General features: G+C 36.5%; 2 protein-coding genes across 2 annotated transcripts in view; one reads left to right on the forward strand and one right to left on the reverse strand.

Moving 5' to 3' along the window:
• Positions 1-7,110, forward strand: part of TMEM106B (transmembrane protein 106B) — a 25,003-nt gene extending 17,893 nt beyond the window's left edge. The window contains exons 7-8 of the mRNA XM_027573554.2: positions 877-930; positions 1,344-7,110. Coding sequence (XP_027429355.1) covers positions 877-930; positions 1,344-1,482 — 193 coding nt within the window. The 3' untranslated portion in view covers positions 1,483-7,110. The remainder of the gene's footprint in view (positions 1-876; positions 931-1,343) is intronic.
• Positions 7,111-45,196: 38,086 nt separating this feature from the next.
• VWDE (von Willebrand factor D and EGF domains) lies at positions 45,197-110,777 on the reverse strand. The gene is made up of 31 exons (XM_027574284.2): positions 110,717-110,777; positions 102,434-102,618; positions 99,438-99,669; positions 92,509-92,574; positions 91,342-91,589; positions 90,695-90,784; positions 88,422-88,566; positions 85,648-85,865; positions 85,321-85,394; positions 83,273-83,543; positions 79,695-79,903; positions 78,603-79,567; positions 75,790-75,926; positions 71,872-72,027; positions 71,643-71,747; positions 69,944-70,058; positions 67,743-67,993; positions 66,678-66,897; positions 64,720-64,857; positions 62,187-62,327; positions 59,237-59,806; positions 57,750-57,845; positions 57,573-57,668; positions 56,458-56,553; positions 55,753-55,848; positions 54,429-54,524; positions 52,013-52,108; positions 51,816-51,911; positions 50,957-51,052; positions 48,570-48,673; positions 45,197-45,490 (listed from the first exon to the last, which is right to left on the reverse strand). The coding sequence occupies exons 1-31, from the start codon at positions 110,775-110,777 to the stop codon at positions 45,476-45,478; spliced, it is 5,484 nt and encodes a 1,827-aa protein (XP_027430085.2). The 3' UTR covers positions 45,197-45,475.
• Positions 110,778-144,179: the final 33,402 nt, after the last annotated feature.

Consider the following 144,179-nt stretch of genomic DNA (forward strand, 5'->3'; position numbering starts at 1 on the left):
ATTATAAAGTATGAAGAATAAAGCATATGGGTATCTTTTGAAATACCTGCAATCTTAGCAGTCAAGAAACCACATTTGGAATACTTGTGGCCTCTCTCTGATCTTCTCTTTCTCTTCTCCCCTGTCAACATACATCGTACTTATGTACATTATGTGTACCTATATACTTAATATTTGCTTTTTACTTATTTTTCAGAATAAAGATCAGATATACCATGTCACCTTTTATTTACTATGAGAATCATATTCTCATACATTTTAGTATGTGTTGACTTTTTAGTATAGGAAAACTAAAAGTGCTAGTAATTTATAATACTCTCTTATTGGTTTGAAGTTCTGAAGCTTTTCAGTTGGGTCTGATTATTGACTCTCGTTAAGTTAAAAAAAAGATACATTTTTATCATCATTTGATATCAGGCTAACAGAATTTCTGAGTAACTAACAGACTTTACTAAAATTTCAAAAGGTGAATAAAAAGTAATAATTTGTAGCCTATGTTAAACAACTTTACAACTGCTGTAGTAGGAAAGCACGTCTAGAATATCCTTACTTATATCTTCTTTTTTAGATTTATTTATTTATTTTAGAAAGAGAGACAGCGCATGCACAAGCTGGGGTGGGGGAAGAGGGAGAGGGAGACAAGCAGACTGCCCCCTGACCAGGGAGCCTGACTCTGGGCTCCATCCCAGGACCCTGAGATAATGACCTGAGCCAAAATCAAATAGGATGCTTAACCAGCTGAGCCACCTAGGTGCCCCACTTTATATCTTTATAGAATCTCTATTAGCTGTAACATGGGAAGAATCATAATTAAATTATTTTAAATTTGTAATATCATAGCTTGCATTTATTCACATTGTTTTTTCTTTTTAACAGTGATTTCTGTACACTGATATCCATCAAAGTGCATAACATAGTACTCATGATGCAGTAAGTATCAATCTTTTTTGAGATATTTCTTTGTTAAACTTTAGATTAGAACATTGGCTTAGAGCATACACAGCACCTTTACAAATACCAGTTCAGTTGGTTTTAAGCCCTATAAAAGTGCTATGAGTTAAGTAAATACCATTCCACTTTATGAATGAGGAAATGGGGAGCTCAGAGAAGCAGTGAAGGATGGCTACTCAGCGGTGAAATCTGGATCTTACAAGAATGCTGGAAAGTGGAAGGGGTTGGACTAGAGAGGAGAACAGAGCTCTCCTGAACAGAGCTCAGCATCCACTTTACAAAAGCAACATGAGATGTAAATCTCACTTTACACTTTACAAAACTTTTTATATTTAACTGTTCAATGTTTCTCCCCATTTGAGTTTTAATGTTGTCGTTGTTTTCTTTTTTAGAGTTACTGTGACAACAACATACTTTGGGCACTCTGAACAGATATCCCAGGAGAGGTACCAATATGTTGATTGTGGAAGGAACACAACTTACCAGTTGGGGCAATCTGAGTATCTAAATGTACTTCAGCCACAACAGTAAAAACTAAAACAGATGCCACTGGAAAAGAAGAAATCCCTATTAAAATTTTCCTGAACTCTGAAGGATGAGGTACTTACTTCCTGATAGGAGATCTTAAATTGAACAACCTAAAGTTTACACTTCATTTTAGGGGTACAGTTAAAAGTATGTGGACTTGTACATTATTGCAACATTCTACTCTGTGTTCATGATATCTGTACCAGGATCTTTTACTTGAATCTAAATTTGCCGATTGATTTTCTTCTCCCCCTCTCCCCAGAGGGGGACATTGAGACTTCCCATGTTGGACAGTAAATAATTATTTACAATTCAAGCTTCAGTCACTACTGGAAACATAATTTTGATGATGAACAGAATTTGAGAAACTTTATTTCTGAATGTTTTTATAGAATATTACTGAGAGCCTATTATTCATGACTTTTAAAAAATAACCTTTTTTTCTGTTTTATAAATTGCCATTGCTACATAGTAGTATTTCAAGATATTTTAGCTTTTAGCTAAAACATTTGTAGTTTTTCATTTGTTGAAATTCTACTCATTTGCATGTTTTTGTCGATCTTATTTCAAGCTAATGCTTGCATAACACTAGAAACCAAAATAATCTTTGCAAAATTCTGCACCTAAAATTTTTTAAAGCCCCGTTTCACATGTCTTTCCATATGAGTAAGTTTTGTGAAATTTTTGTGTGGTCTTCAAACATAGTTAATGTACAATACTGTAAATAAACTGTGCATGGCTTTTATACAGCTTTAATAAATGTCATAAAGTACAGATTCAAAATGAAGTAAGTTGCTCATAAAAATAAAATGGGAAAATGAAATTCAGAAACTTATAGAATATGAATATGGTTCCAGTTACATATGGGATTAGGCATAAAGTAGTTTTGAAATAAAGTATTTTGATGCTCCACTTTTTTTTAATGTTGCTTTTCAAATTAACAAGTTTTGGACACACTTTTCATAACTCCTAGGTACCCGAGTCACTCCCGTCATCCATTTTATGCCTGTTTTAAGGAGGAAATCACGTCTTTGGTAGAAGTTATCCAAGAAATCTTGTCATTAAATAATGGTGGCTATATCAAAATAAAACCTATATTATCCTTTTTAAAAATTTAGTCACTTTGCACATCACATGGATACCATGCCTGTAACAGTTATATTTCAAAATTTTCCATTTTTTTGTTTGGATTTTATTTAAAATTGTTTCCAAGTGTAAATTATTGACTTTTTTCACTTTGCTTTATTTTTGTTTTATATTTTCAATACCATATATTTTCCATTCGGGCTTCTTGCCTTTTCACTTGACAAATTCTGATTACCTTGTAAATAAATTCCACTGAGGGTGGGGGCCGACTGTGATACCAAATAAATAAATAAATAAATAATAAGTGGCTTAAGATTAATTTCTTTCTGTTCCCTCGAGACAGAAGTCAGGTTCCACCTCCCCCAAAGTGCCTAATTTAGGTCTGAAACATACTATTTATCAGTTGGACTCTCAGCTGTAACACACAAGCTTTGTTTAACTATTTGGAGCAAATGAAGCCTCTCTTCTGCCTTGAAACACTCAGGTGCCCCCTTAGCTTTCATATCATTTTCTCCACGTTTTCCTGAGTGAACAGTTTAAATGGGTGGAATGCACAAACTTTTTTTAACTGCTTGTCTTACCTCAATCCATTGCTAACTGATCCATCTTTGCTATTAAAGTCACCCCATCACATCTGTACAGACTCACTAGTCAAACCCAGTCTTAATGTGTTTTTTGATTACTCCCATTTTCCTTGAAACGGCATACTTCCCTCATATATTGATTCTATTTGTTATTTTTCAAATCATTCTCATTTTCCCTCATTCTCTGTCTTTTGACATCTTTTAATGAGTATTATCTGGATCCTCTTTTGCCTCAAAATTTCTAATCCTGTGACTTTAACAGTCATTTATTTTAGGCTTCCGAGTCTTTCTGTACACCTGACTGGTCACCTGTCTACCTGGAAATAAGAGTATTTCAGTGACTTTGTGTAAAATCATAAGATATTTGAAAAATTTTTATCATTCTGTTGTGTTCTCTCCTTGCCCTCATGTCCCATTTACTTCAAAATCACCATTTTTTCAAACTCATCCTTCAGATAATGCCTCCTCAGAAATCAATCCTGATTTATTTTTCTGTTCTGTATCTTTTAACCTTGGAAAAGTATGTAGTGTAAATTAAATGGATTTTTCTGTTGATTTGTGGTTCTGGTATCCTTTTAGAGTGCATGCATAGAGTCTGCTGAAGAGACAAAGTGAGGGAACATTTGCTTTTAGTGACTTAGTTTTCTATATTTTTTCTTCATGTTTTAAACTAAAAACTCTTTATTTTACCTACTTTCCATGAAATAAAGGTAGAAAAACCTAGAATTTAAAATACATGAAAACCAATAGTAGAGGAGAAAAGGATCACCTGTGACTGCTTTCAGAAACAAACATTGAAGTAACTTGCCAGAATAAGCCTGGAACAGAGCAGGCTGTAAATTAATAAAATTACCAAAACACATTCAGGTGAAACAGAATTATAGCTGTTAAACACACACACACAGGGAAGAATGAAGAAGCATTGCCCAGGGAATTTTTTCTTATATAGTGATAGGGTAGATCTCGATACATTTTTTAAAACTGCTCTCAGATCTTCTTCAAAGGATACGGTAAAGATGTTATATTTTTTTCTGAAACTCTCAAGAATCATTTTCCCTTAAATTACCCTTGTAATAGACTGGTCATTGTAAGCAGATCCATACTGTATCACAGATGTCTGTTGATGTTCTGTGTATCAGACACTGTGCTCTTCTCTGGAGCTCTTTCATATATTTTAGAAGAGGAAGGAGAGGCATGGAGAAGTGAAGGGACTTGGGGAAGATCACATACTTAGTAAATAGTTTTATTGGGGCCAGATCTCGTTTTTCGGTTTGTGTATGTGCTCTGTCATTTAAAAAATAAATAAGTAAATAAAATAGAGTCCATTAGGAAGCCCTGTCGACTCAGGTTAGTATGATTAAAACTCAGAGAAAACACTCAGTTAATAGTGACAATCAAAATAATACAGATGGACTAAGATGTGGGTACCTTTAACTTGGTACCTGAAATATTCCTAATGAAAAATGAGCACTTGTACAATATTTTGGTATAGCATAATCGATAGCTGATTTCTTCTATTAAAATTTATACTCTTTGATTGTTCCAATAAAGGTATGGCTGATAGGTTGTCAAAGGAGGCTGTTTATAAATAGAGATTAATGTATTTGAGATTTGAAATAAGAACAGTGTGAAAATATTAGATACCAGCTAAATTGCTTGAAATTGCTAAATAACCATCTTTACTATAGTACATAACATGTAAATGACTGTGGTTTTATTTGTGAGCAGTTTTTCTGTGTTTTTGTTTCGGCCAGTGAGATCATTATTTTCTGTAAGAGTTCATGACAAAATAAAATTTAGATCTTCTGAATTGTAGTTTGGAATTGATCTATCCAGTACAGTGTTAACATGGAGGGAAAGTGATTGCCAAAACACAATGAAAGTATCATTATTGCAATATAATTCTGGGGGTGTTTTGTTGCAGGGCATGTCCCCACCTGTCTTCTATTACCAATTTTTAAAAAATTCTTAAATAATTCTTTATAATGATTCTATTTAAGGAAATAGTTTGTTAGGTGCTTGACCCCAAAGTAAGTCACTGTTAGTATAACTAATATTTGTTAATGTGTCAGATACTGTAGTAATCTCTTACGTGCATTATCTGATTATTATTCAGAAGAGCCCTCTAAAGTAGATACTGACAATGCCCCCCATTTTTTTATCTGAGGAGGTCCAGTTCTAGAGAAGAAATATGCATAAGCTTTGGAAGGGGCAGATTTGAGATTCAAAACATGTCTGATTGACTCAAACATCATTGCTCTTACAATTAGCGTATTTTCTTTCCAGCGTTTGAAAATGTTTTGTTTGTAAAATTTTATTAGTTGTTGCACTTGATATATAATATTTTGAGGCTTTTGATAGTATTTTCAAAAATACTATTAGGATACTTTATTTTGTAGATCTTTGGTATGATAAAAATGGTTTACCAATGAATTTTAAAGTTTTTAAAATTCATACTTAATCTGTTATACAGTATTTTTCTTTTTAAAAGATACAAAATTTTAAATTTACAAATACACATCAGACTTCTTTGGTAAGCATTGTGAATTGAATTTCAGGGTATTAGGTTGCAAACCACGGTTACTTACCATAGTGTCATGATTTTTAGGTCATAATACTGGAAGCAGTAACTACTTGGCTCAAATACATCTAAGAATAATTTTTATTTCTCTTTTTTGTAAAATCAGATTTTAAATGAGATGTTTATCTGAGACTTAAGGAAAATATATGCTTAAGATGGGGTTAAAAGACTGTTAAACATTATTTCTTTAAAAAATTTATTTTTACATGAAAACAATATATTTGTGATGTGCTTCGATCAAAAATTTTACTTCTATATCCCAGATCTACTTACTTAAAAGTAAAAATTTTCACTTAGCTGAAATTTCTGATTAGAACTAATATTTGTGTATTTTTGTGCTTAGTGAGAATGTAAATTTCACAGTGGGTTTTTGAAATTTATCCTTACTTTGGATAAAAGCCAGTGATATATTTATAAAATTACTATAGGGATGAAAATGGTAATTTCCATTTTTTAAAAAAAACTAGTGTGATTATGTTTGTAGTTCTTTTTACACATGTTTAGCACAGGCTCTAAATTAAAAATATATTGACCCTAAAAATACTCCACGAATTAATTTAACAAATACTTGGCAAGTTTTTCATAGCAAATAGCTCTTCTAGAAGGAAATTGTTGCCTTCTGTTTAATTACATTAATTGAAATGTGTTTAAGAGAAATGTTTTCAGCATATTTTGTATACTAAAAAACAAAAAGGATTAGTATTGGGCCAATGGCCAAGAGGTAATATTACTACCATGTAGATTATTACTGTTCAAATGATCCCACTTCCCCCAGAATTTTAGGAACTAGAAGTCTGGGAGATACTGTGTCAGCTGTGGTCAGGTGATTCTCAGTGCTGTAAGTACTGATCATCATTTAATTATTGTGTGAGATGGAACAAATGCAAAGTTGCAAAAGATGCATAATTTCATTATGTAATGGTTTGTTTTAGGTGTAAAACATCAGCAGGCTATTCCTTGTGTTTTGTTGTATATTTTCTTGTAGAACTAAAGTAAGATTTTGGAAAAGGATTTAAAATGCATACTTGATCTGATCGGTCACATATTTGAATGATGGCATTGATGGGTAGAGTCCAATCCATGATTTTAATTGTGGAATAAAGAATAATACAGAATGAAAGACCATGTTTGGGCACTTACTCTTTGCTAATCATGTGTTAGCCTCCATCATAACACACTAAATTTCCAAGTTGAGCAGTTCTGTAATTGTAATTATTGTTGCTGTTCATGTAACAAAACATGCTTATATTAGTAAAAGGAATAGAAATGCCCCCAAATGCTATTTTTTTAATTACTTGTAACTGTTGCTCTTGTAATTGTGTATGACAAAATAAAATTTGTAAACATTTTAGCATGAAAAATAAAATTTGTATCAGTCAAGTATCTTGGTCTTACTTTCAGAATTCTCTAGACATAAACAAATCAGTGTAGATTTTGAAAGTTCTTTAGCCTAAAGCTCTCAAGTCCTTTCAGTTCTTACCTGAATTCCACTTTTGCATCATCTTTAATTTTTCTTTCATCCACTTAGCTTTCATTCTGTTGTCAAATTCTATGTTCTACCTCCATAATATCTCTGGAATCTGTACTTGAAATCTCTATTGCTGTTACTCCCTAATTATTTTGCTGAAAAAAGCCCAGTTCCTTACTGTTGGTGTTGAGAACCTTTCATTGTTTGTCCACATCTAAATTCATTTTCTTTTTTCCTATCGTTGCCCCTCACCTGTGTCCCAGCCAAATTGAGATGTTTGCCATTCCTTGACAATAGTTCCTTCCATTATCCGTGCTTTTGCTCATTGTGTTCCCCTTTTCTGTGAAAATTATTTGACCATTTCTTTAATCCTCAATCTTATCTCTTCTTCGGTGTTCAGCCCAAGTGCCCCACACGACTTTCCCTCTCTTCCTGCATATTCACTCAAACATTTGGTGGCTTCTTTTCCGAATGTGTCAAAATTGTTAAAAGAATTGTCCAATCACAAAGATTTTGGTTTTGTTTTCGAACTGAACTTAAAACTTGTTTTAAACTTTTGTTTTAATCAATATTTACTCAAACATGTTCTGCCAGCTTACAGTTAATGTTTTAATAACAATTAAAAAATCTTAATAGCATGACCTGATATTAGATGAGATTTAACCAAAAATGATTTATTAGCTGGGTGTGTTCTACCTAGCCAGTTTCTCAGAGGAGAAAGAAGAATCACCAGCAAATTCATGAGAGTTTTTTTCTGGTAGATTTCTGTTCCTTTGATCGGTGGGTTTCAGAACTTTTTATTATTTTAGTCGTGAAACTTACTTTTTCAAGCAACATTTGACATAGAATCCCCATATGACAGAACATAATCACTTTGACTTAGTTGGGAACAGAAAACGTGCAGTCCATGACTACTCTTCTTCCGCAGTGGCCCCTGAAACCAATGTGCAGCCACTTCTTTAGTGATTGATAACTTAGTGCAACTTAACAAAACTCTTTTCGTGTATGACTAGAACATTTTTAATAACTGAGCAAATACAAGCTTAAATTTATACTTTTTAACTATTTTATGAATAGCTTTTTTAAAAATGACAATAAAGGGAAAATGGAATTCCTAACTTTCTAATTAGTGATTTTCCATTATTACATATATTTCAAATAATTAGTCTTCAAAAGGAATTAAAAAAAAGGGTTGAGACTTTGGGCAATGTGTATCATCTTAAAGTGATTATATAATGAACTAATTTTTATTTAATGAATTTCAGATTCATGAGTAGAATATATATCATTTTTTTAAATTACCAGAAGAGACTAGAACTACAAAGAATTCTAATCCCATAATCTGCTTCAGATAAATTTAATTCTTAAATTTTAAAGGTATACTTCCCAAACAAAACTGGGTTTCCTGCCCTGTTGATAATCTGTGAGCAAATTATGTCTACTGTATAGAACAAATACAAATGGGAGATAGCAGGCATATGTAACAACCTATGTAGAGTTAAGAATAAGGTTAAAGTCAGATTTTTTTTTTATAGTGAGTGTTTACGCAAATGTAAACTTTAATATATCTGGAATGGTCTAATTTGAGTAAAAACTTTTTATCCCAAAAGTTATTTGTTCACATTATAAATTGTAATTTTTATAAAATTACATCCCTACTTGTTTATGTATTAACTTTGTGTCCTTACCATGATAACTTTTTGTGTTTTTTTTCGGTTAAGCAATATGGAGTTTTCTAAAGCTGCATTATTTGAATATTCACATTATTTATCACACTTTAAAAGTAGCACCTTCTTCAACCAGTATCTTCCTTGTAGAGGCCGCTTTTAGGCAAACAGGCTCCAACAATGGAAGGTAGAAAGGGCCACAGCGACTACCTGGCTGAATACAGACCTCAGGTGACCCACCTAAAAACCTCGAAATATCCATAGGCCCTGACTGACCAGTGGGCTGCTTACAACCAGACAGAGTTTCCAAAAAAGGGAAGATACCATCTGTTGCCATGCCGCCTCATTCTCCCCCTTTAAAAACAGTCCCCACCCACTGCCTCCTTACATACAGTCTTTCCTTCGCTTGGGCCCACTGCCCCTTGGCAGTGTGTTCAGTTAACTTCCTTGCTCAGCTTTCGGTGAATTCTTTCACTTGCTGTGCCCCCACCTCACCGGCTTCCACCTGATTGTCGCCCCACATTTGGGGCCCTCCATCTGATCCAGAGACACTCCATTTAGACACCACATTCCTTCCTAAAATACTAGCTATTTTATAAGCCTATGCTTGGTTAAAAAAAACCACAGGGATGCTTTTAACACCCTGGTACTGTGGAATCCCCCCATTCTTTCTTTGCCTTTTATTTTTTCCATAGCACCAATCACCATGTAAAATACAATATGATTCACTGATTACTAGAGTGCAGTAAACATGAGAACAGGGATTTTTGTCTATTCTGTTGACTGCTGCAGTATTCAGTGACTTACCTACCACTCAAATACTGAGAAAGAAATGGAAGAAAATGAAAAAAATCTTCAAATAACACAATTTATATTTTTACAGAATCTAAACATGTTAATATTTTCAAGGTCTTTTATTTGTAATAGTGAACAGGAAAACATCGTTTAGATACATAGGGGGTGTTTCAGCATTACTTGACCATTGGTGATTTCAGTGGTGGCACCTGTGACGTGATGCAGAGAGGAGGCCAAACATCGCTGTTGTATTAAAAAGTCAGCTCCTCCTTTGTGTATACTTCTACCTCAAGTCACACTGACATTTTACGGTATGAAGAAGATTGAAAGACTACAGTGATTCATTTAAATAGTCTGTATTTTGAAACTATTTAAATTGCCAATAATTTTCAAGTCACCTACTGTGATTGTGATTTATAATAAGTCATGCATTTGGTCTTCATCGCATTCCCGGCGCTGAGGTCCTAAAACCCTTGGAATTTCTTAAGTGGTAAGAGTGATAAAAGTGCCTTCTGTTATTTATAACAAGCCCCTTTCAACCACACCTGAGTTTATGTTAATGAGGTGGTATTTGGAAAGTCCCTTAGGATGGGGGCTGGTTGCGAGGAAACCGGCTGTGAGTTAGAGGTTGGAATTGTCACCGCAACCCCTGAGATTTTTGTGGAGTGGAGAGAGACTAGAGATGGAGCTCAATTACCAGTGGCCAGTGATGTAAGCAATCATGTTTGTGTAATGAAGCTTCCATGAATACCCAAAATGACACAGTTTGGAAAGCTTCTAGGTTGGTGAAGGCATCCAGATGCTGAGGGGGTGGCGAATCTCAGTTCCATGGGCACAGAAGCACCTGTACTGAAGACCTGTACCTCACCCAATGTACCAGTTTATCAGGCCGCTCATCCGTATCCCGTATAAAAAACTGGTAAATATAAGTAAATGTTTCCCTGAGCTCTCTGAGCCATTTTAGCAAATTATTGAATTCAAGGAAGGGGTCACTCGGGAACCCCAGGTTTTAGCCAGTGGGTCCAAAGTACAGCCAACAATCTGGACTTGAAATTGGTGTCTGAAGTGGGGGCAATGTTGTGGGACTGAGGCTTTAACCTGCAGGATCTGATGGTATCCTCAAGTAGTGTCAGAATTGAGTTAAATTTGTAGGATACCCAGTTGGTGTTCACTGAAAACTGGAGACTTGCTTGGTGGTGTGGGAAAGCAAACCACCCACTGATTACTTTTTATCCCTCAAGTATTTTGCTTCTTACCCATATCTCTGATAGGAAACAAAATGCTCTTTCAACTAGGCTTTCTGAAACTGGGTGAGCACTATTTCTAATATGTTACCTCAAGTGGATGATGGCCGCTGGTAACTCACAAGAGACAAGGAAAAACGAGCTAATTTTATAAACCAGAAATGTGATTCTCAGATGCAGAATATTAAAAAGCCAACACTTTCTGCAAGAGCCATTCAGCACTCCAGGGGAAACCTGATCTGTAGGAATAATAAGCTATAATGATAATAACCAAGTGCACCTCACAGGGGTACTAAGCTTTAATGACTCAATATTTGTGGAACCCTTTGAGCACCTCCGAAGTTATATAAGCATAAATGAATAAGTAGGGATATCATATACCATAGTTATTTCTGCATTAAATCTCTCCTGATAATTTCTTTTTTTTTTAAAGATTTTATTTATTTATTTGAGAGAGAGAGAGAATGAGAGATAGAGAGCATGAGAGGCAAGAGGTTCAGAGGGAGAAGCAGACTCCCTGCTCAGCAGGGAGCCCGATGTGGGACTCGATCCCGGGACTCCAGGATCATGACCTGAGCCGAAGGCAGTCGATTAACCAACTGAGCCACCCAGGCGCCCCTCTCCTGATAATTTCTTATAATAGCTTACAAGGTAAGCACTGCATGAGGCTAATATATGAACAAAGTTATGAAAGAAATAAAGTACAAAATAATACATAGTAGTGATTTCCAATGAAATAATTACACTCGTATTAGTGAAAGAATGGAGTCATTAATTGCACCTCTATTCCTAGGCTGTAAAGTAGGAAAATGAAAATCTGGAGTAGACAATATATAAATGACTATAAAGAATTTGAAAGAACTAATTTTTTAATGGAGGAGACAGCTAATTTTTTAAAATAAATTATTTTGTTTATTAAGTAATAGAAATTGTATACATTTGTTTTATACATCTTCTATTCCTCCTTTCCAGTCTCCCCTCCATCACTAACATTACTTATACAGTATGATAGTACTTTTAATGTTCCTAGGTTTTAAGAAAATTTTCACAACCCTGAATATATTTATCATATTTTCCAAAATGCACCACTGTGATTGTAATATTTCTGTCCTTTAAACTTAGGTAGCTAAGGGCGCCTGGGTGGCTCAGTTGGTTAAGCGACTGCCTACAGCTCAGGTCATGATCCTGGAGTTCCGGGATCGAGTCCCACATCGGGCTCCCTGCTCAGCAGGGAGTCTGCTTCTCCCTCTGACCCTCTTCCCTCTCGTGCTCTCTATCTCTCATTCTCTCTCAAATAAATAAATAAAATCTTTAAAAAAAATAAATAAACTTAGGTAGCTAAAGATAGAATACATTGGCCCAAACAATCTCTTCAACAACTTTTGCTCTAATACCGCGTGCTCCACCAATGAAAGATTCATTTTTCTCAGTGAGTATCATCTTTTAAAATTAAAAATCCTGAGAGTATTCTGTTGAGGAGACTGCTCTTCCCATCCTTGCTTTTTGCCTTTCCCTTAGGTGACATCACTTTCCTTGAGATAAAGGGAATTTCTAGAAGGAAAGGGAAAATAATAATGAATATAGTTAACAGCTCTACATGTTGAACGTCCTAAATTCTGTCCCTCTGGTAACACTGATCAGTACGTTTCTTAGACTCGGATAACAGAGGTCTCTACCCCAGCAGCTGCTGGAGCCGTACTTCACCATGTCACTCCCTGTAGGGCTAAGGGCATCCAGAGACCATGTTCCACCTTCTAGACAATTCCATGGGTACTTAGGACTCTGGATGTGTCTGTTCCACAAACCCTGAGCCCACTTTTCAGCCCACTATACAAATCCCTACATCCCAGGGGTGAAGAGACAGCTGTTAGCAGGAATGTCCAGGAATCTTGAATGTGAGGGTGTCCTTTGGGCACTGAAGGCCCAAGTGTAAAGTGCCTTTGGGGAGGGAAGGAATGCGGAGGAGGAGTGGGTGGTAGAATGGAGAGAGCTGGAGTCAGGATGCCACAATTCTTGCCATTGCTACATTTAGTTGCAGAACAAAGAACAAAGAAAACTCTGAAAAGTCTCAAATAGAACATGGTCTTTCAGCCTTAGGCTTCTTGCAGGATTTTTTAAGGAAGAGCCCAGGAGGTAGAGCCTGGGATCACCAAGTGGTCAGAGGATTCTAGGCCTGGACTAGGCGGGGTAAAGAGAAGCCTTAAAGCCTTCAAGAAATTTTCCCCTTTGCTGCCTAGGCTGCCTTGCCCCACAGTGTTTTTGGCAAAAAAATGAAATTAATTTTGACATTATGCTATCCATCTTACTGTTCCTTTAGTCACATTTAAAAATTTGTTGTAAAGCTATATTTGTTTTTACAAAGGTAGAAAATATGTAACAGTTTGTTGGCCTATTTATTGTATCTTTTATGTTTGGACAGCTGGACCTGATTACCTAACAGGGCATTCATGGCTTTCCTCAGTACTACTTTTGGTATAGGACTGAGAGGAAATTGCTGATTCAGAGGAGTATTTTTATAATACTTTCATGCTACAGTGCAAGAAAAGGGAGAGAGAATGGAGGAATCTCGTGCATGCTCTGAAGTTTTCCTAAAATTATACTGCCACCCATAACAAAATGACTTTTTCTCAAAGTTAGTGAAGCACTGATCTATATATAAAATGGAAAAATGATTAAAATCCTAATAAAGGGGCACCTGGGTGGCTCAGTTGTTAAGCGTCTGCCTTCAGCTTGGGTCATGATCCCAGGGTCCTGGGATGGAGCCCCGCATCGGGCTCTCTGCTCCGCGGGAAGCCTGCTTCTCCCTCTCCCACTCCCCCTGCTTGTGTTCCCTCTCTCGCTGTGTCTCTCTCTGTCAAATAAATAAATAAACCTTAAAAAAAATAAAATCCTAATAAAGTCTGCATTTGTGACTATTAATATAGAAAGTCATGATTCAGTGTGTTAAAAATTATTATGGAACTTTCTCTTAGGCAATACAAGAACTTTAGAAATAACCCTTCATTTTATATGTATGAGGGAATTGAAACCCAGAGCTTCAGTCAAGGCCCCCTAATTGAATAGTGTTGGTGACAGATTCCTAATCTCAGTATCTTTGTGTTATAATCCTCCCAAATGGTTGATCTATCATTAATACAAAATGCCCCCAAAAGCTACTTAGTATCATACATGGACTATATTTCTGTTTACATTATTTTAAGTTATACATGGGTCATGTTTCTGTTAAATTAGGGTAAACAGTCCCCTGCCCAACATCTCTAGATTCTTGGTTTGTTACATTATTGCTTACTGGTTTAACTGGAATTGACTGTTACTAAGCAAATATTGTGCAAACCTGAGGAAAACTATATATAAAAAGTTAACTGGGTACTTATGGTCCTTAGTTCTTCATTTCAGAACTCCTCACTAGACAATGAGGGGACTGCTGAAAGAGGTATTTTCTTTTTGGGGGCAATATCCAACAGAAACTTTTATTCAATCCTAAAAATATGTTTGCTTTAAATCTCTGGTTAGTATCATACCCAGTTCTCAGTATTTGACAAAAACGTTAGGGTAGATGGTTCTATATATACTTGGCAATGGGCTGCTTCAGTTTTTTATAACATGAACAATTAAAAGGAAGCTTAATATTATCATAAAAATTACATTAGCGATTAAATTTTAAAGGAAAATTTGTACTCTTTTGAAAATAATGTTTCAATTTTGTCTGCAGCAGCACTAAAAATTGTGTTGGGGGGAAAGGTTTCAACTTTATTGATTTCATCTGCATGGGAAAGGAGAATGTCTTTTTAAAAACTGAGGTATAACTTACACAAAATAAAGGGCTCAAATCTTAAATACACAGCTTAAGTTTTTACATAGTCACCCATTTATCCACTACCCTAATCAAGATATAGAACATTCTAGACCTCCCTGAAGATTCCATTGTGCCCATACCCCCAGGACTCCCCCGCCACCACCACCACCATACACAGCATACTCTGATCTTGATCACTACATTCGTTTTGTTATGTTTACCTCATCAGCAGGGTCATACATCAAGTATTCTTTTGATTCTGGCTTATTTCACTCAACAATAAGTCTGTCAGACTCATGCATGCCGTGTGTGTCAGTAATAAGTTATTTTTCATTGCTCTGCATTAATTGGTAGATCAGGGAGTATGTTTAGCATTTGTAGAAAAGGCAATTATTTTTCCAAATTGGTAATATCAGTGGAAGTTCCAGTTGCTCCACATCCTCGCCCATCCTCTTGTTTTTTTTTTTTTAAAGATTTTATTTATTTATTTGACAGAAAGAGAGAGTGAGAGCAGGAACACAAGCGGAGGGAGTGGGAGAGGGAGAAGCAGACTCCCCGCTGAGCAGGGAGCCCGATGTGGGGCTTGATCCCAGGATGCCAGGATCACGACACGAGCCGAAGGCAGATGCTTAACGACTGAGCCACCCAGGCGCCCTCTTTCAGTCTTTTTCATTTAAGCTACTCTGGTAGTTGTGGAGTGGTTTTAATTAACATTTTTCTGATAACATTTTGGGATCTTTTTATGTATTTATTGGTTCTTTTGATACTCTCTCTTAGGAAGTCTTTAGCTCTTATCCATTAATAATTGAATGTTCCTTTTCTCATTTAATAGTAGGAGTTCTTTAGGAGGCCTGAACGTGAGCCTGTTGATATATATGTATTGAGAATATGTTCTTTGGTTTGGCTTACCTTTCATTCTCTTAATTTATTTTAATAAACAAGTTCTTAATTTTAACAAATGTCAATAGTTTTATGGTTTACTGCATGCATATATTCAACTTTGTATTTTGTAGAGGTTTGTTTTTAGCTTTTACATTTAAATCTGTGACCAGCCTTGAAATACTTTTGTATGTGGTATAAAATAAAATAAGGGTCTAGGATTTATTTATTTATTTATTTTTAAAGATTTTATTTATATATTTGACAGAGAGAGACAGCGAGAGCAGGAACACAAGCAGCGGGAGTGGGAGAGGGAGAAGCAGGCTTCCCGCCGAGCAGGGAGCCCGATGCGGGGCTCGATCCCAGGACCCTGGGATCATGACCTGAGCCAAAGGCAGATGCTCAACGACTGAGCCACCCAGACGCCCCGGGTCTAGGATTTTTTTAAAGATCTTATTTATTTGAGAGAGAGAGAGAGAGAGTGAGTGATCACAAGCAGGGGGTAAGGGTAGAGGGAGAAGCAGACTCACCACTGAGCAGAGAGCCTGATGCAGGACTCGATCCCAGGACCCTGGGATCATGACCTAAACCGAAGGTAGACACTTAAACGACTGAGCCACCCAGGCGCCTGGGTCTAGGTTCTTTAAAAAAAAAAAAAAAAAAAAAAAAAAAAATATATATATATATATATATATATATATATATATATGCATAAACTAGTTGACCCAACACCATTACTGAGAAATCTGTCATGTCTCTCCCAAATTGCAGTTGAGCTACATGCAGGAAACAAGCACAGATACAGCATTTTCTTTGGAGAAAACTGATCTGTAAACAAAAACAACAAAAAACAAAAAAACAAAAGAGAGAGAGAAAGAGGGCAGGGGGAGAAAAGAAAACCAAAAAGGGACATTCTGAAAAATGTCTGTTTGATATTAGGGCACATGTTAGTTTTGAATTAACAGATAAACTCTGAAAACTGTATGTAAATATCCTAAAATAAAAAGTTTATTTTAAAATGTATGCAGACTTCCAGTTTCAACTGTGACATGTAAGGAACTTAGAAGTCATCACTCAAGATTCTTGCAACAAGAAAAATGCTGAAAAAAAATGAAAATCATGATTTAGCTTGGGCTTATCAGAGAATTGAGGTTGCAGGGCAAACCACCATGTGAAATCTGAGGAGACAGGCAAATACAGGGAATCCCGGGTGAAATCAGCTTACCTGGAACAGAAGCTGAGCTGCAAACTGGTAAGAACGCTTAAATGTCACTTCGCAGAATTGCAGGATGCAGAGCATGAACTACTTTTTTGGGTTTTATGTATAAGTTTTATCTCCATGTTTGCTAATTTTGTCTTCTCTTAGAAAAGATTTTAATATGTATTTATAATAGGAGATATTAGCAATTTTTGAAATGTTGTGTTTTATTTCCCAAACTTTTTTTCTCCTTTAAATAAAGAGCATAGGTTATAAATAGAACAAGGACCCAAATTTTTAATGATAGTGCAGAGGGTTTTCTCTGAAATATAAAACAATTACAGTAAAATGACATTTTAAAATTAGGTCTCCTTATGAAAGATTAATTGTATGTGCTGAATACTTGGTCCCAAACCACTGAAGTTTTTCAGAAGATAAATGACTGAGCTAGTCAGGGGCCTAGCAGGGGAAAAAAAAAATGATAACATTCAAATTGGATAACTTGAGGAGGGTGCCTGGGTGGTTCAGTTGGTTGGGCGTCAGACTCTGGATTTCCACTCAGGTTATGATCTCTGGATTGTGAAACTGAGCCCTGCTGTCAGGCTCTGCACTCAGCGGGGGGGTCGGGGGTGAGAGGGGAGTGTCTGCTTGAGATTCTCTCTCGCTTTCCCTTTGCTCCTCTCCTCCCCTCCACGCTCTTTCCCACTCTCTCTGGAATAAATCTTTTTTTAAAAATGGGGTAATTTGAGGACTGTTAAATAAAATGACTTGTTTCTTTTAAGTGTGTGGACGAAGTATAGGGAAACCACAAGAAATAGTGTTATTCCTTGGTCCTAGTGAATCCTGGCACTAATACCACCCTTAGGACAGAAGTGGAAAGGATAAAAAGGGCTGTTTTAAGAGGAATTCTTGACAGGTACTGAGATGTAGTCGAGGGACTCCATCAACCCATGTTACCCCACAGGAAGGAAGCCAGGGAGAAAACGTATTCAGACTTCATTTTCCTTCATTGCTCTAACCTCCTGCCGGGGAGGTTGTCCTACAATTGAATCGGATGTCCTACAACAAGGGAGCTTGTTGACATAATCCATACACATCCAGTCTTCCAGAATACAGAGTAGGGTGAAATAGTGTTTCGAGTTGAGCAAATAAAAACTGTCCAGCACACCAATGACAGGGTTTTTCCCTTAATAATCTCAGCTTGGGGATGCCTGGGTGGCTCAGTTGTTAAGCATCTGCCTTCGGCTCAGGTCATGATCCCAGGGTCCTGGGATGGAGTCCTGCGTTGGGCTTCTTGCACAGCAGGGAGCCTACTTCTCCCTCTGCCCTGCTCTGCCTACTGGTCCCCCTGCTTATGCTCTCTAATAAAATCTTTAAAAAAAATAATCTCAGCTTGGACTTATTTTTTCTCAAATGAGATAATAAGTTGACGACACACACACATACAAACATGGCAAAACTTATCAAAGTGACAATGAATAAAGTTTCCAAAAAATGGACCAGGGTCTTTGTTTTTGTTATCTGTTGAATTCTCAAGCCTTTGAACAAAGTGTAATACATAGTAGATAATATTTGTTGTGTGACTGAATCTTCAATTGGAATGTAAGTAGCAAGTAGGAGTATCTTTGGAGAGACACCCTCAAATTATATTATCATTTAGGCCAATCGTTATTTTGTCTACCCAAGAGGCTGATCCTGCTGTTATAAAATGTGTTACTTAACTTTCAAATTCTCATTATAGAACAAAAATTTATTGAAATATAGCAATTTTAAAATTTGAGCTAATGCTAAGAACTTTTTGAATACTTTTTAAAGTTTAAGAAGTAATGTCTTAACTGACTAGTTGTTTGTTCAGAGTAACGAAATATGAATTACTTTATACTAAAAAATTATATCCTTAAATTATTTTAATGGACTGGATCATTTGATTATTTACAAGGGAAATCACTACATATTTTCATTACATCTAAGCTTTTATTACTAAACTACAAAAATTAGCAGGCTGTTGACTACAAAATTTTATTTCTTATAGTCATAAAATGATATGAAAATTCACATGAGACATGCTTATTTTATTTTTAATTGGGCATAAAACATGTTTAAACTAGGAAGACAAATGCCTTTATAGGTCATTAAAGAGCAATGAATTTTCAGGGCTTCATTCTAATTTAATAAGTTTGTTAAAGGATTTTTAAGAAAAAATGGCAAAATATAGCCTATATTGTGAAAATATATTTTACTAAGGATGCTATCGATGGAAGGGAGGTTAAAGCAATTCTGTCTTTCCTTTTATTATCTGTGTGATACAATTAAGACATTTCACCAGTGGTTTGACAAGTTGATTCTTTCTAGTAAATGATATTAAATAAGAGATATTTCTTACAGCATTCATGAGAAATTGACTTTTGATTGTGTTAGGGTACTGAGATTTTCCATGGTTTATTCCTACAGAATTACCAAGTCTACCTTGACTCATATGGTGTAGATAATATAACCTACTATAACAGTTGTGAAAGGTTTGGCCTACAAGAAACCTAATCACCATTACCAGTCACTCCCCATTTTTTCCTCCTCTTGGCACGCCATCATCACTAATCTATTTTTGACTCTATGGATTTGCCTTATTTTGTACATTTTATATAAACAGAATCATACAATATGCATCCTTTTGTGAATGGCTTATTTTGCTTAGAATGATGTTTTTAAGTTCATCCATGTTGTACTTCACTCATGGATACATCACATTTTGTTTATCCATTCATTAATGGATGGTAATTTAGGTTGTTTCCGCTTTTTTGACTCTTATGAATAATGCTGCTATGAACACTTGTGACCATGTATTTTCAGGTCTCTTGGATCTATACTGAGAAGTGGAATTGCTGGGTAATATGGTAACTTTAGGTTTAATTTTTTGAAAAGATGACAGACTGTTTCTAAAGCAACTTGCACCATTTTACATTCCCACCAGCAATGTATAAAGATGCCAGTATTTCCACATTATTGCGAACAGTTGTTATTGTCCATCCTTTCGAATATAATCATCTTGGCGAGTGTGAAGGGATATCTCATTGTGGTTTTGATTTGCATATCTCCAATAAACTAATGATGTTGATTATATTTTCATGTGCTTATTGGCCATTTTTATATCATCTTCAGAGAAATATCTCTTCAAATCTTATGTCCATGATGTAATTGGGTCATTGATCTTTTATTGTTGAGTTGTAAGGGTTCTTTTATATTTTGGATACTAGCCCCTTATCAGATACTTGATTTACAAATATTCTTTCCCTCTAATTGGGAGGAATGAGGAAGGAGGAAGAAAGAACATTACTAACTTATTGAAGTCAAGAAAAGGAATGGTGAGGCAGTAGTGATGGAAATAGAGAGGAAATAGAGAAAATTTAAAGCATTGCTTTCTATATTTGATAGTAACAGAGCAGATGAAGGAGGTGGGCTTTGCTGCGAGACAGAGTAAGTTGTAACCCTCAATCCCCCTCTTGCTAGCTGGGTGACCAGGTATTCGTGTTTAGAACATAATTGTACAGACAATTTTTATTAAAAAATGGTCCAGGAACACCTGGGTGACTCAGTCAGTTAAGCGACCGACTCTGGGTTTTGGCTCCGGCATGATCTCTCAGTGCTGTGGCTGGTGTCCCAGCCGCTGCTCGGTTCTCATGCGCAGAGCCCGGAGTGGGGCTCTGTGTTCAGTGGGGAGTCGGCTTCCTCTCTCCCTCCTCCTCTGCCCCTCCCCCCACTCATGGGCATGCATGCTCGCTCTCTCAAATAAATAAATCTTAAAAATTTTTAAATGGTCCATAAATGTAATTGTTTGTCGGGTTTGCCCAGCAAACCCTGAACCGGCAAATGAAAAGATTACTCCAGGGGCACCTGGGTGGCTCAGTTGGCTAAGCGGTTGCCTTCCGATCAGCCCCGCATCAGGTTCCCTGCTCAGTGGGGAGCCTGCTTCTCCCTCTCCCCTCTTGCCCCTCCTCCCCACCCCGCTTGTTCCCTCTCTCTTTCAAATAAATAAATAAATAAAATCTTAAAAAAAAAGAAATTACTCCAGACACCTTAGTAGGAGAAAGAGGGTTTGGGAACCCGACGCTCTAGCGGTGAAAGACCTTGAGCCAAGCTCAGCCTCCGCTTTTATTTTGAGTTTAATCAAGCGCCATGTGCAAGGCAAGGGGTTCAGGAAGTACGTGACCACTGCAGGTGCCTATATTTTAAGCATTTATTCCCTAGATGAGAACCTGGAGCCTTAGTACGAATCTGGCCGCTTTCAGCCAAGAAACTTTAAAGGAGGCCCAGGGTTCCGAGTGCTCTTTCTTTGCTTTTCTATTAGTCTCATCCAGGGAGGCATATGCAAGTCAGATTTTATCTGTCCAGGCACCGTGAATCCCCACAATTTTTCAACCCAGATTTTAGGGGGAGACATTCAGGGGACATTTTAGATGAAAACTTTTCTGTAAAACCTATGAGCAAATTCTAATGAAAGTTATGTTTCTGGGAATTTTGAAAGAAAAAATTGTGTCTTGTACCTATGTTCATCTCCAGGCTGTATAATCTTGGACAAATTTATTAAGCATCTTTGGAAATCCATTCTCCCATCTGTGAGATTGGGATAATAGTTCTATATGGAGTTAGATTTAAAAAAGGGGGGGGCTAATAGCATGTTTTTGAGCCCAAACTACCTGCATTCAGGTCATGCCAGCTATGATGTGTGTAACTTTGGGAAATTCTATAACTTCCTGTCCTTCAGTATCATCTGGGAAAACGAAGATAATGTTTAACATTGAAATGATGTTACGAAGATTGTGCTAATGCAAATTAAACTCAGCATGGTATCTGATAAATATAATTTCCCAGTAAATATTAGCTATTATTGTAAATGTTACATAAAATAATTTATGTGTAGTACTGATTTTAGAGCCTGGATATAAAGGGTAAGCAAAACATGCTTGGTGCGATCATTATAATAAGCATTATTACTTGATATCAGAGAAAGAAAAAACGAAAAGTTGAGGATGAACACAGTTTCTAGTTGGTAAGGATGATGCTACCATTTATTATACAAGAAAAATAGCAAACCAGATAGATAATAAAGACAACATTGGAGCATATTAAAACAGAGGTGCTTGATGACATAGTAGAAATGTCCAGTAGATAACTGATTGTATTCATTTGGACACTGGTTAAAGGAAGGACTTGAAAACTACTTAAGATGTTTCCAAACTGAGAGACTTTGTTATTCTAGGCTTTAGTTGGAGAGGGGGCTGACATAATGGGAAGATACAGTATAGATCCTTGGTTCACATGGAGGAAGCAGAGAATAGGAGGAGAGAAACTCAAGAAAGGAGCTCAAGATAAACCGATCACAAAACTGATTTGAGAAAATAGGAAGAAAGGTGTCTGTAAAGGAAGAATTTCAGTCACCCATCTTGCATTTACAAGCTCAGGAGTGTGTGTCTAAGGAAATTAAGTGTAGCAATTATAAGTCATGAATCCTAAAGTAATTATTGCCTTCTATAACTTTTCTAGCTTTCTGTTGTAGGGAAGATAAATATACTTAGAGTAATTATATCAGGGTCCTGGTAAGAAATGCAGGTACACTCAAGTTTGGTCATAAGGGAGAGTTTTTAGTCAAAGGACTTTACAGTGGTGAAAGCATACTTTAGAAAAAGCATCATGGAGTGAAGCACCATGCCTGTGCGACTAAACACAGAGGGCCTTTACCAGCCCAAGCTCAACAGAGGCCAGGGGAGGTAGCAATGAACGGATCCCAGAGAAGAAAGCTGTATAGAGAAGGTGGCCTCTCAGCAGACCAGACAGCCAGGTAGGTGCTGAATATGAAAGAATGCCTATCTTGACATTACTCTTCCCACTCTTTCCAATCTTCTGGCATTGTCCCATTGCCTGAAGCCAAAGCCTGTGAGCAAGGGAATCACTGATGCCTCCCGGGCTCAGCATCCTGAGGCCCAAAACAGGGGTGGGGGGGGGGGGTGGTAAGATGGAGAAGACATCAGCAGGGATACCGGCAGGTAGTCAGCATAGCCTTGGGAGCAAAACAAGAAGGAACATCTCAAGAGAATTACTCCCTCACAGGAGCAAATTAGTTAAATGTGTTAAATATCCAAAGAGTGGTTTAAGTGAGGTTTCAACTTGGGCTCGATTTACTCTATCCTACATCGCTGATGTGTCCTACAACTTTTTAAATAAGTCCATAGAAAGGTTTAATTGGAAATATGAAAATTACTTTAGAAAAAAAATCAATCTTCTTAATGATTACATAATAAGCCAACAGGCTTTAAAATGATACTGCATGATAGCTGGCTTGCCATGACTGTCCAAGCCCTGTGGGGTTCAATATAAGAGCTCTGAAGTGGAATGAAAGGTTGAGGCAAAACAGGGTTTCTCAATTGATTTTAATAATCTTTAAAATTAGAAATAGATGTCCTCTAACAGCTTAACCTTCTCCATTTTCCACTGAGTCTTATTACACTGTAGCTTTTCAAACATGCTCTGGTATTGAAGAAGATTTTGCATATAAACTTCACCTCTTTTTAATGGTACATTATCCATAACTCATTTTCTAATTTAAAAAATCATATTCCACAACGATAATGGATACTAAAAAATAATGATAACAATTAAGGTTTTTTACATTTCAAGTGAATTTAGAAACTTTTTTCTCCGTCTCTTAACATTCTTTATATCAATCTACCATCAAAATGCTGCTCTTTCCTCACCAATGTGATAACTGATTGTGGATGGTTTGTTGTCCACTCATGGTTATCACTGGGGATGACAAAACAGCAAAAAAACATTCAACAGAACCATCTAAATTTCAAACTGACTCTTTCCTGCTTCTGTTACTAGGAGCAGCTTTACCTCTTCATGGCAATTAGGTCTCATTACCCCTCCCACTATAGTAACTTTGTCTGCTTGTCTTTTGGTATTAGGAATCCAAAATATCCAGGTGGCAACCGCAACTATAGGTTTAATAGCAAAATCTTGCTGTGTCTCCTGATAGAAGCATTCCATCCCCTACCCCTCCCTAAACCAGTATCTCTAATCCTACAAAGCCTAAAGTTGTGGCAGAGTTAAGCACACAGTCCTCAAGTGGGTCAGTAGGAGTGATAAGAGAGTCTACCTGTACTCCCTTGTCTGGGACTCACCCTCATGCATTTCTAGTTTTTGAGAAAATATCACCATATAATGCCTTTTGGTTTAACATATATACTACATCTTACAGAATATCCCAACCCCCAACCACTCAGGGTAGCAACCTCAGGCTGAAGCCTTAGCTGGGCATTTAAGAGGCCATTCCAAAATGGTACCAGCCTGGCAGCTTTTGGGTGATAAGTTTAGTAAAACCAGTGGGGGCCATGGTCATAGGAGACCTCCTACATCAAAAAATGGGTCATCGGTATCAGTCACAAGTCCAACAGTCTGTGTCCAACAGTCTGGAGGAATCTCGGTATTCTTCTTCCTTGCATGTACAGTTACATGGATACCCGTCATGGATCCCTCTGGGGACAAACTGGGAATATTAGGAATAGTCGGAACACCTGCTATACCTGCCATGGTGTTACAGGGTCTTCCCTTAACAGCACTCAACATCCCTTTCAACTGGGAATGAGAAATGCCTTAAGTCTAGAAACTGGGTAAGGATCAATGATTTTTCCATTGGAACAGCCTTCTACTCGCCTGCTCTTGATATTTTTGAGTTATGTAAAATGAGAAGCAATTATTTTTGTTACTTCTCAATCTTGCTTCTAGAACCAGCATGATGTATAAACCTTACTTCTAATTGTTAACATGTGTTTCTCTTAGCCAGAGGAATTTTTCTAACTGCTCCACTTTGCCCACGCCAACTGGAATGGCACATAATTCATGCCTGCCTTCTAGTCTCCCATAACATCCTTCAAACAATGACTACTGGGAATTTGTAGATAAACACTACTGCTGCCTCAGTGAATGAGTTTGAGACATGAAGCCATCACTGTGTGTGAGCCCAGGCTTCAGCTGACCACAATAAAAAATCTCTTAATTGACTTTCTTTCCTTCTTTGCCTCATTTTTCCACTACCCTACAAATGCTACCTAGAATCACCTTCCAATAAACTACTTGAACTCAAATCCTTGTTTTAAGTCGACTTGGGGGAGGGGGAAGCAAAATTAAGACAGTACTAAAAGTCAGACCTTGGGGCACAATAATGGAATTGAATCACACACCAGGTAAATGCCAACAGGGTCCCCTTGCTGGTGGCAAATAGGATGTGACTGTTCCTGGGATACTGCAGCATCAGTAAGACCTTTACCTGTGGTGAACTGGGGTGACATACAGGTGGAAAGTGATGCGTAGGCTTATGTAGTATCACTAGCATTTGAAAGAAATGGGATATAAGGATTGTGGGGTTTGCTTGGTTGGTGATAATTGCCATTAAGGCATGGAAAGAAGAAAATAATGGCCTTATGTCATCCAATTCTTAAATCAGTGCATATTGAACAAGCCCAAAAGGATTTAAAGAGACCTTTACCTCATGTAAATTCCCTGTGTGCTGTCTCAAGCTTTAAAAACTGCCAGTGGGCAATATAAAAGTTAGGGTGATAATATGCACAAGCCAGAGTAATTTGAAAGAAAAGATCATGTGTCAATAAATATGGCTGGGATAACACTCTTGGTTCTTTATCCTTTATTATGAAGATATATATTAATTCTCTTCAAATATAAACTCAACTTTGTACACATGAAGATCTTTGCAGTTCTCCTTTCCACTTGTCCTCTCCTGGGTCACTCAGAGCCTAAAAACAATGTTCACTTTCCTTTGATTGATAGATAACACTTTGTAGCTAAAAACTGTTTGAGTTTAAACTATGTTCTCCCTAAGAAATATTTCCAGTCACAGTGAGAATATCATTCTTGTAAAGTGACTTATAATTTGACCTCAGAGTCTCTTTACAACAAAAATCCTACACTCTTGTTAAATTCCCGTACGGTGAAAACTGATCACCTGACAATTTGCACTGGGTAACTGAGGATTAGGCCTCTTTTTAAATTTTATAACAGCATTTGAATCAGTAGAAGTTAATATTGGAATCACTTATGCTCGTAAAAATCACAGCTAGTTTTTATAGGTTTTAACATGTGTTCTAAAAAAGAACATGTCTCCTTAAGATAGCATCAATTTATCATAGTAACCAAGTGTTTATTAACCATGTTCTTTTAATTTTTAAAATCTTGTGTCAATCTATGGTTTAAATAGAACTAAAATAGTCTGTTGATTCCCCCGTGAATATATCAGGCACTTCTGATCACCTCCTATACACAAGGAATAATGATTGGTGCTAGGAGCTTATAATGGAGCCTGAAAACAGAGACAGCTAAAATATAATCAAGGCTCTGGGAATGGAGATATTCAAGCTGCCTGGAGGAGCCAGGAAATAACGGTTAGGGAAATAAAACTTAAGCCAGAACTACGAGGGTTAACAAAAATTAGTCTGTGGGTTTTCAGTAGTTCAACTGCGATGTAGTTCAGCCTGGGGCATGGGGGACAGAGAAATAAGCCTGGAGAGGGGAGGCAGACATTGAATACTAGGTCAAGGACCTGGAGGATCGCATACTGTGGCAGATGGCTGGGCTATGGGAGAGTCTCCATTATTCTCTTGTTCTTGCTGATGTACCCTGGCCAGTCCTTCCTGCCATTGCAGGAGTGTGGGCATTATCCTTCCATCAGCTTCTAGCTTCTAGGGATCACCTGAAGAGGTTTCCTTTCCCTTATATTTGGATATTGAAGCATGGGTAGAACGGCTTCTGTAAATTCCTGACTTTGATCCCAATGATATTCCTGTAATAACTGGTCTGAGAAATTCCTTTCTACCATTCTATTTTGTAGGGTAGGCTCCTTGTGGACAAGACCTGGCTTCTGTTCTACCATAGTTTGCCAATATTTTTGTTCCCTCAAATGAAATCATGGAAGTGTGAGTAACTCTAGGTCATGTAATCACAAATATATGCACAGTTGGGAGAACAGTTAATCCCAGCATTTATCAATCAAATCCTTACTAGGAAGAAACAGCCACTATCAAGGAAAAGACCTTGTCGAGCTACTTAGAATGGAAAGTAATATTCAGCCGGGGCCAAGGCAATCAAAGAGAAGGCTCACTACTCTGCAGAAGAGAGAGGACTTTTATTTTTTCCTGCTCTTGCAAGAAAAACAAAAACAAAAAAGGAAAGAAAGGCCAGAGAATGGAACAAAAGTGGCAATGAGAGAGTGTTAGGCTGAAGGCTGAATTCTATGTGGAGTAAAATGATGAATAAGAATCCCTCAGTGGTACAGATGGTTCTAGAAATGTTCAAGAACAAGCATGTCCAGTTGAAGTTTGTTATTTACTGAGTCCAGTGTAATTGTCGAGCAAAATTTCTGCTCCTTGCAAACGTTGCGTTATTGGTTTAGTTGGAGAGGGAGAGAGAGAAAAGGGCAATGCCTGGGTTGGTGCCATGTGTACGTGAAGGAATGATCACAAAACAAAAGGAGAAATAGACAATTCAGTCCTTTGCCCAGGATTTTGCCCCAGTTATATGACATTGGTTTGAACTGACATGTCTATCTCAAGGAATTGAGAGACACTAACTGACATAAAGCTTATACAGATTATATAATGAAATTTACTTTGAAACTGAATTTTCTGTGATCCCCAAGTCAAAGAATATTTCATGCTAATTCTCACAGAATACTAACATGTTATATCTTCTTTAATATAATGGGTTAGGTTCACCTGGATTTTAAAAAATAAATGTTAATTTTGTATTGTATCCCTTAGGTTGTTCTTAATAATGATTTTTGGTTGTGACCACAGTTTAGTGCCTATTTAGGTATTTGAACACTGATTAGTTCTAGTGTTAGATTTAACAACATTTGTTATGTACCTTCAGGCATTAATGAACTTTTTTTCTTACATAATTTCATGTAACTTTGAAGATCTTTCTGTTGTTTGTAGAGAAAAATCTTACTGTACTAAAAATAATATTATAGTAACAGAGTAGTAAATATTTCATTATCATCGATGTGCTGGTATTTATTTCACCCATAAACTTGATATGTAAAATATCCCATTCTTTACCTTTGACTAGAAATGCTCTTGGGTCCTACTATTAAATACTTAAATCAAGGCAAGTTTTAAAATATTTTGAATCTGGGTACATTCATAGAAACTGAGGTCCTGTCATTTAGATATCTATCATGTGTAAAAGAAATTATTCTGAATTTATTATCTTTACTGCCCTTTCTCCTATTTATCACTTTACATTTATTACATATATAGTATATATGATAACATTACATTCACTATGCACTGCATTATAAAGTACATATGATATTGATTATATTTACCTTTATTAATCTGTGTTCAGTTCATTCAAGAAATTCCTCTTATATGTGTTCCTCAATATAACTGTGATTCCAATTATCAAAGGAGTCTATTTCTTTATTTGATTTAATATTTTTATTAAGATATAATTGACATTAGTTTCTGATGTACAACATAATGATTCCACATTGTATATATTGCACAATGATCACCACAATAAAGCAGTTTATTGATACATCAATCTAAGACTTACGTTTACTTAAATTTTAAAGGCCCATTTTGAGATAACATAAAAGGGCCTTGGAAATACTCTTTTTAAATTTAGTTCATTAATGTTTCTTATTCTGAGGATTTTTATACCTGAGATTTTTGACATCTTTGGTATAAACCTGAGAGTATTTTCTGATGAATTGCTTTGCCTGTTTGAGAAGTTCTTAAATATTTCAAGGAACATTCAGAAACTAGGGGACTAAATGATTGACAAAATTGCTTTATTCTTATGACCAACATAAAAATAGGTCCAAAATATGTCATGTGCGTTAGACAAAATGTTCCTTTTGGTTTTATTCTCTTCTGAGGTCCTTATTAAATATATACATTAACTACATTAATTTCAATTTAACTTAGAATTATTATTTAATGAAATTTTGATTAAAATTGCTTTTAATAATGATGTTGAAAGATTAGGTTTTATTTTTTTTCTCCTGCTTTTAATGCATAATTATAAGTGTGTTTTCATCATTTACTCAGCTCACTGGGATATTTAATTCATATTTACATATGGTTTTCTGTATTTATCAATTGAATATAATTAAAAAGAAACTATTAAAACTTCCATCCATAATGATAATCAATGGAAACAAAAAGTAAAAATAAAGCTATTAATACATTTTAAAGCTGAATATTCAGGTTACAGTTTTTAACATGAAGATCCTGCTTTGAAATGTAAACTAAACTGGTAAAATGCAATATAATTTTCACAGCTCAATGAAACAAAAAAAATCAACAAAAGTCTCCTCAAATTAGAAAACAAAATGTAGAGTCAAGGAAAAAAAAAGTTTCTGAAAACTTTACTAGGACTTTGAAACCCAACTCATCAGGGCTTAAAAATACAGAATTTTGTATGTGAAGTAGAAATTTTTCCTGTAAATGGAAGGAACATCTGGGCAGACTCAGATGAAAACAGAATGCCACAATCAGCTTATAATACAAGCCAATTCAAATGGAAAGAGATGATTCTCAAAAAAGAAAAAGCATTTTGAGAATAAAGGAACATACTCAAAACCTATAATTTATTCTTAATGATGCTTCATTTTTCATTTGCTTTATAGCAGCCTTCTACCCAAAGGGCAAAGATTGGCAGACTATTCCTTAGTCCCTTAATTTTAGCTGTCCCCTTAACTATGACTCAGGAGCTGGAATGCACAAACAGGACAATAAATCAGAAGGAACAAAGAACCTTTAAAGCTATATGGCAGAGGGGAGAAGGAACATATACACAGAAATTCCCTTTATGTGTATCTTTAATAATTGATAAAAAGTATCAAGTTTGCTGAGTTCGGTTATATATTTTTCAAGACAGATATATTTGTTCATGGTTTCCCTGTCTAACTTAAAGCAACACAGAGTGCTGTTTCACTTTTCTTCCTTGATGTTACACTCTAGTCAATGTATTTAAAATTAGAATAAACTGGATTTGGTTTTAGAAATATTCATACTTGCCCTGTCCTTAACACTTTCAAAACACACAATGTATGCCTTTGTTGGTTTGAAGCAAACCTCCACTTAAATGTCATCTTATCAAAAGTAGGACACTATTGCATTAGTCAGTAATACTCTGAATTTAAGGTCTCTCTTTGGATAAATCTAGCACTTCTGAAACAAACTGAATTTGCCAACTCCAACACACAAATACTACTACTTTTTAGCTTCTTTGTTACAGAGCAGATCTCATTAGATTTTTTTTCTTTCTTGATTTAAATGTTTTATAATTTAATAGTTGAACTGTTTTATATGCACTGAAGTATTATAGATAATTTTCTTTATGTAAGTAGTAAGACATCTTTGACCTAACAACTAAAAGCAATGCATATCAAGGTCAAGATTTATCATACGAGATGTCATTACTATTTTACTTCTGTCACTGTAGGATGATTAAAAGCACAGTTAGGTCAAAAGGGAAGTTAAAGAATGGGGCTGGTTAGAGGTGCTTTGGACAAACTGACTTTGTTATTTCTGGTCTCAAGGACTTTGGCGATACTATTACAGGTTGGGATTTGTGAGATGATCATTGGGCAGGATGGGGGAGTTGGCTAAGCTTTCCAGCTACTAACTCCAAGGAAGAGAGAGAGAAAAGCAACTCTGGAAATGATGTACACATGCTTCAGTTCCACTGAGCTTCGTAGGGAAACTAAATATGAGCCTGGATGATGGCAGTACCTGTTCTCACACTTACTACATTTAGAGGGTCGAGGAAAATCTGAAATATAGACGGGGGAAGAAGTTTTGTGCTAAAGCAGCAGTTTCCTTTGCAGTATATAATTTTCAAATTTCTGTTCTTCCTTCTTAAATCTAGAAGTTAACTTGCAATCTTTCTACCTTACATGTGGCATTAATATTGCAGTAACTGTCTATAAATAAGTAATAATAATAAGTTATATAGAAAAGTAGCAAAGCATTTTTATGATTAGCAACTTTTATGTCACCAAAGGGGGGAAAAAACATTTTAGCCTATAAATTCACTTTCCAGCAGACTTTATTTTTTTCCTTTTCTAAACACTTTAGATCCATTATGCCAAATCTCTAAGCATTTAAAAAAATTTATTTTGTAATCAGATTCCTCATCTTCATTCAACAATGCCCGCTCTGTTACCAGATGTGCTACATCTAAAGAGAATTGCTCCGTCTCTCTTATTTAGAGGGGAAAAAGATTTGCTTATTTATCTTTAACACTGTTGAAGCAATCTCACATAAGACACCCAGTGATGATGGGCATAGCGGTATTCAGGTGAAGCAAAAATGTTTTGTTTTTCCTGGCTTATCTGGGAATTGGTCATGATTCTGAAGAATTCAACTCACTCTTGTCTGAGGAAAAACACTCTGTGTTTTTGTGCCTTTCATACGTCGAAGAGTAAATCCAGGCTTTGGAAAGAAGTAAAATATTAACTCCATTAAAATGCAAGTACAATGACACCCCAGGGAGAGAGAGGAGACTGAATACCCTGACATCTCTTTCCTCATAATCTTAGATCTACTGCTGCTGACCCCCACTGTCTTGGCCCCATCAGAGGGTGCAGTGCGGGGAGCCCAGGTAAGGCGCTCTGTAAAGATCAGCAGCAGGGCACAGAGGCAGAGAACAACTGACCATCAGTACAGATGAGTTAAACAGCAGATTAGACAAAATTTAAAAGATAATTAGTGATTCAGAGACAGGTGTGAAGAAATTATCCAGCATCACAGAGAGACAGGATTTGGAAAATAAGGAATATGAGTTAAATGACATGCAGAATGGAGTAGGCAAGTATTTTATCTTTCTAATGGGTGTTCTAGAGAAAGAACACAAATAATGGAGGGAGGCACTATTAAAGGAGATGATGATAAAAGTAGTCATTTTCCAATAATAATAGAAAACACGGGGGCACCTGGGTGGCTCATTCTGTTAAATGTCCAACTCTTGGTTTCAGCTCAGGGTCCTGGAATCGAGCCCCACATTGAGCTCCCTATTCAAGGGGGAGTCTGCTTCTCCCTCTCCCTCTGCTTGTCCCCCTGCATGTACGCTTGCTCTCCCTCTCTCGCTCTCAAAAAAAAAAAAAAAATCTTTAAAAAATAATAATAATAATAGGAAACATATAGCATTTTCTATGTGCTGGGTATTTGACATCCACTCATTTAATCACTGTAACAATCTTAGGAGTAGGTAGAGCAGTATAAACAAAAACTAAACTGACATTCACCTGTAGTCAAACTACAGAATACTGAATAAAAAGAGAAGGAAAAGAGCCACAATAAAAGACAGTATCAACAATTAGATTGAGAACAGAAATTTTTAAGAACATTGGAACGAGTTCAATGTATAGAAAGAAAAATAGCTATGAATGTAGAATTAGGTATCCAGCAAAACTATTTTCAAGCATGAGGGAATCACAGCAATCATCTAAGGTAAAACCAATGTTTACGTTCAAGACTTTCATGAAAAGAGCTTCAAAATGAATGTACTTCAGGGGAAGAAAATTAATTGCAAAAAGAAGGTCAAGAGGCAAGGCAGAATGGAGAGCAAACTGATAAACATGTAACTGAATTTTAGCAAATAACTGTCTTTATAAAGTAACAGCAATAATTTCTAATTTAGGATATAAAAAAGGATAAAATTAAAATACAACAATAACATGTAACTTGGAAGGAGGCTGAAAATGGCTCATATTTTTTTGAAATGAGAGTGGAGAGCAATTTATATTTTGTTCGTCAACTGAGAATTTCAAAGGCAATTATCAAAAGAATCAAAATATAATATATATTACTCCCAAGACAGTTAAAGGGAAAAGGTGAACCAAGAATCAAATAAATGTAATATCTCAGTGAAGGGACACCTGGGTGGCTCAGTCAGTTAAGCATCTGCCTTTGGCTCAGGTCATGATCTCAGGGTCCTGGGATAGAGCCCCTCATCGGGCTTCCTGCTCAGCAGGGAGCCTGCTTCTCCCTCTGCCTGCAGCTCCCGTTTATGCTCTCTCTCTCTCTCTCTCTGACAAATAAATGAATAAAATCTTAAAAAAAAAATCTCAGTCAATCCAAAATAAAGCAAGAAAGGGGGGAAATAGTAAAAATGGGACAACTAGCAAAAACAAAATGCTAGAAAGGTCAAAGTGTTTATAATCACAATATTCAATTCTTTCCAGTTGAAAGACAGAATGACTAATTGTATTTTTTAAAAGAAATCCAGCTATACAATGAATTCCAGAGGTACGCATAAAACCTAAGGAGAAAGAAAGGTTGAAAATACAGGAGAAAAAGATTAATCAGGAGGATTTTTTTTTTCAGGAAAATTCTTTATTAAAAAAAAAGATGGAGTAGCTATCAATAACCTGTAAGTAACCTTTAATAAGCATTAAGAAAAAGCATTATTAGGAATAAAGAAGTCAGAATACTTATTGATTTATTAATAGCTGTATGTCAACTACTGTTACGGGCTTGTAAGTATTAACTTATTTAAACCTCACATCAATCCTCAGCTATTATTTCTATCTCCATTTTTCAGGCGAGGAAATGAAGGGATAAAGGTTAAGTAACTTGCTCAAGGTCACCCGGATAATAAGGAATAAGGTCAGGATTCAAATCCAGAGGGCAATATGTGCCTAGAGTCCATGAAACTTAACCACCATGATATGCTGCCTGATCAAAGGCTCACTATACTAGAAACGTGTAGGCATCTAATTTAATGGCCTCGAGAATATAAAGTAAAATTTGATAAAGCTACAGGGAGAAAGAGACAAATACAAAAATGATAAGAGATTTCAATGCCTTTCTAAATTATTAGAAGATTAAGCAGCTAAAAAATTTGCAAGGTGAAGATTTGAACAATGTAATTTAAGAGTTTGATTTAGCAGTTATTAATATACTCTAGTGCTCTTCAGCAAAACTTTATATAAGGCAAGGACGATATATTGGTTGTCTACTAACAATCACTCCAAAACATAGTGTCTCAAAATAACACACATTTATATTTCATTTCCTGTGGGTCAGGAATTCAGGTTTGGTTTAACTGAGTGCCTGTGGCTCAGGGTCTCTTTGAGGTTTCAATCAGGGTGATGCCTGGGGCTACGGTTTCATCTCAAGGCGTGATTTGAGGATGATTCACTTCAAAATTACTCAGAGTGGTTGTCAAGATTCAGTTCCTCCGGGGTTCTTGGAAGGCCTCAGTTCTTCTTGGCTGTTGGCTGGAGGCCCTCCTCATTCTTTGCTACCTTTTCATAGGTAAACTGACTGCATGGCAATTGGCTTTCCTCAGAGCGAGCCAGAGAGCAAGAGAGGGGGAGTGAGAAGAGAGAGAGAGGGAGGGAGAGAAAGAGACAGAGAGACAGAGAAGCTATAGTTATTCTATAACCTAAGAATTGACAGCCATTACTTCTCTCATATTCTATTTGTTGTTAAATGCGGCTCATCCTCAAAAGAAGGGGATTACGTGAGGGTACATGTGACTACGAGAAAGCAGCAGTCATTGGCGGGCATCTTAGAGGTTGCCTGGCACAGGTAATAAAATACAGGGCAGTAGTTTGGGTTGGGAGGAAGTCACAAGGGGAGCACAGAAGTAGGTGCAATCATACTGACACTGCATATCTCTGGACTGGATGATTGAATTGTGGGTGTCCATTCTGGTATGTTTTAGAACTTTAGAGATACAGTACTATTTTCTTTTGCATGCATAAAATACTTTTTTTTTCCCAAAAAGAAAGGTACTGGTCCTCTTCTGAAACAAAACAAATCTCTACCTATTCAAAACTGACCTCTTTAGTTTCTACTGAAAATTAGCCATTGCATTTCATTTGATTTATGTCTTTGGGAGGGTTGCTTCATCTCTGTCTGCCCCATACTAATATGTATATATATATACATATATATATATATATATATATACATATACATAAAATGAATAGAGCATTTTAATTCTGTCTGTAAGTAAAGTGTTCATTAATTCATTTTAAAGTATCATTAAGTCATTCCTTTAAAGGTTCCAAAATGTTTACATAATAGGCACTCTACAACTTGTAAGAATAAAACATTTTGTGGTGTATTTTCTCCCATAAATTTAGGCAAATATGAGCTCTTTACTTGAATTAGCTGTGAATGTGACCTCTAAATATTAGAAGTAATGCAAACAAAAGAACTTGGTTCCATCATTTTCATATGTAGCGTATTTCTCTCCTGCCCACCCCCTTGCCTGATAGTATTAGAAATACAGTTTGATAACACGAATCAAGCTAATAACACTAGCCTGTGACTGATTACCTGTCCAGTTTGGCCTCATATGAAAATTCTGAGCAATTAATTTTAATCTTGTGATAATACTCAGGGGAGGGTAAACCATTCTCCCTAATTTAAATACAATGGTTTCCAAGTTAAATGCGTATGCAATAATGAATTAGCAAAATCTTTTCTCTGAAAAGAGTATAAGTACCATGGCTAAAATTTTATACAAAGAACATGTTAAATTTTTAAGTAATTTTTATTTACCTTTTCCAGTTAAAGAAAACTACGCATTGGTTCTTTGATTTTCAATTCCTACTATTCTGAAGGTCTCTTAACTGACATTTCAAGAAAGCTGCATTGTTTGGGGCTAACTGGAGATTCTGCAAAAATATAAATTGCAAAAATAAGATCACTATAAAAATTTTAAGCAGTACAAAGATATATGAAATAAGTAAAATCTACCTACATCACCCTTCAGCTCCTAATCCCACTTTCCTGACACATCCAGTTTTAAACATTTGATATTTGTCTTTTTAGAAATTTTCTATGCTATTAAAAATATACACATTTTTACACATATGCAAACATATACATTTTGCCTGGAAATCTGCCTCCTCACCTTTTTCAGATATAGTGCTGCATGAATCATTATTTTATTGGGTGTATAGAAATTCTATAGATGAGTATATAGTAATTTGGCTATTTTCCTATTGACAGTCACTTAAAATATTATTTATTAATTTTTATTTTTTCATGTTGGAAACTGTGCCACAATAAACATTTTTGGCAGTGGAATTATTGCCCTAATAATTATCAGAAGAGTAACATATCAGAGGTTATTATTTTAAATCTCCATGTGCTCTCTTAAATGGCCATATCTCATAAAATTTTCACTGACAGTTCCCTGTTCATAGCACTACTCTTAATAGTAGATGTGGTAATTCTTTAAGTTTGGGCCTCAATGAAAGGTTACAGATTTTTATTTTAATTTTCATTTGTTCATTCAATTATTATTATATATTAGCTAAAGTATTCATAATTGTATGCCAATTTCAACTCAAATGAACAGCTTAAAAATAATAAAGCTAGTCTTAAGTATTTTATCTAGCTTAAAAACTATCATATGGTAGTATAAGAGTATTTGCTCTCTTCTGACAGTTTTATGCCTATAATAAGGAACTTACTTTGCTTTTTAAAAAATAATGAGTAGTGATCATCTTAATTAATTGCAAAGTGGCTTTTACAAAGAGCTTGGATCCTCATTAGTTAAAATCTCGCATGTATATTTTCTGCATGAGTATTCTATCAGAAGTTACAAACTGATTATTCATTTTGGTTTCAACCACGCTTGTCTTTTTAGGATTCCTTAAGGGGTGGGGAGCCTACCAATTCACTCTTTCTAGCAAGTTCTCTCACTGGTGCTTAGTAATAGGGTCTGTAATTGGCCTGCCTGTCTGGGTTGGTAAAGGAGTTTTTTGTTTTAGCAGAAACTCAATATTTACTCACTTAGAAGATTGGTGTTCAAAACAATTACAAATAGGAATTTTCTCTTAATTGCTTGGCTTAACAGTGATAGGTAAGGTTGGGTCATCTAAACAGAGCTCACAGGTAGTGTTCTTTTGGGATCTTTTTTCTCTCATTTCAGGTGGAAAAAAAACAACGTATTCCTCGGCAGCCTCCTCCTTTTCAATGTGAATCTAATACTGGAAGCTTTTTAGAATATATTATGCATCGGGACTTTATCATTAACTGTAAACTGCCTTCTGTCTGCTCTAGCCTGTTGCCCTTCTTGATTCAACCATATGGCTCTAGAAAAATCCCACTCTTGCTCTGCAGAGCCAGGCACACAGCCATATGCCAAACCCTCAAAATGAGCAATTCAGGCTTTATGTTCTGGTAATGCAAATTTCCATCTCCTATAGCTATTTCTTCTTTTATGGGGAGACAAATAAAACTATTTTTTTGAGACATGATGCATTTTCTCTGTAAAGGTACCCACATTTTTCACCAAGCTCTGTTGGTGCCTTGTGATTTTTTTCTTTCCTGGATTGAACCATTCTACTCTTCTATGTAGTCCACTGTGTAGGAAATGAAATGGTCAGACTATACATATCATCGTTAATGCTTTATTTATTTCATTTATAATGCTGCAGCCCACTGTCTTTATGACATTACACTGGATATGGCTTGACTCTTTGATATGGGGAGACAGGATTCAGGTCAATTCCAAAGAAAAAATTGACAATTACCACCAGAAGGGATTTGAAATAATTAAAAAAAAAAAATCCTGTCCACTTTTACAGTCCTCAGAAATTGTCAGTCATCAGCGAGAACGCCAAGGTGGCAAAAAGCAGAGTAAGGGGATGAGGCATCCTTCGACTGCCATGTGCATTAACCAACATCAAGCAGCATCAAGGTCTTTCCTAGAAATGAGTAACAGGTCTTGATAGCTAAAAACACAACTTGATGGGGCGCCTGGGTGGCTCAGTCGGTTAAGTGTCCCACTCTTGATTTTGGTTCAGGTCATGATCTCAGGGTCATGGGACTGAGCTCTCCATTAAGCTCTGCACTCAGCAGAGAGTCTGCCTGAGACTCTCTCTCCATCTCCCTCTCCTTCTGCCCCCACCCCTCAACTCACACACACCCCCATGTGTGCTCTCTCTAAAATAAATAAATTTTTAAAAAAGTAAATAAAAACAAATAAATAAAAATAATAAAAGCACAACTTGGGGCCATGGAATAAGCAAACACTAAGAATTTCCTTTGATTTGTAATCAGAGCCCTTAACCAAGAAAGGAACATCATAACTTAGGCAGTACTGAGCCAAAGCAGTGAAGGAAATGCAGATGAAGATCCCTAGATCCCTAGAATGAGAATCTAAATTAGAATAACAGTATTTCTTGGCCACATTAACAAGGATTACCACCAATTCCATGGTGAGGAAGACTGAAGTCTGATATCAGAAGCCACTCTTTATATTTTGATCTATGTATCTGTCTGTCATGTCTATCTGAGGGAATTGAAAAATAAAATAAATTAGGATTATTCTCACTATAATATTTGTATCCAGTAAGTCTTATTACTTTTCTCAAGTTCATAGTGTCTCGAGTCAAAGATTCCTCAGGTATTGTCACGTACAAGACATGTAGCTGAGGGGACCCTACTTACTTCAGACAAAATGATGGTGCCAAGAAGGAGCACATTCAGGAAAACGTCCTTTACAAAGATTTTTTCTTCTCTCTCTCTCAGGGTGTGCTACATACTGATTTAGGATTATTTGTTAACGACAGGGAAAATAAGGTATAATTTTGAAATACTTGAAACTGCTGACTATTTTAAATTGCTAGAATTTTCCAAGTTCAGTGTATCTATGAATATCAAAAAGCTTTTCTGCTTACACTAATATTACTCACAACAATTTTAATCTAGTATAAATCGGGTAAATCACCGCATCCTTGAAAGAATTGTTCACCGCGCTCAGGCAAGTGGCTGTTGTTATTGATTACTCACCAGGTGAGATGAAAGCCATCTAGGCTCGCAGGAAAGGCGGATATTGTATTAATGAAGAATTTTAATTTTGAAGAATGTCCTGCTTGCATTAAATATTTCATATGCTCTCTTACTAAAGTGGTCCTTTTGCATTTCTGGCGTGTTACCTGGGAACTGAGGATCTAGCACCACCTGCAGGCAAAAGTCGGCAGTCGGAAGTTTTATAAAAGCTTTCCAGCTGCGGTTAAAACTGTTTCTCCAATGAAGAAGGCGGTCCTTAAGATAAAGATGCAAAGCGAAATGCCATCTAGTTTGCCTTCCCTTTCTTTTCTTCTCTCAGAGCATGCACAGTGGCTCCTTCGGAAGAACTGCGGTGTACCGTGGTGCGCCGCACGCTGCGCCGGGAGGCGGCCACGTTCCTGATCAGGCACAGGAGGCGCAGTGACCAGGCTCCACAGCACTTTTAAAAGCTCAAGAAAATGTTTTCATTTCTTTTAAAATCGGGGGAAACGTTTTAGCTCAAAAAAAAAAGTTTTAAAATGTAATATTAATATAGTGGCCTTTTTACCAACCCACCTGTAGAGTATCATTTTAAATATTTGTAGGTGGAGGAAGGGGCCAGGAAGACAAAAGGGCGTAGGACCCGCAGAGGGCTCTATGCTGCGGAACTACGTACGAAGAGCACCTCCTCACAGATGAGGCAGGAGGCGCAATCAGCCGAACCCTTGTAACACTCACGACCCAGCCTGGCACGCATGCGGCTCACGAACTGTAGTCATTCTGTGCCAGGTGCTTTTAAGACTTTTTAGTCTTGGTCTTACTAATCGTATGCCGGACTTGATTTAAAATTTACATTCACTTATTTTGTCTTGTTTTCGACTCACATACTGTTTAATCAATGCTTTTTTAAACGTACATTCTTTAATCAGGGAACAAGAAACATCAATATACAGTAATCATTGGAAAACCTAAAACCCAAGCGGGGGAGTCTACCTGTCATCCTTTCTTCAGCTGGTAGCACGGATTTATTTTCAGCAACAGAAATAATAAATTTAATATTAATAACAAATAATATTGTCAATAATATTGATAAATATTCATAATAAAACCCATGTATTTGGCATTTATTAGATGGCAGTCACTGTGAAAAGTCATTTCTAATAATCTCATTTTCGATTTAAAATTACCCAGTAATCCCATGAAATAAATATTTACCCCTATCTTACAAAGGAAGGAATTAAATATATAAGGAGGTGAAGCTCTCTGTGCAAGTCCACATCACTGGGAAGGATTTGGGGCTGAATTAAACTCAGGCTCCCCCAACTCTAAAGTCACTGCCCCATGTCCTGCTGCCCTCCTGTCTTTAGTCCTATTTCTGCAGGGCGCTCTTCCTTATCAGACACCTTTCCAGACACGGAGGCATATTCCACAGCTAAAATAAAACAGGCTACTAATTCAGAAAGTCTTCTTGAAATGTTTTTCTTTCAAAAATATTTTTGCTGGATAAGTGAATAAATTAAAACCTCTTATTTTAACATGCATAGTTTTCTTTATCAGTGCGTACTGTGGATCGAAAAGATATGGGGGAAGAGATACTCAAGAGGAATCCTTACTGAAATTATCAAGTGGTGCTGAGCCATTAAAAGCCATTGAAAATTCCTGGCCTTTTTTCTTTTTTTTAATAAGTGATACAATGCAGTTAAATAATAGGCTTTGGTTTCAGATAGATATGCATTCGAACACAATCACTGTAATACATAAGCAGCAGGATATTAAACATGGACTTTTCTGGACTTTAGGATCTTCATCTGTAAAATGGGGATGAATCTCCTTCTCTCAATAATTTTGTGAGGTCTAAATAATTAATATTAGTTAAAATCCCTAGTGTGGTGTTCAATATACTTCAGTTTTTTTTCTCTCAATGTAGCCTGACAATTTGATAATTACATAATTGATCTACTTTAAATTAAGAAAATACTTCTGATTCTCATAGTATACTACTGAATAATTTATGAAAATAAAATGGATGTTGACTGGAGATAGTATCATATGTAGTACTGTCCTTTAACAGACATTTATTCTCATAGACTTTAGTTTACCTGCCTCAAATACACAAATTTTAAAAAACCCAGGGGCACCTAGGTGGCTCAGTCACTTAAGCATCCAACTCTTGGTTTTGGCCCAGATCATCATCTCAGGGTCATGAGATTGAGTCCCGTTTAGGGAATCCCTCCTCAGTGGGGAGTCTGCTGGAGATTCTCTCATTCTCCTTCCCCCACTTGTGAGCACACAAGTGCACTCTCTCTCCCTCTCTAAAATAAATAAGTAAATCTTTAAATTAATTAATTAAAAACCCAAATATAAAAAACTCCCCTTCACAACAATTTTCTGCCTTCAATTACCATAATTTCTCAAGAATAGGGGCCTATTCTGGCCTAATTATCTACCTCAATTAATTTCAGCATCACAAAAGTCAAACTCTGAAAACGACGGCATACTGGGATCTTCCTGTATTCAGAAGTGTTATATGCCCACCTCAGAATGGGAACTTCCTCATAGCCTAAACCCAGGCAGCTCCATCCATATGACTCTTCTGGCTGTGATCACGGCTGATTGCCCAGGGATGGACACTGGCTCACGCCTACCCTCTGACTCTTCATTACCTTCTGAGGTTTTTCTCACGCTGGACTTTTGAACTAAATGACTGTTTTCTAGCCAATGGGTGGCTGCTATGGGAACTGAAAGACTGCCATGTAGATTTGGTGGCCTTGTTGGATCCTGAGGTGGATCAATGAGTAAAGAGAGTAGAGATTTACAGAAAAGCCAAGAGGAGATATCTATGCAGTAGATCTAGGCAGTAAGAGAATAGAGTGGGTCTATTTTCTTGATTGTTTTCGGTTCTCATTAAGCCCAACTTCACATCTTGCCTTTGAGCTCTGTGAGATTTTTCTATATCCTTTTTTATTAAGTCACCATTTTCACTGAGTTCAAAGTTAAAACTTCAACTTGATGGTTCGTACCTTAGAGAAGGGAGGCAGTTTTCACCAAAGTGAGACAAGGTAGAAAATGAAGGAAACTGAGGACAGTTACCCACTCTTCAACACCAGGGATACGTGCCCCAGCAAACTCGGGAGCAGTCCAGGCCATTGTGAACAGATAATTAGAGGATGTGGGTGTTGACCCACAAAACGATACTGTCCATCGTTTTCAACATCAATGAAGAGTTTTGTGAGGAGGTCCTTGGGAGGCAAACTGAAAACTGGGGGGGGGAACTGACAAAGTCATCAACAGGCTCAGTTTTTGCGCCCATTTTCAGGGTTAAGGGCCGAGTTCTATGAAAGATGGAAGGTATCTAGGAAAAGGCTTTGTAAGATATTTCTTATTCAATGTTAAATATTAGTAATTTTAGCACAACTGCATTTTACTGCTGTTTACAAATACACCATTTCATCCACTTCATCAGATGAGGAAAATGTGTTGAAGACTTAAAAAATCTTAAGACTATCAGGCTTTTCTTTTTTTATAAACAAGAATTGAGTTGTTTTCAGTATCATTTGCAAACAGCAAGTAGAAAATATCAGCTACAGGGCTATTCAAAGTCTCTTATATAAGAATTAATTAATACATTCCACTTAGATCATCTACTAAGCTTTATATGAACACATGGTTAGTCCTCTTTTTTAAAAAATACAATCTTATAATTGCCTATTATTTGCTTATTTATATATTATAACATTGTAGATACAATACAGTATTTCCTTTCTCAGGTTTTCTGTATTTATTGTTTTTTTTCCCACTTAACATGCTTAATATTTAGGTCACTTCATCTCATTTTAGAAATAAGTGGCATGCATATCATAAGGAATGAATAATCAAGTGGCATAAAGGAAAGAAAATATTATATTAATTTAACTAAATAAATGTGGTTTAAACTCTAGCACAAAAATACTTTAAAACAATTACATAGTTATAATGATACTTATAAAATATATATAATATATATACATGTTCCAGTATAGGCTCCAAACATTTCCATATAGTTCTAACCTGAAATTTAAAGTTTTATTATGTATGTTGCAATTTGGGTAAGTTCTATAATTTCTGAATGAATATGAAAAATAAGATATATTTCTAATTCTATCAAAAAGATTATGATACTTTAACATTTTAGAATAAGGGCTAGTAGGGATATTTTAAAGTTTAGAGAAGTTTGTATTTTAAATAGAGGGTCAAAGAAAGGATCAGAATATTGGACAATGCAAACATTTCATTTAAATGTTAACGTGAATAAACACAAAATAGCCAAGCATATTAAACAAGGTCTATAATCTGAATTCTTTTTGGAAAATGATTTATAAGGTAAACATTGAAAGGTACACATTTTAAAGTACTTTTGCTTAAGTTCTCAAACACTCATTATCTTCAAAGTATTATCCAAATGGATTCTGGACAATACATTTTTAAAGTCAATAAATGTGAAAATATCAAGAAGTAAGAAAAAATTAAATTTCTTCTCCATAAATTTATCAAATTACTTGCTTTTCTAAACTCACATTATATTTCCAAAACATTACTTTCATTTGCATGAATCATTAGCTTTTGTAAGGAGTGCTTTTATATAAAATCTGTAAACCATAGCATTTCTTCATTATTAGCATGTACAGGCCCATTAAATCTATTATAAATGGACAGTCTACTGATTAATATTTTAATTGTAGCTTGGGGTTCTTGGTGTGGATCTAGAAAATATTTATGAAAGATTTAAAGTGTTGGTTTAGACACTTCAGAATAAATCCTTGAGGAATTATAACTTTTTAACCATAAAAAAATACATTGAAAATTAATTTAATAAGGCTATTGGTTGCTATGTTGTATACTGAGCAAAGGTGACAAAGAAATGAATATTAAAATTATATCTATTTTTATTACATCTATTTTTGTAGGAATTTCAATTCTAATTAACTTTTAAAAAGTATTCATTTTTATCTAGAGTGGTTTTTTCTTTCTAGGACTTATATTTTTATAAGAGCATAAAAATTGCACACACTAATTGTCAAAGGTTTATTTTGCATATATGTATCTGTACTTTTGGTCACAAAATAAAACACAGTGAAACATTGTGTTTTCTTAAATAATTCTTTAAAACTACCTTTCAGTAAATATGAAATAAATGAAAATCTCTTTAATTCTGACACTGAATGCTGTTACTTACAAGATTCTTTTCAAAGTTAGCATAATCTTATCCTAATAATGTCTTGCTTTATCTGATACTTTAAACATGGCTTAGGAACGTTGAGTATTTCCACTTAAAAGAACAAAATGAGTTTTGTGAACTTGTATGATTTAAATAGATATGTTCAAATTAAAATATTTTCTGGGGGTACCTGGGTGGCTTAGTTGGTTAAGCATCTGCCTTAGGCTCAGGTCATGATCTCTGGGTCCTGGGATTGAGCCCCAAGTCTGGCTCTCTGCTCAGCAGGGAGTCTGCTTCTCTCTCTCTCTCTCTCCCATAAATAAATAAAAATAAAAATCTTTAAAAAAATTAAAATATTTTCTGAAAAAGACAAACAGTTTGAGTCAAATATGAGATAGGAAAGATTTATAACTGTAGATAACCTATATTTATTTTTATCTCCGAGACCAATCTTTCAATTATATGTATATACTTGTTGACGTTACCCTCTTCCCCAACAATTAATGCCATTACATTTTGCTTTTATTTAGCATTCACTTCTCTTTTGGTATTTGTAGAAGGGTTTGATTTGTGATAGTTTCTCTCTTGCTTCTACACCAAAACAGATCAAGGTACCAAAAGAATGGAAAAATGAAACCAACATCCTCATGCTCTTTTTACATATCAGCCCAGTGACCAAGTAAGTCTTCTAAGACCAAAATTTCATTATTTCTTCCACCTTGTCCAGAAATGTACAGGTCAGAGCAATAGAAAGACTGGAAGGGAAAAACAGGCAAAATTAAATATGGTGTTTTTATCATGGAAAAATGACAGCTTTAGTCTCCGGAATATAGTCCAAAGCAATTAAGATGCAGGGTATGTCTTCTGTTAGCTCACTATTGTCTCCTTGGTACCACTGTCACTTTTGTGTAAGGCTAGAGCTACATTTTCTAGAATCCCCTTTTCTGTGTGGTTCTGGGTTAGAGTTTGCTGATGACAAAAGCTTTCCAGAGAGACAGAAGATAGAAATGGGAAGTCATTATTTTTTCAAAGGTGTTTGCAGCTAGATATTTGGATAGATAAAAGATTCACAGTGGTCTTCCAACAAATTTTTTATAATGACCCGCTTTGCTTGAGAAGTTGGTGGAGTTTTTAAAAGATTCTCAAGTATTGCAGCAGCTCCAAGAAAGCTGAAAAGCATCTGCTTGGTGCTTTAGGCTAACATCTTCGATACCTACCTCTCTGACCTTCAGCGGCTGCTTTCCTGACCTCTACCTCCCCCTCTCCCCACCCTCCCCCCCAGCTCTTCCAAGAGTCCTGAGAGTTCCTAATTCTGCATAACACTTTATATATGGATACATCAAATGGCTTCTGTTATGCTGACTGATCCCTGGTGATAGAGACACCATCACAGTAAGAACTGGGAAATAATCAGTTTATTAGATAATGTGAATGTCTAGAATATCAGATACATCATCTCAATATGTAAATATCAAATCACATTTCAAAGGCAATTCAGATTACCTGAATTTCTTCTTTGGTTTTCTCTAACAATGACAGGTAAGACCATTCTGTATGTTATTAGTTTCTTCAGTCTTTAAAATAATTTTTAAAATTATGCTCAAATAAACTTCAAGTAGTTATCTTCAACTTTTTCTGAATAAAAATTTCATTCTTAAGACAGGCTTGTGATTCACATACTTGATATTAATGGTGTTTTGTCTGTAGTAGGAAGAAGGAAACCAAGTTTCAATGAATATTAGAAAACTGTTTAACCCTTGCTCATTATTTGCCACCTCTTTCTCTCTGGCGTGATACAGAAAGCTCTTGGTTCTATGTTTGCCACTGGAGACTAAGTACTGCTTTCATAAAACTGAGATCTAATCCAGATCATATTTAAATATCAAAACGGGGTGCCTGGGTGGCTCAGTCATTGAGCGTCTGCCTTCGGCTCAGGTCATGATCCCAGGGTCCCGGAATCGAGCCCCACATCGGGCTCCCTGCTCAGTGGGAAGCCTGCTTCTCCCTCCCACTCCCCCTGCTTGTGTTCCCTGTCTCGCTGTGTCTCTCTCTGTGTCAAATAAAAAAAATCTTAATACGTACATACATACATACATATCAAAACGGTTGTGACTAAATGGAGCTTGGAGACTACATGACTCCATCTTGACCAAAGGTTACATTCAAGAAACAACCATGCTCAATAAAACCCAGTACATTTTTTTCCTGATACTTTTCAGGAAAAGACTGTTTTCAGTGCATGTCAACGTTTCTCTCCAGTCTCTTTCCTCATACTTTTCCTTCTCCATGTCTATTCTTCTGTTCAATAACCAATAATCAACTAACCAACTTACACAGTGACTTTTACATACCAGCCACTTGTGATGACATATTTAGTCCTTTAACAACCCTGTGATTAGGTGTTATTAGCACCACAGTACAGATGAAGAAACTGAGGCTCGGAGGGGTTCAATACCTTGCTGAAGGTCGTAGAGTGAACAAGTGGCAGGGCCAATACTAAATGTACCTATTGGAGCTGGGCAACAATTTCGGAAGCCTCTGAAAGCCTTTCATAAACCCACCCCTCTTTAGCACCTCCTCTGCCCAATTTCCCCTTTGTGTCCTTTGTTTCTAGCTAGTAATTCTCGTTCTGTTGTTGTTTTGATTGAAATTCTGGCAACTCAATCACTATCTTCCATTTCTTTTCCCTCCACTACCTCAGGATGCTGGAAGAAGGGCCAGGAAGGTAGGCAGGAAGGGTACAGGGAAGAGTCAGAAGGGTTCTGTGAATGCTCATAAATGGTAGTTTGTTTCCTAATTAAAAAGAAATTTATTTTTACCCTCTGTTTTGGAGCCAAAGAAATATAAAAAACAAAGGAAGCAATGATACCAATGAGCAACAGAGTAAGCTCAAGTGAGAATTAAAGTCAAGAATTTAGAAGAGCAGGTTATAGGAAAGCAGGACATGGGGTCCTTGAGCTAATCTCTTTTTTGTTTTCCTTTCCCTTCCCCATGACCCGCTGTTCTTTCCTTCCTTAAGATGGCTCCAGATGCCGTCTCAGAAGCACCATTAGCGGGGATGAAGATGATCTGATGAAGGATTCAGGTAGTAAAGAAATATATTTTAAAAAGGTTATAGAGAAGTCACCTAGTTTAGTATGTCAGAGTGAAGTTGAAAGCTTTTGAGGTCATAGGATTTCTGTGCCATAAAAATCTCCAAATAAAGTAATACACGTGTACGCGGCCTTTGAACCAGGGAATTCACGTTTTTACATTTACTGTTCTCAACAACAGCTGATCCAATAGGTACTCCGTAACTTTTGTTTTCTGGTTTTCAAACCACAGTACAGTTATGAGCTTGTTTGTGTTCGTTTTCAAAACGGAGGCGGTAGGCATCCCGGCTGAACACCAGCGCAGGGAGAAACACACGTGCGCATGCGCTTCGCCTCTGCGCCAGACCGATCCAGGATCCCACTTCAAAAAGAAAACTCCTTATCATTTTTCAAATTATAGCACGCCAGCATATTTTGATATTCACAACCCTAGGGCTTTCTGAAGTGCTAAATAGCATATAATTGCTTTTTAAGTTAAAACTAATACAGATTAAGAAATTTTTGAGAGCTCTGTTCCCACCCGCATTAGCACCACCCTTGAACATGTAGGAATTAGGCCTAAAAAAATTCCTTGGCTGAAGATATTTAGAAATTTAAGATTGGGACAAAATAAAATTTAGTTTAATCTTATGAGCACAGATTTGATCATAGAAACTTTTAAAATAGATGTTTCTAGAGGCGCCTGGGTGGCTCCGTTGTTTAGGCAGCTGCCTTTGGCTCAGGTCCTGGGATCGGGCTCCCTGCTCGGCGGGGAGTCTGCTTCTCCCTTCCTCCCTGCTTGTGCTCTATAAAATCTTTTAAAAAATAAAATAAAATAGAGGTTTCTATAGCACTGGCCTTCTAAGTAAGTGCGGGGCAATATCAGGAACTCTAAGAAAGCATGTTTTTCCTTTGTTTTCTTGATTTTTTAAATAAAAATAAATCCTAATTCTAATGATATGAAGAGTTTTTTTTACTGCTTTCCCCAAAATGGATTTTATTTGTTTAAAGATTTCATTTATTTATTTGTCAGAGAGAGAGAAAGAACACACAAGCAGGGGGAGCAACAGAGGGAGAGGGAGAAGCGGACTCCCCGCTGAGCAGGGAGCCCAATGCGGGGCTCCATCCCAGGACCCTGGGACCATGACCTGAGCGGAAGGCAGACGCTTAACCGACTGAGCCCCCTAGGTGTCCCTGAAATGGCCTTTAATGGGGAGCAAGTAAGAGAAAGAAATACTGTCTCGGAAAAGAATGAGGATAGACAGGTTTTCGTGGCACACAACCCATCCTCAAATCAATGAAGCCCTGGATTTAAAAGTGGTGGATTAAAAAAAAAAAAAATGGGGGGAGGGGTGAAGGTAGCCTTTTTATCTACTATTTGACAAAAATATAAATTAGCGGTGTCTTAAGTTCATATTGGGGAAAATTTGTTCTCTTTCAGCTCCAGTGCCATGAAACAGAATATTACACTTGAGGTCATATCTAAACATTAAAATTCCTTAAGTACACATCAAAAGTTTGAATATTAAGATAACCCTATCATGACCCGAAAATATTATTTTTAGTTTCAGAGGCAGACAGTATAAATCCTTGCATGTTTTTTAATTTGGAAATAAACATTAACAGATAGGTGTCAATTGCTAAGCAGAATATCTGAGTAGACAGATGTCCATATCTAATATTTATTTTCTGTTTAAAATTTAAAGTACCTGTACTTTCTTTTCACATTTGACTCCAGAATATCCATCGCGACAAGAGCACATATTGGGAAATACACATCTGCCTCCATAAAGACACTTCTGTTTGCAAATTGCTGCAATACACAAATTTTTACCATTACCATCCTTTGACACAAATGCTTGTGAAATATTCTACTCTGGTGGTCTGAAGCCATTCAGCAACTCAGCTGTAAAATAGTCGTAAGATTTTATGAATGACCAACTACACTCTCATCCTTGTGTGGCCAGAGCACACACACACACATACTCATACACATTTATAAACAAAACAGCCAGAACTCAACACATCAGTTTCACAATTCTTTAAAGATATTATTAAAGCAAACAGAATTTCCATTGGCTACATTTTAAACATTAGGTATAGGTTTTTGTTTTCTTTAGAGAGAAGATTCAAATTAGTAACATAAAATAACATTCATAATTTGCTTTTTGATAATTTAGCAACACTTAAAAGAAACAATTCAGTATCAGCCAGTGTACGCAAAAACTGACAATTGAATATACTATCGTTGGAAGTTTAATGTGAAACAACTGTATTTGAAACTTCCTAAGAATTTTTAAACTAGCAATTTCTTCCTTAAAAAATCTCTTCTCAGGAAACTTAAAAATACCTACATCTATCTCAATATACCTCAATATCGATCTATTTATCTATCATCTATCTATCTAATCTAACCACCTATATTATCATCTATCCAACTGCCCACTTACAGAGAGAAAATGCTTGTTAGAGTAATAACATAAATGACTACAATGTTCAACATAAAGGCAAAAATCAAGTGAATTATATATATATATATCTAAATTATGTTATATTTAAAATTATATATATTATGGAACTTACTATTTCATTCAAAATTATGTTTTGAAGGACGTGGAAAATGCTTTTAAGTAATACTGAGTGAAAATAAGCATAATATAAAATTACATACAATATAGTTATTTTTCATGGGAGAGATACCTGCTTTCATAGCTCATAAGGAAAGTTTATGTAACTCAAGAATAATATTCACTTTGGTATAAGTGCAACATTAAGGGCTGTTGGGTATGGTTGGACAGGTGTTGTCATGCACAAAGCTCCACAGTAAGGAAGTACTTTTCACATCACAGACATCATAGATTTGAATATTTGTTACAATGACTTTCCAGCAGATGGCAATAAGACATCTTGTTCAAAAAACGTCAATATTTAGAATTTCCGGACAGTTGGAAATAAAGCATTTTGAGGAAAGGGACTTTGAAAACTTCACATAGAAGTGCTGCAAGGTGCACAATTACAGTGCATATCGTGCTGCAGAGTACTTCAACCCACACTCACTGGGGCACCTTCCCACACTAATGTGCTTTTAACATCTCTTCATTCTCTCTTGTGTCCACAAAGACCTCTCCCTAGAATAAGAAGCCCAAATTGAGGGTGATAGCTCTTTTTTCTAGCAGTTTATCACGTCTAACTTCCAATAAGAATTACTGATTTTTGAGCAGATATTTCTTAAGCAGGTAGTAGCATCCAGTGAATTCTTTGATAATATTTTCTTAGGATGAAAAATGTATAAATTATAATAGCAGTTACTAATAAAATAAAGTCAAAGAGTCATGGGAGCTATATGCAGAATCTCTGATACATGGAAACAAATGTGGTTCATAAAACATCAAAAAACAGGGCAGGGATTTCTAATAAAAATACATGATCATTTTGCAACTGTATGTTTTCAGTTTACAAAGCACTTGGATCACCAGTTTTGAAATCATGTAATTACCGATCATTTGAAAATATTTTGGGGGGATTTCCAGTTTTTCCCATTGAGTTAATCTTTGTTAATATTTTAACATGTTATTTCAAGTTTTCATAAATTTTAAAATTACATACAATTTGACTTTCCTCAATACCCTGAGACCTCATCTATGTAATATGTATGACCAAAACTAAGGGAAATGTATTAACACGTTAAAGTCATAATAGGAATAAGTTCTAGGTGGTAGAATCTGGGACAATTTAGTTTTTAAAACTTTCTAATATATTTTATGATTTTCATGATTGATATGTACTTTTCTCATAATATGAAAAAAAAATTGAAAGTGTATATTAAAAACCTTCTTCAGCACACATGAGAGAACTTCAAAGGCACCGCACAGGTTGTAATTAGGAGTTAACTGTGTCACATAAAATTTTAATATATTTTGCCATATTTTCTTCTTTTAAATGGGTATAACAATAAGATTTATTTCTAAAATCTTTTTTTGAATGGATCGTCATGCTGGGATTTGTTTTTTTCTATGATTTCTTCTCACACTATACTTTGTTTGATGATTATAACAGATTCAGGTTCAGAACAGAGTAACAAATTTCGTAGGCTTACGTATTTGACACTGCACTCCTTCCCATGTGGTAGGACAATGGCATATACTGGGAGCAATGCATTCACCACCATTTTTACATTTCTGAAAGCAGATAGCTGCAAATAGAAATAAAAACAAGTTAAAAATTTAATTTGCTAGTCAATTACTCATGAATAAACCCCAAAAATTTTCACGAAAGAAAAAAAAGAGAACCAGTTTAAAGTTAATGATTTAAAGGAGCTTTTCCCTTAACATTTTATTAAGAACATTTTTCAGTGTCACTACTGGTTCTTGAATAAGGCGATTTTAATGCTTATATAAAATTCCACTGATCGAATGCATTGGGATTTAACTTTCCCTCAATTGTTGGACACTTATGTTGCTTATTTTTTCACTTTGACAAATACATTGTAATAGCTGGTACTTTTAAATAGTAATTTATAAAAAGGAAAAAAATTGAAATATTTGAATGAGGAGAGCTGCTATCACCTCAAAACCTAGCCAGACTTGAAAGCCGTGGCACCCCACCTTGGAAGGTTCTGAATTGGTTGGTCTGAGATGGGGTCAAGGAATCAGTAATTTTTTACACCTTCTCCTGCCCTCTACTTAAGACAAGGAGACAGGACTTAAAGACTTGTCATTTATCCTGGCAATTCTAGCGGACAGACTGGAAATACAGAACATCCTCTTTCCCTGCTAACCTGAAAGAATGAATTCAGAGCCCTGGCATTTTACTCTTTCAAAAAGGGATCCCCTAAGGTAGGAACAAAGAAGCAAAAACAAAGACAAAACACAACATAAACAAGGAAAATGCTCTTCGTAGTAAATTCTACTTTATGTTCTCATGAGGCTTTAACATTTTAAGAGTGTTCTTCTTACCTGTATTGCATTGTTTCCCTCTCCAACCAGAAGGACAAGAGCAAACGTTTGGTCGAATGCATTTTCCTCCATTCATGCACATGGGATCACAGATACCTTCAGGGAAAGGGATGAAACAGCCCTCAAATAGCAATACTTTTGCTCTTTCATGTGTTTGCTTTACCTGTGCTTGGCGAATACATTCAGTGGTGTCTTACTTTTTTGGCATCTTCTACCGGTGTATCCGTCACGACAGGTGCACATATTATTTCTCATGCAGCGGCCGCCATTCTTACAGGGAGGGTGACAAATAGCTAAAAGAACACACGGCAGCAATCTGTGAATATTACATCTCCAATTATTATATATTACATATTGCCTCATGTGCTTGTTATCTATGAGGTCATAAGGCAGAGAAATGTGCTATTAAAATAAAAGATCACAACTGCAAGTCATTAAAACCATCCTTTCTAAATCATAAAATCCAATGCTCATAGCTCTAAGCAGCCAGTGGATTAGCACAATTTGAAATGTATTGATGAAATGTTCATAACAAACGGCATCTTTGGTATTATAGTGCTTAAATTATGAACCTGATCTTTTATTTCACCGTTCTTGGAAGTAAAGAGTGAAATGATCGGGGCAGAACCAAGAAAATAAGTCAAACCCTGGCTCAAAATAAGAAATGCATCTATTCCTGTGGAAATTAGAAAAATCTCAACAATCTGTCACATGATTTTTGGAAAATAATTTTAAGTTGACTTGAATACCTACTGAGGTCATAAAGGCAGAGCTTTATATGTGATTTATTCTGTGAATGCTTAGTGAAAAATCCTTTTAACAGTAATTCCTTGGCTTTGTTAGGACTATTTATTGGATAACCTTGACTATGTTGTACTAGTATCTTCTGTGTATATGATTCTGCTCCATAGAATTCAAAAGTTAATATTTATTACCTTTTTTGAGAGGATTTTTATTGCTTCATGTTTCTTCCAGAATGACAATTAAACGCCTTTATTAAAAAAAATGATAAGCAAAACTGTCTGGAAATTTTAAATCTTATTTTTTCCCTGATATGATAATAAAGATCATATTATTTCTTCTGCATCTTCTGCAGCATGTCTTAAAGAGCATTGTACTGGGGCACCTGGGGGGCTCAGTCGGTCAAGTGCCTGACTCTTAATTTGAGTCATGATCTCTGGTCATGATCTCAAGGTCGTGAGATCGAGCCTCACATTGGGCTCTGCACTGGGCATGGAGTCTGCTTAAGATTCTCTCTCTCCCTCTACCTCTGCCCTTCCCCCCCGCAAAAAAAAAAAAACCCTAAAAAACCAATTGTACTATTATTTATGGTAGCTAGCCATGCACTTACAGTATTACGTCTCACTTGTTCCTTACCTCAACTGTCTAGTTCAAACCTGAAAGTCAGGAAGTCTGATCCTGGAGATTTTAAGTAAATTCCAAAATCCATGCTAGCTAGAAGTTTTAGAGGCTACCTTACTCCAAAACCTGCCAACATGACATATGTTCAACAGATAAATTTTAGTTTAATAGTTAATAATTTAGAGATTTCCTCCTTTCCCAGTTATTTGGTTGGCATATAAATTTTAGAGAAGTTTTCTCACTGTATCTTGCATCTGCTGCAAGGAGCATGAGAGTTATCAGCTTTTTAATACCCTCTTATGTTCTCAGTCAAAACTACACCTACAGCTCATAAATACGGGTTTAGACGTAGTTGCTTGGTTTTCAAGGTTTGCCTTAACTTAGTCTTTACTTCTTCCCATTTCACAAACTGGCTCCTTAAAGGAAATCTTAATTAGAAAAACTCATTTGCTTTGAAGCTAGTACTTCAGCGATGGTTTCTTCTCTAGCTCAAGTGCAACCTAAGAATCCTAGCCAACCTCCAAATAAAAGAAATGAAATCACATCGAAGTATAACATGGCAAGGAAAGTGTATGTTTTAGGAATTAAATTATGACAGGTTCTGACATGTTTCTACTAAGAATCTACTCTGCATTTTGCATAAACTCAAAGATATGAAGATGTAGAAAATACATTTTAAATTTAATTTATTGACATTCATTCATGCCTACACTGTCAGCCTCAGGATGTGCTCATTATTCCAAAAAAAATTGTAGCATTACTATACCAGGGAAAGTGTTAAAATAGCAGGCCACGAAGGGGGAAATGATTCGTCTTTATGTGCCCATATCACCTTGCACAGTGCTGTGCATAGCTAGCTTTTCATAAATGTTTAATAACACTAAAGTTGAAAGACAATAAGATAATAGTAGACCTTAGATTGGCCATTAATCAAACACTTTTGTCGCAAGGGCCATAAAAATGACACCACTACACACAACAGACTGCAAGAGAAGTTTGCTTATTTGGTTCAGACCTCGATCCTACAAAACTATACAGACAAGGTCAGGAGCCGAATATATGTTGAATAAATACAAATATTTTACATAATAACTCATACATTTCCAAGATCTGGTCATTTGGTGACCACAATGGCAACATCACAAGAAATAGAGAAAAAAAATAGCATCTTCCCCTTTGAGACTTGTCTTATGCTTACTCTGAATTCTGTTTATGCCTTTCCCTTTTTATTTAGAAAAAAAGAATAATTACCATTCTGACACTGTGCACCAAAGAATCCATTTGGACAGAGGCAAGTGTTTGGCTTATTACAGGAACCACCATTGAGGCAAACAGGGTCACACAAAGCTAATGAACGGCAGGGGAAAGAGAGATCATAAAAGTTTTATTATTTAAAAAATGAAAGCTGCACTAAAGTACAAATGGTGCATAATGAAATATTTTATTTTTACTGCAAGTAAAACCCATAAACTATAATTAATTTGACTTTGCCAAACATAAGAGGAATGAAATAACTGTATAATAGCTTTGAAAGTCTGTTCATTAAGTTTACAAATAATACCAAGCTAAGAATATGGAGGTTATGATTAGAATTCAGAATGCCCTCTGTAAGCTGAAAAAATGATGAGAAATTAGAAGACATTTCAACAGCACTAACTGGATGGTCTGTAATCTGCTCAAATACATGGGGCCAAATGTGTAACTCTTTAAGTCTCCTTCCTCATTCAAATAGAAACACTGCACTCAAGTCCTAGCATGCTCAAAAGCATTCTGTTTTTGCTTCTTTACCTTTGTTCCACCAGTTCTATTTTTAACCCAGACTTTACCCATCCTCCAAAGCCTACCTCAATACTATTTTCTTCCAAACTGTACTTGCCAGACTGAATTTCTGTCTTCTCTGCTTCCAAGAACTGTGCGTTAATTACATTACTTATTATAATCCAACTTGTATCATAGTCTTTTTGAATAACTGTATCCTGTGTCTCCTTCACTAATGATGTACTATTTGAAGTCATGGCAAAAATCAAATTGATCTTTGTTCCCCCTTGCATCATGCTTCACACATAGTTGGCAAGCTATAAGCATTAAGTTAAATTTATGTTGAGAAAAGTCATTAGATCACAATGGATTAGATTATACACAGATAACTGCAAACATGCTGGCAAAGAAGTAAGCCAGATATTGGGGTAAAGAAACAGAATAATGGGATGGTGTACCTTAATTGCTTGAATGTTTCATGAAACAGAATGTGTGTGTTGTGATAAAAAAAAAACTTGAAAGAGATCTAGGAGATGTAACACAGATTTGTTTCTCTCCACTATAAGGCAAGTGGATGATGGAAATATAAAGGAAAAAAAAAAAAAAAGACTGGTTGGGCCTGGATAACAGTAAAGCTGAAATACTCTCTATGGTCTGATACAAGAAGAAAAAGAATCAAAAGACAGGGTTTTAATAAAACTTCATACCAATCTTGTCAGATTAGCTTTATGCTTTGGGGTGCTGGTCTTTAGGATATTGGGGTGCACCTTAAATTTGTTTTAACTGATTTATTCATTGAACGTATTTCTGATTTTACCTGTACCACAAGTAGGTCCATACCAGCCAGGCTTGCACTGGCAAATATCTGGTGTAAGACATTCACCTCCATTTTCACAGTGCCTGTTACAAACCACTAAGGTTGTAGAATAAAAATAAAAGCAAGGTAGATTAGGCTTGGAACTGACCATATTATTGGCTATTACCTAGCTAGCTCGTAGCTGCCAATCACATCCTCTAATCAATAAGATCAGAGAGAAAAATAAAAATAACTTATTCTTTGGCTTTAAATGGTCTCTAATTCTCACATTCAGCTATTTTTTGCTAATAGAGTTGGGGAAGGAAGAAAATCATTGAGCTGAATGGTAAACAAGAGTTGGCTCTTTGAGAAAATTGTTAGTTACTAATGAAAATAATCATAGATATAAATTAAACAAGATAAACTTATATGCAAATCAACAAACTGGAATTCTTATTATTATCTCAAAGAAATGGTCACGGATAGGGTCAAGAAGAGAGTTGCTTCTAAGAACAAACTTCTTTATCTTAGTACTGGCACCCAGGGCTCCCGGTGGCATGCAGAATGAGAACTGTCAGAATAAATCATGAATGTATGTCCTTTAACTAGGCTTTGGGTTTATCTTAGTATTAAAGATAAAGGAGCTATTCAAAGGAGCAGTTTCCTTACATCAACTATTCAAAGGAGCAGTTTCCTTACATTAGGCTGCAAGAGAGTTTTGCTTACTTGTTTCACACCTTGGTCCTATAAAACCATAAGGACAAGTGCAGAGATTTCCAGGCAAGCAGGTGCCACCATGTTGACAAGGTGGACTACAGTGTTCTGCGGACACAGATTATGTTATTAAGTCAGCTTTGAATTAGGAAAAGGTCAGTTTATATTTATGAATCACAGCGACAAGAAACTTTCTTGTAAGAGCAATTTATAATAAACTCCGTTCTCTTTTACTATGAAATTTAGTTCTGTGGGATTGACTATGTAAGTTCATACTCTAAAAACACCAACAAATCATCAGCATGTTTTGGTTTATAAAACTTCTGGTTAGCTGGATGGAAATGCATCATTTTGGGGTTCTTCTGAGAAGTGAGACTTGGACTTACACATTCCTGCCCTAAAAATGGAATACTCCTATATTTCCACAATTATTTTCATATGCTATCGATATTGAGTGTTTCTCTTAGTTCACTCTGGATTTATTTTAATTTGTTAATTTGTAACTTGCCTTGTCATGAAAGTATTTAGTGTGGCTCTTAGTTTATTAGTAGTTATTTTTACCATCTATCAAAGTATATTCTTTAAAATATTAAAAATAACAAATGTGTTCTTTTAAAATATTATCCATTTTTAAAATGTCATTTCATTAACTCTCCTCCTAAGATTTCAACCAAAATAATAAAATTATATGGCTATAGACATGTTTTTGAAATTCACTTTTTAGGGTTCTTTTTACTACCTAATATGTTCTAATTATTTGGTATTCAGCACTTTCTTGGAGCCATGTTTGACAAGTCATTTAATAATCAGGTGTCCTTTGCTTGAAACTAAAATAAATGTAGGGATATGGCACCTTATAACTAAATCTCAAAAATATTACTTCTGAAGACAATTTTACCAAGGACAAATAAGCTTTACTCTTTGGATGTCTAATTTTAGAAATTTAAGTTTTTAGAAGCTTCAAATAAATTATTTTTAATAAACATTAAAAAGCTTAGACTTCCCCGCCAGCATTAATGAGTATATATTAGTACAGACATAGTAAAACTGAATTATCTTTAAAAAAAGCTTTAAAGGAAATAGTGTTATTTTGCTTCTTTTATTTGATTTTTAATTTGAATTATCACCTTCATCACAGGTTGCTCCACCATGCCCTGGGGCACATTCACAAACGTTAGGCTTAATACATTTTCCATGGTTTTTGCAATCAGGATGACATACAGCTGTATAAAACAAAGTTCATGTTTTAGAAATGTCAATTATCCATTAAATTCATTATGCAAACTAGTGAGTGCTACACTTACCAGTTTGGCAGTTAGAACCAATGTAGCCAGGTTTACATTTGCATATGTTTGGGGCAACACATTCCCTGCTTTTTCCACATGGGTGTCTACAAATGGCTGCAAAAATCAACGAAAAAAGGCTGAATTGTTGATACAATATATACATATTGCCCATAGACTTACTTATAGGAAAAGTCATATTCTCTGAAATTGGAAAATTTTGAGGCTGCTTATTGAACACAAACCACTGCATTTATCTATAAAATTATTTTTTCCCCTTGTATTTGTTTTACTACTAGAATGACTGACAAACATGACTAATACAGTCAGAAAGAAGTACCATATGTGGTAATTACTCCCAAAGCCTGATGTTGAAGGTGGCTGCTAGTCATAAATGGGATTACAGTCTTTTTTCAGAGGTCAGTAAAGTTTCAGATGCTAATCAGATAAATGCTGGTAAATGGCAGGAATAATCAATTTCAAAGAGCAAGATGCTAGGAACACATCATAAGTTTATAGGTTTGTATTCCTTAAGCTTCTTTAACTACCTGATATATTCTATTAGGCATTTAACATTTTTCTGAGGTAACTGAAATGTATGTGATTGTTTTGTTTTGTTTATCAATAATATGGAGTTTTATATTATAAACATGTAAGTATTGAAAGTTATTATTATCACTATTTCTACAAAAAAAACAAAAACAAACAGAAAAAAGTACCTCTCAGTAATACTGAGAACAAAGAAATACACACCCCAACAGCTCTATTACTTGTTAATCTCAAATCAAAACACAAATAACACAAAACAAAGTAACAAAATACCAACAACGCGAAATAGCTTCTGCAGTATCAAAGCCAAAAATTTGATTTGCATCAAAGAAAACAATACTGATAATTGTGAAAAGAAGTAAATGCTCCTTTCAAAATTAAAGTGATGCCCAACTTGTTTTATTCTCAAAAGCTGGAGGAATTACAGAGAAACCTAGTTTATGAAAATAAGTGAATACACCAGAATTAGTAATTTAAAGTGCTAAATGCCCACTGTGAGCTGAAAAGAACCCAGACCACAATGTTATTCACATCCTTATTTTATCTCTTTAGTTGCTTAATACTAGGCAAGTCAGTTAGCCCTCTAAGGCTCTGCTTTCCTATCTGCATAATGGGAAAATAACACTCAATATGTGGAGTCTTTATGGATTATATGACATAATTGATAAAGAATGTTTCTATAGACCTTGGAACACAGTAGGTACTCAAAAACATGTTTATAATATATTATATAGTTATGGTACTATTTGACATTATTTTTAAAAATAACTCAGGAACACCCATGTTAACTTTTTTTTGAAGTATGAAGAGGATATACACAAATAATAAATAAATATAGTGAATAGAAATTGGTGAACTAAATGGAGTAAATAGAAATTAATAAGTAGAAAACCATCTCTTTTTAATTACTTAAATGTGAACTAGTTTTCTTTGCATCTTCTGAAGCGTTTTCGTACTACCTCTGCAATTGATACCATCACCATAATATCCAAATGGGCAGCGTCCACATCGGAAGTGACCATCTGTGGTTGGCACACAAGGAACACCAAGAAAACAAGGTGATTCAGCACAAGTTGATATTTTAGTCCATCCAGGCTTTTCTGGTAAAATAGTGATGGCTCTGGTAACTGATGAGACAAACCCATCCTTATACTGCGTGAAACCTTGGGCAGACCTGTAAATTTGAGAATTATGCCCTCCTGCCTCTGTTTGGATGGTGCTCTGTATAATATCTTTTACTTCACCATGGGAACTGTTTGGGTTAATGCTTAAAGAACTACGGTTGTTCACAGACACTCCCAATTCCTCCAGACTGAGATCTGTACTGATAGTATGATCCGCCTGTTCAAAACCTGATATCTGATGGGAAATAATGTTCTTTGAATTATTCATTTGAGTTGTAACTAATTTTAATGAGAAGTGCGAGATGTCACTGGTTGTGTCCAAGAACTTTTTGATAGTAGCAGGACTGTGGGTAAAGTTTGTACCGGATGGTGAATGATCTGTTGATGGTGGCTGAAATTTTATATCTAAAGAACCAAAAAAGAAAAAGAAATGTCAGTCAATAACATTTATTAATATTCTGCTCTTTCCACAGTATTTAACATGAAGTAATTCATTCCTTCATCTAAGGTCTATTACAGGTATACCATTATACTAGGAGCTGTGCAGTAGTAAGTCATCATACAGTTCCTGCCTTCAAGGAATTTATAGTCTATTTGGATATACCAGGTGCACAGAATGTTAAACAGTGTAAAAGGTAAAGAACAATAACTAATAATTTTATTAGGAGTTGGAAATAGCCAACAAACATTTATTGACCACTTCATACTCTGAGGCTCAAAGCAAAGGAAATTGCTCACGTTTGTATTCCTGACATGTGAGCAGTTCAATAATAAACTGAAGCAAATTTTAAATTATACAAACATACTATGTATAATTTTAAACTAAGAATTTGAAATCTCAATGAGATAAACATGTTTTTTGGCAAAATATAAATGATTAAATTGAAGAAGAGATAGAGGAGTTGATACAACAACTGCAATGAAAGAAACAAAAATAATCTAAAATCACCCCCAGATATGAAGCCAAGACAGATGATCTAGTAGAAAAAAAATTACCAAATTATCAAGGAAAGAATATTTTATAAAACCTTTGCAATACACAGAAAGAGATGCAAAGTTTTATAAACATTTGATCAAGTGGCATAATCCTATAGTCAATATCATTTATGAAAATACATAAGCATTTTAAATGAACTACTAGCAAATCAAATGCAGCAATGTAGTTACAGACTACTACATCAGAATGAAATAGACTTGTATCTCTACTAACCGAATTACATTACATAATTTTGTTATGATATTACTAAAGAAAGCACGGGATTTAACTTTAAAATAATGTTAAAAGGTAATTTGATGCAATTTTCTGTTGAAAACATTCTGAAAAAGTTAGCCTAACAAAAGGTTAACAGAAATTATAGCAAGTAATAAATGATGCTGAAAAACCATTTGATAAAATTTAAAAACCACTTCAAATGAACCATGAGAGACGATGGACTCTGAAAAACAAACTGAGGGTTCTAGAGGGGAGGAGGGTAGGGGGATGGGTTAGCCTGGTGATGGGTATTAAGGAGGGCACATTCTGCGTGGAGCACTGGGTGTTATGCACAAACAATGAATCATGGAACACTACATCAAAAACTAATGATGTAATGTATGGTGATTAACATAACAATAAAAAATTTAAAAACCACTTCTATTTTAAAACTACGAAGAATTCTGAGAAAGCAACAAATGGAAGGAAAATCCCTTAACTGGATGAAGGGTTTCTAACAGAAACCTACCCTGATATCATACTTTATGGTGAAACATGAGAAGAATTTCCATTAAGACCATTAAGAAACAATTCCCTGACTACATACTTTGCATTGGAGGTTCCAGCCATTACAATGAGGGCCCAAATTTGAGAGCCGGGACTGCAGCCAGACTGCTCAGGTTGAAATCTCCCTTCCTTTACAAACTCTTATAATCTGAAGAGAATACCTAACCCATCTATGCCTCTGTACAGATGAGTAACATCTGTAAAATGTAAATAATTAACAGTTACAGTCTATAGCTATTGAGAGGACTGAATGAGATCATATATAAATAACAGTTGTCTACAGTGCTGGTATATCATAAATACAGACTAAATCATAATTACTATAATAAGAAAGTAAATAAGAGTAAGAGACAAACTCACTATTGGCAAGAGGTCTTGTCTATTTATAAAACCAAGAAAGAGAATCAACTATAAAAATAGTGTAAATAAGAGTGTTTAATAAGGCAACTGGATACATGAAAAAATCAAAATCCAGATAGCTTTCCTATATTGCCGTAATCGACAAAGATACCTTGCAAAATAAGTAAGTGCAGTGGTAATCTTGCAAGATGAATAGCTAATACTACAAAAGGCAAAAGCATAAAGAAAGCTAATGTAAAATGTGTAAGGTCTTTGTGAAGACAATCAGAATATTAATTGAATAAATCAAGAGTTATAAAGACAGCACTGTAGAAAAGAAAAGGCCTTATGAAATAATGAACTTCTTGTAACTTTTAGGGTTTGAGTTGATGTTGAATGACCAGGGAGTTACAAAATACAACTTTGAAAGGGTCACTTCCAATCATAAGCTTCTCTGAAATGACCTTAAATATCATTTGTTCATTATACAACATGCATCACTTTTCTAGAATATAAGCCAAAGGAGTCAATGGATTAGCAAGAAAAAGAACAATTTGTAAACTGCATTGTATTATCTTAGGTGATCTTTCTGAAAAGAAAAATTCCTAAGGAATAAATATGTTGGTCTTCTGGAAAATAAAAGGGAGGTATTACTCATCCTTAGATTTTAGCAAGACCATTACTTACTAGAAGCATTTCCATTTGTTGACTTAACACGCCTCTCTCTCTGTACGGCATTTTTACCATTCTCTTCCTTAGTTTCACTTTTATTAGAACTTGTAAGAACCACAGTATGTGTAGTAGATTCATGTAAAAACTGTGTTTCAACTGTAGATGTATGCATGAAAAACAGATTATACTATTATAAAACCAAAATACTGTGAATAAGAACATACAATAAAAATGTCACCGGATTGAACTCTTCACAAATCTGATTACAGAGCTAGCTTAAATGTCGCCTCTTCAGCAAATCCTTAGGTTATGGACTGACTTGTGTCCCATCGAATTTATTTGTGTTAAAGGCCTAACTCTAAATGTGACTGTATTACCTTTAAGGAGGTAATTAAGGTTAAATGAAGTCATAAGTGGGGCCCTAATCCAATAGGACTGGTGTCCTTTTAAGAAAAGGAGGATGCACATGTGAGGACACAGTAAGAAGGGGGCCATCTGTCAGCCATGGAGAAGCCAGAAACCAACCCTGCTGGCACCTTGATCTTGAATTTCCAGCCTCCAGAACTCTGAGGAAACAAATTTCTGTTGTTTAGGTAACCCTATCTGTATTATTCTGGTATGGCAGCCCGATGTGACTAACAGATGTTCCTATGGTCTCATACCCACCCAACCAATTTCATCCATCTGTGTTCTCCCACAGAGCTTGGTCCTTGATACTGACTTATGTGTCTCTTTCCTCTTCTAGTTAGCAACCTCAAGAATAAGAACTGTGCTGTATTGACTTTTATGGTCAGTGACTCTGGTGCCTGCCATAAAACTAAGTAAACAATACCAACAAGAAAAAAAAATATTTTGTATTAACAAGCATCTTCCTAAATACACAGATGCCTCTGACAGAGTTGAGAAACTAATTAATCACTCATGTGTAATGGGACTTGGTTCAACCTGCTTTCCTCTTAAGTTCCACTTGATACAGGTTTTATTCAGGGACTGAGTCTCTGTTTGCAAAAGGCTGATCTTAGATCACTTTAGTGCACGGAGTGAAGGGTGTGATACTGTTGAGTATTTGGGAGGGGGTATTGGGGGGGAAATGTGAGTGGCTGAGATAGTAGGGAATTCCCCTTACCAACCTGCCCTATGCTCCTCATATCTATTACCTCTAGTGCTAGATTGCCCCACTCCAATCTGAAGCACAAAGTGACATATTTTTCATCAAAATGGGGTCTTATTCACTTAATGATACCAAAATATGGTTCTTTGACTCTGTTTTCTATAATTAACTTTCCTCTTTTAAGCTTTTAAAAGGTTGATATCCACCAATTTTTGTCTCCCTTTCCCTTAGTGTTCTCTTTGGGCAATTTCATCCATGACGGATGACCCTAAAAACTGTATCTTTCACTTAATCTTCCCTCCTGAGCTCCACTTGGAGTCACCTCAGTCTCCATGCATCCATGCTGAATTCATGCTTTCCCCTCCCAAACCACTTCTTCCTTAGATGTCATGTGTGTCATGTGTCTTAGTCAGCTGAGCCTACCATAATGAAATACCATAGACTGAGTGTCCTAAACAACAGCAGTTTATTTTCCTACCATTCTGGAGGGTAGCAAGTTCAAGATCAAGGTGCAGGCCCATTCAGTTCCTGGTGAGCCTCTTTTCCTGGCCACCTTCTCCTGTGTCCTCATGATTTACTGCATAGCAATGCAAATACCAATTCTACACACCCATTTGCCTAAACTGAGCAAGTGGAACTTAGTAACACTCTTTCCCTCTCCATGCTAATCCCAATCACTGACCACAGACCATCAACTTGCTTCTTTAGGGTTTCTTTCAACCACTACCTCCTCATCCAAGCTCAGAATATCTTGATGTCTTTCCTATTTATTTGTAATATTGCCTTAGCTTTTCTTCCCACCTTCAGACTTGCACAGTTCCTTACCCATAACTGGTCCATCCTCCATACTGCTCTTGAGTAGACTTCTCAGATGTAAATTGTATCATGTTTCTCATGGTTTCTCAGTGATCTGGCCACTGGCTAGGTCTCTAGCTTTAACCGTTGTGGCAGTCCCTCTTACCCTCTATATTTTAAGGATGCTTAATTATTCATAGTGCCGAAGTGTGCTGTGCTGTTACATGCCTCTCCACCTTTGTTCGTGATGTTTCTTCTGCCTAGAAAGCTTTTCTCTCTCTTGATTGGACACATCAGTTAGCTGTAATGACACTTGCTTTTTTAAAACTTTTCATTCTCCCTCCAGGTAGACGTGATTCCCTGTGTGGTATTCCTACTATTCTCTCTAGGCACTTCTATCAATAGGCACAGAACACCATATTGAAGTATGGTGATTACATGTCAGACCCCCCGGTATTACACTCAAACCTATTAGGTCAGAGGGCATGTATTATCTATTTTTGCATCTGCCACATCCAGCTTCGTGCATGACACTTAACGAATACATACTGAATGAATACATGAGTAAAGAGATAATAGAACTGTGAGATTTGGATTAATTAAATGGAGCAAAAAACATTTCAGAAAACAGGGACTTTTTACCATGACATATTTTCCCATCACCATGAAATCCTTTTGGACATGCACCGCAATGATAGGAGCCAAAGGTATTGAGACACTCTGCTCCTGGAAAGCAAGGCCTGGATTCACACTCATCAACATCTTCCTGGCAATTTTTGCCTAAACAAAATATAGATAGAGAGTTCAAATGATTTATTTTGAAAAACATTAGATGTCCCATTAAGTGCTCATTATTTGATTTCTTTTACTTGAAGATATTTTACTTTTACTTTCCTAAAGATATCTTTACTTCTTTTACATTAAGTTATGTCCTACAAACTCCAGAAAAGCTGTCATATATTAAGAGGAATGTACTAATTTTAAAATTTACAACAGAGTTAAACATAGTCATTAATTAGATTCTATTTAACATTAAACAAGACCCTCCAAGTACATAAGATTTTCCCTATAAAAAAGAAGACAAAAAGGCCATTAATATTTTAAGGCAAAAATTTACCATATTACAGCTGCAATTTTTACTTTGTTAAAAAAACTCAGGGAATTTTTAAGAAGTTATTAGAATGGTTGCCTGCTTAGCTTAAGGACAACTTAGTGCAGTTATTGCATTAGCTGTGAAAAACCATGAAAATTTTATAGCGTGCTAGGAAAAGTTAGTCTTTCCTCAGTAAAATTTTTTGAGATCGTGTTGCTTTCTGAAATGTGTAAAAACTTATTTGAATAAATATATTCAGTCATTTACTCATTAGAGTAAAATCCATGAAACAATCAACATTTGAATTCTTTCAAATGTGGTCTGTAGCACAACAGTCCAAAATGATAAAATTTTTATTTTATTTTATTTTAAGATTTTATTTATTTATTTGAGAGACTGAGCAGGAGGAGGGGCGGAAGGGGAGGGAGAAGGGCAAGACTACTCGCGGAGCCCAGAGCCTATGTGGGGTTCTATCTCAAGACCCTGGGTGGCTTAGTCGTTAAGCGCCTGCCTTCGGCTCAGGTCGTGATCCCAGGGTCCCGCGGTCGAGGCCCGCATCAGGTTCCTTGCTCCATGGGAAGCCTGCTTCCCACTCCCTCCCTTCTCAATTCCCACTCCCTCCCTTCCCCCTTCATCTCCCACTCCCCCTGCTTGTGTTCCTGCTGTCTCTCTCTCTCTGTCAAATAAATAAATAAAATATTTAAAAAAAAAAAGACCCTGAGATCATGACCTGACCTGAAATCAAGAGTCACACATTTAACTGACTGAGCCACCAAGGTGCCCCTAAAATTTTTATTTTAAAATGCTAAGAGAATTAGAAGACACCTAAATATCCTGCCCCTGCCTAGTTCCATTATAATGTTAAAATAGACGCTTTCAAGGAAAACATATCAGCTCAATAATTGCATATTTACTTATTTAATATTTATATGTATTTAAATTAGAGGAAATATTGGTATGACCTATAAAAAGCCTTGGGAAAGTAAAAGTTGTCATTCATATACTTAGTTAAGGTTTCTAGAATCAGATATTTTAGGATAATTAATGAGTTAGCAAATTCCATTTGATTTCAACTCTAACTTTATATCATGATCTTTTAAGTGAATGAATTATCAACCTTTCTTAAATGATAATTTTTACATTTCCCATGGCAAATTTCTTCATTATTCCATATTATATTTCAATAGAATACATTTAAATATATTTCTACCTACCAAATTTAGACAGAAATGTTTAGGAACCTGCAAAATACAATATAGACATAGAATATTGCCATTAAAATTATAAAAATGGGCAAAATTATAAGAGTATATATAAGTAGTATACAATAATAAAAGGATATGGGTAGCAAATATATTTGTGATGACTTACTAGGCTTTTTAAATGTATACTAAAATCTTTAGGACCATACACTTGCTTGAGTAATCTGTAGATTACTTGGAAAGCCAAAGAACTCTCCTTTCATCTGTTCACATACTAATTTCACTCGTGAAGAACCAAAACTTACCTTTGAGTTCAGGCGGACATACACAGGAATAACTGGTAAATCCACTAATACATCTGCCAAGGCCACAGGGGTTTGCATGGCACTCAGTGACGTTCACTTCACAGAGAACCCCCTGAAAGCCAGGCAGGCAGACGCACAGGTACATTCCACTTCCTGGAGGGAATTTCCTATCTGACACACATGATCCACCATTCAAGCAATCACAAGACTTCACAGTCACCTCCAAAAGGAACAAAAAGTAAATGCCTTACTTTTCAATAAAATTAGCATCAGTTTATGCCCCAGAAATTGTGATAGGCATGTATGTTTATGTGCAAGTAAGAGCAGATCACAAGTTTTGCAAAAAAAAAAAAATATATATATATATTTAATGTAAAAGAGTATTTTAAAATATTTAATAAAGTAATTATGCCAACTTTCAAGAGCATAGCCAAAATATAAATGCTTGGAATAATTTTTTAAAATGTTACAAGATGATCGATGAATTTCTATAATGCATGCAGCACAAAAAATCCATAAGGTGTAAAGCAGTTCGTCAGTCACCTGAGTTATCCCAAAATACAGAGAGTAAACAGTCACTTGAATTATGTGGTTAACATGACATAGTACACAATTGCACTTCATACCATTACTTCTGTATGAGTGTGTCCCAAATGTCGAGTGAATACAGTGCACAAAAACATAGTATTAATAGCTCATGACTGATAATATCAAAAGAATGGTCAATAAAAAATGACTTTACTTGAAGGAAAAGGGTATAATTATCCATCTTAGGTTGAGCATAGGTCTTTCAGAGAGGTAGACATGAATGCATTCTTTATCCTTATCATAGTTAAGTACAGGCGAAAATGACCTAGGAATTAGTCATTTAGCTCCATGCTCTAGACTTGAGACTCTCCTTAAGATTTTAAATTCTGACAAAAACAGCATTTTGGCAGTTTAGTTTTCCATGAAATGTTGAGTAATTTAGTTCCTCCTTACAAATTAAGAATTATATTTCAAGTTTAAAATAGATACCGATATTGCTAATTAATTCAGTGGCATTTATGTAATGATAAATATTACCATAATCGTGACTCTTGTCTCAGCACTGCAGCCGTCGTTAAAACGTAAAGTGAATTGCTGCGGAGTTTTGGACTCTGGTTTCCATGTAAGAAGTCCTGTAGAGGAAATATTTGCTCCTTCAGGACCTGAGTCCAAGGTAAAATGGATGTCAGAACCTTCAGGATCCAAGGCCGTGAACTGGTACACAAAGTTCTCCCCCAAAAATGTCTGTAATTTGTCTTGCGGTATTTGAATCACTGGGGGTTGGTTGTCTGCCACAGAGAAAACATTTACTTTGTACTTGTGTAGAAAAAAAAAAAAAAGGAAAAGTATGATACCGAGAGCTCCCACTGGAACATTCTGATGAAGTTCAAACTCTGCTAACACTTCCATTACCTACCTTGGCTCTTTTTTTTTTTTTTTACATTCAAAATAAGTTCAATTGCATTCTTAGAAAATGTAAAAGTAACTGACAGGTGCAAGACTTGAAACTTTGGTACTTTGAGAGTGTAAAAAGCACTCTGAACAGAGCATAAAATACATAAACACATTTGCATTCCCCAAACTGAATGCCTCTCCTTTCCTATCTGAAATTACTTCTCGATGTTGACCAATTCAACTACTTTCTCTCTCACTCTCTCTTCTTTGTCCTCTACCCTTTCCAGCTTTTCTTTCCTCCTCAACACCTTTTTTTCTTTATTTCTGCTTTATTCTCCATGACTGGACTGTTCATTTGACTCCCCTGAATTTTCCTCACTGTACCTGTCTCCCCAGTTATAACTGGGGTCCATAGAGTCACGGCAATCCTCTGCTCCTCAGAGGTCTTTCCTGCTGCCAAACTCACTTGCTGGAATGCTGGTTATTTCAGAGGACAGAGAGGGCTCCCTTTGTGCTCAAGTAATGCTTTAAAACATATTTTTATATTGTCACATTAAAAAATGTCCCCCTTCCTTGCCAACTGGCTTAACAGATAGAAAGGATAGCCTTTTTCACTGCGCTGGGCACAAACACACTCAGCTTGCATCAACAAAGCACTGATGCCAAGGGAATGTAGTCCTGGCTCCTGTTCTGCCCTCATATATCTTTATACAATTTACTGATTTTAATTTCCTCACCCCTCAATATGAGAAACTTGGGACAGATGATATTTCCAGACCTCTTGTATCCTTGAGCACTGTAAATCTATGATGAGTCAGTCATACCCAAGCCATTAAAAACATAGACATCAATTCAGAAGTTATTGTGTGTTTCCCTTGTCTCCTGCACTAAATTCTTCTCCAAATTTTCATTGTTTTCCTATAACACCCCGTAAGTCTTGCACCTGAGCAATGAATCATCTGACAAATGGTCTAACACAGTCATGAAATTTGTATATACAGTAATATATATAGTGATGTTACACAGCACAGTATAAATATAAGGTTTTATGACTCAGATAAAATTACATGGGGATGGGGGCAGGGAATAATTATAACTTGTTGTATTTTATGATGCCTGGTCTTTTGAGGAAAGAGAACGAAGAAATAGCTATGTGGAATTACATATAGTTGTACTTAAGGAAGTGAAGAAATTAGATGGTACATGACTATGATGTGGGGTGTTTTTTTTTGGGGTGGGACTAAGTATCCAGACATTATCTGGACCCACTATTATATTCATGGAGTCACAGAATAGTGGGGCTAGAAGGCACTTAATAGATTACTGAATCCAGATAATCTTACTTAACAGGTGATGAATGCATGGCCTCTGGAATTTAAACAGCTAAATGTCTTGTCACAAAACTAAAAAGAAGTAAGGCTAAGAATAGGATATAGAGTTTTGGCCTCAAAGTAATGTTCTCTTTCCACCCACCAACTTTTACTAATGGACATTTTATGTACTTACATAGTACTTGAGAGCCCATTTTGTTAGTAGCTATTTGACTTGTACAAACTGTGTGTAACTGAATTAACCATTCCCATTTCTTCCATTAATAATTCACGTTTGCTTTCAGTAACAAATATTAAAGTGAAAATCCCATACCCTATTGCAGTATAATCGTAGAAATTACATAAAATAACATTTCATCTTATATTACATTCAAGCAAAGTAAATCATGCAGTTAGGAAAGATCCTAAATTAAACACAGTGTTCATCTTATATACATTTATGTAACTCATGGTTTAAAATCACTTAAAAATATCTTGTAGAGAAAATATTTGGATTAATAAAGATTAACTTACTTTCTAAAAATGACCAAGCAAATTTTGAAATTTTTGGTCTACAAATCAAACAAGGGCTGGTAGGATGTTTATCTCCTTCAATGTAGCAGAGTCCATCAATAATGCATACATTTTCCTGATGGAAATTTTAAAAAGAGAAAAACAATTAAGATGTCGTTATAGTTAGTGTTTAGGAAAAAAATGTACATAGAAAGCTAGCACCATATATGTTGGTGATTCCAGTGAGAGCATATTATAAGTCTGCTTTGGTTAGGAAACATTTTTCCATATGTCCTAATCATAAATGTATGTTAGAAAACAGATCATTTCCTTTTTGTGTAAATGCCTGTGGAACTGATCAATATGGAGGGAGTAAGAAAATACATACAGCTTTATCTCTGTGTAGAATTATAGCTTATAAATAACATCGAACAAAACCTGTCTTTTCTTCTTTTTTGTTTGTTTGTTTTGTTTTGTTTTACTGCTAATTCAGGCTGGAAATACTCTATTAATAAAGACATGAAACAATTTTTCCCCTGCTCATCTTAAAGAAACACATTAGTTTGTAGCTATTTTCCCTTGCTCTAGGAGACCACTATGTCCTCTGAACATGGTGAAACTGAACCAGAACCATGATGTAATTATCCATACTTGACAATGGATATCCTTATACAAAATAGTAGAAAGAGAGGCTGATCCGCAAAGAGATAATGTTAAATGTAGCAATCATTTTCAACCTGGGAAGAAGACCAAATTTTGTTCAGCATATATAAATTTTGCCCAAATCTCTGATGTCACTTAGAACAGGACACAAAAATAAGAACAGAATAGCCCCAACAATATAAAACAATTGTGAATTATAACATTTTTTCAAAGTACTTATTGTAAGACATGTGGAAATGGAATATTTAGGGGAAAGTAAAAATCAAACAACTTTTCAGAAACAGAAACTTCTTATTGATACGATCTAATTGCTAATCTCAAGGGAAGAAAGATTTAAAATTTAAAACAATAATACTTTAAATTTTTATCTACATAAATATTATTTGATATTCTTCTCGGTTTTGAAGAGCCAAGTAGTATTAGATCCATGGTATCTATTACGTCAGCCGGCATGTGAGAAAGATCTGTTGATAAACCCAACAGACTGGACCTCAATGAAGAGGGTGTGGCTGTGAGGATTCAGCTCTGGTTGGGCTGTTCCGTAATCCCTTCAGTGGTAGAGATTTGCAAGGATCAATGAACTCAGTTGCCACAAAAAAAAAAAAAAAAACCCTAAAAACAACAACAAAAACAAAAACAAAACCCTCCTTGTAAAAGTGCTAGCCTTATACATTTTACCAGTTCCATCCAAATGCATGCCCCTAGTTACAAAGAAGATTGGGTAACTGTGGAGAGACATGTTACTGGAAAATCATTATTACTATTTAAACAGGAATATATGTAGGAGTTAAAAATCAATCTGAACCTCATCTTTTGAATTTTTTTTAAGGAATAAACAACCTGCCACTTCAAAACATAAAAGGTAGAAACCTTCTCCTTGCCATTTCAACAAGAGTTATAGGCAATTTTAGTTAACCATATATAAACTTGAGAAAGGCTTTTCTCTGTTAGTATTTCTGATACGAAGGTGAAAAACTAATATGCCATTAATATGCCAATAGCATGGGAAATGAAATACCTAGCATGTAAATGTGAAAATAAGTGAAAAAATGCATACCTTTATAGTGCACAAGTCCTTCCCACTGAGACCACAAATTTGACAAGCTCCATCATATATGATCATTATTTTGGGATTACTGAACTTATAACCATCATTAGATACCTATAAGATGTAGTTTTATAATAAGATAATTTATTCTAAATGTAGCTTCATAAATTCATTATGAAATTTTAATATATAAATATTTACTTTGTTTATAAATATGAGAATATCTTTTCTTTTTTACCTTTAATTGCCACTTTGCAATTGGTTTCTCCCCCATCAAATTCATGGTATCAGACTGTTGAACATCAGGGGGCAGCTGACAATCAATAGTTTTGCTATTTTCAAAAACAGGATGCATGTAGACAGCTTTTCCAAGGACCCATTTACTGTTATTATACTAAAGGCATAATGAGAAGGCAATTAACTTCTGTTTAATTATGGAAATTCCTTGCTAGTAAATTACGTATAATCAAAATATAAATTTTAAAATGCATGCCTGGCATATGGAATATATAATGAAGTAATAAAAATGACATAAACATTGACTTTTATCCAGAATAATGAAAAGCATAGACACTTTAATTTGATGTAAACTGCTTCTAATGCCTCATGCATTCCTTGTGGGTTCAAATCAAAAAAGTTACCAATTATTTGTCATATATAATGAATCACTACGTAATGAGTTTTATAGCAAGAGGAAACACATTTGACTATGTAGTTGACACACAGTGGATTGATTTCCTGCCCAGAAACTCATTTCTCCTGCAAAAGCTCCTAACCTTCTACTTCAACTTAAAATTGCTCTTTCTCTGGTTCCCAGAACCCTCTCATGTTCTCATATGATCCATCTTCCTGATACAGGTAACTGCTCCAGGGGTGGATCTAAGCTGAGCCAATGCTTTGATTACTTGGACTATTTTAACTTTGTACCAGAGAGCACTTTGGGCCAGTCGGCTTCTGGAGGCTTGAGGTGAAAGACACGAAGTTATGGAGCTGTGGGTGTCTATGTTTTTTACTATGTGGAGAAAGCTAGTATCTAGTAAAAAGGAAAAATGAAGCCCACAGAGAAGAAAAGAACTGAGACAGATAAACACACACACATACAAACGCAGACATACTGAGTTTTCATGTGTTCAAATCCCAAGTTCAAGCTATTCCTGAGAATTCAGCAATTACATTCTAATCCTGATTCCGTGAAAAACGTACTGTCCCCATAGTAAATACCATTTTTCTCAAGATAGTTCAAATGAATTTATGTAACTTAAAACTTAATTCTAACCAGTTTACTCTATTAAATAACTCAGTGGCACATCATACTTAACCTACACTTAAAGGATTATTTTTCAGTATTAAAATGCATTGATGTCTAAAGAGGAAAAGCCACAATAATTTTCTGGGTACTGGTAACTACATAGAAAACTAAAAGGATGTATTTTATTAACAATATTTTGATTTACATTTTTTTCAAAATTTATGACTGTAGAATGCTTTCAGCTGCTCAGAAATGGGCTAGGAGAATGCTGATGCTTCCATACTGAGGGTCAGTAGGAGACAGAAAAGAAGGCAAGAACATGCTCATCTGTGGCCAGCAGAAACTATCTTGTTAAGATTTGATGACTGAAGAGTAGGCCACAGTAGAAATCTCCACGTTTAAGGGGATGTGTACAGTCTGGCCCAACAGATAGGTCAGTTCAGTGGTCCCCCTCTAGTGGATGGGGTCTTGACAACGATGTCTCGGGGTAGTCATGGTATGGACACTTAGATGGATACAGAGCTTTGTGTATTGAAATGAGACTCCAGCCAATGACTGGAAATACAGAAATCATTTCCACCCATGTCTGGAGAAAGCCTACCCCAAATAAGAAATAGTAAACAGAGTTCTGTTTATTTTCCATTCATCAGTATTTTGTATCTATATGTGCTGAGGACTTTCTGATGAAAAAAGATCACAGAGGGAAAGACAGACAAATAAAATAATTTTAAGACTGCTGTAACCAAGATTCAAATAAAGCTTAATGAGAGAGAGAGAAGCGACTGACTGTAGCACAGTCAAGGGAGGTTTCTCTTCCTGAAAGTAGAAGAGGAGACTGCCATTTGGACACTGGGAGCAGAGATGGAGAGAGTGCTATTCAGCCTTGGCTGGAGGGAATAGGCAGTGAAAGGCAGGGATGCATGAGACAGCATGAGATTTTAGTAGAGCATATGCAGGAGGTTCAAGTTTGCAAAAATGGACAAGAGCTGGATCACAAAGGGCCATTCATTTCTAGGATAGCTACTTGGGTTTAATCCTGTAAGTATTCAAAAACTGGATTCTGTAAAGTCCTGGCTGCTTTTCTAGGGGGGAGGGAGTGAAAGAAAGGCCTGGGTGCTTGCGTCTCCAGATAAAAACTTGTTTAAAATGACTGCTGCAAAAGTAGAAAAGAACATCTATAATATGCTACCTTTCAGGCAAAAAGAAGGGATTTATCTGTTCCTTTGTGCAAAAGAAATGCAGTAAGGATAAGCCAGAAAATAATGAGAGTGGATACCTTCAAGGGACAGATGGAAATGGGATGGAAAAAAAGGGTAACGGAGAGAGTGGTAGAGATGGTAAGACAGTGACAGTTCTCTGTGTGTACTTCTTGTCCGGCGCAAACTCTCAGAACCACGATAATATTGTGTATACCTGCCAAATAAGTAAACAACTAAAATCAACCAGAGTGTGGAGGAAATTCAAAGTGGAAAACAAAGATTTAAAAGTGAACCAAACTGTATTACAAATAATATCCTGAACAGGGTGCTACAGAAAACAGCTAATCTAAATAAATTTGGTTTGGTCTCGTGAACCTAGATGTTTCTTTCTGTAGTTCCACACGGTGTGTTAGAGAATTTCGTAGTGTGCTTTTTATCAGATGTTTAGAAAAAGAAAGTAGTACGAGAATAAATATCACAGCAAATAATATATCTGAAAGTAAGTACAAAGTGTACTTTCTCAAATCTCTTGGCAAATCACTTAATGGTAGTGTGATGTCATATGATTTATTCTGCCACCAACAATATAATGTCTACTCTCTTAAGTAATACTGAAGTGAATAAAATTATACATATATTCCATTTTCTATTGTGTGTCTTATTATTTCATTGGGATTAAAATATTTCATGGTTACTTAGAAAAGCTCTACTCAAAAAATCTAGAAATAAGCATACTTTTCTTGTACAATGATTTGATAAAGACAGATACAAAAATCATTTCCTGGAGCGCCTGGGTGGCTCAGTCAGTTGGGCGTCTGCCTTCAGCTCAGGTCCTGATCCCAGGGTCCTGGGATCAAGCCCCGCATCGGGCTCCCTGCTCCGCGGGGAGCCCGCTTCTCCCTCTCCCACTCCCCCTGCTTGTGTGCCCTCTCTCGTTGTGTCTCTCTCTGTCAAATAAATAAATAAAATCTTTATTAAAAAAAGTTATTTCCTCCTTAAATTCTCAATCTCAGGATCACATTTGGCTTTAACAATTTAGAGAAAAAATAAAAAGAATGCTAAAATGTCATTTACTGTTTTAAGTTTTAGCTTATCCAAAGGTACTTTCAAAGAATTGTCCTTAAAATAAAAATCCACTTGAATAAAGAAAAGGAAGACCATATAAATAATCATCAAAATAAGGTATAGTTTGATATGCCAGCGTTCAAACTGAGTGATCTTGTCTGTTGTTTGTGGCCTGAAGAAAGAAAAACACTATTTTCTTTTTTGAAATCCATAGTAAGGGAAATATAAAGCATACGTGCAACTAATCTTCAACTTTTTGTTTTGTAAAGGGAATTGTTCATATCCCTGTACCCCATAAGTCATACAGACTGTCTTGGATAAAAATGATCTCCATTCTCTGTAGTTTTACATTTCAATAAATACAGAAGCTTGCATATCAAGCTTAACATTATTTTAATTTTTTCCTATGACTGGAATAGTGAACCAATACTACAATAAAAATCATATAAAATAGTTTAATAGAATTAAGAAATAAGGAAGAAGCTTTAAGGTTAAGCAACTTAACCATCTTCCTATTGAGCTCTCTGTGGATATGACATCCTTTGGGATTATGTTACTAACTGATAGACCAAATAAATCCAAGATAAAAGTAATCTGAATAACTCACAAACTTAATTGTTTTTCAACACTAAAATTAACATACCTGCAGTTTAGTAACTTCACATTTAACTGAAGGTGATTCTTTGAAGTCTTGACCAAACACTCTCACTGTCATACAATTATATTTTCGAATATTACAGAATCCAGCATTCTCAAGTTCTATAATTTCAGGAACCTTGTCTTTGGAAAGAATGATAAAACAAAATGGACAAATTTTCTTTAATTCCAGAAAAATAAACTAATTATTTTCAAGGTCTAAATTAAAAGCATATGGAAAATAATATTTTGAAGTCTACTCCAAATAGTAGTGAATTAACTAAACTATTAAATATATATATATTTTAAAGATTTTCTTGATTTATTTGACAGAGAGAGAGCGAGAGAGTACAAGCAGTGGGGGGGGAGCAGCAGAGGGAGAGGGAGAAGCAGGCTCCCGCTGAGCAGGGAGCCCTGCTTGGGACTTGATCCCAGGACCCTGGGATCATGACCTGAGCCGAAGACAGATGCTTAACCGACTGAGCCACTCACATACCCCCAAACTATTAAATATTAAGAGAAATCTGGTGTTAAGTGTGACCCACCATCAAACCAATAAAAATAGCATTAAAGATACTACCAGTACCTAAATATACAGGTTTAATTAATGTTTTAATAATGTTTAATACCAATTATTTACAAGTATTGAGAAATTACTACTACAATGGCCTGTGTTTTGTTCTTGCCATTTTGGTTTGTGCCACAGAAATGGGTTATAGCAAAAATATTTTTGTAATAAAATAGTGTAACTAGCAATGTGATGTATTAAAATTTTTAAAAATTTTTAAACAGTAAAAAAAAAGAATTATCAAAACTTCATGAAACTGTTATTAATGTTTTTATGTGTTATTGCTATCCTACATGCCACCACAATCTTAGGTGTACTTTCAATCATTGGAGAAAAAAATTCTCCTAGCAGTCAGAGTTAACTGATCCTCATATAGTCATATCTCTGATTCTGGTCTTGGTAACATAACACATTATCTGTATCAGCAAGATCTGGCTGTCAAAATAGATAAATGCAGCATATAAAAGTAATTGAGTCCTCTAAGTATTGGCAAAATCTAAGTGAATATAACTTTACTAGCAGTGGAATATAAGATCATAAATTGTGTACTCAGAACTCTAAAAATGTTTGTGAAAATTAAAAATATATATTTGTTAGTTTACTCTTTCATATTCAACGAATGTTTACTGAGCAGTTTCTATTTTTCTGGTGTTATTCTAGGTACTGGGGATATATGAACAGAATAAAGTTCCTGCCTTCATATAACTTACATTCTAATACAGGAGGACAAAAAATAAACAAGTGAAAAATAAATATAAAGCGTATCGCATAAATGTTTTCAAGACTATGGAGAAAACATATATATTAACTATATGAAGGGACATAAAGACTATGGGGTTGTGTGAAGAAAACTACTTTATTCTGAATGACCATGGAAGACGTCTCTGATAATATGACATTTGAAGAGAGAAGAGAAGGAAGTCTGTCATGAAGATATGTGTTGAAAGAACACTCCGGTGGGAGGGAAAGTAAATGCAAAGGTTTGGCCTCTTTGAGAAACAGCAAAGTAGCCACTTAAGAACACTGGGGGGCAGTGACCTGTGGAGAGAATGATAAATGAAATTCAGTGAGACAGGAGGGTCCGATTGCATAGCGTCTTCTAGGCCGTGGTAGGGAATGTAGATTTTACTTTGGAAGAAGAGGGGGGAATCATTAGAGGGATTTAAGCAGGAGTACTATGATATCACTATCATTTCAAAGGGATCACTTTAGCTGCTGTATGGAGAATAAACTTTGAGAGAATCTATAATAATCCAGGTGAGAGATAATGGTGGTGTGGCCTAAACTGTAGCAGGGAAAGAGGTGAGAGTCACTGAAGCTACAGCTGAATTTGCTACTAATGGATTAAGCCTGAGACATGAAAAAAAGAGGAAAAGTCAAAATGACTACAAGTTTTTAACATGAAAAGTTAGAGGAGTGAAGTTTGCATTTACTGAGATGGCAAAGTCTGCAGATGGAAAAGGGCGGGATGGTGAGGGTAGAAGGAAAATCAGGAGTTACTGGTTTAATGGCTAATGAAATGAAATTGATTTTTTAAAAAAGATTTTGTTTATTTATTTGAGAGAGAGAACAAGAGCAGGGGAGTGGGCAGAGGGAGTGGGAGAAGCAGGCTCCTTGCTGATCAGGGAGCCCCATGCGGGACTGGATACCACAACCCTGAGATCATGACCTGAGCTGAAGGCAGATGCTTAACCGAATGAATGAGCTGCCTAGGTGACCCTCAAATTGATTTTTAAAAAATTTCTTTCTCTTATATATTGAGATATAATATTTTGCACTATGTAGGTGAAATAGAGAAAAAAATAAGCAAATTGGTAAAATTAGCAGAATATTAGAAACACAGTATCCAAAAAATACTAAATTTGAGTTCTAGAGAAAACAATTATTCTCTACAACTGGAGGGACAAGCTGCATGCAAAGACCCTGAGGTCAAGAGAACTTGGCATTACAAAAACCAGAGTGGGGAGAGTGAAATGAGTGAGGGTTTTAGTTGTAGGGGATGAGTTTGAAGAGATACTGCATGCCTTATAGGCTTATGTTGTGACTTATAGACTATTATAGGTACCGCAGCTTTTACTCTGAGTAAGATGAGATGCTTTGGAAGAATTATTACTGTATCGATTAATTAATTTGGGTTCTTTTCCCTATGTAATCTGAATAAACCCTGTTAAGATACTGAAGGTAAAAAAGAACAGAGAATTTCCATAATCCAATAGCATACGCAGTATCAAAGCTGGAGACTACTCGCTCACCGTGTGAATCACTGCAGTCATAGGAACTGAAGCCCGGGGAGCATGCGCATCCCCATTCCATACACTGCCCATTGCCGCTGCATAAATTGGGGCATTTGAGGACCGAGAGAATGTCTTCAATTGACTTGCCGTATTCTTCTGTGTTATATTTCCCCTCTTCCAAAATTCTCTTTTCACATTCATTTTCTAAAAGAGCCACACCGGCTTCTGCCCAGCTAAGATCATCTTTTAGGAGAACATCTTTAACACACATATCTATAGCACTGTCTAGACTCTTGCCCAGAAAGGCAAGACAGTGTCTTCCAATGCTCGAGTTGGCAAGAGCCTGCTGGCACAGCGCCAAAGTGCCGTGTTCAGTGAGACCAGAGGCTGTGGGCCACGTAGGGACAAACTCCTGGTGGACATCCTCAGTATGGTCCTCAGGGAAGAAATAAGTAAATTCTTCTAGGTCACTTTGGCTGAGACTTTGGAAAGCAAACACAGGAAGAGACTCATAAGAGTTTTGCCGTTTCCATCTGTTTTGTGGATCCCGCCTCATCTGCCGGCTGTGGCTACCCTGGTCCCGTGTATGTCTCCCATTGTCCAAAGTTTTCGGTGCCTCTTGTTTTTCATTTCCAGGATGTTTTTGTAAATCTAATTCCAGTTTGGTTAGGTTCACATGCTTTTTTTCTTGAGGAAGGAAATTCAAATTATTTTCTTCTCCAGATGTATACTCACTTATCCCTCTGATAAGAGCTTCTGATTTAATGTACTCAGAGGTGACATCTAGTTCTGGTATCAAGAAAGAGAATTTGACATGTTTGAGATCTTTGCAATCTGAAACAATCTCTTGTTGAGAAGTACTGTCCAGATGATCAGAAGGATATAATGAATTAGTGTCCAACGAGCAGCTGCAATAGGATAGTTTTCCAGGTGACGGTGGAGAAATTGGCATTGTGTCAAACATGCTTTTCCCTGGCAAAATCCTTCCAGGTGAAAAACAGAAAAGAATGGTAAATTGCACAAGAACATTTTTTTCTCTGTCATGTGTTGCAAAAAAAGCTGAGTATTGTGTCACCACTCAATACAATAACAAATGAAAAGCGTTCTTACCTCCATTCATTAATAAAAGCCACACAATTATCAAAAGTTAGATCAATTTTTATCCCATATTTATTATGGAAATCATTTTCTGGGTTTTCATCAAAGGTGCCACAAAGTCCCAAAGTGTTTCTGTAGTCTAGGCTAGGGGCTCTGATTGTTAAACTCATGCCCCATTCACTAAGATCAGCACGGATAAATGCTCCAGAAGAAAACCAGATCTGAAATACAAAAATAAAAGATGCTTAAACAATATTCTATATGGATTAAGAAAAAAACTATTATTTGAGAAGAAACAAATTCCTTTATTTCTTCAATATAGAGAAAGAACAGAATACTGATTTTCTTCAGACTACAATCTTCCTTTTATTTTTTTTTATTTTTTTTTTATTTTTTTTTTTTTAAAGATTTTATTTATTTATTCATGAGAGACAGAGGGAGAGAGAAGGGGAGAGGGAGAGAGAGAAGTAGAGGGAGAAGCAGGCTCCCAAGGAGCAGGGAGCCCGATGCGGGACTCGATCCCAGGACCCCGGGATCATGACCTGAGCCGAAGGCAGACGCTTAACCATCTGAGCCACCCAGGCGCCCTACAATCTTCCTTTTAATGCTGTGTCAAACCAAGGGCTTTTGCACTTTGCTGACTTGAAATCTGATCTCCATATTGATTCTTTTAATGCAAAATACTGTTCAAGCCCCTTTCTTTTTAAACTAAGATGAGGTATTTTATACAATCAAACAGCTATATATGTTGAAGATTATGTTTACCAAGTAATGTCTCTGATAATATGGAACTAGACTGCCAAAAGAAGAAGATAAGAGGAGAGGAAGAAAAGGGGAGTATGTCAGAGGGGGAGACGAACCATGAGAGATGATGGACACTGAAAAACAAACTGAGGGTTCTAGAGGGAGGGGGGTAGGGGGATGGGTTAGCCTGGTGATGGGTATTGAGGAGGGCACGTTCTGCATGGAGCACTGGGTGTTATGAACAAACAATGAATCATGGAACACTGCACCAAAAACTAATGATGTAATATATGGTGATTAACATAACAATAAAAAAATTAAAAAAAATATGGAACTAGACTGCCAAGTAATTAATTTACACAGATAAATATAGTTCCAGAATACATATTCCTTTGGCTAATCACCATTCTCATCTTCACGGTTGGCAAATAGAATCAGAAGCCAAATTATAACCAGGGCATACCTGGGGAGTTGGAATGAGAGCAAGGGGTTTGTTGAATTATCTTAATAGCCTGTATCATCTGTGATCCTCCTCACAGCCTATGGCTGCTCCCACATCAGGGACCCGAATGTTGAGAAACTCTCCTAAAAAATCACTGAAGATACACCACCTATGTTCGTTCCTCTGACTCTTTCCCCTTAAATTTTTTAAATTTAAAAATGGCACTTTTTTCTCTTTATAAAAAAGGTAAGTGCTTATTCCTGAAAATTATTTTAAAAGCAAACAAACCTTACATTACTATTCAATCTGAGCTAGTTAATATTAAGATTTTGGTGCAGATTCTTCTGAAACTGTTCCTTTATGTCATTAATATCTTTGCCTGTCAATAAATATAATCGACTCCAAAATTTTCGTGACTAGAAAGTGTTCTATTATGTGACAACCCTCTACTTAGGGTTTTGGTTAAACTAAAAGATTCATCATTGATTAATTATAACTTTTCCATCCTAAAAGGAGAGATGCAACGACTCTGCATATACTTATTATGGTAAATTTTCAGAAGTAAAATTTCTTGAAAAATGACATGGGTAGGTTGTGTGCATGCATAATAATATATATGTCCTTCGGAAAGACTATAGCTACTATTTCTATTCTTGCCAATATTGTATGAGATGTTTGATCCACATTTCTTTGATTACTAATGAGGTTGTGGTTTTCATATTTTTGTTGGTTATTTATACTTTTGGATATATATATATATCAGTTTTCTTTTATGAATTGCCTGTGTATATTATTTGCTGATTTTAACTGGAGTGCTGATCATTAGTGATGTATAAGAGTGTTCTTTGGGGCACCTGGCTGGCTCAGTCAGTAGCACCATGAGCCTCTTGATCTTGGGGTTATGAGTTCAAGACCCACGTTGGGTGTAGAGTTTCTTGAAAAAAAAAAAAAGATGGGAAGATAGAAAAATATTTTTTAAAAGGAGTGTTTTCTATATTAACTGTATGTTTTATATGTATGTAGAAAATATTTTCTCAATATTTCATTTGCATTTTGGTTTTTGAGGATGGAACTCAAATATATAACATTATGTTTAAAAATTCTTGTTCACCTCAATGTTATAAAAATATTCACCTATATTTTCTACTTTCATTTAAATTTGAATCTTATTCACCTGGAATTTACTTTTTTGGCAGATGAAAGGGAGATGACATTATAATATAAATAGTTAGCTTACACACATGAACTATTGGTTTAAAATACTAATGATCTCTAATCTCATCCATGTATCTACCAGACTATTCCTGAGGCAGAACCACCTGTGCTCATTTCAAAAACTGGCTAACTACTCCTGAATATTTATTTTTAATTATATATTTCATCTCTGTGTAACATACCATTTATTAGGCACTGTCAAAAATAATTTGTAGGAATAACCCACCAAGTTACCATACTGAAATCTTAAAATAAGGCTGCTTAGATTTGACAAAGTCTCAACTATGCTGTGTCTATTTGTGTGTGCTAAGATCAGTGTTAATCAAGAAGCTATTTGGGGGGAAAAACTAATGTTAAAAAAATGATAGTTCTTATGATACATGTCTTTCTCTGATTAACTTATTTCACTTAGCATAACACCCTCCAGTTCCATCCACGTCGTTGCAAATGGCAAGATCTCATTCCTTTTGATGGCTGCATAATATTCCATTGTGTATATATACCACATCTTCTTTATCCATTCATCTGTCGATGGACATCTTGGCTCTTTCCACAGTTTGGCTACTGTGGACATTGCTGCTATAAACATTGGGGTGCACGTATCCCTTCAGATCCCTACATTTGTTTATGAGGAATTCTTAATCTCAGGAAACAAACTGAGGGTTGCTGGAGTGGTGGGGGGTGGGAGGGATGGGGTGGCTGGGTGATAGACATTGGGGAGGGTATGTGCTATGGTGAGCGCTGTGAATTGTGCAAGACTGTTGAATCACAGATCTGTACCTCTGAAACAAATAATGCAATATATGTTAAGAAAAAAAAAAAAGAAGATAGCAGGAGGGGAAGAATGAAGGGGAATAAATCGGAGGGGGAGACGAACCATGAGAGACGATGGACTCTGAAAAACAAACTGAGGGTTCTAGAGGGGAGGGGGTGGGGGGATGGGTTAGCCTGGTGATGGTTATTAAAGGGCACATTCTGCGTGGAGCACTGGGTGTTATGCACAAACAATGACTCATGGAATACTACATCAAAAACTAATGATGTAATGTATGGTGATTAACATAATAATAATAAAAAATTTTTAAAAGAATGACAGTTCTCAATAGAGGTGAAAAAAAGTTCAGACTTTAATCCAAAATCTGTAGGAAAAAGAGGAAAAATACTTTTAAGTGTAAAAAATCATACATACTGTGACTTTTCTTCCTAAGTAGGATTCACTTATCTTGATACTGCTGGTTACATGTTGGCTCTTTACAGATAAATATGGCTGTGATTCATGTAGCTGACCACTGCACATATCGAAAGTAACTACATCACCTTCTTCTTTGGCAACAAAACCGCAGTTACATGACACAGGATAGTGAAGACTTCCACAGTCCCACTGGCGTACATGGACTTCAAAGTCACGTGACATACTCTTATAAAGCACAAATGTTCCGGTCTTGAAACTATCATATACCCTAGGGTTAACAAAAATCAACTGCATTGAAGAATTGCTATAAAATACCACAATGATATGTTATAAGCAAAAAATGTGTGTTTATACACATTCAATATATTTTGATGCAAGAATGAAAATCTGTATTTCTAATAGCTTCATATAGGTTTATTTTTTTAAGATTTACCATTTGAGGGCGCCTGGGTGGCTCAGTTGGTTAAGCGACTGCCTTCGGCTCAGGTCATGATCCTGGAGTCCCCAGATCGAGTCCCGCATCGGGCTCCCTGCTCGGCAGGGAGTCTGCTTCTCCCTCTGACCCTCTTCCCTCTTGTGCTCTCTATCTCCCACTCTCTCTCTCAAATAAATAAATAAGATCTTTAAAAAAAAAAGATTTACTCATTTGAGACAGCGTGTGCACACATGCATGTGAGAGTGGGGAGGGGCAGAGGGAGAGGGAGAGAATCTCAAGTAGACTCCCCGCTGAGCGTGAAGTCCCATGCGAGTAGATCCCACCACCCTAAGATCATGACCTAAGCCCAAATCAAGAGTCCGATGCTTGACGGACTGAGCCACCCAGGCACCCCTGCTTCATATTAGTTTAGAGCACTGAATGAAACAAAATACCGACAAATACCTAATCTCATGACTTGTTTCTTCCCTTCACCACTTTGGCCAACCCCTGCTAGAGCCTTCTTCTCCCATCCCTGCTGTAGTTTTCTTCATAGCACCTATGTTCCTCAGATACACTATGTATTTTATTTGTTAACCGTGCATATCTCTCTTTACCTATACAGAAGTGAGCTGGATGTTTGTTTTATGAAACTGCCATACCCCCAGCATTGAGAACAGGGTTTGTCACTCATTGCACTCATTGAATTATAACCAATTGAATTAATCCCCACTATGCTTTCTTGAGGTTTTTCCACTAAAACTTCTGAGCTTTTCATTATAACCATAAAGGATTCTTGCATGTGGGATCAATTTCTACAACTTTTCATTAATTGCTCAAACTTTTAGATTATCATTTGCTATGGAGTTCTATATCTATTTGCTGCTATTGAATAATTTTACTGATGATGATCACATTAAAATTTTTTAAAAAAGAATAAATTACCTTATCTTACATCACGAAGACAATTTTGACTCAACAAAGAGGTGTTCTTATAATTTTCTTTAGGGACATCTTAAAATCATATATTCCCCAGAACAGTATAACTGAGTTTAAATCCTCATATGCAGATATTAATAGCAAAATAGCTTAGATTATTTTTTGATCATTTTGCCCATTTTACTTGCATTCCAGGGGCAGATATCCAGGTATTCATGATGGCTACAATAGTTTTCCCCTGAGTATCCTTGTCATGAAATAGAAATGCTTAGTTTTTTAAATAATTATAATGTGTTAATCTAATCATCTTGCCTAAACCTTGAGGATTATTGCATTATCATGCGGAAATGCAATATAGTAAATATCTCTAGAGCAAAGAATTTAACCATTATTAAAAATGACTAAATGATCAAGTTAAAATGACTGTATTTGTAAGAATCCTCATTTTTACAAGCTCAGCCTCACAACTAATCTGTGTATTTACCAAGGGCCAAATTTTAAGGCAAAAACACTCCACACAAATAAATTAGTATTTTGAAACAAGCCAGTGATATCCATACATGCTTTCCTTTCCAATCTTTCAGTGAATAGGATGACAAAATAATAAAATAGTAAGATGTTTAAAACAAAACAACAGCAAAATCCAAAAGAAACAAAAACTACTAAAAGAAAAAGACTTTCAGGAAATTACCTGCCATCAAATGTAATTATATGTGGGTCAGTAAATGAATAGCAGTAAGCAGTTGGGACATCCTTTACTTTGATCTTAAAAGCAAAGATATTTTTGGTAAATATCATCATTAATTGTATTTAGTGATACACAATAAATTGCTTATCAATCTCAATGACTTTTTCATTAATTATTGTTTTTATCCCAGTTGTTCAAATTGACTCATTTAAAAATGGAAAAAAGGTACTAAACAATTTTTGAAATGAAAAGTTTACAAGATGTATTGCTCAAATAAATATATCTTTTTTAAAGCTCCCATTGCAAAGGTATTTTCTGTAATTTGTCAACCTGGATGCTGTCTGGAATGTAGCTGTTCCACAGGAAATCTTCATGAACTATAGGTTCCACTACAATGTTTGTAACTCTGTCTCCATCTCGAGAAAAATCTGTCACAGCAGTGTAGTACACAAAAGCATGGCTACACGATCCATTAGCACACAATGATGTCCGCTGAAGGTCCACATGACAGGAAGACAGCGCCAAATTTAAACCTAGCTGTTCTTTACCTATTTTGTGAAAAAATACATTGAGATTTTTTCTTAAAGGAAATATACCAACCAAAGCATGTAATAACTTGATTAACATGGAACACTGAATTGAGAGATTATTCTTTTCTCTTATTTAAAAAATATGGTTGTAATTTTGTCTAAATAAAAACAAAGCTACTGAGCCCTACCCAATCTTTACAAATAATTAATCAACTTCAATATATACATCTATATGTACATACACAGTACTATTTTCAATAAGATTATAAATCCATATGTACCTGCATAAAATTCAAAAGCAATATAGAAAATTTATTGTGTTTCTGTAAGAAAAATCATGATTCTACCACCAAGAAACATAATTTGATGTTCTTTCTGCCTAAGAATTTTGCCTTGGTTCCAAATATGTCTGTAACATTTCACAGTGTTTGTACTCATGTTCTATCCTTGTTGAGTGATAGCAACGATTGTTGGTATAGGTGATTATTGGATCATCATCTTAAAAACAGAAATGTTAAAATAAATTAAGTAATTCCACACCAGTAATAAACTTGCTATTACTTTTTCTCTCCCAAATGTCCCAGTATATTCAGAACCTTGAGATGCTCCCTTTCCTATGGAACAAAGAACACAAAATTTAGAAAGAAAATGGTGACAGAGGAGAAAAAAGGAACTTCGGGAATGTAACTAAACAAAAAGGACAGACTGCTCCAAAAACCGGCGACAAGGGAAGTTTGCTCTCATATCTAATTACTGATTACAAAATCCTTTTGAGATCCAAAAAAAAAGCAGCAGTTGTTAAAAACTTTCTATCTTCTTTTCTTCCCCACATAGTTTTCAGGTATAAAATTATATTGGTCTGACATAGAACACTGCACTAGACTCCAAATTCCTAGAAAAAAAAATTCTTCTTCATGCATTTTTTCCCCTAGAAATACATACAGTTCCTATGCACATAAAAAATAACAAAAACATCTAAACTCTTAGCCAGCTCCCTAAGGTGATCATGGAATATATGTGGCTTCGATATAGCCCCTGACATCATTTCCCCTGCCTATGGTGTGAGGGCCAAGTATTGTTCTCTGTAAGCCGGTAAAAAAGCAGCAGAGTCATTACAGAAATACACTAGGAGACACCAACTTGTTCTCCATGGAAGTAGATACACTTAAAAAAGATAAGATGAAGCATATCCAGAATGAAATCCAGAAATTCTTCTCCAGAAAAAAAGGAAATTATTTTTAATTGGCAAATAATAGGAACATGTAAACTTCTAAAATGTAGAAATATATTTCTATTATCATAATGTTTGTCTTGTTGAAAGAATTGAGAGCACACAAATATAGTTAAAGTATACTTGCAACGGGAGAAAATCTTTGCCTAACACGTTTGGAAAATATCAATAACATCATCCTCTTCATATTCGTCCCCATAAACTGTAGCAACATGTACAAAATGTACAAAATATGCTTTTCGCCTATTTTCACAAAGGTCGTTTGAAGTAGAATTATGTCAAACGGTGTGAGAGAGGGTCTAATTGCATATTTCTGAGCTGAATTTAAAAATACAGTGCTGCTCATGGTGCTCCCGAAATCTAAATAGGTAGCAGGGTATCACCTCAGCCTGCTTATTGTCAACCGTCTGGGGACGGCCTCTCTCAATGCCTCTTTCTATTTCCATATCCATCTCTTTTCTGGGTGCAGCATTCATTCCCATCAGACTCTCCTAGCATTTTTATCCTTTTGTTTCTCTGGTTTAATTTGGTGTAATATAGACATGAAGACCTAGATATATTGTATTTGGTGTATTTACCACATAACATTTTATGTCCTATGTTAAAAAGGTATGTAAACAGAGTCTCTCTTAAAAGTTATATTCTAATTTATGTATCTCTTACATGCTCTGGTCTCTACAACAGGGGGAGAAACAGAACCTAATCAACCCAATGACTACTATACATGGTTTGTCCTCTCATACTCCATCGTGTTCTATGGGAGAATTTCATCTTTCTCCATAGGCTGTGACAGTGACATATATGCAGCCATGCATCCTACCAATCTATATAAATAGTAATTTAAATAGAATTTTAAAACAAACGATCTCAAATACAAGCTTACGTTAGGGAGAGAAGTATAAAGAATGCATTAGGAGATCCAGGCTGCCTAAGTTTGAACTTACATTTGCATAACATATCACACCTCCCTAGTTTGGGATATTTGGAAAATCTTCAAGAGCAGTCTGACCCTCCATCTCCGAAAACAAAGCAAAGAAAAAAAAAAAAATAAGTGGGAGGAAGAGAATGATGAGGAGGAAGAGCTGCTCATTACTGGGTTGACTGGTTGGTTGGTTTCAATGAATGCTTCCAGCCCAGGAGAGATAGATGAGAACTGCAACACAGATTGTTTTGACAGTCATAAATATGGCCCAGTAGTATTAATATGACTGAGCCATAAGTTGATATAAACACACAACATAATTACATGTATACACTCCAGTGATTTTTTCTAGAAGAAAAAAAAAAAGCATTGATTATTACCTGAAATCTAATAATAAAATTAAGTGAATTTAGTATATTACCTTGATCAACAGTTTTCAGTTTTAATGAGATTTTGCACTCCTGGCCAAGCTCACTGGATTCAGAACACATGACAGGAACTGTGCTCTCTATCTTCAACTGATATTCTTTCCCATCTTCTGATATAGTGCTTAACTCAGGGTGTAACTGGCAGAAGAACACATACAGAGCAGTCATGTCAAAACAGAATTTATTCCTAAGATAAAATTCTGCAAGGGCATTTTTCTCGACAGCTCATATTTTGCTAAATAAGCTGAGAGTAATAACTGAAGCCCTGGAATTTTTTAATTAAACAAGGTCAATTAAAACCAAACCCTTAAAAACGTTAGCAGCACGTGGAGTAGATGAACTGCTCTGAGCTGAGACATGATCTGGTTTCCCAACACGTTAGGCAGTCTGGTAGGAGTCTGCCTTAGTGATTCTGGTTCGGGAATGGGCACTGGAGATGGAGGAGACAAAGATGCCTATATTCTTCCGTTGGTTTGTTAACATTTACTGACTCACCAAGGTAAGAGTGTATTTATTCTTAGGGATTAATATCATCCCTAATATAAGTTAGAAATCTAAGGGTTTTTTTCAAATTCCTATTTAAATTCTAGTCAGGTAACATACAGTGCAATTCTAGTTTCGGGAGTAGAATTTAGTGATTCATCACTTACATATAACACCCAGTGCTCATCATGAGTTCCCTCCTTAATATCCATCACCCATTTAGCCCATCCCCTGCTCACCTTCCTCTATCAACCCTCAGTTTGTTCTCTATCATGAAGATTCTCTTATGGGGAGCCTGGGTGGCTCAGTCAGTTAAGCAATTGCCTTCGACTCAGGTCATGATCACAGGGTCCTGGGATCGAGCCCTGCATCGGGCTCCCTGCTCAGCGGGGAGTCTGCTTCTCCCTCTCCCTCTGCCTGCCTCTCTGCCTGCTTGTGTGCTCACTCCCTATGTCTCAAATAAATAAAATATTTAAAAAAAAAATCTCTTATGGTTTGTTTCCCTCACTCTCTCTTCCGCCCCTCCCATATGTTAACCTGTTTTGTTTTTTTAAATTCCACATATGAATGAAATCATATGGTATTTGCCTTTCTCTGACTTTTTTCGCTTAGCATAATACACTCTAGCTCCATCCATGTCGTTGCAAATAGAAATCTAAGTATCTTTTAATATATAAATCAAAATACTATTGTCACCTCAAATATCTCAACCTTCAGCTTATTTCACAGCCTCTTGTTTTCCTCACTCAGTTGGATTACTGAGTACTGAAAATCTAGGACTGGTCCTATCCCAGTTCATAGGCCAATCCTTTTGTGAGGCAGGAAGTTTTTACTCCATCTCAATTCCTGGCTAGCTCTCAAAACAGATGCTTCTGAGCACCACATTTTTTCCCTGTGGGCCTAATCAGAAACATTTGCTGGGGGCCAACCACTGACCCTGATGTTGTCTGCTGAGTGTTGGCCAATGGAGATCCAAAGGTTCTGTGCTCCGAATTCTGAGCTCTGCTCTCCCCTCACTGTGATTATGCTGTTCTGACAACATGGTTACTCCTCTCCCTCCTTTCCCTGGCCCCTGTTGTGTATAAATGGACATTCTCCAGGAACAGGTTCTGTCCTGGTTCTGAGTCCTAGTCTCACAATCTATCGATTATCCCATCTTGTCCCTGAACCAGAGATGAGTCCAGGTCAAACTCCAGTGCCGTGGCTGAGACTGCAGAGGCTGTGTAGTGCTTGCTTGCCTAGACCTCGTGATACTGCCCCATTCCTTCCAGCACTTCTGGATTCCCTGCCATGCCTGCTCATCTGCTGCAACAGCTCATCTGTTCTTGGATGCCCCATGCTACCAGCAGTGACCACAGATACTGCCTTGTTTAATTAGCTCCCTCTTCACAATTCATAGAGCCCAGATTTCTGGGTCAATTCTACTCTAGCCAGATACTTCAGTACCTGACCTGGTCCTGTCTTCCAAAATGCATGATAACTAAATAGCAACACTCTAACTTTTTGTTGCATGATGGAAGGAATTATGGGACTAAAACTTTTATTCTAATTTGAGCTACTTCTGAAAAAAATATGCAAAAATATTCAAATTTTTGTTCATTAACAGGGACCCTCAAACTTCACTGTACATTGGAATTATTTGGGTTACTTTTCAAAAATACAGACTCCTGGATCTCAATATACAGTCTGTGATGAAGTCCTGGAACCAGCATCCACAGATCGCAGTATGGAAAACACAGTGATAGAGAAATAATCTTTCTGATCCATCCCCATAGGTACATACCTTAATGCCTGCAAAAAATTCTTGGCTTTCAGTGGCTAAACTTTGTACATGTGGTTTCTCCAATAAAAAGACGGAAGCACTACAGAGTATCTATGAATACAATTAACAAATAATCATTTAGCAATGAAATTATGGAGAAAATATGTGTAAACTATTACAATTAAGCGCAAACAAGATAATAAGAAACCAAATAATTTTAAAACTTGCTTGAAAACTGAGAAAAATTCCACCATTTAAAAATATTAGCTATTCAAAACCTCAACATAAATTAAAGTGGTATAGACTCTGTGTTTAAGATATATTCAAAAATAGATAATAAGTGATATCATCATTAAAAAAAAGAAAACATCTTTCTAGAATAAAAACATATGATTTTAAAACCAGAAAGAGGTATCAAGTTATAAGGGTTCATTGATAATTGAGCAAACTGTAACAGTGGATATTCATATGTAGTCACTAAGATTACTGACTCATCCAATTATCACTGGAGTTGGTACAATTACAAAGGAAAAAAGAAAAAGAAAAACAATAGTGCTTTATATTCTGGGGACAAAAGTATTTTTAGGATATGTTATGCTAAAAAAATCCATTTTGAAAATTAATACAGTCATGAAAAGGAAAGAAAACCCAATTGTTTGTGAACATACCCTATCTCCGAGTCTGAGATTTATGCCGTCCAGTTCCAAAAGAGAAGATGCTTGAACTGTGGTCTCTTGCTTCAGCTCCTCTTTGATTTCTTGAGAAAAAAGCCTAGACCAAGTTATGAGAAATCCCACTGAGGTGTTTGTAGGGGAAACCTCAAAAGCACACCTACAGAAAAGCCTGGATCCAATCTGCTCCACCACAACTTCTGGCCTTCCTGGGGGTGGTGGTGGCAATGAGGCAGACAGCTGACCTGAGGGGAGAAAATGCATCATGTATAGCGGGGTATCTTAAAGAACAGAACTGGCTGATGAGCAAAGCTCATGGAGACTGCAATTCAGGGAGTTATATTAGGAAAAGGAAGGTAGCATTTAGAGAAATAATTATTCTCTAGCAATTAGCAAAGTAGCATGTTCTTATTTTGACCCATAATCAGAGAAATACTGATAGCAGAGAAATGTATCAGCTCATCAAGTTTATATTAACCTATGTTGGATGTGTCTAACCTTGAAGAGTCTAGCTCTTGAACATAAAAGTAATTTACCTCCTTTTAAGCAATTTCTGAAAGATTGCCTTTTCCAAGACGGAACAAACAAATAAAATTAAGGCTTTTTTACATTATAATTTCTTGCTTAAAAAACAGTCAGAATGTAAATTCAAATGACTTACTATTTTACTCTTATCATTTACCCTTATAACTCAACCCATCATTACTCTGGATTGAAAGAGCTGCTCATCACAAGAGTGATTATGATGTTCAGTGAAATACATCGTGTTAAAAAATAATCTTTTTTCATTTTTCTCATGTTAAAAATGTTTGAAGTTTTTTCTAGAAATTTAGGAAGATTTTGCAATTTTTATCTCTGGGCATTTGCAAGATTAAATTTGGGGATCTAAAATGTTTTGACTTGCGGTGCCTGGGTGGCTCAGTCAGTTGCCAGTGTCCTGGGAGCCAGTCCTGCATCAGGCTCCCTCTACCCCTCACCCCTGCTCTCGTGTGTGTGTGTGTGTGTGTGTGTGTGTGTGTGTGTGTGTGCGCGCGCGCGCGCGCTCTCACTCGCTCTCTCTCTCAGATAGTGTAATTAACATCTAAAGTAAGTTACAGAACATAAAAACCCACTGAAATTGTTAGTTTACAAATACATTATTAAAAAATAAAATGTGGTACTTACGAACACAGTGACCTCCAATTTCAATTTCATCAGGGTGACATGGGTGTAATTTTGCATCAGAAATAGCTGCAAAAGGTTAAGCTTTGTACACTTATTCAATTGAACATAAAGATATAAATACCTAAGTAAGTATGTGAAATGACAATTCTTTGGAGAAGTATGTTTTAATACAGACTTAGATTTAATAGTTCTATTTTTTTATAATAAATTTTTTCCCTTTTCAGGATGAGATCAAATGGAGGTAATTTGGAATCATATTTTAAAACAACCACAGCTTTCGTATCTTGTTTTCTAAATTTTAGTCCACATTATTAAGTAATGAAACTATAATTTCCATAAATTTATACAAATTAGTTTGAACCACTTCTTTGGAACTTGCCTCCTCTCTAACCATGTGCAGGATTACAGAAATGAGTCAACAGCTGTCATGGTAATGACTATAACCCCACGCCAAACTCAGTTAATTGGAACAAGGGTAACTACCTAAACAAAGACCAGCTCATCACATTGCTTCTTGGAAGAATTTAGAATTTGAACTGAGAGACAGGAGTTGAAAGCTGAGTCAAGTCACTGAAGAAGCTCTACTGCAATGTCTATAGACTCCTACTGCCAACATCATGGGAGCCGCTCTATTGCCCTACCTTCTGAGCTTCCTATTTAACTCTTCCTCGGATTCAATGACAGATCCTAAAATCTTTACAGTTCATCATTTTAAACATTCTTTTCACTTGGTTTCTGTTATTTGCAATTCAAACTAGTATTCATTGTGAGTTACTTTTTTATTTGTATTTCGATCATTTTATTTGCATATGGAAATCCAATTTGTTGAAACTACTGTCCTTTTCCTAAAGAACTGATTGTGTTCCTGTGTTGAGGTCAGTTAATTATGTGTGTTGATTTATTTCTGGACTTTCTATTCTTTTCCACCAATCTATATGTCTATCTTGATGCAAATATAACACTCTGTAGATTACTGTAACTTTAGAATAAGTCTAAAAGTTAGTATAAATTGTCCAATTCTTTTCCTTATCAATGTAGTTTTGGGTATTGTAGGTATTTTGTATTTCCATATAAATTTTAGGATTAATTTTTCAATGTCCACAAAAAAGCTTGCTGAGGTATTGATTAGGATTGTTTTAGAGCTGTAAACTATTCTGAGGAGAATTGATTTCTTAACATTGAATCTTTGTTTCATAAACATGGTGTATCTCTCCATTAAGTTTTCCAATTTCTCTTAGCAAAGTTTTACCATTCTCACTTTATAGGTCTTGTACATCTTTCTCTGTATTTATTCCTATTATATACTTGGTACTATCATTGGTATTTTTAGATGAAATTTTTGCTAGTATATTAAGAAATACAAATGACTTTTATATGTTGATCTTTTTTTTCAGTATCACTGCTTGCAAGCTCCAGTAGCTTTTTTGTAGAGTTCCACCGGATTTCTAAATAGACGATATCGTCTGTATTTATATTCATGAGGATATTGTTTCAGTTTGCTTGTAATGTCTGCGTCTGCTTTTAGTGTCAGAGTAATGCGAGCCCTGCAGTTTTGTAGTTCCTACTATGCATTTTTCTGGAAAAGTTATGTAAAATTGGTATCATTTTCTCCTTTATTATTTGGAAGAATTCCCAGACCATCTGGCCTAGGGTTTTTCATCTGTTTTGTCTGTGGGATAGATTTTAGCTAGAAATACAATTTGTTTAATCAATATAGAGCCACTGAAATTATCTTTTTCAGTGAGCTCTAGTTAGCTGTGTATTTCAAGAAATTTGTCTACTTCATTTAAGTTGTCAAATGTATTGGGAGTTATTCATAATAATTCTTCTTTATTCTTTTAATATCTGTAGAGTCTGTATTTGTATTACCTCTCTTATTCCTGGTATTTGAAATTTCTGTCTTAACTTTTTGTACTGATTGAATTGGCTAGAGAATTAATTTTACTGAATTTCTCAAAGAACTAGCTTTTGATTTTCTTCAGTTTTTTGTTGTGTGTATTCTTTCATTGGTTTTCACTCTATTATTTCCTTTCTGCTTACTTTGGGTCTCATTTGTCCTGCTGCTTCTAGTTTCTTAATGTATAGGCTGAGGTTTTTTATTTGTAAACTTTCTTGTTTTCACAGTATATTTAGTGGGTTTTTCTTTTTCCTAACATCAAACTTTTTCTAATATTCTAATTTCCTTAATTTAGGGCCAAGAATGTAATCTATCTTGGTAAATGTTTGCTGTGCACTTGTAAAGAATGTGGGTTGTTAATCATTTGTGGAATCTTCTCTAAATGTCATTTAGATCAAGTTAGTGGATAGAGATTTTCTAGTCTCCTCCATTTTTTGTTTTTGTTTCTATTGTGCTCAATTATCTACTGATGGGTGTTAATTTCCAACATGAACTATATATTTGTCTATTTCTTATTGAAGTCCTCTAAGTTTTGCTTCACGTATTCTGAATTCCATTATTAGGTACTTAAGTCTTTAGAACTGTTTTGTCCTGTTTTTCAGTTGACCCTTTTATCTTTAGAAAATGACCCTTGTATTTCTAGGTAATATTCTTTGCTCAATAAGTTACTTTGTCTAATATTAATATTGCCACTCTAGATTTCTTATGATTTATGGTACTTAAGTGGATCTTTTTTCTATCCTTATATTTTCAATCTCATTTTTCTTTATATTTAAAATGGGCTTTTCTGGGCAGCCTTTAGTTGGGTGTTGCTTTTATTATCCAATCTGAAAATTTCTGATTTTCACCTGGGGTGTTTAGACTCTATATATTTTTTAAGATTTTATTTATTTATTTGTCAGAGAAAGAGAGCACAAGCAGGGGGAATGACAGGCAGAGGGAGAAACAGGCTCCCCGCTGAGCAAGGAGCCCAAAGCGGAACTCAATCCTAGAACCCTGGGATCATGAAATGAGCCAAAGGCAGACGCTTGACCGACTAAGCCACCCAGGCATCCCAGATCATACATATTTAGTATAATTATTGATACTGTAGGGTTTAAATCTGTCATGTTGCTGTTTCCTATTTGTCCTATTAGCACTTTTCACCCTTTTCTGAATCTTTAAAAAAAAATGTGTAATTTGTGCATCTTATTTCTTTTACTGGCTATGAGCTATTATACACACACACATATATATTTTAGTGGGTCCTGTAGGGTATATGGTATCTGCCCTTAACTTCTCATAACCTCCTTTCAACTGATATAATGCTTCTTCCTATATAGCATAAGGGTCTAACTACCTTGCTAAGTAGAAATATGGAAAATGTGAAAAATATTTTTCCAATGAATTCTTTAAGATTTGTCTGAGACAGAGAGCATAAGCAGTGGGAGTGGCAGGCAGAGGGAGAAGCAGACTCCCTGCTTAGCAAGGAGCCTGATGTAGGTCTTGATCCCAGCACCCTGGGGTCATGACCTGAGCCAAAGGCAGATGCTTAACTGCTGAGTGACCCAGGTGTCCCCCAGTGAATTCTTCTTAATAAATAACATATATAAATCTTTTTGTTTGAATGGCATTGATTATAAGCATAATCTTGAATTAACATTTCTTATTTGGCTTCTAGAAAGTGCAAATAAATTGTGTGAAAATTATATATAAATTCTAAAAAACGAAACATAGTCATGAGAATATATTATTAAATGGGAAACATTTTTCTTTAATTTTTGCTGTTTTGATGATTTTTTAAGCTAAATATGACTGACTGTTGCCTATCCAATAGCCAATTAGTTGGGAGCAGAAGTATGTCCAAGTGAAAAAAGTACATTTCCCACCACTCCAGCACGTGGTGGGGGGTGGAAGGGATGGGGTGACTGGGTGATAGACATTGGGGAGGGTATGTGCTATGGTAAGCGCTGTGAATTGTGTAAGACTGTTGAATCACAGACCTGTACCTCTGAAACAAATAATACATTATATGTTAAAAAAAAAAAGAAGATAGTAGGAAGGGAAAAATAAAGGGGGGGAAATCAGAGGGGGAGACGAACCATGAGAGACTATGGACTGAGAAACAAACTAAGGGTTCTAGAGGAGAGGGGGTGGGGGATGGGTTAGCCCGGTGATGGGTATTAAAAAGGGCATGTATTGAATGGAGCACTGGGTGTTATACGCAAACAATGAATCATGGAACACTACATCAAAAACTAATGATGTAATGTATGGTGATTAACATAACATAATAAAATAAAATTAAAAAAATAAAGCAAGTTTCTTTAATTTCAAAAAAAAAAAGTACATTTCACAGACTGCCTCTGAAGACAGAGATAAGCCAAGTAATTCCTCTGAAATAGCTGTGATAAAGACTTCTTCCAAATAAGCTCCTTAAAGGAGCTTCACCTTTCAATTAGCATACACCCTCTTTTCACCCTTAGGGCTTCCCCTTTTATCCTGTCTAAAATGCACATAAAGGGCTAAAACTGGACCTTCATCTCGTCTTTGTGAAGGAAAAGCAAAAGCCTGGAGACTCACAGAGACCTCAGCCTGACATTGTAAAGTGGTCAAATCACCATCAACAGGGAACATCTGCTTCAGTTTCTTGGTAAGCAAGAAAAAGAGACACTTATGGATTAAGTGACTCATTTCTGTTTGCTATCCATGAAGTCTAATTCAAGTCTAAATAGTATTTAAGGTAAGCTTTTATTGGCACATCAGAGAGGATAATTCATGTGTTTATCTGATTAATAACTTAAACAGAGCAAAAAATAACAACCTTCTCCCAAAAATTCTATTTAAAACCAGTAGGGGGACTTGAATATGGAGAATAAAAGAAACAGTTCTGCATATTCGAGCTTGAGAAACTGAATGGGTGGAAATGGCATCAACAGGAAATTTTTTTTTAAGTTTTAAGGGCATGTCATAAAAATGCAACTTTTATGTATTGAGTTCTCAGTAAACAATTATATTTCTGATGATGGTATTCTCCGGTGTAAAAGTTTTGTTTTCATTTTTAACAGTAATCAATATTTCTTAAAATAATGTAGGTGTATTAATGGCTTTTTTCCCATTGAAACACCTACACAGTTTTCCACAAATACTTGGTAATATTTGAAATTTTATAAAAATTAACTATTTTTAATGACAATATTGAAAAATACTTGAAAGACATTTTTCAAAATCTCTTATCTTGGCCACTCAATGAAAGTGATGCATCTCTCTGGATATTCTCCTTCCCAATGAGTAACACTAGCTCTGTTAGCTGAGCAGATGCTATCCTTCCTTACTGAACGTACTGCTTTCAGCCAGGGTTAGCTGGCCAGCAGCTGTGTCAGGAACGTGACCATTTACTGGCTCAGGCTCTCAGGATAATTCTCCTAAGATTTCTCAGAGAATAAAATGAAGAGCTCCCTAAATACCAGGCCCTGCTACCTTTTCAAATCCGTGTCTTGCTAGGCTCTCCCTCACTCTCTGCGATCCAACATCTCTGTGCTGCTTCACTCTCGGGAGCCAGACCATGATGGCCTTAAGGCCTCTCCGTGCTGTTGTTGCTGTCTGGGAGGCTCTTGCCCACACTCTTTATCTGACCCGGGACTGTTAACCCTCAAACTCTAAATGTCATTGCCCTGCTCTCAGAAGAGGCTTTCTCAAGGTGGCACCCCATTATAAATTTCACCCTCCCTCACCTGTGGTATTCTCAGCTACAGCGACTTTTAATCTTCTCATTCACACCATTCATTTGCAATCTGTGGTTCCACGTATACTCTGCCAATGTTTTGCCGTATGTTAGTTGGGTTTTTTTTTTTTTTTAATCTGGAGAGCCTAACAACCTCAGGATGAAAACGTTCGTAGGGGGCGCCTGGGTGGCTCAGTTGGTTAAGCGACTGCCTTCGGCTCAGGTCACTGATCCTGGAGTCCTGGGATCTAGTCCCACATCAGGCTCCCTGCTCAGCAGGGAGTCTGCTTCTCCCTCTGACCCTCTTCCCTCTCATGCTGTCTCTCATTCTCTCTTTCTCAAATAAATAAATAAAATCTTTTAAAAAAAAGAAAATGTTCGTAGGTGTTACTCAAATAATTATTGTTTGCTGAGTCAATTGCCTAGTTTAAGAACACCAATCTACAACAGAATCTCCCAGCATTTTCAATGTCATACATATGGAAGAGTCCAGATAACATGGTAGAGAGGTTGGTTTCCTCCCATAATCTGGTCACATATCAGCACACTCCCTCCACCCCCCCCCCACCCCCTGCCGAACAAGAATCAATCCTCAGTTAACCACTTCATTCTTCTCTATGCAGCCCAAGTAAAAAAATCATCATTATGTAGTTTCTATTTTGAGCTCCTTGTATCTGAGAAGTTGGGTCACTAGTTCTATTAAACATTTCTAGGGGCACCTGGGTGGCTCAGTCATCCACCTTATAGGTGGGATAGTAGTTACAAATATTTGCATTCGTCTTTAAGGAAGGTTTGTCTCCTTTCTTCCACCAATTTACTTCTCTAATCATGCCTTGATATAGTAGGGACTCGTGGATATTTATTTTATTCATTGGGTCATATCCAGTTTATTTTTATATGTTGTCTGAGGCACTCCATTAGAATGTGAGTTCCATCAGGGAACACACCCCATTTGTCTTGTTCATTACCATAACTGTAATGCCTAAAGTAATTCCTGGCAAAGGATAAACATTCAATCCATATGAATGAATGAAAGACGAAATAATATCAAACACATTTTCATGATATCTTTTACTCACCATCTTTCATCCCTTAATTGAAAAGACTGAAGAGGCATGAGGAAACGAATGAATTTTTAACACACTCAATCATCATGTTCAATGGGAGGAAAGAATCCTAAACAGATTTGGCCAATTTAAACCAAAAATTTAGCTTCACTCTAGCAACAGTGGCAGACCAAGATTCTTCCTGAGATCTGTATTATCTCAACACGCCAACACACACAGTTCTGTGATTAACAGTTCATGTATATTACTCATGTTTTCTTACCTTGTGCACAATATCCCATACATCCCTGAGTGGGCTGCAGTAAGTACACAAAAAAATTTCCACAGTTTCTTACAGACACTGGGATTTGAAAAAGGCAGCAGTCTTTTGTAGCACTAAACAAAAACTTCCATGTGGCACAAGCTGTCAGTTGCTTGATCTCTCCAGGTGAAGGCAGTGTCTCTGAATCTCTCAGAGACAGCCAGATGGGCGCCTGTGTTCCACATTGATTCACCTTTTGCAAAAGAGAAAATGAAAGTTGAAAATCCAACTTATTTTCACACGATAGGTAAGTCAACTTTGCATTTTCTTCTAAACAACTTTAAAATAATAAACTATCATTTAAAAACTCTAATAACTTGTGCCTGTACTATAAAAGGAACTTTATATAGTTACTAAATTTAAAGAATACTAAATTTAAGGTTGATTGCTCATAATTAATATAACCTTATTCCATTTAAATTTATTCTGTTACCTTTGTAATGTAATTAAGAGAAATTAAGTACCAGATAACTTACCACCATAGTGATACATTCTAAGATAAGGTAAGTGAATCTTAAGTCATCTTAATACAGAGCAAAAAGATCAACTCACCTTGGAGATTTTTTTCTAAAATTACTGGATATAGAATATGTAAGATTACTAGAGGGGAGGTTGGTGAGGGGATGGGGTAATTGGGTAATGGGCATTAAGGAGGGCACTTGATGTAATGAGTACTGAGTGTTACATGCAACTGATGAATCACTAAATTCTACGCCTGAAACGAATAATATACTATATGTTAACTAAACTGAATTTAACTAAAGAATTTTTAAAAAAGAAGTTAATGTATAGTTCAGGAGGCATCAAAAATCAGGGGAGAAGGATTGTTCAAAATCTGGTGTTGAAATAATTGGTTGGCAATTTGGAAAAGAAAAGACTCATTTAAAGCCAATTATCAAAATCATTTCCAGATGGAAAATCAAATTAAATAGAAAACTAACCCAGGAAAAATAAGAAGAAACTATATATGATTTAGGAAGGACCCAGGCACTTGCTAAATGCATGACCTCAGGCAAGACACTCAACATGCTTCCCTTTTGTTCTAGATGGATTGTAGTACCCACCTCACTGTGCTGTGGTGAGGTATAAACATAATTAGGTAGATAACATAATTTCGACATAGCAATGACTCAGATTGTTAGCCAGATTATAATGCTCAGTATTATGATTATTTCCATGCTTAAAAGCAATGGAAATCATAAGGGAAAAGATTGACAGTTATTTTTAAATAATAATTTTAAAAAATATAAGGCAAATAAGAATTAATAAGAAATAAGAAGAAAAGTATTTGTTAATAGCATATTTAGTATATTGTTTGTCACATTATTATATTTCTTATTTTATTTTAATGATATAGTATTATTCACTTAAGAACTGTAAGATCATAGATGGGTAAAATACACAATCACATAATTCATAGAAGAAATACAGATGCCTAATGAATACATGAGAGTATTCAGTATTAGAAAAGGTATTTTTATGTACTGCTCCTGAAATGAGAAATTACCATAATATTTTTAAAAAACAATTATATAAAATCTTCAAAAAGATATTAAGCTTCACTAATTTTACTTATAAAATAATCTTACTAAATACACTAAAGTATAACAGTGATTTATATACACATTTGCTAATTGCAGAATTACAGCAAAAGCCCAAAGGTGTACACACAGCAATGGTTTATATACAGTACATACATATGACAGAAAATTATTTTCAAGATTAATATTAAAGAATTTTCAACAGCAGAGGAAAACACTAATGCTGTAACTACCTGAAAAAAGCATGTTATGCAATTGGATGTGTAGCATGAACCTTACAGAATATAAAAAGATGGAATGATAGCAAAATGTTCATGGTAGTATCACTGTGGGGCTTGATGATGAATGAATGTTACTCTATATAAACAGTCCTTTATTTTCTAAGTTTTCTATAATGCACATGAATTACTTTAACCATCATAAATAAACATTTATTTACACAGACTTGTATTATCCTGTAGAGTAAAAAAAAAAAAAAAAAAATGCTACCTATTCTCCAGGTGGATCCTCTAAAGCCTTGGCTCAAGTAGGGAATGAGAATGGAGGCAGGGAATTCTTCTCCCTGGGGCACAGACCCAGCAAAATCAGTTCACCTTTACATTTGTGTGAGATTCTAGACTCAATTATAACTAGTTCAGCTAAAGAAAAAGAGCACAAATATTTTAGGATGTATTGAATTTCCTGTAATTTCCTCAAATTTTACTTTTAAATTCTGATTTTTTTAGTTTCTTGCAAACAAAATGCCACAAAATGACAAGCAAATAAACAAAAAGGGAAAAATAAGACAGCCACAATGTTACAACTTAAATACTCTTAAAATTTGGATATCTTTCCCGAGTTTTTTTTACATTACGTTTAAAAGGGAAAATAATTCCTGCTTCTGCATAATTCACAAAATGTGGGTAACAAAAAGGAGAATGAAGAGCCTTCACATAGAAGGAGCCTTCTATATTTAAGACTTATAAGGACTTGAAGCACTTAGAAAACACAGTATTTTACTGTTTGCAAGTTACTTATGGTTAAGTACAGGAGCCCTGGAGATGGGTGGCCTGTGATCCAAACTTGGCTGTTTGGCCAGCTGGTTAACTCTAATAGGGATGCTTTTGCCTAAGCATCTGTGTTTTCTGTGCTCTGTGATGGAAATGATGATAGACGATATTCTAGAGTTGTTGTAAAAACTGTATCAGATACTGTAGGTAAAAAACCTTGGTGGACTGCATAAGCATAACATTAACTATTACTATTATTATTATTAGAACAGGGAACATGGCAATACTCCTTTATATTAACTCAATCTTGACACAAAAGTAAAATCATATTTCAGAGTGAGAAATAAATTGGTTGTAACAAGATTCAATCCTCGTATGAAAAAATACATAAGAAAACGCACATGTAGTTCTTAGTGAGTTGAAATACCTCAACACATTTGGTTGGCATCTCAGCAGGTCTGTCAAAGATGAGAAACCGATACCATCCGGGAGAAAGGGAACGGTCACATATCAAGTCTTGAAAGGGAGAATGTTGGAGGTGCATTGAGTCAAAATGCACACTTCTGTAAGGGCTCTGAAGAAACTGGTGTCCCCCAGGAGAGCACTCCTGAGCTAGGATGGAAAGACAGTGTCTTAAGTATGTGTTTTCTTCATTAACGTAGTTTAGTCCTCAGTTAAAATTGATTCTCCCCCCAAATTAAGCAAATAACCTATAACTACACATAACGACCATCTGAAATGTCAGGGTCTCTTAGTAAGTCAAAGATGACTTGCATTTTCCATAAATGCAATAAACCAATCAATAAACTGTAGAATGTATTTTTGAGGTACTTAAGTTTCAAGAACTTTATTTTCATTTAATTTGGACAAGGAATACTGTTGCTCACTGTTGATTTAGGATTTTATTCTTACCATCTCAAGTCACAGACCCTGCAAAGACTCCTCTTGAGAGTGGCCCTCCAGATCTGACTGCCATTATTGACCCTGCATGACCCACTTCCCTCCCCAGTAGTCACATGCCCCCCAAGTCCCATCTCTGCTAAGTCCTGGAAGGCAACAAAGTAAATTAAGCTTTTAAGGCCAATCTAATTTTTGCAAAATTCCCTCCTACTGAAGTTTCCTGCATTCTTTAGTACAGGAAAGAATATGAAGTTTTCAGTTTTTCTCTTCTTTTGAAGAGAAATTTTAATTTTAAGGATTTTAAAGTATTGAAATCCGTTTTTATTACCAAGCACAGGAAAAGGAATGGTGTACAGGGGTGCAGTTTTGAAGGAGAAACAAGAAAAGACCCTGGAGAAAGGGAGATTCTGTAGTTTTGTTTTGTTTTGTTTTTAGGAAAGCCATTTTCTGACCAGCACTTGGCCTGGAAGATATTTTTCTGTCAAGCCCACAGAGGCAGAACATAAAGCTCCTCTCCCAGCAAGAAGAGAGAAACAGAGGTAGTAATCCCAGAAATATATCCTGGAAATATAACTAGAAATCAAACTCTTATTTGAAGTTCCTGTACTCTCAAATTATAGGAAGCACAAAGACCTGTCCTTATTTGGATACCATAGTTTCTTGTTGACAGAGTAGGCAGAAAATCTCCAAATATCAGCTATTATGTATGTTGAAGGAAACCACTATAATACAGATAATATCTATGAAATAGAAATGTGAAAGAAAAATTCAATTATTACTAAAGTACCTCACTGTGGGAAAAATTTATCTAGCTGAACAAAAACTCTGAAACATTACATAATTTTAAGTTACAGAAGTGTTTTAAAATCAAAATCAATTTCTGAACTTAAGTTAATAAGAGCACAATAAACTAGAGTTATTAATTTGTAAGTCAATCTCATAAGTCTAGCTTATAAAAACTATTATAATTTTTTTGCTTTTTGTTGTTTGCAGAGATAGCAATTAAACTGTATAAAATGTATTGTTCTTCAAGACAAAAAGTGTCCCCAAAGAATTTTTTGTGGTAAAAAAATTTAGGAATGAGCACAAAAGGTTTCTCCTCCTTTTCTCTCTTGCTCCACCTGTTTTCAACTTCCCTAGAAATATATAATCCAAAAAGCACTATTGACTTTGATGATCTCAAACTGTCAACATAAGACAAATATTTCATAAAATGTGTATGGATAGAACTCAGGGGATATGCTATCATTTCATTGAATTTTGAAATAACTCTAAGATCCTATCAGTACCACAGCATTGTACCTGGTTAGAAACTAAGGAAAATATTTAAAGAGAGATTCTAGTGAGGTTTGCATGAATTATTCAAATGTTTTCGCTGATATCTTTCCTGCAATAGAATTTTGTCTTGGGAAAAAAGTCACTAACTCCACCTTTATTCTGTAGAGTATTTCTCCTTCTTAAATGCTTCTGTAGCGCTCACATTTCCTCTGACTTTGCACTTTGAATAATTGTTTTCTAATCCAAAGCTAAAGATGTAATAAATGTAGTGGCAATCACAGCATAATAGTAACCGTGATGTGGAAATGTTGGGGTTTAGAGCAAATGGTCAAAAAAGAATTCTTGAGACGTCTTCAGTGCAAAAATGTGGTTTTATTAAAGCATGGTGACAAGACCCATGGGCAGAAAGGCTGCACTTACGTTGTGCCGGGTGACCAATTATATACTTTTAATTTGGGAGGGGATTAGGGATAGTGAAAGTCTGTAAGGAATTTTGGAAGCAAGGTTTTTAGGACCTTGAGGGGGCTAGCTATTGTTAGGAAAAGGTCACTTATTACTGTCTAATAAAACCTTAGTCATGAGACCCTTTAGATGTATTATCAGTGGGCCATATGCTTGGGGATGATTGCTAACATGTATCTTGGGGGGTAGAGACAAAGGAAATCTTCAAAGGAATATTTATATGTTAAAGGAGACTTAAAGGATCCTGGAGGTTGGGTCAATATTAATGTAAAGTTGCCTTTTGCCCTTAGCAAAGTACTAACATCAAGGCAGTTGAGTTCCTAGAGGAAGTCACTCTGCCTGTCTCAAGGACTGGTCAGTGGGTTGTAAGTTGTAAGGAAATTTATTTTTTTCTTTTGCCTTTGTTCCCTACATCAAACAATACTTAAGAAGTACCTAAGATTTACACCGAAAAATTTAAAAATTTACTTATTTTTATTTAGTATTTATTTTAGAGGAAAATTCTTTTTTTTTTTAAAGATTTTATTATATTTATTTGACAGAGAGCGAGCGAGAGCAGGAACACAAGCAGGGGGAGTGGAAGAGGGAGAAGCAGGCTTCCCGCTGAGCAGCAAGCCCAATATGGGACTCGATCCCAGCACCCTGGGATCACGACCCGAGCCGAAGGCAGACGCTTAACAACTGAGCCACCCAGGCGCCCTAGAGGAAAATTCTTAATTCATATAATTAATAATAACCCATATTTTGTACTGTTCATTTCATTTTTTTTCCAAAAAATCTACTTGTCTTTTTAAAAATGTTCAAGGTCTCTGTAGAAAATTTTAAAATCTTATTAGCAATGAACAAACCACACTCTTAAAAATCTCATTACAACCTTAACTCTAGATTGCAACATACAGGTAACTAAGTGAGAATTATAAGGATGGTTCTGGCTCCCATTTGGAAATTTGGGGACTTAGCTCCTCAAATACTAAAAGAAGAGCTCTACAATTAGAGCTCACTCATTAGTCAACAGTCAACTTTATGACATGAATGATGCGCTAAGCTTTCTAGGAAACTACAAATATAACTTTTCCCTCATAACAAAAGTACATTTAAATATACATTACAATTGACATTTCCATCTCTTCTGTCTTTCCTAATAGGATTCAAATAAGTGAGATCGTATATAATAGAATCTGTAATATCTGGATTTCAAATACTTTGGGAGAATGTGCCAAGTTATAAATAATAGCTATATAATGATACAATAAGAAACTGGTTTTCTAGTTTTGTTTGTAGATATAAAATAATCTGTACTAGATTGTTTTCTAGTTTAACACCATAGCCAAGATTCTTTAAGATTCATAATTGGTGGACAAACAAATATGTTAGGAAAGTAGATAAATCACTCTATTTTTAAGAGATGAATATGCTTACTGCCTGAAGACAGGTAGTTCATAATATTTGAGTTTATAAAGTATATAAAGTATATACTTTATATATATATAAAGTATATAAAACCTTTGGGATATTGCCCTATGGGAATTTCAAATATTTGTGAATTTTTTTAATTTGTGTAGCTTCCCTAAGGCTTCTGATACTCAAAATAAGACTATGAGTTTTGCAACAACACAAAAGACTAAAAAGCAAGGTCAGATAGAGTGACTAGTTTGCTAAATCTCTTTACTTTGCCCTCCTTCATATATCAAGAGGCAAAAACTGAATGCCTCTTGTAAAGTATACAAATAGATTCAAAGTAAAAGTATGGAAAATATCATACAAACAGCAACCACAAGAAAACAGGATTGGCTATATTAATATCAGACAAAAAAATCTTTAAAAATGTTACTAGAGATAAGGAGGGGCATTTTGTAATGAGGATAGGTTCAGTCCATGAGGAAGATACTCAGTTATGAATACACACATACACACACACACACCTAGAAGGAAAAAACACCTACTTAAATGGTAATAGTTGGGGACTTCAATACTCCACTTTTTTTTTGAAAGATTTTATTTATTTATTTATCTGAGAGAGAGCGAGGGGGGGGGGCGGGCGGAGAAGAACAGAGGGAGAGGGACAAGCAGACTCCACACTGAGCATGGAGCCTGACACAGGGCTCGATCTCACAACTCTGAGATCATGACCAGCAAAAATCAATAGTCGGATGCTTAACTAAGCCACCCAGATGCCCCACAATACTCCACTTTCAATATGAATAGAAAAATGGGCAGAAGGTCAACAAAGAAATAGAGCTAGAACAATACTATAAACCAACTTGACCTAACAGACATCTATAGAACACGCCTCCCAACAATAGCAAATAAAAGTTCTTCTGAACTGCACATGGAACATTCTTCAGGATAGATAATACACTAGACCACAAGATAAACCTCAATCAATTTAAAGAAGATAGAAATCATGCAAAATGTGTTCTTTGACCATAATGGAATGAAATCATAAGTCAACAGCAGAGATAAATTTAAAGAGCTAACAAATATGTGGAAATTAAACAACCTAGATAATTGATGGGTCAAAAAAGAAATTAGGAAGGAAATGAGAAAATATACTGAAAAGATTAAAACAAAGATATAATATACCAAAATTTATGAGATGCTGCCAAATTAGTACTTAGATGGAAATTTATAGATCTGTACGCCTACATTAGACAAGAGTAAGATTTCAATGTAGTAAGCTAACCTTGCACCTTAAGACACTGGAAAAAGAAGAGCATACTACATCTTAAGGAAGCAGAAGGAAAAAAGTTTAAAGATTAGAGACTATATTAATGAAACTGAGAATACAAAAACAATGGAGAAAATCAATGAAAAAGCTGGTTCTTTGAAAAACTCAACACAATTGGCATTATCTTTAACGAGACTGAGAAAAAAAAAAAAAGAAGACTCAATTGCCAGAATTTGAAATGAAATAGGGGACACCACTACAGATTTTATTAAGGAATATTATTACAGGGGTGCCTGGGTGGCGCAGTAGGTTAAGTGTTGGACTCTCGGTTTCGGCTGAGATTGTGATCTCAGGATCGTGAGTTTGAGCCCTGCATGGGGATTCACACTCAGCATGCCATCTGCTTAAGACTCTCTCTCTCTTTCCCCTGCCCTCCATCCTGTGCACTCTGTCTCTCTCTAAAATAAATAAATAAATAAATAAAAATATAAATAAATAAATACTTTTTAAAAAGGAATATTATTGGGGCACCTGGTTGCTTTAGTCATTTAAGCATCTGCTTCTGCTCAGGTCATGATCTCAGGGTCCTGGGATAAAGTCCCACATTGGGCTCCCTGCTCCGCAGGGAGCCTGCTTCTCTATCTCACTCTGCCTGCAGCTCCCCTTGACTGTGCTCTCTCTCTCTCTCTGTCAAATGAATAAATAAAATCTTAAAAAATAAATAAAAAATAAAAAGGAATATTATTACAATAAATTAGGTAAGTTAGAGACTGACAAAGTCCTAAAAAGACACAAATGACAAAACTGACTCAAGTAGAAATAAGCAATCCAAATAGGCTTATATCATGTAAAAATATTGAGTTTAAAAAAAAAACACACACCCATAAAGAAAAAGGCCAGATTCAGATGGCATCAATGCTGCATTCTACCAACCACTTAAACAATAATACCAATTCTTCACAAACACTTACAAATAATATAAAAGGATGGAATACTTCCAGACTCATTCTATGAAGCCAGTATTACTCTGATACCATAACCAGAAAAAAGATATCACAAGAAGACTGCAGACCAATACATCTTTTGAATATGGATGCAAACATCCTCAGCAAAATACTAGCAACGTGAATCCAGAAATTAGACAAAGAATTATAAACCATGACCAAGTGGAATTTAAACCAGGTGTGTAAGGTTGATTTAACTTCCAAAAGTGAATCGACATAATATACCATATTGATAAAATAAAAAAATAAAAATTCACAAGTGCTTTTCAATAGATCCAGAAAAATAATTTGAAAAAAATCTAACACCATTTTTTGATATATATACCAAACAAACTAGGAATAGAATGGAACTTACTCAACCTGATAAAGAGAATCTACAAAAAAAACCCCAAAAACCCCAAAAAACAAAACAAAAAACCCCACAAAACTAACAAACAAAAAAAATCTTCCAGTTTACATCATACATGATGAAGAAAGACTGGGTGCTTTCTCCTAAGATTAGGAATGCCCACTCTCCCAGCTTCTATTCAACATGGTATGTCAGGTTCTAACTATGACAACTAGGCAAGATAAATAAATAAAAGGTATCCAGATTGGAAAAGAAGTAAAACTTTCTCTAGTCACAGATGACATGAGCTTTATGTAAAAACTCCTAAGAAATCCACACACACACACAAGTTACAATGAACAAGTTTAACAAGGTTTCAGGATACAAAATCAAGATACAAAATTTAATTATACTCTTATACATGTGCAATGAATAGACTGAAAATGAAATTTTAAAAATCGATTCCACTTAGATAGCTTCAAAAAAACAAAATACTTAGGGATAAATTTAACAAAAGAAGCCCAAACTTAAACTCTAAACATCACACAACATTGTTGAAAGAAACTGGAGATCTATGTAAATGGAAATACATCATGTTCATGGATCAGAAGATTTAATGTTGTTCAGATGGCAATTCTCCCCAAATTAACATGATGATTCATCAAATCCCTATCAGAATACCGAGTGACTCCTTTGTACAAATAGACAAACTAATACAAAATTCATATGGAATTTCAAGGGACACAGGATAGCTAACCCAATCTTGAAAAAAAAAAAACAGGAGAAATCATATTTTCCCATTTCATAATTTACTACAAAGCACCAGCAATCAAAAACAGCATAATGCTGATTTAAGGATAAACATAGATTAATGAATAAAATTGAGAGTCCACAAATAAACCCATGTTTCTATCTATGGTTTTCAACTAATTTTCGGCATGGGTGCCAAGGTCATTTAATGGGGAAAGGACAGTCTTCAACAGATGGTTCTGGGAAAATAGGATAGTCATATGCAAGAGAATAACTTGGAGCCTTATGCTATACCATATATAAAAATTAATTCAAAATGTACCAAAGACCAAAATAAAAGAGCAAAAACTATAAAATTCTTAAAAAAAAATTGGGGTAAATCTTCATGACTTTAGATTTGGCAACAAATTCCAAGATATGACAACAAAGCGCAAGCAAGAAAGCAAGAAAAGATAGATAAATTGGATTTCATTAAAATTAAAACTTCCATGCTTCAAAAGACATCAAGAAAGTGAAAAGACAACTCACAGAATGGGAAAAAAATTGCAAATCACATATCTGGTAAGAGAATTCTATCTATAATACATATATAACTCTTACAACTCAACAACAAAAATAATTCCTATAACTCAACCCAATTAAAAAAACTGTTAAAATATCTGAGTAGTATTTCTTCAAAGAAGTATACTAATATCCAATAAACACATGAAAAAAGATTGCCATCATTAGCCATCAGGGAAGTGCAAATCAAACCACAAAGAAATGTCACTTCATAAATAACAGGATGGCTAAAATCAAAATCTCAATGTTGACAAGAATGTGGATGAATTAGAACTTTAATACACTTCTGTGGTACGACAGAACAGCACAGCCACTATGTTCAATTACTTATTTCCAGCGGTGGGGTGGAAGTGGGGTAGAAATTGCGCAGTTTGGAACTTAACTCTCTTCGGATAATTCGGATCCACTTTCCGCTAGGATGCCTGGCAGGTCCAGTACAAGTTTCTTACAGTAAATTAAAGGGACCTTAAGACCGGGATATCAGGAGGAAACAGAAAAGGGAACAGTAACAGTGCTGAGGGTCTTAGAGCGGGAGAAGAGGAGGCGACAACCTCCTGAGCGCAAAGAAAACATGGAGAGCTGAAAAGGTGCAAATTGACCATTCGGACTGCGGTAGGGGAGGGCGGAGGGCGGTGAGGGACAAAAATCAGATGCCTCCATAATGATGTGCAAGGACGCTCCACGTGTCATCCAGAAGTCAGCCCCCTTCGCCCAAAGGCCGGAGTGTCGTCCCAGCGCTCCCCTCCGCCTGCGCCCTACCTTGCCGACCTTGCCCTGGGGCCAGGAGCAGCAGCGCCAGCGCCCAGAGCCGGCCGAGCATCGCTGCTGCCGCGCGTGGGGTCCAAGGTGTCGCAGAGCCTGGGCTGTGGGTGCAGGCAGGATGCGGACACCTCAGCTCTCCTATCACAGGCCTCTTCCAGTCGGTTCCTGCTAAGTCTTCAGGGTCGCTGCGTGTTCTCGCCCTGGGACGCAGCAGCCCTTCCCAGGAATAGCTTTCGCGCCGCCGCTGAGCGGCGACGTCTCCCTCCGAAGCCACGCCCACCCGACGGGAGGCCACGCCCGCTTCCCTCCCGGGAGACCAAGTCCCGCGCCTCGCGGCTGTCGCTCCACCACTTTGGATCGCAACAGCAGTCGCACATCCAGGGGGCAAGCTCACGGGGTATATAGCGTGGCACCTCGCGTCTCACTGTCTTAACAAATGCTTTAAGAAAACTTGATAATCCTAGAAATTGTTCAGATGGACCTCCAATAAAAGCAGCCTTGCGAGGTTCTGTTGGAACCCTTGATTACACCTGTAGACGGATTCTTTTTTTTTAAAGGTTTCTTTTTTTTTTTAAGATTTTATTTATTTGAGAGAGAGAGAATGAGAGATAGAGAGCACAAGAGGGAAGAGGGTCAGAGGGAGAAGCAGACTCCCTGCTGAGCAAGGAGCCCGATGAACTGAGCCACCCAGGCACCCCTGTAGACGGATTCTTAACCTGATAATTGGAGCTGCTGGTTTGCCTCCAAAGGCACACATGCTTCTCAGAAGTTGCCCTTGTCACCTTAGGCCTCGGTGATGAAGGGAGGGGGAGTGGAGATTAATGTTGCAACACTGGTAGCTCTTTTCCTCTGCCTCTATGACAGTTTTGAGAAGTGGAAGGGAAGCCATTGAGACTTCCAAACACGCGGGGTTAGCCATCTTGTATTTGCTGGTGATCCCAGTATTCTTTCAGTTGTCCAGTGGTGACCCTGTAATTCAGGATCCTTCCGCACATGGTCACACAACTCCCAAGTTTGCCGCGGGGGATGGTCTTCAGTCTGATGTTATCTTCATATGTGTGGTTGCCTCTGCAGAGGAAGCAGAGGCCCACCTTAAAAAAAGAAAACAAAACCAAAAAAAACACAAAAAACAAAAAAACCCACAATTGTTTCTACATCATTCTATGTCATTAAATGGAACCTCAATTTCCTAGTTTTTCTTTGGCAGTCTCAGTTCTTGAGTCCCCTTATTCATCACCTGGAACTTTGCCCTCAGCTGGTACGCGAGGGGAAAGAAGACACTAGTCTTCTAGTGAAGAAGGCAGCCCCAAGGTCCTGGTGGGTTCCAGGATTCAGGCCACAGTTCCACCTATAGATTTAGAGGGCTGAAGCATGGATGAGGCATGGTGATAAACACGGGAGATGCCCAAATGCATAAGGAAGTTTTTCTAAAAATAGTTTATAATTGGACGCCTGGGTGGCTCAGTTCTTAAGTGTCTGCCTTTGGCTCAGGTCATGATCCAGTCCTGCATCGGACTCCCTGCTCAGCGGGGAGTCTGCTTCTCCCTCTCCCTCTGCCCTACCCACCCACTTGTGCTCTCTCACTCACTCACTCTCTCTCAAATAAAATCTTTAAAGAAATAGTTTATAATTTTTTTATTTGAAAGAGAAATTGGGGAGTGCCTGGGTGGTTCAGTCGTTGAGCACCTGCCTTTGGCTCGGGTCATGATCCCAGATTCCTGGGATCGAGCCCTGCGACAGGCTCCCTACTCAGCGAGAAGCCTGCTTCTTCCACTCCCGCTCCCCCTGCTTGTGTTCCCTCTCTCGCTGTCTCTGTCTGTCAAATAAATAAAATCTTTAAAAAGAGAGAGAGAGAGAGAGAAATTAGAATTAAAAATTTTAAAACTGTTTTCAGAAGTATAAGTATTAACCCATTTTGGGAAAAAAGTCTTTGCGGTGAACAAAACTTGTGTGTATCCCCCACTTACGTGCAAAGAAGGCACCTAATTATATATAGAACAAAAGTGAAAAATAACTTTTTGGTGGGGTTGGACAGATGATTTTCATCTTCAGGCCTACTTGTGGAAGAACAATTTAAGGTGAGCAGGATGAAAACCCAGAGATTTTTTAGTGTACATCTTTTGTTTCAGCTTATAAAGTCCTAATAAAATGGACAGAGGGGCACCTGGGTGGCTCAGTCAGTTAGGGGGCCGACTCTTGATTTTGGCTCAGGTCAGTATCTCAGGGTTCTGGGATCCAGCCCTTCGTAGGCTCCAAGCTCAGATTCTCTCTCTCCCTCTCCCTCTTCCTGTGCCCCTCCCCACCCTCTCCCCCCACTCTCCCGCTAGCTCTCTCTCTCTCTCTCTCAAATAAATAAATCTTTAAGAAAAAAGTGGGGCAGAAAAATAAACATCAGTTGTCTCAATATGTGAAATCACAAGGAATAAAGTAACAGTTATAAACAAGATTAAGTTGTAACAGGCTTTTTGTAAATTTCTTTGTCCAATAATATCTGTAGAAATGCAATCAACTTTCATACTTTCTTGGAGGACAACATTACTTACCTAATTTTCAATAAACCCTGATTATACGATTTAAAATATATTGGGTCCCATTTTTCCCTTCAGTTTTTGACTGATGAATACCATTTTATGAGTTTACAATAGACTTGTAACAACCAATTTTCCTTGATATAGTGAGTTAAGATGGAAAAAAAACTGAACTTAAATTGTTTTTCAAATCTCAATGGAAAAGTTATCTAAACTGGTGTGGGTCTGCATGAATACACCAAATAAAAATTAGTTACAGGATTGTGAGGAAAAACAAAGTAATAAAAATGATGTTTTAACATATATCTAGTGAAGTTCATCAAAAATTGTTATAAGATTCAAACATTTTTCACTTTTTCTTTATTTTTGAAAAGAAGAAAAAAAAAAACAGTGGATGCATGGTACCCTTAGTGTAAATATCGATGGCACTGGGAAAATGCAGTAGGTATCACCGAGAGAGAAATAGTATAGAATGTCTGAGGGAAGATGAAATGATGCCAAGAGTTAGTAAGTACAATGTAACTTGAATAAAGAGAAAAGCCTATCAACAGGAACTTTAAAATGATGATTTTTGGGGGGGGCGGGGAATAACTCAGCACTTGTCAGGTTCATTTGCAAAATGATGATGAACTTGTCTGGGTAAAACCCCCCAAATTCAGGGGGGCAGGAAGACACAGCAAATTAAGTGCACAAACCTTGGAGTCAGGACACCTGGGCTCTAATCCTAGATCTGCTACCTATTTACCGGCTGTGTCACCTTGGACAGCTCAGCACACTTAACCTCTCTTAACCTCATTTTTCTGCACAATGGGAATGATGATAGTAATACCTACTGCACAGAGTTTAAGAAACAAAAGTGTATATATGGGTGGGGATGGGTGCTGAGGAGGAGTCTGAAGAAAGAGCACTTAGTGTCTGGTGCAGAGTAAAGTGAATACATATAATAATTTACTGTTAATAAAACAAAGGTGTAACACCAAATAATTATTCTTTTTCTTATATCTTGTTATTATATAAAAGTGCATAGTTTCTCAGTGTCACCCTGTAACAGTGTACAGTATAATTTGGAGTGAACTTATTGAAAACACACATACATAACATAACATACATAACATAACATAACATACATAACATATGAATTCCTTGGCCAGTGTGTTTTACTAAATGAGAGAGTCTGGCTCTCAGATACAACTACTTTTTTTGGCAATAGCATCAGGGAGATAATGTCATTACCAAATCAATACTTAAGCTTCATAAATTAATATCTTGGCTCTGGTTCTGAGTTTATATTCAGGAGGCTATTGCTCCCAGACAGAGACACTAAATGGAATAGACATCTTGCTTCCAAGAATAGCAAGCTCCTTTTTCTTAATGAGGAATGGACTAGAGATTTGATACATTAAAGAAAATTCATTGAGAACATCCATTAACTGTGAATTTTATAATGTTTATTGTGGGCATGCCTCTAGGAAATATTGTGGAAAACCTGGGAGAGGGGAACTGTATGCCTTGGCATGAATGCTGGTTAGAAGAATGAATCTTTCCACAACCATGTTCGAAGCAGCATTACTCACAATAGCTAAAACGTGGATGAAACCCAAGTGTCCATTGATGGATGAATGGTAAACAAACTGTGGCACACACATAGAATGGGATATTATTGTTTTAAAAAGGAAAGAAATTCTGATACAATACAAACATGGATGAACCCTAAGGACATTATGCTAAGTGAAATAAGCCAATTCAAAGGACAAATACTGTATGATTCCACATACGTGAAGTACATAGACACAGAAGGTAGAATGGTGGTTCCTGAGGACTGGGGGTGGGGGCAATGGGAGTTATTATTTAATGATTACAGAGTTTCGGTTTGGAAAGATAAAAAGCTTCTGGAGATGGATGGTGGTAATGGTTGCACAACAATGTGAATGTACTTATTGCTCCTGAACTGTACACTTAAAGTGGTTAAGATGATAGCTTTATGTTATGTATATTTTGTCACAATAGGAAAAAATAAATAAAATGAATGAATCTTTCACCCATCAGCCAGAAGGCAGACCCTTTACTTAAACAGATCTCAACATTATAGGCTCGAAGGAGATTTTTTGAAATGTTCCATACATTAAAAATAGCTTAACCTCTGATTGAGTTTACTTTGGGACATAAACTCATACTCACAGAGGTTGACAAATTGATTACACCTCAACCAGCCATGCAAAAACCACATAAATTGCAACATGGTGACATAAGATTTACCAGCTAAGCAGTTCTCCTATCTTGTCTGTCACAATACTTTACATAACACTGAGAAATTACTTTTCAAAGATTTGTTTCTGTCATTTTTATACAACAAAAGCAACTTTTATGAAATTACTTTAATAAAGAAATTAACTTGTTTCAACTTAATATTTTCCACAATGTGATTTAAAAATGAGATTGGAATACTAAAGTTCCTTTGAATGGAGTTGGAAAAGGTGTATATTGTCCCTTTCAACAGCCATCCATATACATAAGTAATACTGTTTGCATCCAAAGTATATATTATAAAATGCCTTTATAACTGAAATGTCTGGCTAGTAAGTATCATGATTATACTTGAATGTTATTTAGATTCTTCTAGAAGACTTAAATAAAACGTTGTAGCAGGTGGGAAAATCATGTAACATTTCTATTTTTGTTTATATGATTTATGTTATCTTCCCCTCCTAAATCATGAAGCATTTTCAGCCACATAATTATAACTTGTAATGTATAATTAAATTCTGCAACTATAGAAGGAACTTTTCATAATATTGGAGCAGAAATTCCATTATTTAGGAAATGGATAGTTAGATTTATGAAAAAAATTGAATAAATGTCAGTAAATTTAGCTTTTGTCCAACTCTCCCACTCACCCTTAATCCAACTTAAAATAAGCCAGAATTTTATAAGATGCAAACTGATTTTTTGCAATAGCTTTACTGTAAACATAAACATAAAATTCACCACTTTTAGTGTATAATTCAATGAATGTAAGCATATCTACAGAACTGTGCAACATCACCATAGTCTACTATTAGAACATTTCCATCACTCTAAAGATAAACGTCATGCCAACTTATAGTTGCACTCCATCCCAACCTGCAGTTTTAAGCAACAACTAATTTCCTTTCTGTTTCCATATATTTGCCTTTTTGGACATTCTATAAAAATGGAACATAATGTATTCTTTTGTAACGGGCTTCTTTCACTTTTTGAGATTATCCATATTGTAGCTTTATCCTACTTTATTTTCGTCCTTTACTTGCTTTATTCCTTTTTATTGGCAAATAATATTCCATTCCACCAGTGGATATGGTGCATTTTGTTTAGCTATCAGTTGACATTTGGAGTTGTTTCCACTTTTTGGTCATTGCAAATAATGCTGCCATGAACTGAGTGTAAGTCTGTGTGTGTACATGTATGTTCATTGTTTTAGATAGAGATCTAGGAATGGAGTTGCTGGTCATGTGATACGTCTGTGTTTCACTTTATTTTTTTTCAAAGATTTTTATTTTATTTCTTTATTTGAGAGAGAGAGAGAGAGCATGAGCAGGGGGGACAGGCAGAGGGAGAGGGAGAAGCAGACTTCCTGCTGAGCAGGGAACCTGCTGCAGGATTCCATCCTGGGACTCTGGGATTGTGACCTGAGCTGAAGGCAGACACTTAACTGACTGAGCTACCCAGGCATCCCACCTATGCTAAATTTTTCTTTTTTTAAATTTAGGTCTTTTGGGGGGGGTGATTATAGAGAAAGCGTTCAGGGGAAGGGGGAGACACAGAGGGAGGGGGAGAGAGAGAGAATCTCAAGAAGGCTCCATGCTCAGCACAGAGCCCCACATGGGGCTCGATCTCACAACCCTGAGATCATGACCTGAGCCAAAATCAAGAGTTGGACACCTAACCGATTGAGCCACCCAGGTGCCCCTCCTATGCTAAATTTTTATAATTTAGCTAATACAACACCTGTAGCAAATTTCTCTGAGCTTGAAGGCAAGGTAAGAGCCGCCCCCCCACCAAATGCTCCCGTGACTACCTCATTGCATTGATGCCTGGGTTTATTTTTTTTTAATAAGCTTTTTTTTTTTAAGATTTTATTTATTTATTTGACAGAGAGAAGCACAGCGAGAGAGGAAACACAAGCAGGGGGAGTGGGAGAGGGAGAAGCAGGCTTCCCGCCGAGCAGGGAGCCCGATGCGGGGCTCGATCCCAGGACACTGGGATCATGACCTGAGCCGAAGGCAGACCCTTAACGACTGAGCCACCCAGGTGCCCGAGGGACACTGTTTTAGTCATCACTTAATGCTAGCACATCTATATAATGACTTAGTCCCAGCTGAGCTAGAAGCATTCTGCTCTACGGATGCTGCCCAGCTTTTCCTCTAGGTTTGGCAAACATTTTCTGTAAATGAACAGATATAAATATTTTCAGACAATATGGTCTCTGTTGACATTACTCTCCTGTCACTCTTGAGTGAAAACAGTCATAGGTAATATGTAAATTGTTGGGTATGGCTGTGTTACAATAAAACTTTATCCCCCAAAACGGACTGCAATCAGATTTGACTTGTGGGCCATAGTTTGCAGATCCTTCACAAAGAGTTAAAAGATTATTTGTATTGTTATCTACTTGCCTTGCAAATAGTCAATTTCTTCCTTTCTTAATTTCTAAATATATGACCTTACTTTTTGTTGGAATATTTTAAGGCTGTCTTAGAATTTCTGTATTTTCTTACCTGTATACTAATAAAAACAGTAAAAAAAAAAGATATTCTAGTTATATTTGAATAGGATTTACCTATTTTAGAGCTGGAGAAGTCACCAAAGTCAATGGCGTTTAAGCTTATATTAAGACAATTTGTCCAAAAAAAAAGTATGTATCAAAGGCTCTAACTGAAGATCTAGTGGAAGTCCTGAAGCCCTACCCACCAGCTCTGCAGAGGACAGTTTGGGAAACATGGCTTGAGGTCAGGGTACATATTCAGAATTCCACAGAGGCAGGTCAGGAGAGGTAAAGATGTAACAATGGTTCAGTGCAAGACAACTGGGAGAGGTGGGGACTAGGGCATGAAGTATGCAGTGATTATATAGAAACAGCTGCCACCACTAGCTGATTGCTGTACTAACAGAATTTGGGCCTATTTTGCTGGATCATCTCTTTTTTTCTAAAAAGCAAAGATTTTTTTTCTTCTTCCATTCTTTTATTTTTATTTTTTTAAAGATTTAATTTATTTATTTGACAGAGAGAGACTGAGAGAGCACAAGCAGGGGGAGCAGCAGAGGGAGAGGGAGAAGCAGACGCCCCACTGAGCCTGGAACCTGATGAGGGGCTCGATCTCAGGACACTGGGAGCATGACCTGAGCCAAAGGCAGACGCTTAACCAACTGAGCCACCCAGGTGCCCCTATTTTTATTTTTTTATATTTATTAAACACTACAATTCTAAAAATCAGAAACCAATTTAAAACAAACAGAGGGGCGCCTGGGTGGCTCAGATGGTTAAGCGTCTGCCTTCGGCTCAGGTCATGATCCCAGGGTCCTGGGATCAAGCCCCGCATCGGGCTCCCTGCTCCTTGGGAGCCTGCCTCTCCCTCTGCTTCTCTCTCCCTCTCCCTCTGTCTCTCATGAATAAATAAATAAAATCTTAAAAAAAAAAAATAAAACAAACAGAAAAGAAAACAATGCTTGTCAGACCAAAGAAACAATTCTGCCAATCAGCAACTTCTGCTCAGGATCAAGTTCTCATTTTATGGATAAGAGAATGGAAGATCAGAAATCCTGACTTTGGTAAGGCTGGCATGTTCTTTGATTTCAGTTTCCATATGCCCTTTCACAAACACATTGTCTTTGACTTGGGAAGAGAACTGAGCTGATCATGCAGTGGTTAAGGGAGCAGACTTTGTGGCTGGGCAGACCTGTTCTAGAAATCCCATGTTTGAATCCTATTATATTTTAGCATCTTCCTTTGTAACATAAAAGGATAACTGCATCTTTCCCAAGGTTGTAGTGAGGGTTAAATGGGTTAGTGAATGGAAAGCACTTAGTCCCATTCCTGACATACAGTAATCATTTGATTAATGGGGCTATTAATAAATTTTACAAAGTAATGAAAATTTTGAAAAAAAAATTAGTGTGAAAATATAGGTCTCATTCATTGGTTAAGTGTGACTATGCCCATATATACATTTCTGTCTTTCTTGGTCTATAGAATGAATAAAAGTCTCCAAAAATTATTGCAGAAATAAAAATTGTTTAGTTATATTAGTTTTCAATCAAGAAAACAACAAGGACAATGTGAGTGCTTTTGGAAGTTTCCAAAGGGGGATGGAATGAGACTGTAGCCCTCCACATAGGTAACACTGACAATTCATGTGCAACCAAAGTCATATAGGGGAGCCTATCTTCCAAGTGTCAGTGAAACATTATGTAGCTCAGTTTCATGTTTAATGCTGTAACACTTAACCTAGATGAGAAAGGAACTACACCTCAGAATAAGCAAACACAGGAATATAATTCACCAGAAAAGGAGACTGAAGAAATTGTCATGTTGAGGAAACATATGGCTTCTTATAAATTACATCATGTTGAACAATGGTTTTAATGAGAGACTTCCAATAAAATAATGCCTTTGAAAAGACCTCTTCCTTCCCCTTTAACTATCAAAGAAAATCCCCAGTCTTGCTTCAGGGAACTGAATTTCCTGTTTGTCATTTCTTAGAGCTACAAGTTGTTTTTATTGAGTGGCAATTTCAACTTCAGGCAGTAATGAAAAAGGCATACCACCAAAGCACTGTAATAAAAGGATTTTTGTAGATGATAGAGAACATTATCTGAATTAAATAAAGGTTTCAAAAAACAAATCACTATGTTCATGTTTCATTTCTTAAAATCAAATGTATAGCTCACCATTAGAAGCAGGATACAAAACAAGAAGACACCCAGGAGTCCTTGGCAGAAGATTTCTCTGTTTACAGTCCTCTTTAAACCTGATTATTTAAACAGTGAACAGCTTGCTTTAATAAATCATCATGACCTGTTCATAATGATAATCGTGGAAAACAGTAGAATAGAGTAAGTATCAAACTGGCAGCACAGTTGTGTTTTGTAATCTTCTAGTTGTGGGAAAAATTCCTAAGAAACCAAAATAGTATATTCATTATATTTTTCATTTAAATAAATTCTCATGTAGGCCCTGACTTTTGGGTACCAAAACAGATATGAATAATACATGGGCTCCTTAGTTTTAAGGTATATATATATGATATATATATATATATATATCATATATATATATATATGATACACACACACACACACACACACACACCTTATATGTATATATATAAAATTTTAACTTAGTTTTAAGTTGTGTCAGTCAGGTTGCGATTCTGGAAACAAACGGTGCTGTGATGTCGTAAGTCAAAGGGATGTAATGGAGAAATCGGATGCTCCTGCAATCATTGCAAGGGCTAAGGAAAGGACTCCAGTCTGGGTCCCAGGAATCTCACGGCACAAAGATCTGCCCTGACGAGGGGGCTTCTATCGCTGCCATTATCAGACACGTGCGTAATCAAACGGCTGCCTCGGATATACTGACTTGAAGGACCATCACCTTCTCTACAAAGCCGCGTTCAGTAGGTGGGGATGAGGAAGCCAGCAGTGCCTCTGCCCCTGCACCCTCCAGCACTGCTCCAAATAGCCGAAATGTTGAAACACGTTAAACGGAAGAGAATGGCCACCAGTCTCACTCGAACGTCCCCAGACGCTCAAGAAGTTGAAGCCAGGGCACCAGAAGTAAGCACTGCTACAGGAAAACTCTATCTTCACATTCTTTTCTGCCTGAGGAAAAGACATCTTTGCCTCTATTTCACCCCTGCAGCATTTAAAAACTTGTCTTTTTCTTTCATATCACTGAATTCCATTCATTTCTCACCTTCCTACTGACAATACATTAGCACAGCTCACCATCACCCTTTCTTGGGCTGATGAGTATGGTGAACTCACCTGCTGGTTTTCATTTGTGGCCCCCCTCCACCTCCTAACACCCCTGCAATGGCTCCCCTCCATCTCTGTCCGTAAGAGAGGCTGCAGGGCTCTCTCACCTGTTTCTCTGGAGTCTCCTACAATACAGCTCTCCAGCCATAATAAGCAGCTTGGAATTACGTGGACTGAGCAAGTCCCTCCTTGCAGCACTGGATCACTGGCCTGCAGTCTCTGTTCCTCACCTTCCAACTGGCTTTCCACTCCCTGAGTTTAAGTCTCAGCGGAGACATCTTTTTCTCCAGCGTTTTCTTGACCCACCAACAACTCTTCCCATGGCACTCATCCTCAGCATTCTCGAAACTCTTCACCCATGGCATTAGAAATCCCCTTCTCCTGGACTGTCTAACCCACCACATGGGGGGCGCGGTCCTGGAAGGGAAAACCGTTTCTGAGATGTGATGTTTTCCCCAGGGTTGACTCAGTGCCTGAGGCATCATAGACACAACCCAAACATGCCTAATTAAATTGGTTCTAGCAAACTTATGAATTTTACTGATATGGAATGGAAGGTCAAGATCCTCAGTGGATGAAATTACACAGCAAGTTCATGAGGAAAATTCAGAATAAAGCACAGACCTGGGCTCCAGAGCTCAGAGCATCCTGTCTGATACCTGTTGAGAGGTCTGGCTTCAGGTAAAGCAACTACCTACAAAGACTGCTTTGTCGGGGCACGTGGGTGGCTCAGTTGGTTAAGCGTCTGCCTTCCGTTCAGGTCATGGTCCCAACGTCCTGGGGTCGAGCCCCACATCGGGCTCCCTGCTCTGCGGGAAGCCTGCTCCTCCCTCTCCCACTCCCCTGCTTGTGTTCCCTCTCTCGCTCTCTGTCAAATAAATAAATCTTTAAAAAAGAATTGGACAAAACAACCTTGTTCTGACCAAAGAAAGAACTGGTTGAGGTTACTGCCAGTTAGTAATCTGGACTCAAGAGGGTATAGATGAAGGAATGGAGAATCAGAAATCTTCATGACTTGAATAAGTCTGGCATATAGTTCTATGACCTTCCAAATTTATCACATAGATCAGAAATGTACGCTCATGTATTCTTTTACAATAAAACAAACACCCACCGTAGGTTTATGTGGATCTTTCTAAAAAGGGAGAAGTTGAGACTGTAGTTCACCCCATAGGTAACACTGAACATGCAAGTCCACCAAAGTCATATGGGAGAATCTGTCTAGCAGGTAACAAGTGACACACTGAGTATCTCAGCGACACCCTTACTATTTGACCCTTGCTTAATGTAGTACAAGAAGAAACTACAGATCAAAACGTGCAAACAAATGAATATAATACTCTACAAGAATATAAAAAAATGCTGGGGAAACATGGTACTTATTACAAATAATGTCATGTTGAACAGGGCTTTAATGACAGACTGAATAAAATGAAGCCTTTGAATAGACTTCTTTCTTCCCTTTTAACTACCAAAGAAAATTCCCAACCCTGCTTAAAGGCACTAATATATATGCTGATTATATATCTTATATTAATGACTTTTATTTCATATTTATTATGTTGTTATATTAAATGCTATTAGTTAATATTAATTGAATGTTCCATTATAGTACATTATTTTAATCTTTGGAAATTATCAAATAAATAAAAATACAATGTATGATTTATTATGTATGCTGGAATTTACATAAAGACTTTCCGGAAAGGAAACTTACGTTTTGTGTTAAGATTTTATTCTTAAGTAATTTCTACACCCAATGTGGGGCTTGAACTCACGACCGAGAGATCAGGAGTCACATGCTCGACTGAGTGAGCCAGCCAGGTGCCCCAGGAAGCTTATGTTTACATCAAAATTTTTCACTAGATTCTGTTAGAACACAGCAAGAAAGTCTGAAAATGACCTTGGCATCTCTCTTTTCTTTATCTATTTCATGAAAGGTTTCTTTCTATGCTAATTTTTATTCAATGATGTTGTTAACTTCTTTCCTTGACCTATTGTTCTTACTTTGGCTGTGTTTGTAAATATTTTTGCATTATCCATCACCTCTAATGCTTTATCTGTTTTTCTGCCCACTGAATTACAAATGTGTTTCTCTAGTCCTGACCTTTTGCCTGGGTTTCAGTTTCATATAATCAGAATCTGCCTCCAACATGACCAAGACTTAGCTTATTTATAATGTATACATTTGTCCATGATCTGGGCTGTGTGTAATTCCTCAGCCTCAGCTCCTCATACTTCTTGCTTCACACTTAGACACCATGAAAACAAACTCTGTTCTCATCTCCAGTACATTTGCTTTTATCTACTGGTATTGAAATTTTATGTTTCAAGTTTTATCTTACCCACTAGGCTCTAAGCTCCATAAGGAGCAGAACCTTGCTTATTATTCATCTTTGAGAACCCAGTGCCTAACTTAGTGTTTAATATTGATAACAAAAACATTGTTAGATTGAACTGGACCAAACTAAAATTGATCTATTTCAACCCTACATCTGTCATAAAGATCTCTTCCAAATACCCTTAATATGGACCTTTTATATCTATGAAATTTATATTTAGATGAGAAAATGCTTACTCAAGGGTATATTTAAAAATTTGTCTAATTTTGTTAATGAATTCCTCAGAAAGCAATAAATAATTTGTATTTCAACCAGCAATGCATGAGAGTTGCCCTTCTTCATATTCATGGCAACATCAGATAGTATACTTTTTTTTTTTTTAAGTAGGCTCCACACCCAGCATGCAGTACAATGGAGGGCTTGAACTCACAACTCTGGGATCAAGAACTGAGCTGAGATCAAGAGTCAGACACTCAACCAACTGAGCCACCCAGGTGCCCCAGAGAGCTCCCTCAACACACTTTCCTTCTCTTTGGGATCTTAGTGCCTTGTGTCATAGCTGCTTTAGTGTACTCCGATACCTTCAAGCAACTAATTTTATTATTTGATATAAGCTACTCTATATAGAAAAAAAAAAACATGTCAAGAGCAGTCATAACACCAAGCTCCAAAGAAGGAAACAAAAAAGATATGTATGGGGGCGCCTGGGTGGCTCAGTTGGTTAAGCGACTGCCTTCGGCTCAGGTCATGATCCTGGAGTCCCGGGATCGAGTCCCGCATCGGGCTCCCTGCTCGGCGAGGAGCCTGCTTCTCCCTCTAACCCTCCCCCCTCTCATGTACTCTTTCTCTCTCTCTCATTCTCACTCTCTCAAAATAAATAAATAAATCTTTAAAAAAAAATATGTATGTATATATACACATATTTTGGATGTGGTGAGGAAAGAAGTAGCTTGTGGTACCAACTCCTCCTCTTTTCACTGAAGGCAAAACATTCTTGTGGGCCAGACTCTTCTCAACTTGATTTTTTAGCAGGCACGGCATAATCAGTCCCTTCTAGATCATGTCTTGACTGTTCTAGGGCATTCCTCTTAAGTTATTAGTTCAAAGGGAAATCTAGCATTTTGTGTTGGGTCTGTATTCAGAATCCAAATAAATGTGATATTCGTTACCATCATCTCTACTTCCTTCTTGAGGATCAGCCTTCTCACAAGGCCCAAGTTGTGGGAGTGCTGACAACACTTACTCCATCTTTGGCCTTCCATCTTGTTCATGCCCACACCATGGCCTCCCTCAGGGCTGTTTTCCAGGACCCTAGAGGTTAACCTATGCCCTGACCAGAATTCGGGAAGGCTTGTTCTGATCTTCCCTAAAGCGGCGCACAGAGGCTTCACATTTCAGATAACTAATAGAGATGACTGGTGCACAGAAGGTTCCGCGTTAGATAACTGCCCTTAGACTTCACAGCGATGCCCCTAGTTCTATAAAACCTGTGGATTAAGGTCTCCAGAGGCCGAGAATAGCTGTGTAGCACCTGGATCATCCCGACCACCGCTGTCAGTAAGTTACCCTGAATAAAACTCTGTGTAAATGGTATGGAGTGGTTTTCTTCATTTTTCAGGCTCAAAGTGCCTTCACAGTTTGGAGGATACTTTAGTGTCCCTCTTTCACCTTTCAACACCAAGGTATATTTCCACAATCAGAACCAGGAAGCTATTCTTATCAAGGCATCAGCCCCTGAGTCATTATACTAAAGTCAAGTCCCACCTCTTATTGATTTATTAACACCTCAGTTATATGTAGCCTGAGCCTAATTGTTTTTGGTAAATCTACTTTATAGTCATAGCAATGTTAGGAAGTAGATTCTTGTATTAATCAAGTCACAAATAACCATATTCTTACTTTTATTTTCATCACAATTATAGTCCATAAACTACACAGCATAAAGAAACTTGATGCTTATCCTTTTTGCTAAGCCCACAAACCAACAACGTTTAAAGAAATTCCCATTATGAGGAATCCACACAACCTAGAGAGTAAGGCAGCTAAGTAGAAACAAAGTTTACTAAAGGTGAAGATGAAGGATAGTGGTGGAGTTTTGTTAAGATGGTGATAAGCATTTTTTTTATCTAAAGGTAGACTAGCTAACCTAGACTGCAAAAGATCCATATGTTCATCTGTTTCACTCAAATTGGATTGGATACTTAATAGATTTGATAAATTAACAATTTTAATCATTTAATCAGTCAACAACCATTTACTGAGACTACTGGGTTCATATGATTCTAACCCTTCTCCAACATCAACACACTATATGAATTTGAGATGTTTTCTTATCTCTAAAATTGTTACAAGTTCTTTCCAGCTCCTTTTCCATTTAAATCTGTAAGTAGGCTCTGTCATGAATAACACTAACATTAAAATAGCAGCAACAACTGGAGCACAAATTCAAAGCCCTAAACTGTCCATATCAAATTTTTCAATAGTCACATGTATCGTTTTTACTTTCCTCATTTAGATATACATTTTCCTGAAAACAGAGCACTTGGAGAATTTTCATTGCTTTTCTTTTTCCAAATTCATATATATTTTCCTCTGTAACTAACACACAACAGGTGCTCAATATACAAGTTGAATTAATAAATGCATTTTGTTGATTCAGTTCACTGAGATGGCAGAAGACATAAATACAAACTCTAAATGCACAGAACACAGAATACAATGAAGAACCATAAAGAAGAAAGAGTATATCAAACATACTGTTACCTACAAGAACATGTAAGTTTAAAACGAAAACCATGGCCACTTTGTTCTGATAAGACCAGTCAGGATTCTTCAGATAAGTTTGAGAATCAAAAGCTTTGTGAAATATAATGTAAATTTAAAAGGTTCAAAAGCCTGCTTTAATGGCCAAGTTTTTGGAAACTCTAACACTATGTAAAATGATATAAATAAATGAATCCCAAAAGTAAACTTCCTTTGCAACATTAAACACACTCCACTTTTCATCATATAATACAGTACAACTCTAGTTACCAAAAATATCTACATTTTTGGAAGACTACATTTTCATGTGGATAGTTACACTGTTAGGACATATCTAAAAAGGACCCATCTGTGCCGTCTGACACAGGAGAAACTTATACAAAAAAACCCCAATATGGAATACAACAAAAATAGCTCCTTAAATTTACATTCTATTACAAATGGTATCCAAGTGTAAACTTGAAAGATTAGACAAGAAAGAAAATGTTTTTGTTGTTGATAGTACAAAATAACTTAGAATCCTTTTTTTTTTTTTTAAAGATGAGCAAAACAATTAGTTTGCCACTTAATATCTTTGTGCTAATTCCACTCACTTTCCAATGTAAAGCATCAGATCTGGGATGTTTTAACTGCATCTTCATTGTGTACAAGAGAGGAGAAAAACAGATGAAGATTGCTTTCAAGTCTATATTAGTTCTGTCCATATTTGAATAAATTCTAAAATAGTATTGGTGTGTAAACTAAGAGATTGTGATGATTGCAAATACTTAATAATGTCATATATTATTGTTGGGCTATCTGTTCAAAAAACCATGAGAAATATACAATAAAGGACACTGTTACCCCCTAACATGTGAACAAACAAAAACAAACAAAATCTTAAGTGAAAATATATAATTTTCCTCAGTGCCTGCTGTATGTCTTCAGAATACGTCTTACCATTAGAAATATGTCAACTATTTTAACTAACTCCTCCTCTTTTGACTTATAGTTAATTCCTCTATACAGCTTCTCCTGCAGGAGAACAGATGTAATATAGCTTATTCCCCATACAAATGTTTCCATAATGGTCTGAGTTGAGATTTCAATGAAAATTGACTCTATTATCTTTATTATTTTATTTTGATACTAAAATGAAGTATCATACTTCTATGATAATATTCTGGTAAAGCAACTGTCACAATATAAAAAGTCATTGACCCCATTATTGCTTGCATATACTATGAAAGTAAGGTGTTCTCTAATAGCATATCTCAAAGATAAATCTTCTCTATTTCTGGGGCTAGTGAGTTGTAAATGACTCTAGCTGAAGTTATCTTCCGGTTTAATAAGGATTATTTAATTGAATATTTTAATGCCCTTATGATGTTTGCTAAATAGAAAAGATAATAAACATTCATTTCCTCTCACTTCTCCTTGTATCTCTACTCAATTAAACAAAAGGATATTTCCTTTCATAGGAGTTTAGAGCCTGGTGAGTGATAATATTTGTCTTAGAGAATTGCCATCGCTATTTACATGATGGCTGAAAAGGAAATATGTGGTCTATAGTAAAAATATAATAAATTTTGATGTCTCTTTTTTTTAAATGTTGGTCAAATATTTTCTTGCAAAATATTTTGTCTATTTACAATAAATGCGTATTTTATATTACATAAGTCCACTTTTAAACATTCTTTATGAAGACATGGTATTTCTATTGGAGAAAAATGGAAAGCACTTATATACTCAGGTGTGTTTTTCAGGATACGATCTAATAAATTTGGGTTTAATATTCATTTTTAAATTGTGTGGTGGGTGAGAGGATAGCCCCCTGTTTTTACAAATCAAACTGACCTTAATAAAATAGACTAAAATCAATAAGCTAATAAAAAGACAAAATCATATCCTAAACAGTTATTAAGTCTTGCACTTAATCTTTTTAAAGCGGTAGATAATTGTACTTCCCAGACATGACAGATTTAGTTTTTGTGAAACAACATATAGGTATTTGTAAAATAAGAACAAAGTGCCTTTCCTTTAATATTCCTGTCTGTATAACTACTGAACAATAAGTAGGAATGACTAAGGAACACTGTTGCTGTTTTGAGCACTGTGCATTGAGGTAGGTTTTCTTTGGCTAGATTAAAGGGGAGGGAGGATCTTCCCGCAATAGAGATCTAATTTACAGTAGCCAAAGGGACTGTAACAGAATCGGTGTCTGCTTATCCTTTTTGCTAAGTAGAATTTCCTTGCCACGAGGATGCCTTCAGGATCTAGTAGAAGTTTCTCACAGATTATTAAAGAGATTTTAAGGAGTAGGCAATCAGCGGAAAAACCACAGGACCGCGAGGAGGAAACAATCACAGCCAGGACGCACGGGAAAACTAAAACGACCAGGGGCAAAGCGACCACTGGAAAGGCAGGAGCGACACCTGGGTCAGCACCAATCACAACACCCAGCCGTACATAAAGATGCTTCGGGACACTCCTCCTGTCGCCTGACAGCCCCCCATTTCCGCACCAGTCGGCGCCCTGCGCCCCACTCAGCTCCCTACCTCTCTGACCTTGCTCGCGACCTCGGCCAGTCTCCACTAGGCGCTGCTGCGGCGGGGGCAGGAGTCAAAGATGTATAGAGCCCGGGCTGTAGGGACAGGGAGGATGGAGCCACTTCCGGACTTCCTCCGCTGTTCTGCCACATTTCGGGTTGGCCAAGGGTCCAGGCTCGCGGTTCAGCCAGCCCATGGCCCCGGCAGCGAAGTGAGGCTGCTCAGGGCTCCTGCGTGACCCCAGCCCGCGACCCGCGACCCGCGCCCGCAGCCCGCCAGCCAGTCCCTCTCGCTGTTTGGTTCTCGCTCTCGCACCCCCGTGCCGGTGCTCAACCCCAGGGAAGGCTCGCCGGGTGGGGCTGGGCACGGAGCGCCTCTCTAAGTGCAACGGTTTGGGAATGACTTCGTAGTTCTAGAAACTGCAGAGAGGAACTGGGGTCTAGCCCCCCATCGGGCTCCCTGCTCAGCGGGGAGTCAGCTTCTCCCTCTCCCTCTGCCCCTCCCCCACTCGTGCTCCCGCGCGCGCGCTCTCTCTCTCTCTCTCTCTCTCTAAAAATAAAGAAGTGAATCTTTAAAAAAAAAATAAAATAAATTGAACCTGATAATAGTATGAATTGTGCTGATGAAGAAATGTAGGTCAAGGTTCTGAGAGGACAGTTATTCAGTAGGTTCACTAGAGAGTTAAGAATAAGGCCAATTATTGGTCTCAGAAGACTGAGTTGCTTCTGCAACCCCAGCCGAGAGACTCTGCTTTGATATATGAAGGTGCCAGATAACCTGCTTAAAAACTCAGCTGCTCTGTCCTCTAATTTTTTTCATCCTCAAACATTAAAAAAAAAACAACAACAGACAAAACCTAAGTTTATATGTAATCACTGCCAATTGGCTCTTCCTGCCTACGAAGTTGTTGGAGGGGGTCATCAAGAGGACAGACCACTGGCTGACAGGAGAGCGGAACCCGTTGCTCCTCACCTCTTCCTCTGTCCTTGGAACATATGATCTACCCTCTGTTCCCATAGCTGGGACTGTTCCAAGGCCGTAGTCTTGGGAGAGTAATGTGTTGTTGAGACCAGCAGGATGTTGCATGTGACTGAACCCAGTTAAGACCCTCTAACAACTTTTAAGATTCTAGCAGGTACAGGGACGCCTGGGTGGCTCAGTCGTTAAGCGTCTGCCTTCAGCTCAGGTCATGATCCCAGGATCCTGGGATCGAGTCCCACATTGGGCTCCTTGCTGAGCGAGGAACCTGCTTCTCCCTCTGCCTGCCTCTGTCTCTCTCTCTCTCTCTCTCTCTGATAAATAAATTAAAAAAAAAATCTTAAAAAAAAAAAGAGTCTAGCAGGTACATACCTAAGACAAGCCTTGTTCCCTTGCCTGCCAGTCTGGAGTAGTCTGCCTCTGTCTTTGCTCTCTGCTTGCCCTCTTTGCTTGGGGGCCAAATTATGAACAAACACAGGTCAACAAAATGCTCAGTAACTAATCATATTATAAAAAAATCTAGCATTGTTTTTCAAGTCACAGTACAATTCCAGTTATATACTTGCTTAGCATGATATAACTCAGTGGTATTATATCCAGACTACAGACTATCAGATGGTCAAGGGGTCTTGTATTTGGTTTAGGAAATTGAGATTGATGCACACCACTTTCTGTAAGTACACTGTATTGCATTGTGACATCAAAATATACTACGTGTTCTCACATTGCCATACCCTTGTTCACACTGTTTTCTTTGCCTAAATTGCCTTTCCCACTATTTCTTACTGACAAGATCCTCTTCATGATTCAGCCGAAATAAATCCAGTGATAAAGGAGTTCTAAATTCCATGCCAAGAAAAGTAAGTCATCTCCAGAGTGTCACATTCACAGCTCTCTCTGCCCCTTCCTTGTTGCACCCATTAATCTTCATCCGTACTTGCATAGTAATTGTCAAGCTGTTTTTTAATAAGCTTTATATGTCACCCCCAACATTAAAAATGGTTTATTTCTTGCAAATAAGTGACGCTGACAGGCTGTGTTTGGAAAGAAATGTTGCCAAACAGGTAGCACTGGAGCTGTAAAGCAAATATGACATTTTTATAAGGATTAATCTCCGCTCCACTGTGCTGTGTGAAAGTAGACAGATTCAAATGGCTACACACTGTTGGATTTCATTTACATGTCATTACTGCAATGGCCATAATCTCTGCTCAAAGAACAGGTTAGCAGATGCCAGGGGCTGGAGGTGGGAGATCTGTTGAATTTAAATTAACAAGAGGTACATATTGGGGTGAGATACCTGTTTTCTATCTTGCTGAGGGAGGTGGGTACACACACATCATGTCATGAAAACTCTCAGAGCTCTGCACAAAGAGGATACATTTAATGGACGGAAACTGTTATTTTAAAAGGAAAAATACAAAAGCTTTGGGCAGCAGCCACATTGGTGATTCATACCTAGAAACTAAAATCTTGTTTGTGGTTCAGCTTCCCAGCCCTGCAAGGGGTGAGTGGTGCAAGGGGGCAAGGGTGCTAGGGGCGAGTGGTGCAAGGGGGCAAGGGGTGAGTGGTGCAAGGGGGCAAGGGGTGAGTGGTGCAAGGGGGCAAGGAGGATTTGATCCCAGTTGTCTTTCTCTTGGTTAAGGTGCTGTCACAGGGAAAGGACATTGTACTCACACTGTCACTGTGTACTTCTGATTTACTGACACGTAGGTGTGTATGCCATAGGGGACCTTGTAAACTTCATAACATTGCAAAAAGCAAAGCCACAAATAATTTTATCCTTAGATATCAACCTATGAAAAAATACATCCTAAATTATACAAAGAGTCTAAGTCAAGGAAAGAAAATGTCCCCCACATGAAGGAAACAAAGATTAACATCTTAAAATATTATATTTTCATAATTATTGACAAGTTAAAATATCTAAAAGCAAGTCTAACAATAAACATGCAGCACATGGACAAAAAAATGCTAAAGAATATATAAAAGAAGTTTTAATTAAATATATATGTATGCCCTCCTGTGGATATGACCCAACTCCCCAAATTGGTCTATAAAATTATTACTAAACCGGGGCTCCTGGGTGGCTCAGTCAGTTAAGCGGCTGTCTTTGGCTCAGGTCATGATCCCAGGGTCCTCGGATTGGGCCCCACGTCGGGCTCCTTGCTCAGCCAGGAGCCTGCTTCTCCCATGCCTGCCATTCCCCCTGCTTGTGCTTGCTTTCTGTCTCTTTCTGTGTCAAATAAATAAAATCTCAAAAAAAAATTTAAAAAAATTATTACTAAACCAATAAAAAACTTAATATATTTTGCTGGGGCTCGGGGGAGAAACTCAATCAAATGACAATGGATGCATCTGCAAAAGATAAGCATGTCTTAAAAATGAGGAAAATCCTTTATTTATTTATTTGAGAAAGAGAGAGAGAGCACACATGAGTATGGGGGTGGGGCAGGGAGGGCTGAGGGAGAGAGAGAAGCTGACTCCCCGCTGAGCAGGGAGCCTGACGCCAGGCTTGATCCCAGGACCCTGGGATCATGACCTGAGCTGAAGGCAGATGTTTAACCAACTGAGCCACCCAGGCGCCTGGGGGAATTCCCTCCTTCCTGTTCCAGCTTCCGCTGGCTGCCAGCATTCCTTGGCTTGTGGCCACATCATTCCTATCTCTGCCTTCATCTTCACATTGCCTTCTCTTCTGTGTGTTCTGCTCCATCTTAAGCTATAAATTTCTTCATCAATTGATTTACTGAGATGCTGTCTGACATTCATAGTGTAGTTGAAGCAGTATTTGGGGTCTCAGCTGAAGCTTTTGAATCACATTTTCAAAATGTGTATTTCACACTGTGAAGTTGCTGTCTCAGTTTGAAACTCTGAATTTTGTTTCATTCATTTGACTGCCTTCACATAACTTTTAAAATATTTTTTAATATTTAAATTCTCATTTTCCTGGATCACTCTTTTTCTCTAATTTCAAGTTGATACCATCATTGTGACCTTCTCTAATGAGATCAGGCATATTATCCACAGGAGAGTTTCAGTCAGAGAGTGATTTATCATTTACAACCAGTTCCCCATTGTGTGTTGAAGTTTTTAAGTGGGTTTTTTTTTTCTGTTCCTTCAGCTTCCATTCTTTCTTGCCATTCAGCATCCTCTCTGGCAAAGAGTTTTATGCTTTCCTGAAACTGAGCATTTCCATCAAGACCATTAGTTATTCCACTCTGACATAGTTCTCTATGCTTCAGAGATGCCTTTAAATTGCCCTTGGCTCCAGTCACTTGGAATTGGAAAGATTTTGATGGCTCTTTGAGTGAGATAGTGACTGCCTTTAAAGATAAACTGTCATTACTCTATTAAATGAAATTTTGGGTGACTCTCTTTTTTCATCTCTGTGAAGGAGGAGTAGAGTGAGAGGGAGAAGCAGACTCCCTGCTGAGCAGGGAGCCAGATGTGGGACTCGATCCCAGGACCCTGCGATCGTGACCTGAGCCAGGTGCCCCAGTAAGTTGGATTTTTATAATAAATGCAATCGAAGTTCATACCAGAATTTCATAGGAAAATCCAAACAGACTTGAGCCTTATGTCCATAATTCAGACCACACCATCAGAGGATTGCACAGATGCCACAGGACTAGCTGGAAAGACATTTTTTGGGGGCCATCAGGAGGCCTTCCCCAGCTCCAAAGGGCACTATAGCTCTATCTGTGGACATGAGCTCATGGGTTACAAGTTGCCAGCCTGGAACCTGCAAGTATTTTACTTCAACCCAAACAAGTGCCTGGCAACTAGGACAGACCATTAGTGGGGGTAGGACAGGAGGGCCAGATTTTATAGCTTAGTGTACTCGGTGCTCTGGTACTGGAGCTGTCTTCGAGGTCAGAAGGGAAGGGCCATAATCTGTTTGGACTGTGACCTACCTTGTAAGAAGAAGAAGAGAAAGATCTCTTTCTCAACCATATGAGGACACAGAGAGAAGGAAGTCATCAGCAAATCTCCATATGACCTCATTTAACCTAATTACTTCCTAAAGACACTTCCTCCAGATATAGTCACATTCATGATTAAGTCTTCAACATTTGAATTTGGGGGAGTGGGCTCCATTGCATGAGGCTCCAAGGCAGATAGATGCTGATTCTGTAAACCCATTATGTCCTTATCTTTGGAGAGTTTGAATTCACAGCATGGGAAGTCAGCTGGGCAGGGGTTGTTCTGAGAGCTACTGCATTAAACTCAAGGAGGAACATGTAAGGCAAGTCAGTGCAGTGATTAAGACTGTGAGCCTGGAATCAGAATGATGTTTTGAAAACTGGCTCTGCCACTCTCCAACTAGGTAATTCTAAGCAAGTTATTTTAACTTGTCTTTACCTCTATCTCCTAATCTGTACAATGGCGATAATAATAGTGTTTGCCTCATAAAGTTATTGTATGCTTAATAAATGGCTGAGGCTTCTGTTATTATTAGTATTATTATTTCTCATCTGGCCTACAATGCAATCTTATTAACTCAGCAAATTTACTCAGTGCAGCCAGAAAAAGCCTAAATTATACATTACTCTGCGACATTGTCAGGGAGTTGAGATTGGTTTTGGACTTTATACTCCCGCTCTTTTTCTCTCATTTTTGTAACTAACTCTTCCTCTTCCCTTATGAGTGTGCTAAAACATCACCTCTAGCAAACATACCCGCCCTGAAAGCCTGGGTACCAGCAATCACCACTATTTGCTCTCCTGGCCCCCTAATCTTATTAGTAAGAGCTGAGGCTTCTTGACATTGATTGTGTTGGTTTAAATGTAACCTTAAGTATGTTACAAAAAAAAAAATCTAAGCCTTATTTTATCCTCTTGAAAGTGGAAATAATATATAATCACTTATCATTAAGTTGATATAAAATTTAAATAAAATGATGCACATATAATATCGAGCATAATGACTAGTAAATACTAATTAGCAGTGATTCCTACTGTACTGTAATTGCTGGGTCATTATTACAAGTACAGTACATGAAATATCCTTTTCTATCGTTGGTGACAGAGTAAACATGACAATTCGAATAAAAGATCCAAGAGGACAGAGAGACTGTCTTAGTCAACATTAACCAAGGATTTCTAAATACTTAGTCCCCAACTGAGCTAGAATCTTTCTACTCAGTAGGTGATGCCCAGCTTGTGCTCTAGGTTTGGCCAACTTTCTTTGTAAAGGGAAAGATAGTAAACATTTTTTGTTTCACTGGCCAGTCTTTTGCAGAAACCATCTCTGCAGTTGTGAAGCAAAGGTACTCATATGCAGTCTGTAAACAAGTGGGTATAGCTGTTACAGTAAAACTTTATTGACAGTTACAGAACACAGCTTTATTTGGCATACAGCCATAGTTTGTTAACATATTCCTTGAAGATTGCATTAATAATTGTCAACATGTCTTCCCCAGACTGACTGGCTTTTTCCTTAATTTTTACGTATATGGTCTTATTTTTTATTATGTTGAAATTCATGTCAAATCTATTGGAGAAATCATCTAGATGAGCGTATGTGCCCACAGCTTTTGTAGAAGATGAAATGGGAGTTCTGAAATACCTTCCCCAGTTTCTAGGAGAGCCGCCCCCTGGAGAGCACATATCATTAGTGGGACAGACTTTGAAGTGAATGCTGCTTACCGTCTTAGAAAACTCTAATGCGATATTATACTTGCCTACACTTTTCTGGCAAAGTAGGCTTCATAGTTTCTTTTTTCCCCTATATGTAGCTATGTAATTTTGTGAAGCAAAGTTTTTAGTTCTTAAGAGTAAATATTAATTAAAGTAAAAATATTAATTTACTATCAAATATAATATTTATTTTGCACATAGAAATCTACTTTGCAAACTGAGACTCAAATAATATCCTTTCCACTAAACTATGCTTTTTTTTTTTGCTTCCAACTTTAATTTCTGTATTTGAAACTATGAAACTAGAGTGGCGAGGATATAACTGTTAGTTGATACTGCTTTTATAGTCCATAACTGATTGTTTGAAATATATTAACTCCACAGTTGATACTGATTATATTTGTTATACTAAGTGTTATTAGTTAACCTTCTATATTTTATTTAAAATTACTTTATATTGATTTTACATTTTAAATTTATTTTAAGAGAAATAAAGTAAGCACAATGCCTTAATTAGTCTTTATGTAGTTTTGTGTGTGTGTGTTTTTCTGGACAAGCACCCTTATATATTTATCAAACATTTTTAAAGAATCCTGTGACACAGAAAAAAGAAAAGAAACATTCCTTTTCAGTGCCCTAGGAGTCTTCTGGTTTTACCCTTATAAACTATCTCCTGGTATTTTTTTTTTTTTTTGCTCTTCTGACTCTTAATAAATATGTTCTTAACTCCTCTCTTTGGCTCATTGTTCTTTTCACTTTGTCTATATAGTATATTAAATGATCCATTCTCTCTCATGATTTACCAACTATTCATATCCACCAGCTCATAAATGTGAATACCCACTCCTGACTTTTGTCTGAGCTTCAGATTCATACAGTCAACTTGTCCAACCAACATGTCGAGGATGTAACTATTGTATATTGTATATCACTCAACCACCACCCCCCGCACACACACACAAATGCACTTACGTTGTATTAGTTTACATGAAATAGTTTTCTACCTTAAAACAAAGTTTTCCATGACCTGGACTGTGCCTAACTTCTCACCCTCTTCCTGCTTCATACTTACACATTATCAATACTGAAATCTGCTATTTTCCCATAGCACATGTTCTTTTATCTCAAGGTATTGGAATTATATCTGTGTCTACGTTTATCTCAACTACTATACTATAAGCGCCTTGAGAATCAAAGCCTTTTTTATGCATGAATTTCCAGTGTCTAATTCAGTGTTTAATATTGGTATTAAATATTATTTGAACTGAACTGAACTAAAATGAATGAAAGGCAAGCCTACATCTGATAACTCACGGGTGGACTTTGGAAATAATTGATGCCGACTGTCATACTCTACTCTTATCTATAGGTGGCAGCAAGCTCCTAAAATTAGGGGAAAGGGTCTGTGCATAGATTCAGTTGATCACAAGTTAAAATGGCATATTCTAGGGCGCCTGGGTGGCTCAGTTGGTTAAGCGACTGCCTTCGGCTCAGGTCATGATCCTGGAGTCCCGGGATCGAGTCCCGCATCGGGCTCCCTGCTCAGCAGTGAGTCTGCTTCTCCCTCGGAACCCTCCCCCCTCTCATGCTCTCTCTCTTTCTCTCATTCTCTCTCAAATAAATAAATAAAATCTTAAAAAAAAAAAAAAGTTTAAAATGGCATATTCTAACACAACCTAGCCCTACATCTAAAGGAGCTGGAGAAAGAACAGCAAATAAAGCCTAAACCCAGCAGAAGAATAGAAATAATAAAGATCAGAGCAGAAATCAATGAAATAGAAACCAAAGAACAGTAGAACAGATCAATGAAACTAGGAGCTGGTTCTTTGAAAGAATTAATAAGATTGATAAACCCCTGGATGGACTTATCAAAAAGAAAAGAGAAAGGACGCAAATAAATAAAATCATGAATGAAAGAGGAGAGATCACAACCAACACCAAAGAAATACAAACAATTATAAGAACATATTATGAGCAACTATATCCCAGCAAATTAGATAATCTGGAAGAAATGGATGCATTCCTAGAGATGTATCAACTATCAAAACTGAACCAGGAAGAAATAGAAAACCTGAACAGACCATAGCCAGTAAGGAAATTGAGGCAGTAATCAAAAATCTCCCAACAAACAAGAGCCCAGGGCTAGATGGCTTCCCAGGGGAATTCTATCAGACATTTAAAGAATTAATACCTATTCTTCTGAAACTGTTCCAAAAAAATAGAAATGGAAGGAAAACTTCCAAATTCATTTTATGAGGCCAGCATTACCTTGATCCCAAAACCAGACAACGACCCCATCAAAAAGGAGAATTACAGACCAATATCCCTGATGAACATGGATGCAAAAATTCTCACCAAAATACTAGCCAATAGGATCCAACAGTAGATTAAAAGGATTATTCGCCACGACCAAGTGGGATTTATTCCTGGGCTTCAAGGTTGGTTCAACACCACAATCAACCAATGTGATACAATACATTAATAAAAGAAAGACAAGAACCATATGATCCTCTCAATAGTTGCAGAAAAAGCATTTGACAAAGTACAGCATCCTTTCTTGATTAAAACTCTTCACAGTGTAGGGATAGAAGTTACATACTTCAATATCATAAAAGCCATCTATGAAAAACCCACAGTGAATATCATTCTCAAAGGGGAAAAACTGAGAGCTTTTCCCCTAAGGTCAGGAACACGGCAGGGATGTCCACTATCACCACTGCTATTCAACATAGTACTAGAAGTCCTAGCCTCAGCAATCAGACAACAAAAAGGAATAAAAGGCATCCGAATCAGCAAAGAAGAAGTGAAACTCTCACTTTTTGCAGATATGATATTTTATGTGGAACACCCAAAAGGCTCCACCCCAAAACTGCTAACTCATACAGGAATTCAGGAAAGTGGCAGGATATAAAATCAATGCACAGAAATCGGTTGCATTTCTATACACCACAACAAGACAGAAGAAAGAGAAATTAAGGAGATGAGCCCCTTTACAATTGCACCCAAAACCATAAGATACCTAGGAATAAATATAACCAAAGAGGCAAAGAATCTGTACTCAGAAAACTATAAAATACTCAGGAAAGAAATTGAGGAAGACACAAGGAAATGGAAAAATGTTCCATGCTCATGGATTTGAAGAACAAATATTGTGAAGATGTCTATGCTACCTAGAGCAATCTACACATTCAATGCAATCCCCATCAAAATACCATCCACTTTTTTCAAAGAAATGGAACAAATAACCCTAAAATTTGTATGGAACCAGAAAAGACCCCGAATAGCCAGAGGAATGTTGAAAAAGGAAAGCAAACCTGGTGACATCACAATTCCGGACTTCAAGCTCTATTACAAAGCTGTCATCATCAAGACAGTATGATACTGGCACAAAAACAGACACATAGATCAATGGAACAGAATAGAAAGCCCAGAAATGGACCCTCAACTCTATGGTCAACTCATCTTTGACAAAGCAGGAAAGAATGTCCAATGGAAAAAAGACAGTCTCTTCAACAAATGGTGTTGGGAAAATTGGACACATGCAGAAGAATGAAACTGGACCATTTCCTTACACCACACACAAAAATAGACTCAAAATGGATGCAAGACCTAAATGTGAGACAGGAATCCATCAAAATCCTAGAGGAGAACCCAGGCAGCTACCTCTTTGACCTCAGCCACGGCAACTTCTTCCTAGAAACACCGCCAAAGGCAAGGGAAGCAAGGGCAAAAATGAACTATTGGGACTTCATCAAGATAAAAAGCTTTTGCACAGCAAAGGAAACAGTCAACAAAACCAAAAGACAACCGGCAGAATGGGAGAAGATATTTGCAACCGACATAGCAAATAAAGGGCTAGTATCCAAAATCTATAAAGAATTTGTCAAACTCAACACCGAAAGAACAAATAATCCAATCAAGAAATGGGCAGAAGACAAGAAAAGACATTTCTGCAAAGAAGACATCCAAATGGCCAACAGACACATGAAAAAGTGCTCAACATCACTCTGCATCAGGGAAATCCAAATCAAAACCTCAATTAGATACCACCTCACACTAGTCAGAATGGCTAAAATTAACAAGTCAGGAAACAACAGATGTTGGAGAGGATGTGGAGAAAGGGGAACCCTCCTACACTGTTGGTGGGAATGCAAGCTGGTGCAACCCCTCTGGAAAACAGTATGGAGGTTCCTCAAAAAGTTGAAAATAGAGCTACCCTATGACCCAGCAATTGCACTACTGGGTATTTACACCAAAGATACAAATGTAGTAATCTGAAGGGGCACATGCACCCCAATGTTTATAGCAGCAATGTCCACAATAGCCAAACTATGGAAAGAGCCAAGATGTCCATCGACAGGTGAATGGATAAAGAAGATGTGGTATATATCTACAATGGAATATTATGCAGCCATCAGAAAGTGAAATCTTGCCATTAGCAATGACGTGGATGGAACTAGAGGGTATTATGCTAAGCGAAATAAGTCAATCAGAGAAAGACAAGTATCATATGATCTCACTGATATGAGGAATTTGAGAAACAAGACAGAGGATCATAGGGGAAGGGAGGGAAAAATGAAACAAGACAAAACCAGAGAGTGAGACAAACATAAGAGACTCTCAATCTCAGGAAATAAACTGGGGGTTGCTGGAGTGGTGGGGGGTGGGAGGGATGGGGTGGCTGGGTGATAGACATTGGGGAGGGTAAGTACTACGGTGAGCACTGTGAATTTTGTAAGACTTATGAATCACAGATCTTTACCAATAAAACAAATAATACATTATATGTTAATTAAAAAAAATAAAGTATTTTTTGTCAAAATAAAAAAAATAAAGTAAAATAGACTGGCATATTCTACTTTGTATTTGGGCCTTTACATGAATAACAACTATGTAAACTAATTTTTCAGAAACACTAAGAAAAGAATACCATCTATTAAGCTCCTCGAAGTGAGTGTTTTCCTTAATTAAGTCTTAATTATCTTATTATCTCCAGAGGACTTAGAAAACCTCATTGTGTCATTCCTTCCAGCTTCTGTGTAGAGGCTGCCATTCTGGCCTCTACATTTTCATTTGGTGGGCATTGAGCAAAACTGTGAAGTTGATTAATTTCTTTTTGTAACAATTTTTTCCTTGACAAAAGAGCCTCTTTTTCTGACTATTCCTGAAGTATTTATTACTCATTTCATAATGAGTCTTCCTGAAGTACTGATAAGTTAATTTTTAGTAAAATGTTAGTTACAGGGCCCCTGGGTGGCTCAGTTGGTTAAGAGACTGCCTTCGGCTCAGGTCATGATCCCGGAGTCCCGGGATCGAGTCCCGCATCAGGCTCCCTGCTCAGCAGGGAGTCTGCTTCTCCCTCTGACCCTCCCCCCTCTCATGTGCTCTCTATCTCTCTCTCATTCTCTCTCTCAAATAAATAAATAAAATCTTTAAAAAATGTTAGTTACATCTTCTGAAACATTTATACCATAATACAGGATAACCTTTAAAAATTAATAACAAAAATTAGCAAAGTTTTTCTTTCTATTTTCTAGGTAACCAGTTATAACTACATGATATGTATCCTTCTCCCTACTTAACACTTATAGAAACACATACACGCACACATGCTTACATAATATTTAGGGTAGTTTTGGTTTTGTTTTTTAAAAATGAGCTTATGGGGATGCCTGGGTGGCTCAGCCAGTTAAGCGTCTGCCTTCGGCTCAGGTCATGATCCCAGGGTCCTGGCATCAAGCCCCGTGTCAGGCTCCCTGCTCAGCGGAAAACCTGCTTCTCCCTCTCCCTCTGCTGCTCCCCCTTGCTTGTGTGATCACTCTCTCTCTCTCTCTCTCTCTCTCTCTCTCCCCGTCAAATAAATAAATAAAATCTTTAAAAGAAAAAAAGAACTAAACCTTTCCCACTCAAAAAAAAAAAAAAAACTCATAAAAAATAAAAATGAGCTTATGTTGTATTAATATATATAAAATACTTTTCTACCTGGAAACAGAAGATGTACATTTCTCCAGGTCCATATGTATATATCCAGCTAATTAACTTTAATAAATTCAAAATATTCCACAGTGTTTATGTATCAAAATCTAGTCAGTATTTATGGATAATTAAGTTGATGTCAGCTTTTAATAATCCTTCCCTTCAAAATACTGCTGCACAGATATTTTACAACCTAATGTTAGGAATGATCCTTTTGTCTCTATGGAAATCATATACGAACAGGAACTCCAAATTACTTTTATATTTAATGTTAATTGTTATTACAAAACAATGCCTGAAAAGCAATAATAAATAATATTCCCATCAACATTATGAAAAAACCATAGCTAACATCATACTCAATGGTGAAAGACTGAAAGCTTTCTCCCTAAGATCAGGAACAAGACAAGATGACTACTTTCATCACTGTGATGAACTGGTAGCTCTAGCCAGAACAATTAGACAAGAAAAGGAAATAAAAGACATCCAAATTGAAAAGGAAAATGTAAAACCATTTCAATTTGCAGATGACATGATTCTGTATACAGAAAATCCCAAAAAATTCATGAGAAAGCTATTGAAGCTAATAAATAGATTCAGCAACATTGCAGGGCATAAGATTAACATACAAAAAACCAATTGTGTTTCTAAATACCTGCAGGAACAATCCAAAAAGGAAACTAATGAAGCAACTCTATTGACAATAGCATCTAAAAGAATTAAATACTAGGAATAAATTTATCAAGAGAGAGACTTGTACACTGAAAACTATAAAATATTACTAAAAGAAATTAAAGAGGATCTAAATAAATGGAAATACATCCCATGAATAGGGAGACTTAATATTATTAAAGTGTCGGTATTACCCAAAGTGATCTACAGATTCATTGCAATCCCCATCAAAATTTCAACAGACTTTTTGCGGAAATGGAAAAGTCAATGCTCAGTTTCATATGAGTAGCCAAAAAAAATCTGAAAATAAAGAACAAACTTGGAGGACTCACAAATCAATGTTAAAACTTACTGCAAAGGTACAGTAATCAAAACAGCATGTAGTGGTATTAGGATAAACATAGAAAACAATGGAATTGAACTGAGAGTCCAAAAATAAACCCACATATTTATGGTCCATTAATTTTTGACAAAGTTGCAAACTACATTCAATAGGAAAAGAACAATCTTGTCCCAGTGATACTGAGACAACTGAATTTCCACATGCAAAGGAACAAAGTTGGATCCCTACTTCACACCATCTACAAAAATTAATTCAAAATTGATCAACAACCTAAATATACGACAACTAAAACTATAAAACTCTTAGAGAAATACACAGGAGTAGATCCTCATGAACTTGGAATGAGCAATAAGTTCTTAGGTATGAAAGCATGAGCAACAAAAGTAAAGAATATATGAATTGGACTTCATGAAAATTAGAAACTTTCATGCCTCAAAAAATGTCACTAGTGGTACACTTAAAAGTGGTAAAAAATGGTAAAAAAAAATACACGAGCATTTCCCTTTCTTCATATTAATGACAACACTGGATAAAACAACCATTATTAGCTCTCATCAGTCCAATGGGTGAATAATGATATTGCTTCAATTTGCATTTCTCCAACTACTGGTGAGATCAAATATTTTTTCATATTCATTGACCTTGTGAGATAAAATATTTTTTCATATTCACTGACCATGTGCTTTTCCTCATCTGTGATTTTTTCTTTATATGCTTTGCCCATTTTTATATTTGTTTTCTTATCAGTTTGTATGAACTCTTGTAATACCATGAGTATCAAGATAATCTCCCCTATGTATCACAATTTTTTTCCTATTCACTCATTTTTCCTTTGAAACACAAACCTTTAAATGTCAAAGAACATACTCCATATATCTATGGATAGAAGTTAAGAGCATTCTTAATACTAGTCTCACAAAAAGAAAAAGTTAGACAGATGATAGATAGATAGATAGATAGATAGATAGATAGATAGATAGATGATACAGATAGAGTTGATATGTATATGAGTATAGGTATGAGTATGGTATAGGTATGGGTATGGGTATGGGTATAGGTATGGTATAGGTATGGGTATGGGTATATGTATGGTATAGGTATGGGTATGGGTATAAGTATGGGTATGGGTATAGGTATGGGTATAGGTATGGGTATGTGTATAGGTATGAGTATGGGTATAAGTATGGGTATGGGTATAGGTATGAGTATGGTATAGGTATGGGTATGGGTATGGGTATGGGTATGGGTATGGGTATGGGTATGGGTATGGGTATAAGGATAGATATAGGTATATTTTGGGTACAATGAGGAAAAGAGCTTGTGGTGTCAGCAGCCCATTTCCCTAATCTTACACTCCTTTCATTGAAGTTAATGCAATTTTGTGGTCCAGGCTGTCTTTTGGATTTGACTAATGACAAAAGCAGTATCATTGATCTCTCCTTGGCCATGTCTTTGAGTACTTTGGGGCACCCTGCTTCAGTTTATAGTTCAAGTGAAAAGCCAAAATTTTGAATTGGGTCCTTGTGTATAACCCAAATAATTGTCATGTTCAATGCAACTGTCCCAGTCATTGCCTGAGAATCAGTCTTCTCTCCCTGCTCTCAAGGTCTGCTCCCACCACCCAAAGCAGGAAGCTACTCTGTATGGAGGGATATTCCACAGAATTTTTATACCAACA

The sequence above is a fragment of the Zalophus californianus genome, chromosome 12 (assembly GCF_009762305.2).
Source record: "Zalophus californianus isolate mZalCal1 chromosome 12, mZalCal1.pri.v2, whole genome shotgun sequence".
Taxonomy (NCBI): Eukaryota; Metazoa; Chordata; class Mammalia; order Carnivora; family Otariidae; genus Zalophus; species Zalophus californianus.

What these genes read in the sequence shown, in the direction of transcription:
- VWDE (XM_027574284.2), bottom strand. Translation starts at nt 110,777, where the DNA reads ATGCTCGGCCGGCTCTGGGCGCTGGCGCTGCTGCTCCTGGCCCCAGGG. An exon ending in ACTGAAAACTGTTGATCAAG is followed by an intron (nt 85,866 to 88,421) that starts GTAATATACTAA and finishes TTCACAAAATAG; the next exon opens with GTAAAGAACAGCTAGGTTTA. An exon ending in ATAATTACATTTGATGGCAG is followed by an intron (nt 83,544 to 85,320) that starts GTAATTTCCTGA and finishes TGTTAACCCTAG; the next exon opens with GGTATATGATAGTTTCAAGA.